This window comes from Pecten maximus, chromosome 18, assembly GCF_902652985.1.
Source record: "Pecten maximus chromosome 18, xPecMax1.1, whole genome shotgun sequence".
Classification (NCBI taxonomy): Eukaryota; Metazoa; Mollusca; class Bivalvia; order Pectinida; family Pectinidae; genus Pecten; species Pecten maximus.
The window spans coordinates 16,659,596-16,796,859 of NC_047032.1; the positions used below are offsets into that span (position 1 = coordinate 16,659,596).

General features: G+C 35.5%; 7 protein-coding genes across 14 annotated transcripts; 4 read left to right on the forward strand and 3 right to left on the reverse strand.

Annotated features, from left to right (window-relative positions):
* Nucleotides 1-3,322: 3,322 nt before the first annotated feature.
* Nucleotides 3,323-21,854, reverse strand: LOC117317150 (zygotic DNA replication licensing factor mcm3-like). Its single transcript, XM_033871947.1, has 20 exons — nucleotides 21,705-21,854; nucleotides 21,040-21,152; nucleotides 16,763-16,885; nucleotides 16,230-16,446; nucleotides 15,849-15,923; nucleotides 15,476-15,559; nucleotides 14,887-14,966; nucleotides 14,316-14,424; nucleotides 12,995-13,125; nucleotides 12,188-12,342; nucleotides 11,360-11,568; nucleotides 11,047-11,136; nucleotides 10,593-10,677; nucleotides 9,804-9,933; nucleotides 9,142-9,295; nucleotides 8,340-8,480; nucleotides 7,662-7,768; nucleotides 6,634-6,740; nucleotides 6,112-6,232; nucleotides 3,323-5,466 (listed from the first exon to the last, which is right to left on the reverse strand). The coding sequence occupies exons 1-20, from the start codon at nucleotides 21,771-21,773 to the stop codon at nucleotides 5,265-5,267; spliced, it is 2,502 nt and encodes an 833-aa protein (XP_033727838.1). The 5' UTR covers nucleotides 21,774-21,854; the 3' UTR covers nucleotides 3,323-5,264.
* Nucleotides 21,855-22,105: 251 nt separating this feature from the next.
* LOC117317132 (tRNA-splicing endonuclease subunit Sen34-like) lies at nucleotides 22,106-29,782 on the forward strand. 2 transcript variants are annotated; one of them, XM_033871928.1, is made up of 6 exons: nucleotides 22,106-22,311; nucleotides 23,716-23,853; nucleotides 24,698-24,798; nucleotides 27,129-27,348; nucleotides 28,327-28,491; nucleotides 29,365-29,782. In XM_033871928.1, the coding sequence occupies exons 1-6, from the start codon at nucleotides 22,233-22,235 to the stop codon at nucleotides 29,550-29,552; spliced, it is 891 nt and encodes a 296-aa protein (XP_033727819.1). In that variant the 5' UTR covers nucleotides 22,106-22,232; the 3' UTR covers nucleotides 29,553-29,782. The 2 variants fall into 2 exon arrangements, with proteins under 2 accessions (XP_033727819.1, XP_033727820.1); XM_033871929.1 differs by having other exon boundaries at nucleotides 22,120-22,230.
* A 2,032-nt stretch (nucleotides 29,783-31,814) lies between these two features.
* On the reverse strand, nucleotides 31,815-41,823 carry LOC117316174. Its single transcript, XM_033870684.1, has 5 exons — nucleotides 41,623-41,823; nucleotides 39,081-39,980; nucleotides 37,632-37,749; nucleotides 36,061-36,195; nucleotides 31,815-34,401 (listed from the first exon to the last, which is right to left on the reverse strand). The coding sequence occupies exons 2-5, from the start codon at nucleotides 39,974-39,976 to the stop codon at nucleotides 34,246-34,248; spliced, it is 1,305 nt and encodes a 434-aa protein (XP_033726575.1). The 5' UTR covers nucleotides 39,977-39,980; nucleotides 41,623-41,823; the 3' UTR covers nucleotides 31,815-34,245.
* A 231-nt stretch (nucleotides 41,824-42,054) lies between these two features.
* Nucleotides 42,055-52,778, forward strand: LOC117316175 (DNA-directed RNA polymerases I, II, and III subunit RPABC4-like). The gene is made up of 4 exons (XM_033870685.1): nucleotides 42,055-42,161; nucleotides 44,060-44,145; nucleotides 44,567-44,659; nucleotides 52,225-52,778. The coding sequence occupies exons 1-4, from the start codon at nucleotides 42,136-42,138 to the stop codon at nucleotides 52,245-52,247; spliced, it is 228 nt and encodes a 75-aa protein (XP_033726576.1). The 5' UTR covers nucleotides 42,055-42,135; the 3' UTR covers nucleotides 52,248-52,778.
* Nucleotides 52,779-57,153: 4,375 nt separating this feature from the next.
* On the forward strand, nucleotides 57,154-82,042 carry LOC117316176 (lysophospholipid acyltransferase 1-like). Its single transcript, XM_033870686.1, has 14 exons — nucleotides 57,154-57,252; nucleotides 68,613-68,758; nucleotides 70,945-71,022; nucleotides 72,197-72,292; nucleotides 72,800-72,910; nucleotides 74,189-74,330; nucleotides 76,068-76,118; nucleotides 76,465-76,509; nucleotides 78,256-78,346; nucleotides 79,427-79,528; nucleotides 80,280-80,383; nucleotides 80,697-80,894; nucleotides 81,130-81,281; nucleotides 81,883-82,042. The coding sequence occupies exons 1-14, from the start codon at nucleotides 57,199-57,201 to the stop codon at nucleotides 82,019-82,021; spliced, it is 1,509 nt and encodes a 502-aa protein (XP_033726577.1). The 5' UTR covers nucleotides 57,154-57,198; the 3' UTR covers nucleotides 82,022-82,042.
* A 7,126-nt stretch (nucleotides 82,043-89,168) lies between these two features.
* LOC117316263 (tubulin-specific chaperone cofactor E-like protein) lies at nucleotides 89,169-114,902 on the reverse strand. The gene is made up of 10 exons (XM_033870801.1): nucleotides 114,603-114,902; nucleotides 112,697-112,888; nucleotides 111,630-111,768; nucleotides 111,090-111,171; nucleotides 110,140-110,384; nucleotides 109,803-109,894; nucleotides 108,677-108,735; nucleotides 94,141-94,277; nucleotides 93,376-93,538; nucleotides 89,169-92,534 (listed from the first exon to the last, which is right to left on the reverse strand). Exons 1-10 carry the CDS (start codon nucleotides 114,795-114,797, stop codon nucleotides 92,318-92,320), a joined length of 1,521 nt encoding a protein of 506 aa, XP_033726692.1. The 5' UTR covers nucleotides 114,798-114,902; the 3' UTR covers nucleotides 89,169-92,317.
* A 256-nt stretch (nucleotides 114,903-115,158) lies between these two features.
* Nucleotides 115,159-134,950, forward strand: LOC117316179 (clathrin light chain A-like). Of its 7 annotated transcripts, XM_033870689.1 has the most exons (9): nucleotides 115,159-115,340; nucleotides 116,457-116,518; nucleotides 117,975-118,019; nucleotides 121,230-121,304; nucleotides 122,038-122,073; nucleotides 126,125-126,239; nucleotides 126,921-127,032; nucleotides 127,517-127,528; nucleotides 133,791-134,950. In XM_033870689.1, the coding sequence occupies exons 1-9, from the start codon at nucleotides 115,202-115,204 to the stop codon at nucleotides 133,960-133,962; spliced, it is 768 nt and encodes a 255-aa protein (XP_033726580.1). In that variant the 5' UTR covers nucleotides 115,159-115,201; the 3' UTR covers nucleotides 133,963-134,950. The 7 variants fall into 7 exon arrangements, with proteins under 7 accessions (XP_033726580.1, XP_033726581.1, XP_033726582.1 ...); XM_033870690.1 differs by lacking the exon at nucleotides 127,517-127,528; XM_033870691.1 differs by lacking the exon at nucleotides 122,038-122,073.
* The last annotated feature ends 2,314 nt before the right edge of the window (nucleotides 134,951-137,264 follow it).

The following is a 137,264-nucleotide window of genomic DNA, read 5'->3' on the forward strand; positions in this document are numbered from 1 at the left end:
GCTCAACCATTACATAACTAATTAAATAGACTCAAAATCAAATGGACACAACTATAGACATGGGGAAGCAACAAATTTTGAGAAATATTGTTCCAGTACTTCTCGAGGAATAGCGATAACAAAAATTGCTTATGGATGGACTATGGATGAAGGATTACTAAAATAGCTCACCATCTGATGATGGTGGGCTGAATAAACACTTATTAGGTAATGTTCATGACAAAGCACATATAATGTTCATCATTTCATCATGTTTTAATGGATTCATGCACAATTCACAATTATAATGGTCACGAGATTTAACACAGGTATAGTGTAATCAACTGCCTTGGTGAATATCTTCAATGTCACTTATGTTTTGATAATTTGTTGTTGTTTTTATAGCTCTTCAAACACGATAATAAAAGGATTTATTACACAATTTTGTGGGTTTTTTTTAGGTCACCTGAGACGAAGTCTCAAGTGACCTATTCTAATCGCCTTTTGTCCGTCGTCGTCCGTCGTGCGTCGTGCGTCCGTAAACTTTTTACATTTTCGACTTCTTCTCCAAAACCACTCAACAAAATTCAATGAAATTTGGCAGAAAGTTTCTATGGCTGAAGGTCAACCAAAATTGTGAATTATATGGTCCCCACCCCCCAGGGGCCTGAGGGGTGGGGCCAAAAAGGGTCAAATTGACTAAAACTTCAAAAATCTTTATAGATAAAAGGGTCTTGTGGTGCTTTACCAAAATTGTGAATTGCATGACCCTGGGGTTTCACGTTTGCCCCTGGGGAGGGGGTAAACTTTACTGTAGTTTATATAGGGAAATCACATTTTTGACTATTACTTGTTGGATTTGTATTGGAATTCATTCTAACTTGTATCAAATTATCAGCATGGGAGGACACTTTGATGGTATGTACATGTTGGCCCTAGTTGACCCCCAGGGGCTGGTGGGCGGGGCCAAAAAGGGTCAAATTGACTAAAATTTCAAAAATCTTCTTCCCTACTCTCAGATATGTTAGAATCAAATACTCTTCATAGATGGAAGGGTCTTAAGGTGCTTTACCAAAATTGTGAATTTCATGACCCTGGGGTCTCACGTTTGCCCCTGGGGAGGGGGTAAACTTTACTATAGTTTATATAGGGAAATCACATTTTTGACTATTATTTGTTGGATTTGTATTGGAATTCATTCTAACTTGGTTCAAATTATCAGCATGGGATGACAGTTTGATGGTATGTACATGTTGGCCCTGGTTGACCTTCAGGGGCTGGTTGTCGGGGCCAAAAAGGGTCAAATTGACTGAAATTTCAAAAATCTTCTTCTCTACTCTCAGATATGTTAGAATCAAATACTCTTCATAGATGGAAGGGTCTTTAGGTGCTTTACCAAAATTGTGAATTTCATGACCCTGGGGTCTCACGTTTGTCCCTGGGTAGGGGGTAAATTTTACTATAGTTTATATAGGGAAATCACATTTTTGACTATTATTTGTTGGCCTTGTATTGGAATTCATTCTAACTTGGTTCAAATTATCAGCATGGGATGACAGTTTGATGGTATGTACATGTTTGCCCTGGTTGACCCTCAGCGGCTGGTGGGCGGGGCCAAAAAGGGTCAAATTGACTGAAATTTCAAAAATCTTCTTCTCTACTCTCAGATATGTTAGAATCAAATACTCTTCATAGATGGAAGGGTCTTCAGGTGCTTTACCAAAATTGTGAATTTCATGACCCTGGGGTCTCACGTTTGCCCCTGGTGAGGGGGTAAACTTTACTATAGTTTATGTAGGGAAATCACATTTTTGACTATTATTTGTTGGATTTGTATTGGAATTCATTCTAACTTGGTTCAAATTATCGGCATGGGATAACAGTTTAATATTATGTACATGTTGGCCCTGGTTGACCCCCAGGGGCTGGTGGGCGGGGCCAAAAAGGGTCAAATTGACTGAAATTTTAAAAATCTTCTTCTCTACTCTCAGATATGTTAGAATCAAATACTCTTCATAGATGGAAGGGTCTTTAGGTGCTTTACCAAAATTGTGAATTTCATGACCCTGGGGTCTCACGTTTGTCCCTGGGTAGGGGGTAAATTTTACTATAGTTTATATAGGGAAATCACATTTTTGACTATTATTTGTTGGATTTGTATTGGAATTCATTCTAACTTGGTTCAAATAATCAGCATGGGATTACAGTTTGATGTTATGTACATGTTGGCCCTGGTTGACCCCCAGGGGCTGGTGGGCGGGGCCAAAAAGGGTCAAATTGACTGAAATTTCAAAACTCTTTCTCTACTCTCAGATATGTTTGAATCAAATACTTTTCATAGATGAAGGGGTCTTATGGTGCTTTACCAACATTGTGAATTTCATGACCCTGGGGTCTCACGTTTGCCCCTGGGTAGGGGGTAAACTTTACTATAGTTTATATAGGGAAATCACATTTTTTACTATTATGTGTTGGATTTGTATTGGAATTCATTCTAACTTGGTTCAAATTATCAGCATGGAATTACAGTTTGATGTTATGTACATGTTGGCCCTGGTTGACCCCCAGGGGCTGGTGGGCGGGGCCAAAAAGGGTCAAATTGACTGAAATTTCAAAAATCTTCTATCTACTATATGTATGAATCAAATACTCTTCATAGACTGACCCCATTAGGACTGATGGGTGGGGCCTAAAAGGGTCAATTTAGTTGACCAAAATATTTCAAATCTCAGGTGACCGTTAAGGCCCTTTGGGCCTCTTGTTTAATGTAAAATGCTTCATTTGACAGTTAAGAACATGTACATACCACATCTAAAATTGTACAAGTTTCCCTTCGAGTCTTGTACTAAAATGAGTCCACACTCGAGTCTTGTACTAAAATGAGTCCACACTCGAGTCTTGTGCTGCAATAATTCCACCCTTACAGTCAAAGATATGCAGGTGCCCATAGGTTTGGAGTCGGAAGGATCTCGATAGAGACGATTCTGAAGTTGAGGTACTGGAGCCTAGCCAAGATGTCAGAATTTCAGTTCGGACTTATAGTCCATAAACTAAACAGAAGAAAAAGGTTTTCAAGATAACCAACAAAGCAGGGCAGCCATCTTGAATGTTAAACAGGTCCAACTTCTGACTTGTGTTGAGGATTTCCAAGATGACAATGTCACATGGAGCAATGTTTAATTTTTGACCAACTTTGGGCAAAGCAACAATCTTCAGTGGCAGTTCAGTCTCCATAACAAACATTAAATGGAAAGCAGATTGGTATTAAGATAGACTGACCAACAATGCGTCATGACTTACACTCTTCTGGGCTTTCACCAGTAAAAACTACAGTACACTGAAATTCAGTAAGGGATTTTTTATTTTATTTTTTGTTTCAGACATTCAATTACATGGCCTACATATATATTCGTTCTAGATACATTATTTTGTAAAAAAATAATGAATTTTCCCAGTACAATGTGACCTGCTTCAAAACGCAGGAGTACCTAATGGTGTGTGGCCAAATACATTGTTATCAAACGACCAGACAATGTCCTCCTCCATTTCTTTAGTAGGTGTATATACGAGTGTTGGCAAGTGGTTGAGATTCCATAACAATATGGGTTATAATCGAAATATGATAATTATCAAATATTGTCACACATGATTACCAAGAAGCCAAGAAGATACACATAATTAACTATCGGCCATAATAACATTTCATAATCCATTAATTAAAATTGTTTGCATTTCGATTGGTTTTGGAAAATAATCAATTAACGACTCATCACAAAATCATAACACAAATATTTACAACAGACACCAGATTTAAGTGTAAACCATATTTATCCACAAATAAGCTGCACTCTACAACCCATTTCTTCACTGAAAAGCGTTTCACAAATAAATCCTCCCAAGATTTTAATACTAAACTTTTTTTCACTTGAAGAGTGGGCTTATTTGAGGATAAATATATCAAATGACATCTCAAAATTTACAAAAACAAGATTTTTTCATGTAATTTTTTGTTCATGATTGACTATCCGGTTACACAAATTGATCTGAAGTTATATTTACAAATTATTAACAAGCACCATTGACCCCTTAATATCATGTTCTGCATTCAATAATCAATGGTGATATTTCATTAGGTATATTAATCTCCAGAGACCAAATGGGTTCGTGTTGCTTGTGAGGACATAATTTATAATAATGATTATACATATATATAAATTATGCAGTGTATTACATTGACCTCCCATTTTCGGATCAGCTAAATATAAGCCGAGCTAGTAAAATTGTTCCAAGATATATTAATGACTATCATACAACTGGCCGAGATCTGCAGTGACAACAAATATTACAGGGGCCACGATAGCTCAGTTTAGCGAGGTAGTCACCAAATACTACAAGAAGACCTCGCCTCAAAATGATTCACGGCGTGATAAACCCAGCACACAAAGTTTCCAAAGCGTGTCCAACTGTATCCTTGTCTACTCTTCCATAATGATGATTACAACTTTCAACAAATGATTATTAACAGCACTATAAAAATGTCCGAGATTAATGTGTTCATACCCTTTAAGTCCCGAGAAGAGCACATAAGTTGTGATTTGAACTGAAGTAGTAAAAACATACATTTTCACTCTCAGAATTAGTAAGCGAAAATCTCTAGATGTTTTCAAAAGCAAATTTAACTGCATTCAAAATTATAAATACAACATCAGCGACATCCTTCAATGTCTCCAAATTGGGTAAAGCTTATCGGATTGATGGTTCAATATTCGAATGTGCCACAGGGCCATTTTAGTTTTTTTTTCTTTTCTTTGTGGTCAAAATAGTTTGATCATTTTTACCAGAATTGTTTAAGGAATAAGGATAAACCCAGTGATTTGATTTTACTTTCTAGTAAACCTTGACAAGGTTTTCAAGCCCTGTATTAATAACAAAGTCTGTCAAGATTTAACGAAACCTGTATGAATGAACAGGTCCAGGTTTCCGTCTCTTGGTTGCAGTATATATATACATCCTCACCGATTGGCTGAATTAAATCAGACTGATGGAAGACTATCTCACCAAATTAAGAACAGATCTCTGAATGTTCCCACTTGAATGCACCAAGTCAAGACAAGAAGATGTCTAAATGTTCGCACTTGTATGCACCAAGTCAAGACAAGATCTCTGAATGTTCGCACTTGTATTCACCAAGTCAAAACAACAAGATCTCTGAGTGTTTGCATTTGTACGCAGCAAGTCATGACAAAAAGATCTCTGAAAGAACACAATATCTCTGAATGTATGCACTAAATTAAGAACACAACATCGTCTGCCAGCATCACTTGGTTTGCATCCATCATTTGTTCCAAAGCAGAAAACACATTGTCCTCAGAAAAGTCGCCTGCCGTAAACTCCTTGGCAACGTGTTCTTTCACTTTATCCAAGGACACTGACTGGGCATGCTCGGCTTTGAACAAATTGAATAAGGCTGCTCGGAAGGTCTTCATCCTGAAAAGATATTTTATTGTTCTAAATATAATACCTATTGTAAAGAGAACATAATACTACTGCCAGGGCTTCTCAATTATTTCCTTTACCCGGTTATTAATCAAGCTCAGCAATTCCTGTAAAATATATATCGTACTCAACGACTCCAGTAATAAGGAAATTTCATGCATGGTGGGTGTGCGAGTCAAATGTGTCTAATATTATACAGCACTCTTTTAATTAAATCACTTCTGTAGGTGGTTCCTGTCTCCTCAACTTGGGTATATATTTTACTGGAATAGTCCTCCCTCCCCACCATTTCACTTGCTTAATTTGCACAGATGTACAACTTCTGAAGATTTTTTTTTGTAATACTGCATTCAACGTTTTTTTGTTTTTGTTTTTGTTTTCCCTTTGATGAGAGCAGCTTTGAGTTTTCCCCTTGGGTGGTAATAAGACTTATTCACCAATAACCACCACATCCGGTTAAAGAAATGGAAACTATCCCCACATATGTGAATGTGGTTGTTTGCAATAGGTGTGATAATTAGGTTTTGATCAATATTTCATTAGGTTAATACTGGAAAATTAAATACCCCACAAACACATTTCATGGGGGACAATTAATGTCAAGTTCAGCTTCATCAGAGAAGTGACAACACTTACTTCTTTTCGTCCACTTTGTCTTTTTTCTGAGACGACGGCTGTGAGTCTGTATCCATGGCAGCATCACTGTCTTGGGATTTTGTTCTCTTCTTTCTCGGCTTCCTCTCTGTCATTTCTGAATCTGGCGGAAAAAAAGTAAAAATATCAATGACTTTGCTCAAATTGTCTCCCTTGTCAATTCCATATTTAACAAAATCTTGAGTAAATTCTATATAAACTTGATTCTACTCTCAAGTTGCCATTTCAGTATTCAGAAATAGAACATATCATATATCTCCTCCACATCCATTAAACCTTTATTTCTCCCACAACACTTGTGACCCATAAATATCTCTGGAGAATGCATACCAAGGTTCATCACAATTCTTGAGAGACTGAGAAATTTATGAAGACCAACTGGAGTGAGAAATAAAATGATGAATAGGAAAGATATAGAACAGTTGACAATATGATGAAGGGCTGAATACATTGCCCAAATTGTGACGAATCAGTTTGATGCATCCTCCATCACCATGACCTTACCATCCTCACTGGCAGTAGCCTCACTCTCGTCAAAATCGTAGGGATCATAACCCTCTTCTCCTTCCTGTCGGACAGGTCGCTTGGCCCGCATTTCCTTCGTCTTCCTCCTGCACAAGTTTTCAAAGGTTCATATTCAACAGTGAATTTTTACCACTTTCATACAGACATAAAATCATATTGTGTCATAACTAGGAAAATCTTTTCAGAAACTTTTCACCCCTTCATAAACAAAAGGCCCATGGGCCTTAACGGTCACCCTGAGATTTGAAATATTTCAGTTAATTTAATTGACCCTTTTTGGTTCCGCCCATCAGCCCCTAGGGGTCATTCAGGGCCTACGAGTGTATGCCATTAAGCTGTCATCCAATGCTGATAATGTTAACCAAATTAGAATTAATTCCAATAGAAATCAAACAAATTAAAGTCAAAAATGTGATTTCCCTATACAAACTATAGTAAAATTTACCCCCTCCACAGGGGCAAATGTGTGACCCCAGGGTCATGAAATTCATAATTTAAGTAAAGCAACATAAGACCCTTCCATCTATGAAGAGTGATTGATTCTACTATATCTGAAAGTAGAGAAGAAGATTTTAGAAGTTTTAGTCAATTTGACCCTTTTTAGCCCTGCCCCTCAGGCCTCTGGGGGGGGGGGAAACCATATAATTCACAATTTCGGTTGACCTTTAGCCATAGAAGCTTCCTGCCAAATTTCATTGAATTTGGTTTAGGGATTTTGGAGAATAAGTCGAAAATGTAAATTGTTTACGAACACACGATGGACGAGGGACAAAAGGCGATTAGAATAGGTCACGATATCAAATACAAGATTACTCAAACCTGTCTTTAAAGACCACTTGAGGGAGCTGGAAAAAGTTACTTTTTATAGGCAGAGGACCTTTACATAGAGGTTTTAATACAATGAATTCTGTTGTAACAGCTTCCCTTCACAAGCTTTCTGTAGTTAATAGTTTTTTTTAAGGACTGTAATGATTTTATAATTATGATGTATGAATTTAGCAACATACTGTTTTTTCTTGGTAGGCACTTCTCCATCCACCTCATCTGCAGCCTCATCCTGACTGCTATCGTCAGTATCCTCACCCTTCTGCCTTTTTTTGGTTTTTTCTAGCACCTAAAATATCGAAAAATGTTTTGTATATTTTATATCTGAATATTATCAATACACAAATTATTACACAAGTTACTGTGGGTGTAAGTGTGAGAATGTGTGTGCTTATATGTTTCAAATGTATCGTATTTATGAAAAAAATCTGGAAAAAATTAAAAAAAAAAACAATAAAAAAAATACACAAATTATTCACAGACTCGCATATTTTCAATATTGAAGAAAAACTGCATCATGTTAATAAAACTTTGCTTTTATTTGATTTTTGGTCTATCACCCCGAAAAAAACAGCCAGTCATTTTGGGGGAGGTCTCCTTGTACTAGCTGGTGGCTACCTCGCTGAACAACCATGACAGCACTAGATGTTCTCTGAGAAATGCAAACCATCCTGGTAGGAATTGAATGGAACACCTCAGACCTTCACCTGATAATGCATACTACCCAATCTAACAGTTAAGTCAGTCTGTCATGCTTTCTCGGAAAAAAATGTAGGATAAAAGAAAACTTGAGAACTTGTTTAGATACCCATCTCTTAACTCATTTTATGATTTGGTGCATACTTCTTTTAAGAACGTACCTTTTTGAAGAAAGCATAATGAACAAGCTCCACACAGGCCTGGGCATCCTCCAGGTCTACCGTCTTTGACAAGCGCGCCTTCGCATGGGCAGTTGACAGACGAATCATTGTTTCCAAGGCTCGGGCTGTAACGGGCTGGGTCTGTAACATACAGTAGTCAAAACGAATATAGCACAGAATTTAGTTTTAAATGTATATGCTGAATCTTCAACACATCAAACTGAAATATTTTTAACCTTTGTGTTCAATGAAATTGTGCCAATTCCACAGACTGAATGTTTTTATTTTTGTTTTTAAGAAACTATTTTTCCCCCCCACTATATATGTGTATGCCATCTTTTTGACAGAAAAAGAGTCGTCAGAAAGTCTATTAATAAGTGAAAAAAAGGACAAAGGTTAACATTTTATATTACAGAGTTATTAATGGTACAATTGTCGGACTTTTAGTATCAAGAGAAACAGAACTTAATGTTAAGTTAAAAGATGACCAGAAATGACTCGCACACAAGGATGTTTCTATAGTACAAAAGGCATAAAAGATCACCATCCCCGAAAACAGATTTTAGCATCATGTGTTTATTGCAAGAACCTCCTTTCACAGGAGTGTTTGAAATCATTAAAGCAATTTTTATCATTTATCAGTTTTTAATTGAAATTCCAGAAACATGTTTAGCCCCATTCAACACCTTTTGTGTCAAGGAAATCTATAATCATAATTTTTTTTCTTCATCACTGCAGAATAAAACATCATCTTGGGGATCAAAATAAACTACAAAATATTTATTCTGAAAAATATACATACCCTAGCGATGTTGTCATTTTGAAAGTTGTCTTGGTTGCGGAGTTTGGCATATTCATCTGCAAGAATATCTGCGGCCTCTCTTGTCAGACTTGGCTTTAGTGCCTTAGCTACATGGATGTACTTCCTCATAAACTGCATACTCACAATACGGTGGCTGGAAGAATAAAGATCACATAATTTCTTATTATTTCAACATCATTAACTGTTTTTCTTCTGTATCTTCTTTATTTGACCAACATCTCCCACCAATTTCTTGAGATTTGTTTGCTGGGTTTATCACCCCATGAACAGTCAGGGTCATTGTTAGGAAAGGTTTCCTTGTAGTAGTTGGTGTCTACCTCACAGAACATACAAGAGCCCATCCCATGCTATCCAGAGCAATTAGGGTAAAGTGTCTTTTCCAAGGACAACCAAAACAGCACAGACAGGCCCATTTCCTAGCTTCCACAGAAACGAAACAAACAATGATGGGGAGAGTCAAACTTTTAATGTCCCTCCTTGTACTGCCTACAATCCGCTGACAATTAATAATTCATATTTTGTCAATTCTATTCAGAACCAAATTCAGATAAATCAGTCAATGGTATACATTGATGAGTGTTACAAAGTAAAGTATATGCTACATTGCATCCCCTCCAAAGACAATATTCATTTTCAATCACCTTTTTCCTTTGTTCGCTCCATGCAACAGTTTGTCATGTTTTTCAAATATGGGTGTTTCTTGCTCTTCTTCACGGTCAAGGTCAGGGTCTGTGGTGGCCAGGAGGTTAACAGAGCTCCCAAGGGGTAATGCTGTAATGTAACATTAATTTCAAAATTGAATGCATCAATTATGAATCTATAAATTTTGAAGTGTCATGAAAACCCAAATGTTCCTACTTTGAAAATTTAAGGACATTTAAATCTATTGATAGTAAAGAGGACCTTGACATTCACCTGATGACCTTGAAACACAAGCTTGTTCCAGAGCAATGTAAAATTCTGTAAAAAGAGGTCAAGGATGTGCAATTCTATTTATAGTAATGACAACCTAGATATCAACACGACAACCTTGATATGAAACTACATATGTGCTTTGTTTGGAAGAGGAATTACTCTCAATAAAGGACAGAAATGGACAATATAGGTCAGCCTTATTGCGGCATAACAAATTGTGAACATAATGCATGAAATGCACTCTACATTTGAGATCAGGGATATTACAGCAAAAATGCAAGAACGTCACATCAACAATCCAAGCATTGAAAAAAGTTCTGTGTGTGTCTCCTTAATTCGCACTATTTCCATTTTGTTTTTATTGTTCTGTACCTTAGAACACTTTCTTTTGACTTTTAAAAATATTGTTAGGTATCCCTAAGAATTGGCCTCGATTCCTAGAGAGGTTGTTAAAGATTCCATTAATCGCTAGGAGTAATAGTGCTATTTCACACCATAAGTAGAGATCAACTCACCATCCCCGTCTTGTTCCCCTGCCATTCTGTAGCGATGCATTCTCAGAACATGTTCAGAGATTGACCGGTCAAGCTCTGGGTCCATCTGTAAACAAATGCGAAGACTAATATTGCATTTTTAACTCACAGCATTGAACAATGAAAAATATTGAAAAAATAATATGAACTGTGACCTTGACCCAAAACCATAGAAACTCAAACATGCCACGAGATAGTATTATCCTTTATAAATGTTTAAAGTTTGATAACAATCCCTCAAAGAATTAAGTCTCGAGAACACTGAAAATCACAAATGTACAAGACAGACAGGGAGGAAATAAATAGTCCCCCAGGTTTCAACGGTAGGGGACTAATGAATGATGTAAAATGTAACTGGGCATGTGAAAGTCACGTAAACTTTATATTTAATATATTTTTTTAATGAAACCATGAAAGAATTAAAGAGTTTTCTCACCTTGTCAAGAACAATAAAGAGAAGATCAAAACGAGATAGAAGAGAGTCCTGGAGCCCGATGTTTTCCATGGGAGTCTTGTATTGGTCATACTGCAACAAAAATCATCTAAGTTTAGAATGGTTTGCACAGAATAATATCTATAATAGCTGCTGATTAACTTAAAAGATTTAATTTTGCTAGCATTACAAAATTGCGATGTATGAATTCTGAAGAGAAATCAGAGTTGATTATTAGAGAGCAGAATTCAGAAGAGAAAGCATAGTCAATTTTCAGAGAGCAAAAATCAGAATTCAAAAGAGAAGTCCTACTTACTCTGCCATACACTGGGTTTGCAGCAGCTAGAACACTGCATCTAGCATTGAGCTTGGCATGGATACCAGCCTTGGCAATTGTCACACGACCCTGTTCCATCACTTCATGGATAGCAGTTCGATCCATGTCAGACATCTTGTCAAATTCATCAATACAGACAACACCTCGATCTGCTAACACCATAGCACCTGCCTCCAACCGACGCTCACCTAAAATATGTCATGAGTTCTCTATAACTATGAGGTCATACAGATTCTGAGATCTGCCACGGATAATTAAAGTCCTCGCTACTTAGTAGAACTCCAATAATACTAAAGGTAGTAGACACAACACAGCAAAATCAGTTCTTTTTTCATGAATTTTAAATGATTATTCAATTAGGCTCAATTAAAACTCATTGCAAAAAGTGAATTTTCATTATACTGATACAGCAAAATATTAAATTTTTCCGCCCGAGTTTAAATTTTCTTAATATTTATATAAATTCATAGTGAACTTTTATTTTCATATTGGTGATTTATTGTGAACCCTTATTTTTGATACTCATGATTCAGGCAGGAACACTTATTTTCATATTGGTGATTTATTGTGAACCCTTATTTTTTTATTCAGGCAGGAACACTTATTTTCATATTGATGACTAATAAGTCTACCTCAACAACATTCAATTGCAGGGCCAAGTATTTTCAGTGGAGAATTGTGAAATAAAATCATCATTCACATTAATGATCGTGAATCACACTGGCTGATGTTCGATATTGCAATGATCACAGTATACATATAATATTGTTCTCAAATAAGTGAAGAACCAGAATGAATAATGCTCACCTGATTCCTGATCTGTAGTCACTGCGGCTGTGAGACCAACACCTGACGACCCTCGACCTGTAGTAGGGATGGCCCTTGGTGCCGTGTGCAAAACGTAACGCAGCATCTGTGACTTTGCCACCGAGGGATCTCCGATTAACAGAACATTGATGTCTCTATAATCATAACAGAATATTACCATAAACATCTACAGGAATGTTCTTATACAAGAGTAAACTACAAATTTTGGGAATTCGGCTTAAATAATTTCAAGTGGGAATGGGGTCCAAACAGCTCTCATAAAATACAATTATAGTTAATCTGAAATTTAACAGAATCAAGATAATCACTTGAAATTTCTTCCAATGAAACCTATCTAAAACTGTGCTTCAAATAAGCAGAAATCATGAAAACTGTAAAGGTTATAAAATTTTAATACTGTGACTAACACAACTGCAATTAACATGATGGACCGTTATCACAATCAGCTTAGGGCTATTTAAGCAAAATATCTGACCAATGAGAGGACTGCAGGTTTATCAAAGAACCACCAAAATAAAGTGATTTAATTAAAACAGCACCATAACATCACACATTTCTTACATGTGTGCACTGTGTGTATAATTCCTTTATTTCCGGAGTCCTCCAGTGGTATATTTTACTAAAATAGGCCTGTTATCCACGGTTGGCAGAATTCTTTAAATCTTAACCTCTTTTTCCTTCAAATACACAAAGAAACCCCATCCATACATCGCATATCTGTTACCTGCATAGAGTAGCAGGGTTCTTAATTCAATCTTGGTCGACACGGGTAGAGTGTACACTTACCCTCGGATACGTGTACCGTTAGCTAGTACTTTCTCATTTCCACCCAGCAGCATACAAAGTACAGCCTTTTTGATGTACTCGTGACCATGGATTGATGGCGCCAATGACCGACCGAGAACCTCAAACACATCCTATAACAATGGATAATATATAGGTTGAATATAATTTATTTCTATAAGTATCCATTCTTCTCTCAAAGCAACCAAAAAAATTCTTGATACTCGATACCTTCCTTTTAGGGCTATTCCAGTTAAAAATGTCATCCACTTCCCTTTTTGAAAAGGGGTACCACCAACACAAGTGATTTCTTTCGGATCGCCATATCGAATAGAAGCGTTTTCTTCATTTAGGGTACCACCCATAGAAGTAATTTTTTTAAGTCAATGAAACCAACTACAGCAGCAATTGTTTTGGTCAGATTTCAGTGTGGCACTGGCAAGATCATTCTGTTCTAGCCATGATGCCACATCGGCCACCGACCATGTGCACCATGCATCAGAAACCGATGCCATTTTTGAAGTTATCAAAATCTCTTCTAACATCTCGTTGTTCGAGATTTAGAGGTTGCCTCTCTTACACTGCGAAGGAACAATCGATGAAAAAACGCGGACGATCCGTCGATAGGTAGTCTAGATTATCCGATAACTTAGATAGTTAAAAAAAAAAACACGAACAATCTATTTATCAAAATTAAGACACAGAAGTTTTTAATTATTTTCAGTTTAATTGCCACCAGGAACAGAAGCATTTTTTTTTCATTTTGTGACCTGGTACAGAAGTGATTTTTTTTTAAAACTCCCACCTGGAACAGAAGTTTTTTTTTCAGAACTTCCGCTAGTGGGCGACATTTTTAACTGGAATAGCCCCTAGTAGCAATTTCAATTTTATTTTTCAAACATGCCTAACAAAATATCTTTCAGTTCAGAAAAGTAATGATTATATTGCAGACAAAATCAGGGCTTATCAGCAGTTATAGATGTGTACCGAACATGAATCTGGAGCCAGTAGAGTGAGAATGTTGCTAGGTTATGTACCATTGCTTCTAGTGGCTGTGTGGAGGTACTGTATCAAGGGAGACAACTTGCTTTTTTTGTATGTTGAACTCTCCATAACAGAAGAGAGAATAACTGAAGAACCTGACAGACAAACTATTCTGGTCAATTCAAAAAATAGTCCCCGACTTGCATCAGTAACAGATATCCCTCACAGTACATACATATTGGCAGATCCTTATGTCCAAGATTCATTGTGAAGGGATGATAAATTAAGTTGAAGTGAAGTCTTCTCACAGAATACTGTGTACCTCAATCAGACAACTTACTGTGTTTTTCTGTCGACTGAATTTCTTTATCTTGGCAACATCATCTGCAGAAAACATGGGTGCCACCTCCTTACTCAAAAGCTGGGCATTGTTGGCGATCATTATAGTCCTGAAATAAAAGTTGTTGATCTTTAATTTCTAGATAAAATATATACAAACCAGGAACAAAATTTGGTCAAGATATTTTGGAAAAACCTGCCATACAATTTTTTTTTTTTTAAAGTGTTTGTCATTTAAAAGTAGACATTTATTTCAGCTCTTGCAATTGTTTCTATTTTTTCTTTTTTTAAATTTCCTCTTTCAAAGCAATTTTTATTAAGATGAAATCAGTTTGGATAAAAACAAGACTTGTCAGCACACAGCATAAGTTTAAAGAGTGGGTTGAAATTCAGAATTTGGCTACCCTGAACTTGGTCCTGGTGAGCTTAAAAGTTTGCATTAACACTTTGTATTTTCTATGGGAAATGTAGGCTTACATTACAATAAATATACAGGAACATATGAAAATCAGATTTTAGCTGAAATCTCTTATGCCCAATACTACTAATTTAAGACTTCTGTATCAATGTACCTGAATGTTCCCGTCGTGAAGCCGTTCTTTTTTCCCGGCAGACATCTGTACATGCCAATCACTTGTATCCTGTCACCAGGCTGTATAGAGACAGACAAAAATCATCACCTTGTTTCCAATTTGTACAGAAGAGGTTGATACTGATTTCCGAATTAAATGTTTTTTGTAATAGTAAAAGGCAGAATTACTTTTATACTACTTTCAGTTTCACTAAGTGCATTTCCAAGGCAGAAATATTGTAATAGGATATGGATATTTAGTTTCAAATCTTAACTTTCCCAATAAAATTACCTGCTTGACAATTTCTACAGCAGATACCCAGATTCAAAATTTTTCCAACCGAGTTAATATCTCAGGCAAAATCACTATTAATAACTGTAAGTTAAGAATCCTGTATCCAAATAATTTGGTTAGGACAATAAATTTCAGGAAAAATTGAATTTTATCTTCCTCAAATTAATAGCATTTATCCACAAAGGACCCCCGACATACTGGGTACAAATAAGTAGATTGATCATGTAAGTTAAGGAAATTAAGGGATATTCAGTTTCAAAGTTTAATTTTGCAAATTTCAAACCGTATTACTTACCTTACAACAGTCCACAAGATCATTATCAGCTACGATATCTATTGATCTCGGCAGCTGTCCAGCTGGAGCCTTCTCGGGCATTTCCTACAACAAAAACCGTCATAGCTCTTCACATAAACATTAATCTTGCATTACTAGCATTGAATATGAGATGTTGGATGAAATTTGAAACAACAAAAAATTCATAATATGAAAATATTACAAGCGGATTTGAGAGTTGAAATTTTATGCCTTCAGCAATTGGGGACCACAAAAATAGACATAAAGCGGCTAAATTTGGTATATAAACATAAGCGACTAAACTTAGTATAATATATACCAAGTCCTAAACTTTAACATTTTTTTTGTGACGGCAGTCACTGATGATACATACCTGTATACTAAATGTCTGGTGATCTTTGTAAACAGACAACCCATATTCTGTCTCTAACAAGTTTCCATCTTCATCCTGAATTAAACATTGCACAAATTACTACAATTCATTATCCATTGTCTATCCTGCCTATATCATTGGGTCTGAATTGAGGCCTCATTTCCAATACATTTACGGAAATTCCCCAAATCTTTAAATGTTTCTTTTTATGCGAGGACATGAAATCCAGCAACCTATCATCTATGTTCTCCATTTTCTTCTTTGACTTATATTTACACTTTTGTTTTACACAAAAAAAAAAAAAAAAAAAAAAAAAAAGTGGCCATTTCACAAAATTATCAGGAAAATTTATTTGTATAAAATCACTCTTGACCATCCTACCTTAGTTGGGTAGGCAGCAGACGAGGGAAAAGCCGAAAGCGAGGTCATATCAGTATAACGACGTTCCATGGTTTTCTTGGTGCTAGGGCAGTAGTGAACACTTCTCACCACCTTAGGTCTGATCAGGGAACACTTTGTTACTATGCCTTCCACACACACCATGTTACCAAGGTAACGTGACGTCAGTGTCCTTGGGGTCACATGTTTGGCACCAAAACTGGAAATACAAAGCAAGATGGTTTTGTCTGTTCTATCTTGAGAGGGCTGTACATATGTATTTATTAATTTTGGATAAAATATTTGCCATAATCTACAAGGATATGGTTAAATGTCATGAAGAAATGTTTCAACCATTTAATAGTTTAAACAATTGGTGCTTTTATTTCCCTTCAATAACAGGGAGGGTGATGATGGCATTAACATAATAAGTGTACTGCAACGCTTGAAATACACTGATCAAATTTTCCATGAACAAACTATTAAACTGTCTTTTCTCTCATAGCCAACAAAGAAACTTTTTCTGTTTAACTTACCTTCCCTCAAAGCCAACAAAGAATTCGTCATTTTGTTTGCTGTAAATAGGGTCTGCAGAAGCAACAAATTCTTTCAGTGCTCTTTGGAACGCCACCAGTTCTTCAAATGCATCGTTCAACAGACTGTAAATACATTAATTCAAATTCAGGATTAGTCTTAGAAACAAACATCTTTCAAATCTAAACATTTTTCATGTTTCCATATCAATTTCCCTTTGTATCACTAAGCTTAACTTTAATACAAATCTAACATGACGATCTAAAGGGTACAACAGAACTTGGTCACCCATCCAAGAGCTGACCACACTAAACCTCCCTTAACTTCAACACATAAACACATTACTTAACCACACTGCTACAAAAGCTAGACTATGCAGCTGAAATGCCAATATCTTTGAACTGTCACATAATTCCTGAATTAGATGGTTTATAACACTTTTTTTGTTGCGTCTCAGAATCAGGGCGCTGGCAGCTAAAAGAAACACATGCTGATGGGATATGAGGTCGTAATATCCACCAATGTAATCAGGTGGAATAAGACCTCATATAAGTGTAAGAAGACCCAACAACTTACAACCCAGGTTCGGGTATCCCCTTGTCTAGAACGAATATTCATACCCTGCCTACACTGCTCTCCGGCAGGGTATGAAGTCCCTCCCATTGCCGATAGTGTAGCAAGCCCCGATGTGATTCACATCGGGTAGTATTAGCAGTGGTAAAATTTTTCTCGGATAAAAAAACCATGTAAATTGATGATTCTAGTATCTATGATGAATATTCAAGCAACAAACCTGCACATTACTTCAAATGTTTGACAATAAATGGTAAAATCCAAAACGAGCAAGACACACGGAGATATCAGTTCAACAAGAGGCCCATGGGGCCTGTATCGCTCACCTGGTTGGATTTGACCAAATGTCAAAATAATGTTCATGTTCAATTCCTTTTGTTTGTTAACCTCAAACAATGCTATTTATGGTTATAGCGTGGGGATCCCAACTGCTTTAAAGAAATAATGAAGTCCAGACTCTCTGATTTTACAACATGCATTTATAACTTTATGACTAGTAGTGATTTAAAGGAATTACCTCTATTTCCTATATGGGGCCCTGCCCCTTTTGCCCCTCGGGGGTCAGAGTCACCATTTATGCAAAATCTGTTCCCCTTCACATAAGAATGTTTCTGACCAATTTGGGTATAAATCCATTCATAACTTTATGACTAGTAGCGATTTGAAGCAATTACCTCTATTTCCCCATTAGGCCCTGCCCCTTTGGCCCCTTGGGGGTCAGAGTCACCATTTATGCAAAATCTGTTCCCCTTTCCTAAAGGATGTTTCTGACCAAATTGGGTTCAAATCCATTCATAACTTTATGACTAGTAGCGATTTGAAGGAATTACCTCTATTTCCCCATTAGGCCCCGCCCCTTTGGCCCCTTGGGGTCAGAGTCACCATTTATGCAAAATCTGTTCCCCTTTCCCAAAGAATGTTTCTTACTAAATTGCGTTAAAAACCATTCATAACTTTATGACTAGTAGCGATTTAAAGGAATTACCTCTATTTCCCATATGGGGCCCCGCCCCTTTGGCCCCTTGGGTGTCAGAGTCACCATTTATGCAAAATCTGTTCCCCTTTCCCAAAGGATGTTTCTTACTAAATTGCGTTAAAAACCATTCATAACTTTATGACAAGTAGCGATTTAAAGGAATTACCTCTATTTCCCATATGGGGCCCCGCCCCTTTGGCCCCTTGGGGGTCAGAGTCACCATTTATGCAAAATCTGTTCCCCTTCCCCCAATGATGTTTTTGACCAAATTCGGTTCAAATCTTTTCATAATTTTATGACAAGTAGCGATTTAAAGATATTACCTCTGTTTCCCCATTAGGCCCCGCCCCTTTGGTCCTTTGGGGTCAGAGTAACCATTTATGCAAAATCTGTTCCCCTTCACATAAAAATGTTTCTGACCAAATTGGGTTCAAATCCATTCATACCTTTATGACTAGTAGCGATTTGAAGGAATTACCTCTATTTCCCCATTAGGCCCCGCCCCTTTGGCCCCTTAGGGGTCAGAGTCACCATTTATGCAAAATCTGTTCCCCTTCCCCAAAGGATGTTTCTTGCTAAATTGGGTTCAAATCCATTCATAACTTTATGACTAGTAGCGATTTAAAGGAATTACCTCTATTTCCCATATGGGGCCCCGCTCCTTTGGCCCCTTGGGGGTCAAAGTCACCATTTATGCAAAATCTGTTCCCCTTCCCCAAAGAATGCTTCTGACTAAATTGGGTTCAAATCCAGTTCATAACTTTATGACAAGTAGCAATTTGAAGGAATTACCTCTATTTCCCCATTAGGCCCCGCCCCTTTTGCCCCTTGGGGGTCAGAGTCACCATTTATGCAAAATCTATTCCCCATCCCCAAAGGATGTTTCTGACCAAATTGGGTTCAAATCCATTCATAATTTTATGACTAGTAGCGATTTAAAGGAATTGCCTCAATTTCCCCTATTGGGCCCCGCCCCTCAGGCCCCTTGGGGGTCAGAGTCACCATTTATGCAAAATCTGTTCCCCTTTCCTAAAGGATGTTTCTGACCAAATTGGGTTCAAATCCATTCATAACTTTATGACTAGTAGCGATTTGAAGGAATTACCTCTATTTCCCCATTAGGCCCCGCCCCTCAGGCCCCTTGGGGGTCAGAGTAACCATTTATGCAAAATCTGTTCCCCTTCCCCAAAGGATGTTTCTGACCAAATTGGGTTCAAATCCATTCATAACTTTATGACTAGTAGCGATTTGAAGGAATCCCCTCTATTTCCCCATTAGGCCCCGCCCCTTTGGCCCCTTGGGGGTCAGAGTCACCATTTATGCAAAATCTGTTCCCCTTCCCCAAAGGATGTTTCTGACCAAATTGGGTTCAAATCCATTCATAACTTTATGACTAGTAGCGATTTAAAGGAATTACCTCTATTTCCCCATTAGGCCCCGCCCCTTTGGCCCCTTGGGGGTCAGAGTCACCATTTATGCAAAATCTGTTCCCCTTCCCCAAAGGATGTTTCTGACCAAATTGAGTTCAAATCCATTCATAACTTTATGACTAGTAGCGATTTAAAGGAATTGCCTCAATTTCCCCTATTGGGCCCCGCCCCTCAGACCCCTTGGGGGTCAGAGCCACCATTTATGCAAAATCTGATCCCCTTCTGCCAAGGATGTTTCTGACCAAATTTGGTCAAAATCCAATAAGAACTTTTTGACTAGTAGCGATTTGAAGCAAATGTTGACGGACGGACGCCGGACGCCGGACGACGGACGGACGACGGACGCTGCACCATGGCATAAGCTCACCGGACCTTCGGTCCAGGTGAGCTAAAAATACCACCATCTTTGATACAAGTGTAAAGGTCAATTTCCTTATAAGGAAATCAAAATAAATTGATGCTAATGAGGTTTCCCGCGAGATTTCAACAGAAAAACAGATTCGGAGTAATATATCTCGGTAAGGAAGGTCAATTCATTCTGAAATTATTTAATTACGCAAAGTAAGATTCGCTTTCTTCACAAGAGTTACAAAAGAGTGGTTAAATATCTCTGATTATGTATTTATTTATCGTAGTAGCTTCATCCATATATGGATCACGGGTTCCATATTTGGGTTAGAATCCTCGCGAGAGTTCTTCGAGAAGTATCATGGCGGATCACGGAGACAACTCCGAGCAGTATGATATCAGAATATGCGAATTAAAGATTTCTAGATTAGACGGTAGGCTAATGCATTGCAAAATTGAATTAGAAATGTTTAATTATACGAACTATTACTCCAAAGTTAAACGATATCCGCTATTTGTAGCATTTTCGAGGTTCACTGTTTTGCTACATTACGAGCAATGGGAGGGAATCGTAGCTCTGACGACGACCATCTGTCAAAAATTATCCGTCCGTCGTCCAGAGCTACGTTATCGCAGCTACCCCTTGTCAATTCAAATGCAAGTATTCACCTCACTTGAAACAAGGTTTGGTCACAGGCACCAAATGTAATAGGAGTGGGAAAATGCACAGCCAGACCGGGGTTCGAACCCGGGACCTCCGAACACTAGTAGGATGCTCTACCGATTGAGCTACCTGGTCGCCGATGATCGACCCGGTCCAGTTCCGCTACCTACGTATAGGAGTAGGTACAACAGAGCAGTCACCCATCTAAGAGCTAACAACTCAACTGCAAACCACAAAAAATAGCTGTATTAGACAATGCCCATATCCATAAACCAGGACAACATTTACCTTTGAGCTCTTTTTTGGTTCTTTTTACGAAGATCATTAATGTTTACATTAAGTCTAACGTTGTTGTTTGTGATCATATCCCGGACCTTTTGCTGGTAGATGCCTTGGTCCTCCTGGAAGGTAAAATACAAAACATTCTTTAAGATATTCCATAAAACAAAAAAATGATGTACATGTATATTGCGACATTATTGAATGTCTCAAGTTTCAAGTAAGTGTTACCAGTGCATATACCAGACTGAGCACAACCCCATTTTTGTTACAAATGCACTGATGTTTCAATTTTTAAATTACCCTGCATTTTAGTGAATTATCTATTACTCAAAGTAGTAATTAACTGTAACTCAAATACAGGACCAGATGCGTTGTGCCAAACCTTACCGAGTGATGGTCGATATAGATCTATGGATCTACATCCAGTACATATTAATTATATAAGAGCTGCAGAACTTACAACTTGTTGCTTCAAATTTAGTTACCATCATCATCATCATCATCATTTAACACAACAACTAAAATCTAATCGGGAGCTAAAACGGATTAAACAAAAACAAAAACCGTCGATTATGCCAACACGTGAAGTTTGGTTAAAACAACGGCCAAGTCATCAAAATTCTACGGAAAGTTTCAGTTGATTTCGAGTTAAACTTTCATTGAAAACTCACCCCATCGTCGAGGAAGTCTAAATATTCTCGCTGAATCTCAATTAAGCGTTGATCAATTTCTGTTGTCATTTTGCTGGAATTTTTTCGGCCTGCCTCTTATCACGTTGTTGTCTATTCTCTGTCTATTTCCCGCCGTTTATGATCACGTGACTAAAAAGCCGCAAAATTTTCTTTCGGGTGCCATCGGACGTTTCCTTGTCTATAGCATAATAAAGCTAGAGTACTTTTGAGAAAAGAAACTATGATGATGTAGTGCTTAAAAAGTATCATTTTAGTAAAATGAAATAACAATAATGAAAAGTATCAATAATGATCCTTTTGGTAACAAAAGAAATCTTGAAACGATATTTCAAGAGTTTTTACTTTTATTTCTACGTTTTCAATTTGTAAACTTTAACAATTTAACACTCGGGCATCACTTCCAATCCAATATGGCAGCGCCCATGAACATTTTTTCTGGAGATGAAAGACCCATTTCAAACAGTGTTCAAAGGCAAAACAGCAATCTAAGATAAAATTTGAAGCGGTATGTCATTTAAAATGGACGAGAGGCACCGAATTAAATTATTCGTTTGCAATGACAACGTACTAGTATGGAACGCAGAAGGTAAACATTTGGCTCTCAATCACAGGGGCATGTCTAGTTTTATATTAAAAAAATAGTCAGAAATACCTATATATATTGTCAATATAATATTGACAATATATATAGGTAATTTTGACTATTTTATATAGGTATTTCTGACTATTTTTTAATCTAAAACTAGACATGCCCCTGTATCTCAATCGACTCAAATTAACTGAAGAGCAATTATTTGTTTTTGTTTTTGTCAGCTTGTAGCCCGAGTTTCCTCTGGCCCTGACACCATGGCTGGTGTTGTACTGCACTCTGGTCCTACACTAGACGTGGTGTCAGGACCATAGGAAACTCGGGCTTGTCAGCATGTAGGTATAAACTTTCCTACAACGTCGCCTAATGAAGTTGTATCGCCTAGCTAGCACTAGCAGCTCCGGTTTGTGGAAAGCATGCACATGCAATCATTTTGCACAGTTTTCCAGTAGTGGTGTTTAGCACCGATATTTACTTAGTAATAAAATACATCTATATAGAATGTTAAGGTATATGATATAGCAATTAGGATTTTTTTGTCTTCAATTTTATGGTTACAAATGCCTGTTGTTTTAGCTTGTAAGAATGGTCCTTTGCCATTTCATCACACGTAAATATGCCCTTTGTGTATGCTCATAATAATTAAAAGAAAATTGTTGATAAAATGTTCTTTCACAGGCAATCATATTTAAGTTTATATATGTGTTACGTGTATATGTATTTGTGCATAATATATCGTCACTTTCCATGCTTACTGGGTAAATTCCTAGGTCTGCTAGCAATGTTTGAAAACAGTGGATTTCAAATATTTCACTGTTTTAACATACTTTCACAGACATAACATCTTAACACAACTTCCAAATCGTTCTTTTAGTCCTTTGTAGCTGCTCACTTTTGTATTCTGTACTTGAACCAACACCAGACTATCAATAGGCCAGCGAGACAGTCCTGGCAGCTAAACCATATACATATCTAGTGTAGGACTTGGAATAAGTCCTCAATAATGGACTCATAAATAAGATAAATTGAAGAAAAATTCTGTCATGGACAAAAATGCATCCAATTAAATTGGTCAAAATATCAAACTAACACTAACTTTGATTGTAAATAGCTGGGCATACAGTCCTATACTCATATAGAATGCATACACTACTCCCCCATGATGGACCATCTGTCAGAAATTGAACGTTCCTCATCCAGAGCTATATTATCTCGGCTAGAGAAAAAAATTATTGCCAATTTTTCAAAAATGTGAAAATGTTAATCTACAGCTTACTTTTTGTTTTTAAATATTTGGGATAAAGAACTTAACAGTTTGGGTCATTCTTATTAGGATAAAAGGGAACCACTACAGCTATATGATAATTCACCAATTACATGTATATCTTTAATGCTTTTCAGATGCATCCTATTTGAGGGATGAAATGAGAATTGTTGGGAACCGGATTGGATGTTTGCCAAGATATCCGAGACAGAATAACTTTTTAGGGTTACCACTGTATTTGATGCCAGAAGAAGTTTCCTTACTTTTAAACAAAGGTAAATAACCATCAGATTATAAACAAGGATTCCAAAAAATCTGGATATGATGTTATTGGTTAATTCCCCTAAAACAATTGACCATGAAACAACTGCTTTTGAAATTGACATTATATACTTATGACGTCCTTGACCTCTAGCCATTTTGTACTAGCTACTCTAAGTAATGTCCCTTGATCTTGGCCTTGCTTACAGATTGGTATTTTTAACCTTGACAAAGCTGACTTGGTTATTTTAGTGCTGACCAGACATTGCTATCATTACCTTGGTGTTGTGTGGTGGGATGGTATCCTTGATCATGACCTTGACTTTAATGTTTCATGGTGGAGTGATATTCTTTACAATGGCCTTGAACTTGGAGATGTGTGTCGAGAAGGTGATATGCTTGACCATGACTTTGACATTGGTGTTTCTTGCTGGGCTGATATCCTTGACAACAATATTGACTTTGTTGTTTCATATTGGAGTGATATTCCTTACCATGACCTTGACCTTGGTGTTGGTATTGCACTTATATCATTGCATGATTATGACCTTGACTTTAATGTTTCATGTTGAGTGATACTATTAATCATGACCTTGACATTGTTGTTGTGTTGGGCTGATATCCCTAACTGTGACCTTGGGGTTATGTTTCCATGGCTGATATACTTGACCATGACTTTAACATTGGTGTTTCTTGTTCGGCTAATATTCTTGACAACAACATTGACCTTTGAATTTCATGTTTGAGTGATATTCTTTACCATGACCTTGACCTTGTTGCTGTATTGGGCTGATATCATTGACCATGACATTGACCTTGCTATTGTGTACTGATCTGATATCCTAACATTTGTCACAGGTGTTGCAGTACTGGTAAAGGGAGACAATCCTCTGGAATCTCCAACACAGCAACAAATGGAGGAATATCAGCAACTATGTGACAATAACTTTAAGGATCAGGTAAAATAAATCTTCAGAATTACCACCCCTTGTTGATGTAATCTATTACAAAGGTGATTCAGAAGTACCTCCCCTTGTTGGTGTTATCTATTACAAGGGTGATTCAGAATTACCTCCCCTTGTTGGTGTTATCTATTACAAGGGTGATTCAGAATTACCTCCCCATGTTGGTGTTATCTATTACAAGGGTGATTCAGAATTACCTTCCCTTGTTTCTGTTTTCTTTAATATGAGGAGGCTTCAGAATTTCATCCTTTTAATTAATTGTTCTTAAATATCAAAGTTATATTTTAAGAGAAATCTGAAATACTCGTATCTTGAATGAATGATTCTGTTGATATAGTTCGCTCACTTGCCAGTTCATTGTTTGTCCAACAGGGACTTAGTTCTAATTCCCAACTCTGGTCTGCTGGTTATATATTCCATTATACTTCTTCTTTTTCCAATAATCAAAAAGCCCAGATTCATTGTTTTTTTGGGGGGTAGTTGCCTGCAGAAATTAAGGGTTGCCAACTTTGTTCAAAAGATAGATTTGTATATATATATCATTTCACAGTCACAGTGATAAAATACACTAAAATCTTAAATCATTTCATCAGGAATGAATTTTTCTAATCACCTTTTGTCCGTCATTGTCCATTCAGAAAGAATTTACATTTTCGACTTCCTGTACAATTACCAAAATGCCTAGAGACCTGATATTGGGCATATATCATGCTGGGATGAAGGGTTATTAAGATTGTTCAAATGAGTGACCTTCACCTTCTTTCAAGGTCACAGGGGTCAAATCTGCTAAAAAATATTTAAACATCTTCTTCTTAATAACCAAGAGGCCCAGAGACCTGATATTAGGTCTAGCATTCTTGGATGAAGGGCTATCAAGATTGTTCAAATTAATGACCTTGACCTTCATTCAAGGTCATATGGGTCAAATATGCTGAAATCTTTAAACAACTTCTTCTCATTAACCAAGAGGCCTAGAGATCTGATATTAGGCCTATAGCATGCTGGGGTGAAGGGCTGTAACGAATGTTTAAATGAGTGACCTTCACCTTCTTTCAAGGTCACAGGGGTCAAATATGCTAAAATATTTAAACAACTTCTTCTTAATAACCAAGAGGCCCAGAGACCTGACATTGGGTCTAGCATTCTTGGATGAAGGGTTATTAAGATTGTTCAAATGAGTGACCACCACCTTCTTTCAAGGTCACAGGGGTCAAATATGCTAAAATATTAAACAACTTCTTCTCATTAACCAAGAGGCCTAGAGATCTGATATTAGGCCTATAGCATGCTGGGGTGAAGGGCTGTAACGATTGTTCAGATGAATGAGCTTGACTTTGACCTTCATTCACGACCACCAGTCTTAAATATGCTAAAATCTTTCAAATGTCTTCTGGAGAACCAACATACATAGAAACAATATATTTTGCCTGTAGCATGCTGGAGTGAACACATTGACCTCATATTCATGGTCACAGGAATCAAACCTACCAAAATATATCAAAATTCAGGTGACGTTAAGGCCCATGGGCCTCTTGTAATTTTGTAGCAGTCTTTCTTTATAAGATACAGAATAAGTGGTAAAACCATACGGCTTTCTTGTTACTGAAATTGATGCAATAGACATGAGTGGGCTTATTACTCAGGCATGGGTATACTTCTTTATCAATGAAATACTACAGTTACCTCATAATTTTACTTCAAACACAGACTGACCAGTTAGGCAATGGTTCCTTGTCGTTGACATAAAATGGTTTAAGTGAGTTATGTCTTAAATGACTTGAGTTGTTGATGGATTGCCAAACAGTGTAGTTTTAGTGAAATGAATTTTGAATTGAACGGAGTAGAATCTCTTCTTTGTTTCTGAGTTATTGTCCCATGAACAGCAAGGGTAATTTTTGAGGTAGATTATCAGTGTAGTAGCTGGTGGCTACCTCACTAAATAAAATGGCATCCAGAGACACAGGGGCTTCACATGTTCCGAAGACACAGTATTTACAATAATAAGTGTTTTAGGGTAATGGATCATAGGATTAAATTTTCATTCTAGGTCAAAGGAACATGTCAAACCCATGCGTCCGAGAAATAGGGTAAGATGTCTTGACCAAGGACACAACCACAACAGATCAGGTTCTTTAGAAACACGACCTCAGGCTGTGATACACAACTTTTGATTATCACATTATTTATAGTGTTAGATGATGTACCATCTGAACTATTGCAGTCGTTGTGGTTGTAAATCTTTTTATATGTGTGTGGATCTAGTTTAATTTAATTGCAGAGTAAGACTAAAGCACAAATATGTACATATTTATTTTCCTGTATAGGTAGAACTTTTTCGAGATGATAGAAGAAATGAGATCAGACAAAACCTTCCAAAAATCATTGAAGGAAAGAAAGAAAAAAGAAGGAAGGAAATAGAAGAACGGAAGAAAGCAGGAGAAGATGTTGATGAGGCAGAACTGGAAAAAGAAATAATTGTTGATGTTGACAGCATCCCGATACCAACCCTTCCACGTAGCCAAGCTTTGGTACAATTATTCACAGGTGAGATGAACAAAAAACATCAAATGATTTTTACACCCGCTCTCATTGATGCTATCTTCCTTTCTCAGGAAGCTGAGAAACGGGCTGATATGTGGTGTCATATCTGTGTCCTTATTGCACTGGATTGCATGTGACTTGCCTCCTGTGTGTTGTTCAGTGAGGAAGGCACTAACTTCTACAAGGAGACCCTGTCTCAATATGACCCTGACTGTTCACAGGGTGATAAACCCAGCAAACAAACATACACCCAATCATATTCTGATGGGCATCAGTCAAGCTAAAGGGTCAAGGGCCTTGTCTGACCAGTTCCATATTGACAACTAGAGATCTCTGAAGTAATCGACAGATTTGGTTCATAAGCATAGTACATTGTATATATATATATATATATATAGTTGTACTTTTTGTTTGTTTGTTTTTGTTGAACGTCCTATTAACAGCCAGGGTCATTTAAGGACGTGCCAGGTTTTGGAGGTGGAAGAAAGCCAGAGTACCCGGAGAAAAACCACCGGCCTACAGTCAGTACCTGGCAACTGCCCCACGTAGGTTTCGAATTCGCAACCCAGTGGTGGAGGGCTAGTGATAAAGTGTCGTGACACCTTAACTACTTGGCCACCGCGGCCCCTTGTAGTTGTACACCTGACTAGATCCTGCTTTGAAAATTTATGTGAGGATTGGGCCATCCATGTGGTACAGACATTTTATAGTATCCTAAATAATGATTATAACCTTACTTTCTGCAGTCATATTCTTATACCTTAGGAGCATTTTGAAGTACATTGTGAGTGCCCGGTGTGTTTTGTGTCGGGGAGGGCATGAACTTTTGAGGTCAGAGGAATGCTTGATTTCTGTTCTTTGACCACCAAAGTTCAAAGCATATTCTTGACATTTATTTTATTGCATAACAATATGTAAGGGATTTATCGAGGTTACAAATTTAAGATAGCATTTCAAATCTTATACCATATTTCCCTAAAGAATCACCTTGGAAAGTTGAGGACTCTGTCGGCACCATTGCAACCTGGAATTTCCCGTCAACAGTAATGGAAAAGACACGCTGCCATGTTTTCCAGGACTTATGGGAGAAAGGTTATTTTCTGACATCAGGTGCCAAGTTTGGAGGAGATTTCTTGGTCTATCCAGGTAAACCTGTTATATCTGAAGTTATGGTTTTTAGAATTAATTGAATTTGTCCTGTGAAAATTCAGATTTGTTTATAGTCACAAAAATTGATAAAGAATTGACTTGCCTCATTATCTCACTGTCCAGTGGAGCTATCACTATGCTGATGGTGGTGTTGGTGTCGGCATAGTCACTAGATAGCTAGGTTAAAGTTTTTATAAAACAGTGTTTTGTCAATACTATTGATACTACATTTGCAGACCTGCTGACCTTTGACCTACTTTTGAAAAAATTAACCTTGACCATATAGTAATATGTTAACCATATAAAATTGGGCATTCATATTTGACATGTGTGTTCCTTGTGACAAGACCTTTCCATTGGTACTACATTTGCAGACCTGTTGACTTTGACTGATATTTAACTTACTTTTTAAAAGCTGATTCAGAATTTCAACCCACTCAATGAACTACATTGTCTTCTGACAACTTGTTTTGATGGTTTTGATAAAGTACCTTAATTGTGTTTCTTGTAAACACATACCAGCTCCCACTAAATATAGAAACAGTAACCTTGTTCCAAAATTCCTGAAACTCAAGTTGGGTCTATATCCACTCGTTCTGAAGTTAATTACAAACTTTCACCAACATACTTTAGACATTGCCGAGAAAAGTGCGGTGAACCGAGTGGATGAACTGACAAATGGACAGGAAGAAAACCTATAGGGACCCTATAGCCATCACCCCCGGTTTCACCAGTAGGGAACTAAAAACAGTGACAATGACAATGGTACACAAGGCTGAATAAAGGTCATTACATGCCGAAAAAATTCAATACACAATATTGTATACCCTGGTGTATATATCATCTGTATTCAATCTTTTCTTTTTTCAGGAGACCCTGGTAAATTCCACTCCCATTATGTCGCCATATGTTTGGAACATCAGAAATCTTTGACCCCTCTTGACCTTGTTGCCATGGGGAGACTGGGGTCAAATGTCAAGAAGACAGTAGTGCTATGTTCATTGGACCAGGAGGCTTGTATACAGTACACCTCTCTACAGTGGACAGGGATTACCTGACCTTTAAAGGTTAATTATATGCATATATAAAAGGTTTACCATATTTTAGCCCACCATCTGATGATGGTGGGCTATTCAAATCGCCGTGTCCGTGGTCTGTCATCCGTCCCTCCCTTAACAATTCTTGATCGCTATTTCTCAGAAAGTGCTGAAGGAATCTTTCTCAAATTTAATATGTAGACTCCTCTTGGTCCCTAGTTAAGCATATTGCATTTTGGGACCAATCAGAAAACAACATGGATGATAGGCAGCCATCTTGGATTTTGACAATTGAAGTTTGTTATCACTATTCCTCAGAAAGTACTGAAGGGATCTTTCTCAAATTTCATATGAAGGTTCCCCTTGGTGCTTAGTTATGCGTATTGCATTGTTGGACTAATCAGAAAACAACATGGCAGATAGGCAGCCATCTTGAATTTTTTTACTATTGAAGTTTGTTATCGCTATTTCTCAGAAAGTACTGAAGGGATCTTTCTCAAATTTAATACAGTAGGTTCCTCTTGGTCCCTAGTTATGCATATTGCATTTTGGGACCACTCTGAAAACAATGTGGCCGATAGACAGCCATCTTTAATTTTGACAATTGAAGTTTGTTATCGCTATATTTTCACAGAAGGTACTGAAGGGATCTTTCTCAATTTCATATGCAGGTTCCCCTTTGATCCTCGTATTGCATTTGGGGACCAATCTGAAAACATGGCCGAGAGTCAGCCATTATCACTATTTCTCAAATTTCATATATAGGTTCCCCTTGTTTGAAAAGTACTTGAGGAATATTTCTCAATTTACTCAGATTAGTAAGAGGAAGGGAAAAATAGAGAGAAGATCTGTCTGACATGGAACCTATAAAGACCATTCAGTGGTAGGCGCCAAGATTCTTCTGGGATCTCTTGTTGAAATTGTTGACAATAACAGTGAAATCTGCTTAATATCACACCCTATTTGTTAGATGAAAACATGGTACCTGTATTAGGAAGAATGTGATATTAACTGATGTCTTTCAAAAAGGTTGAGTTATTGAAAGGTTTTGTGTTTGACAGATCAAAATGGATGTGTACATTACTTTTAAGTAGAAATGAAGGTCCAAACTGTGTCCATTACAAATTTTTGAAAGACCAAGTTGTCACTACAAAAATAGGAGATAAAAATTATATTTATCCTGAACCATCATTTAAGTTCATCAATGTACATAATGATAAAAATTATATTTATCCTGAACCAAAATGTTGATTTTAACTTTAATCTTGGATTGTTTAAAGAATAATCAGATGTTTCTTGTCTTGTGGAAAACCTCATTAAATAACCAGATACTATGTATTTCTTTATAAACACGATGCATAGATGCCGCAGTGGTTCGGTCTTGTCATTACATTAAAATCACCTGAAAAATATTGTTTGATTCTGTATTCCAGATTGACATGCAACAAAAACTTTTAAAGCGCTTTTGGACGATACTGTTTTTAATCTCTAATGAGCCCCCTCACGGAGTGTAACAGTTTGGTACTGTATTTTACCTCAAATAAGCCCTCTTCACTAGTGTAAAAGATAAGTACCGTATCTATCCTCAAATAAGCCCTCTCCCCTAGGCCTAGTGTTAATAAATTATGTTTAGCATGAAAATTTGGGGAGAGATTATTTGTAAATTACTTTCAGCTTTCTATTTTTTTAATGGATGATCCTGCAAGTTAGGGGGCTTTTTTTGTTGGTGGGGTCTTGTTTGCCGATAAATATGTTATTTCTATCTGCAGTATTATCGAAACAAATGCTATGAATTACCGCAATCTAATTAAAATTAGACTTGTTATTTCCATTCCTCTACGATACACTGCAATACAAGCTTTGTGTAAGATTCATTGTTATTGGTTGAATGATGACGTCATTGATTAGTTTTCATTGGCTTATATTTGAAGCTCAAAGGTCATGCTGAGATGACCTCCTTCGGGGAGTCGTTAGATCTTGTATTGCAGTGTATCGTAGAGTATCGTAGAGGAATGGAAATAACTAGTCTAATTTTAATTAGATTGTGAATTACCGTATCTTTACTTTGACTCATTCAAATTTTAGTGTTTTATGAAAGCCTTAACCAGCTTGCAGATAAATATAAAGATGATTAATGTAACAAGGATACAAAGAAAACAGAAAAGGAAGTTTGAGAAAGTTCTGTTTCGTCAGGTAAATTTTAGGTCAAGTCCTCAGGAGGAATGAGAATCACACCTTCTGATATTTAGATTAAATTAAAAACAAATAAAAACTTTTTAAAAATAAATAAAAATTCTTTATTTTCCATAATTCATGTAAAAAATTAACATGAAGCATATTATATAAAAATAATGAGCATTGAACTAGTTCATTCATGCTGAACACATTCTGGTACATTGACATGATATGTCTCAAAAGTTTGGCAAGAGGGATAAACTTATTTACATTTTTACAAATCTGAATATTTTAAAATTGACCTTAACATCTATTCAACCTCACTCCATACAAACTTTGCATGATTACATCAGTCACCACAATCTCTCTCCATACAGTTTTCATTCATTATCATACAAATTGCAATAATTAGCCATTTAACTCCTGTACACTACTATACATCAACTAACTTATGATTCTTCCTGACTGTCTATAATTAAATCAACAAACGATACACAGATTTTCAGTCTAGATTCCCATATGAGTGGTGAGAATCAAATAAAAATTCATGATCGGTTGTTATAAAAAAAAAAAAATTGATGGCGATTACGAACAGGAAAGGAAATATCTGCAGAAAAAAATCTCCAAAATGGAGCAAAATGTTAAGGCTAATTCGGAATGTTTCATGGATAAAGCCATATTTTAAATTGTTATTATTATGCATTTTAGATGTATAAAATTTACCAGTGATTTTGTTCATTTATTATTTTCGAAGTCTGCTGTCTTAACAATCTAAACCCTGAAACCTTCCATGTTGTTATTTTAGCTTATAGTTGATTAATCGCAACACCAGTCACTAACATTTTATTTTTTAATTCATGATTCATCATGTAGACATGAATTCAAACTATACAAACAACAAATGAATTTCTTCTCTTTCTATAATTACAGTAATAATAATATGCAATATTTTTTTTCGACAGAATAATTATATATATATTATGGCACAAAACAGTGTCATTTAAAAAAAAATTTGTGAAATTAAAATATTATTTGTCATACAGATTTGCTAAAATTAAATAAGAAAAATATATAGTGCTAATTGAAATGGTGTAGGTATGCAGCATGTATTTTATTTGAAAATAAGAATAAGTTATTCTGACAATCCAAGGCTTATGGAATACAGATATCTCTATATAATTTGATCTTGCTTGAAAATTTCTATTTTAATGTCATTACATAAAAGTAAAATAAAACAAAATTTTGATTGGGAAATTATGACAAAGCTGTATATTGAAAAAGTTCACCCTAAATTAAGGGCTATTCCAAAATTATCAGTGTGGGAGGGATGGGATAGGTGGTGGGGTTTCCCACTCCTCCTACACAGATGATTTTGGAACAGCCCTAAACCTTTTTTCAATATTCATAATTTTTGAATGATGTATAAGCATTCCAGAATTTTTCATGATATTTCTGGTTTTTAATTTCATGCAAAAAATGAAATAAAAAATCATAAGTGAAACTTACTTTGTATTTGTTTTAAAATAAAATATGTTAAAATAAATTCAATATATAGACCTCTTAAAAAAGAGAGAATAGCCATTGAGCAAGTAAAAATGCTCCTTCACTGTACATACAAAATTCAATCATTTTGATACTTATATCAACAATCTCTTAAAAACTGTTACTGCACAGTCGGGTGACGATATGTCACTGATACAGCCAATCACATTGCCCGAGACTTGTGTGATGGTGACACAGATAGAGCCAATCATATTGCCTGTTACTGTTCTGTATGTGATGATGTCACTGATACAGCCAATCACACTGCCCGAGACTTGTGTGATGGTGACACAGATAGAGCCAATCTTATTGCCTGTTACTGTTCTGTATGTGATGATGTCACTGATACAGCCAATCACACTGCCCGAGACTTGTGTGACGGTGACACAGATAGAGCCAATCATATTGCCTGTTACTGTTCTGTATGTGATGATGTCACTGATACAGCCAATCACACTGCCCTAAACTTGTGTGACGGTGACACAGATAGAGCCAATCATATTGCCTGTTACTGTGGTGTTACTGGTGTATGTGATGATGTCACTGGAAGAGGCAATCAAATGACATATTACAGTTGGTTTGTTAATGATGTCACAGATACAGCCAATCAAATGACCTGTTACAGTTGGTTGATTAATGATGTCACAGATACAGCCAATCACATTGCCTGTAACTGTTGGATGATGATGTAAAGATTCAGTTGAACATGTTGCTATGCTGACTGCCCAGTTAGCAATTGCACGACACATGCAAATGAAGATGTCCATATCCTTGTGGCTGCACCATATTTGCCATTTTCTTGTTGCTTCTTCCGGCTAGCACCTTTTGAACTTCCTTCATGAGAATTCAGAGGTTTATATGACCTTCCATTCTCATCATTTAGTTTGACTTGCAGAGCAAGTTTAACTAATGCTATAAGCGCCTCAAGTTCTTTTTACTTTTTCGACTGCCGATGGAAGTCTTTGGTCTTTTGGCAGATGTTGGAACACAGGCCTGCTCAAAGTGAAAATTGTTCAGGCACTTGACACAAAAGTCGAACCCACAATCGGTCTGGACACACATGCCTCGTTCCTGGACCTCCAGTACTTTTGATGGACCCTGACACTTCGGGACATCTTCGGAGACTCTCGTAGTTTTTGAGAGTGGATGCAACCTGTGATAAAGGTGATAGTTGTAGATTCACAAACAGTGGTAAATCACATAGTTCTTACTTTACTTGGTAGCGGTAAACTTGCCAGTAACGAGACCTAAATAATTGATAAACTTGTTTCCAATATCATGCTAGAAAAAATATGTTAGGTAGATGGGAAATCTTTTTATTTTCTTAATTTTCTAGATATTTTTTAAATATGGCCAATACACAAGGAATGATGGCTTTAACTGTACATCCTTCCTTGAAAATGATTGAAAAAACTTTCAGGGTACAAAAATATATAGGGTGGGCAGGGTGAGTAGAAATACAGGTATTTTCTAGGTCTGCTGTAAAATCCCTTTATGTGATGTAATGGTAACTCAAATTATTATTACAATTCAAATGTGTGGTGATTTATTCATTTAATGACTAATTCTAATGAACATACCAGGCAGAGATCAACTACTTATTAAAGGCCATCGGAAATTATTTTTGCATATTTTTTTAAATATTCATATGATGCCTAGAACTATACCTATTAATGGCAATACTTCTAGTAGTCCTGAAATTATGTTTCTGGTTATACAGAGCAACCCGCTTATTTGCATAGCCCTTTTTCCATGACAAAATATGCAAATAACCGGAGTATTCGTATAGGCGGAGTTGGGTTTTGGCCCCTCTTATACACTATGTAGATAGTCAGGTAGGTACTCAAAATGGGCGCTAGGCCTATATGATTGTTTACGTTATTTGCATTAAAAATATAATAAAAAACATTATTTAAAATATAAGAGTAAATACGAAATAAATGGGTTGTTATTCTTTGTAAATGTACAAATATTTGCATATACTTCATCGTTTTCTACTTGTCACTCCCGAGTCTGTGGGTCCGATATCGGTCACACACGCGTGGGTTGGCACTACGATGTACAATGTGATCGTTTCAATTAACATTCATTATCGTCTCAAATGCGTTTTGTTCCTGCTATGAGTATATTAGTTGTTTGATCATAGATGATGAACTGCTTAAGCAATAGACTGTCTTAAATGACCGTGAGATGTGTATTGTCGTTAGGGTTTGTTTTGGAAAATGGCGCACACACACAAAGAGTTGTCGTTCATTACACATATGCCCCCACAATGCAACGCGCCTAGTAAACAATCATGGCGATCGCAACCTGCCTCAGTAAGTGTTCAAGTGCACAGAACACAGGTTTGGATCGATGCTATAATAAATAAACAAATCTCATCAAAAGATGAGGCATATAAATATTTTATTCAGTAATTCTTCTTCACAATGCTACTGATATGGTCTGGATAATAACTAAATGTCGATATCGATGCATCGAACATAACCTGTTTTGACGAAGAGGGAACCAATGATTAGATAACGTTGTACATCGTGTCGAATCAATGTGTAAGCTAAAAAACTTTTCTTAAAACTTTTCTTACGGGAAAATCACAAAAATACCCTGAAATCAATTAAAAATTTTCGATTTTTTGGAATTTTTATATGCATATAAGCGGGAGTCGGTGTTTTAGTCGATGCAAATACACGGGATTAAAATACAAAGACAAAGAAGAAAAAAATCGGGACCTGAGAATTTTATGCAAATAAGCGGGATATTCAAATAACCGATATGCAAATAAGTGGGCTCCTCTGTATTTCAATATTCTTACCGAGTGGAACAGGTTCTCTGGAACTTGATTGTTGGCTTTTGAAGAAGACACTGTCTGTTGTAACATGCCAAACGTACGCTCTCCTTCTGTTAAGCCTCTTTCTGAACGATGTTCCAGACGTTTTCCTAAATTTTCCTATACATATGAAAATGAAAAAATTTCATTAGTTATAAATTTGTATTTTCATGAAATGCTTTTTTCATTTTAACACAAATAGTATTGTTGATGAACGCTTGCATCCGGATGATGAGAAATTGGGGAAGAATTCTATAAGTTGTGAGTTATTGTGTAGGAATTTCAATTTTTCATGCCTCATTGGTCCAAGCATTTAAAACGAAGTTAAACACCATTAAGTGTCTTCTACTCAAATAGAATGTCTAAGATCTGGTCCCAGCTAGCGATGTTCAAAGGGCGATAAGCTTAATTACTTGATTTCTGAAAAATTTCAATTCCCCTTACTTCAAAAGCTAGGATTGTGTATTCCTGCATTTTGTCACCTTAGTAAGTTAGTTTGACCAGAAACTATTTGTTAGATTTTATTAGATTTAAAAACTTAAACTGTAATTATCTTAATTTCACCTATTGAACAACTTGGCCCTGGTGTTGGAGCCAGAGCAAACTGGTTGTATCGATTAATAATCAAATGCATGTTTTAGGCATAAAACCTCGTGATAAAATTCATTTTGAGGCAGGGTCTCCTTGTAGTAGTTAGTGACTACCTGACTGAACAACATACAAGGGCCTGTTGCATGTCATTTAGAGCAATTTAGGTAAAGCGTCTTGTCCAAGGACACAACCACCACAGCACAGATCAGTCCATTTCTCAGTTATCTGAGAAAACACAAACTGACATGCAGGGATCGACACTAACAGTAGCCCGGCAGCTCTGGGCTGCCTGGAATCTGGTCGGGCTGCTAGAATGTAAAGACTATCAGCCCTGTAGGCTGCCAATATTTTCAGTCAAATGTATAATGTCCAGCTAAAATTTTCTTCATTTACTTCAAAAATTATATTTTCAAAACTTTTTTCTTTAAACCCTTTGGAGTAAAATTTAATATTTTTATACTCAGAATGAACTATAGAATGCAGAAAACTGCATCTAGAATATTTATTTTTTTCCTCAGTGTTGGAGTAAGGGCTGGAGCGACAATGCCCCCAAATCCCCCAAGAGGGGCATCACCTTTGGCAGCCTCATTCCAAAACCTGGCAGCCCGGCGGTCTGTCAAGGTGATTAAGATAGTGTCAACCCATGACATGGGTAGGGAGCATCGATCAACACACCTGGGATCTTCATCTGAGGTTATGGTCTGAGCTATAACCAACTAAACTATCGCAGCCCATTTTTTTAAAAAGAGATTTGCCCTCTTTTAAAAGTATTTATCATTTCTTGTTCTAAAGTTAACTATTATATTTATACAGTGGATACAATTACTATAAGCCGACCATGCTTAAAGCTGCCTTCCTGATAAAGTAAAAAGAAAGCAAATCAGCAGATAATTTGCATTTTGATGTCACAAAGAAAGGCTGCTGGCCATGGCCATCATCAATCATTGTATACAAACTGTGTATACCTTCTCTAGTTTGTTGGAGCAAGCGTTTCGTTGTTGTTGTATGTACTGGACACGACGACCTGTCACCTTTTTGTCCTCGTCACAGATAGACTTCCAGTCCTTGCTTACTTGACAGAAACTAGAAGGTACAATTGTATCTTAGATATAAACATCATTAAATAATTCATTGATTAAAATTTAATCTATATGCACAGGGGTCGACATTAACTTTTTTCTGCACCTGTCTCTTTGGACAAGTAACACTTATATTCACTTGTCCCACTTGAAAATTTTCAATTAAGTTAAATGATGCTTTTCAATGTCTGTGTGTCATGCAGTAAAATGATAACATTGCAATGACAACTATATATAATTACTGATATTTATTGGTGTTTTGTCCAAGTTACATAATTATATATATAATGAAGAAGAAAAAAAATGCTACTGACTGCCAATTTTCGATTTACAGAAACTAAACTAGTCTTATAAGAATAAAAATAAACTGACTAAAACATGAACATAATTGTAGAAATGCAATAGTGCATAAATATCTGAAATACTATATTTGCTAAATCTTGCAATAAAAGCGAGCCTGCATCTGTTGCCACTTTAGTCCTTCAAATACACTTGCAATTTCCTTGTACACTTTATTCATATTCCTTTTTTTTCTCCAATATGCATGTTCAATTCAAAGACACCAATGGGGCTGATTGAATATTTTTGAAAAACACAGAAAGTTTAGTTATCATCTAGATCTGCATTACTGTTCTGAATTAAACTATTTTCGTTATGAACAAGTCACTTCCAATGTACACTATCCATGTTTTCGTTTCTTTTTTATCATCGCGATCGGTATAAGGTGAAGTCTGGTGAATGTTGGTTTCAGAATATAAATAAACAACATGAAGACAATATTGGTTACTTGTCCCGTTGGACAAGTGTTTTGATACTTTCACTTGTCCGACAGCAATTTAGTCTGGTACCGGACAAGCGGACAAGCCTTAATGTCGACCCCTGATGCAAACTTTAGGTATGGCTGATCATGAGTGGCTGATTATAATTATGTTCCATGAAAATGAATAAATGTTATTCAAAGATTACATGAATATCTTCAACTACAATGTAATTATTTGATTTAACACAAGATACATGTAAGCTATATTTTTGGGTTTTGGTACAAAACAGGACCTCAAACTGAAGCTTGGTTTTGAGCAATTTCAAAAGCCAAATAATCATTTCTCCGAAATCTGTCAGAAGGGTCAAATAAAAACATGACAAATTATGATAACCATATGCTTTCAAACTTGAAATTCGCTAAGTGGTTTTAATGAGTCAAAAAAATTAAAATTAAAATCGCATGTGATTATCCGAGAGATCAATTGGATGTTTACTAGTAACTTGAAATTAAAATTCACATTAATTTTTTTTTAATATAATATAAGCCGTCAGGTTTAATATTTGTATACGAACCTGCAAAGGTCTTGTGGATCCAAATAACCAAATATCACAGATAACGCAGAAATATTCCGCATTGACAATTCAAACACAATGTCCACACAAAGAAGTCCCATCTTCCGACCAATCAAACGATCAGGTTCCTTCGGTGAAAATTTTTGTAACACTTCATTGAAGCGGTCTGCAAGACTTGAAGCATTTAGACTGGCGCTTGTAGAGATAAGTTCGCTCTCTTCCGACATATATGTGTTGTTTGTACATTGGCAATCACATGGAACTTTCTGATCACATTCAAAGCTCAGTCGGGAATGTGGAGAGTCTGTCAACAATTTATCTGATTCATGATCATGATAATCACTAACTGGACTTTTCATGAAACTTGTTTTTTTCAAGTCACAAATACTTTCATCTTCAAAACAATCATCAACTTCATCTTCACCCTCATCAAAGTTGAGTCTATATTGCGGTATTGATCTGTAGGACAGATTAAATTTAACTTTGTCTTCGGGAATTTCCCAGTCCCGATCATGTTCGCTATCAAATCGGCTGCTTACTTCAGAAAATGATGGATGGTACTCGACTGTTCTTTCACATGGGACTGGGCTAAGTGGAGTAAATGCTAGCTGACGGCCAGGATGTTGGAAAAACCCAGAAATTGGTGTTTGAAATTCTTGGACAGCAGAATTGTCAATAGTCCCACAACTTGTGATTGAGGTGTACCCACTGTCGTCCACAGGAGACAGGGAAGGATGGTGGCCATAGTTAAGCTTCTGATAGGGTGTACTTGTTACACTCTGAGTACGAAACTTAAGGTCAATTTCAAGGTCATGATTTCTTTTCTCCAAATTTGAAATTGCACAAGACTTATTGGGTATCCGTGGGTAAAATGTATGTACTGGTATTCCAGGCATCTTTCTGAAGAGTAAAAACAAAACAGTTTGATTGAGTGACAAAATTGACAGCATTCATGCTTCTACATCCAAATATCATTCCCATCATATTACTAAGATATTTTCATTTATGTTTCCAGAGCCCCGTTCGATTTGCACTCTTCTAAGAAGAGAAGCCTTCTAGGAAGATCGTATTCCGTTATATGTAAATCGAGTAAACCGGGAGAATAAAACAAAAAATAAGCAAGTTTTTAAGTGTTCTCAAACACGATGACACAAACATGTGCATGTATGTGTTATAAATCCTTCTCTAGTGAAACTCATCACTCGCACACTTAAAACATGGTCGCCGCCATCTTGGAAGATAAATCTTCCAGCTTTGAGACGGAAGAGTAGAAGATCTTCCAGAAGCAGAAGAGCTTCAAATCGAGTGACCGGAAGATATATTCTAGAATGAGAAGAGCTAAAAATCAAACGGGGCTCAGGACTAGTACTGTACTCTACAAAAAGAAAATCCAAGTTCATTGTATACAGAACTTTACAATGTGGCTTTGGAGTTAAAATGCTATCATACTACACAACTTGTTTGTGAATAAATAATTTTATGATTATACATAGCCTACAAATTGTCAGGAATATTTTCTTTCACATCCCCAAAGTACTCGATTATTTCTGGTGTTGGGATACATGGCATGCTGGATTGTATTTTCAATAACTTCACAACGAAACAAGTATTGATTGAGTAGTCAAACAAGTATTTTGAATTGACTTATGAATTTTCATATTTTATGTTGGGCTTCAAAACGAAATCTTACCCTTGTCGAATTGACATTGATCATTATGAGTTGAATATGATCACAATATAAAAATCTTCTATTTCACTTTTCATTTTTACAGGGATGTGCCATTCCAAAAATGAGCCATTATTGTATCGTTTTCATTGTAAGCTTATAATATTGCGATGGCTTCTGTTAATAAGGGTAAATATTGATTTTATTTCATTCATTTTTGTGTCTAGAAACTGGAAATTAAATTTGTAAAATGTCTGTAGAAAAAAGGTAAAATTATTTCTTTATAGTTCGGTACCATTTTTAATCTTAAAAAAAGCACACAATCAAACCCAACTGAAATCCGATCAGATGGATATAAACGAATGTACTTGTGTTAGACTTCAAACTCTTGAATGGTAGGTGAATATAACTTCCGCAGCCATTCCATTATCCAAATTAGATCACACTGATGCAATGTCACGGAAATGTTGAAAACAATACATTTATGCCATTTTATAAGGTAAGTGATGGTTAAGATATTATATATTAAGATCAGTAAGCATGTAATAACATACAAAACTATTAGCATATGCACATTTGTCATCCTTCGATCGCTAGAGAAGCGGCGATCGCATGCGTCCTGTCAGCGGGCGCGATTTTTTTGGAGCCACGTCAAAATATCCCCTCCTGATCTAAAATGAAAATCGCCCAACAGTGACCACTGAAATCACCATTTCAATAGCTATTCACATATTCTTCACTCACCAATTAAGTGTGTTTTGTAATCGTTGGACATTAGTTGATAAGATACATGTTTACCCAAGCGAGCGGGAAGATTATGTAGGACAAGTACATTAAGTAGGCCCACTGAAATGAATGGCTTGAAGAGAAACTTACCTTCAATGAAAAATGATTATTTGAAACAAATATCGGTAATCGTAACACTTCATTGGGGTACATGAACATTAAAATATAGCGACGTGTTGTTGAATCGATCTGATTAGTCTACTCTGTAGAATAATCGTGGTAGCGTCCTCTCGTGTTGTTTTCATAAATTTTTCTGTTCAAATTGGTCGCCAAAACCGTACAACCAATCAAATTCATGTATTGAAGTGACATAAGGTTTCTAGAGTGTTGATATATGAACAGAGATAAAATCAGAGAGACACGAAAACCGTGTTTACATCTCGCGAGAATTCGGATCAAGACTTCCGGCTGTAAACTCACACATGTTGAGAAAAAGAGATTTCTACTGATATTGCAAGACGTACATTTACAACTTAATGTGGTAAGGAAAGGTATTTAGCATTACATTGGCACAGAACGATCACAACTCAACATGACCCTTTATCTGTGTTACATAAAACAACCCCCAGCTTACATTTTGATACTTTCAGTTTGTTTTAACTAATGAAATACAGCACTGTACAGATGAGGTAATGGTACTAATACTTATTGACCACACGACACTTCAATATTTTGCCGAGAGTATCTGGACAGAGATTTGAGTTTATTAATTTGCTTCGATTTTAAAACGAAAAATCCTCAATTCCCCTACATGACCAGATTTGAGTTCACATGCAAGGACAACGTTTTGGTGTATGCTCATGCTCACCATACACTTGGTATCAAAATGTTAAACTAGCTTTTTATTAACACTGCCTCGATATACATTGCAGTGCCATAAGTGGGTAGCCACTTCTACGCGACGTCATTTTGCAATGTCAAGTAGATGGCTTTGTATTTTCGACGTTTTTCAATAAAATAGCAAAAATAATGTAACTTACTTGCTAATATTTGGTAATACACCCCTTTGCTTTAATAACTGCCTGTATTCTCTTTGGAATTGATTCATATAATGCCTGTATTCTTGTCTGGTCCAGCTGATTCCAAATTTTCAGAAATGACCCTCACCAGATCTGCCTTTGACCTAATGTCATTCAGTCTGTTTGTTAGTTTAATTTTTAGTAATCTCCATAGATTTTCTATTATGTTGATGTCTGGGGACTGTGCTGGCCAAGGAATTGTTTCAATATTATGTTACGTTTTCCACCGGCAGGTCTGTCTTGACACATGGATGAGACAGTTGTCCTCTTGTAATATCCAATAAGAATTTCCAAACATTTTCGCAACAACTGGCCACAAATGTGTATCTAAAACATTTATATATTTTTCAGAATTAATATTACCCTCCACTGGGGTCAATACCCCCACTCCTTGAAAAGTTATACAACCCCAAAACATGACCGAGATATTTGATCGTGGCGAATGATCACTATACTGACCAAGGCATTCCAGTTTCCATGTCTCGTCGCGTTTTCTCCAGACATATACTTTTCTATCCTGACCTAAGACAATCTTTGTTTCATCCGTAAAAATGATATTTTTCCAATTTTGTTCAACTGTCCATGTCCGATGATCTCGACACCATTTTACACGTCGTTCACGGTTCACCTTTGAAATGGTAGTACGCTTCCTAACAGCGCATCTTTTATAATCCAAATCACTGAGTCTTCTCTTTAAAGTTCTCTCAGATACTTCAGTGGGGTTTAACTCATTAAATGATGCCAATAAATCCGGAAAACTTTAATGTCTGTTCTGTTTTATCAGCCGCGAAAGCCGAGTGTCACTTCGGACGGTGGTAATTTTGCTCCTACGACTTCGGGGCTTGTTTTCTAAACTTCCTCTCTCGTGAAAACGTTGGAGAAACTTCTGAATTGTTGAACGGGATATGGTCAATATTTCAGCAATTTTTTCGTCCAGAAATTCCACTTTGGTGCATTGCTGTGATCGTCTGCTTCTGGCACTGTGACATTTCACTACCGTGTGGCGCCATATTGTTTACACCGACAACGGTGCTTAAAAATGAAACCAAATACCGTATTCCGCGTTCCGGATTATGGACATGATGATCACGATTAAAATGATGTATGATATAACAATATTACTTGAAAATATATTTCTTTCATATTATTAAAATACGACGTAACGGCGAAAACGTCGTTTTTGACGTTGAAAGTAGCTACTCCTTTTTGGCACGGCACTGTATATACATATTTTATTAAAATAAGGGGCGGATTGCCTCGAAAATTTACCAAGCCTCATTGTCCACACTGTTTGAATTACTTCTTTGCCCCATATAATCATTACAAGTAATTCGTATCCTCCATACATTGATGTGAGGATCCAGTGTTATCTGGATTATACTTCTTTGACCCATATATTTTATTAACGATGTACTTCATAGATTTTGTAAATTTTAGTGAACTTTCAGTTACTATCACCACCCTAGATAATGTCTTAAAATCAGTATTTTTTTATTTAAATTATTCAGACAAGAAAATATGGATCAGTCCAAGGATGATGCTGCAAAAACTGTTGTTCCAGGAAAACAATCAACAATGATCTACATCTGTGGAGGTATGCATCAATTTTCAACTAGCCTACCTGTAATTATAATCAAACTTGATATGAAACTGAGTTTATCCTTGACATTCCAGAGGTTGCATTTACTTTTGCTTTCTGCATCCCAGAAATATCATGTTGTGGCTAAACTGAAGACAACTAGCCATTTCATTGGGTGTCAGGATAAACCTGACCAATTGTCAATGCACTTTTTTTTAAGTAACAAAAAGATGACAAAGATCAAAACCAGTCAATTTTTATTTTCTGACCTCAATATTTGTTTGGTTTATATAATTACATTAAAGAGTTGTTATAGTATTTTTCGCCATGACTTATACCACAGGTTTGAATTTAACACCTGGAATATCAAGAATGATGAAAAAAATAGATATTACCCCCAGGTATTAGTAATTTATGTTGTCATTTATTTTTCAAGAATGTCACCAAGAAAATGAGATCAAGGCACGTGATCCTATCCGATGTCGTGAATGTGGATACAGAATCATGTACAAGAAAAGAACAAAACGGAGTATCCTTTACTACTTACCGTCAAAACTTGTGTAATTTATGTACCTTTTTGGGGAACATAATTCTGCTGTAGTGATTGATGTGTAGATTTCATGATTCTTCAACCTGCAGTTTTCGGTCTTGACCTCTGCATGTCTGTCCCCTCTTGAGTATTTTTCTTCACTGTCTTGCAGTTGCTTGTTTAAAATCTGGTATGTCTTATTAAACAGCAGTTTCAGTCTTAAACCAATTAATGCCAGATGATGGTTATAGTACCAATAATGCTCAGTTATATCATAGCATATCTTTTCTATGCTTTGTAAGTCCTACACTAGGAACTGAGGTGAGGCAGTGTATTTTTGTACCACTAGAAGATCACCTGGAAATTTATTTTGACCTTTGACCTGCACAAAAAAGTTTTTAGGCTTTATCTCCTGCACCGATAGTCACTGGAAGTATAGGTTCACCTAGGCAGTATGTGTCATGTACAAAAAGTAAGTCACTCTGACCTACACTTTGATTTTTGAACTACACCATAGAAAAAAGTTTGTCCATACTCGATGTCATACACTTCTGTAAGTGGAATGTCATACTTTTATCATGGGCTGACCTAGGTGATGTGATATGTCATGTATCAAAAGTAGGTCAATCTGACCTACATGTTGACTTTTGACATAAATCAAAGGGAACATTGTTCAGACCTAATCTCCTGCACTACTCGTGTCCGGTCAGATGTGGTCACTTGGTTAGGAGTCTGTGTAGAGTTCAGAAGACCAAGATTCAAGGCCTGATGTGGTAATTAGCTCACCTGCCCAAAGGGAAATCGAGCTTATGCTATAATGCAGCCATTGTTGGATACCCACTGTTGATTGTATTACACTACCACCCATCGCTCAGTTCAGTGAAAAATCCTTGTTTCAATGAAATCAGTCTTTAAAAAGAAACCAATCAATATAGCCCTTTGGAATGTGAACTTTTCAGTTTAGAAGGGGTAAATACTAAAATGAACATGTAACAATAATATGGCTGGGCTTATAAAGACGGGCAGATTCTGTGAAAATCATATACTATAGTGGGCAAGGCGACCTGTACATCTTAATTGTTTTAAATGAGTATAATTTAGTACAACAATATTTTTGGGATGTTAGGAACAGCCCAGGTATAGTAGCATGTACTTTGTGCATCAAAGTATCAAAATCTAACAATAATGTGGTAGTGTTCTCATAGGCTTAAATTCCCAATAACCAGCTTTTCCATCATCTATGATCGGAAGAAATCTATTTCAGACAAAAGGATATCAATAATATTCTGCTGAAATATAGCATCCAATTGAAATTAGGATTTTACACCGAGTTGACCCAGGGTGATAAGTGTAGTTTAGTGTAATGCAATCAACCAGAGGTATCCCTCACCAGTCTGTCCAGCTTCAACTTTTTATTCAAACAAATTCTTTTCAGTTACCATGTAGACCAGAGACCTGATATCTGGCCTGAAGCATGCTATGGTGAAGGGTTATCAAGTTTGTTAAAATGAAAAACCTTGACCTACCTTCAAGGTCATGGGCCGAATAGGCTAATATCATTACACATATACAACTTCTCCTCCATAACCAAGAGGCCCAGAGACCTGAAATCAGGTCTATAGCATACTGAAGTGAAGGTACCAATTTTATTGAAATGAATAAACCTAGCCTACTCTTATATTTGAATAAATTGGTAATCAACTTAGTGTCTAATATCTACAAAAATGACCTAGATCAACTTCAAAGTTGCGTTCGCCCCTCTTTCATTGCACCAATTGACCAAATCTTAGTTTGTGACGTAATAAGTTGTGTCTCAGATCATATTAAAAATATTCACTTTGTTCGTTCCATTCTTATTATCATCTTCACTTGAAATCCTCAATATATGTTACATATAAAATGTACATTTATTTTAAAATTATGGTACATTCACTTGAAATCCTTAATATATGATACATATAAAATGTACATTTACTTTTTTACTAACAATCAGTTAATATATGATTCATTGGAAATGATCAAGTACATCGTAAGCTACGTGTTTATCTCAAGCAATGATGGTTGTTCTATTAATTGACAAATTATGTATGAAAGAGGTAATTTATATTTTAATACTATCACCATACTGATATAAAATGCTATGTTATTATAAACACCAGATATGGAACTTTCATTTATTCGAAAATGTATTACAAAATGAAATTCCATTCGTACTTCTATAATGGTTTAATCATTATTCCTGATTATCCCTGAAGGCTGATACCCCTTGTATAAGTTTGTGAAATATTACAAAGGTGAAGTCAACGACTAACTCGCCTGACCTTATCCGTTTATCTTTTATCCTGAATTTCAATATAATTATTGTTTCAATAGTTTTTGAAGTATGATGCATATGCTTTTGTTTTTTATCCTTCTGGAAGTTATAATGACATACTTGCTCCCAGTTTAATACCAATCACATAAAATGCAGTTGTATGGGGTTTTGTTTGGGTTATTTTTCTTGATTCAGAAATATACAATTGGTGTGTTCATTGAAAATTATCTAATGTAACGTGAGGTACCATTATACCGCTGCAACAATATTTGGTCTCATAATTATACATTTGAAATTGTGTGTCTATTCATAATAATTGTGTTGGTCATTTTTGAACTAACACATTTTACTAGTGTTATCTTAAACTGTAATAGAATACTCCATTATGTGATCCTTTTGATCATGATTCGTCTGAAATTTAATACTATCACTACATACTTATCTCATATATCATTATGTGATTTCATAGAAACATTTATGAAACCGTCTGATTCATTCATAAATTTATCACAAAAATGTAACCAAGCCTTCGATACTAGTGCTTTTATCTTTGTTTAGAACTAGATATATATGTATGATAAAATATTCTACAGTGTGGTACATTTCATATTAATCTTCCTAATTTGATCGGAACTATTAGGATAAACGTCAAAGTAATAAGGTGTACATATGTAAATACTTTATTTTTTCTTTCGCGTTTCATTATGTTTGACTTGAGCTTTGTACATCCACAGATAAGTATGTTGTGTAATATGTAGTCATGAAATGTTTTAAATGGGATGTTTATTTGATTTGCTAACTTTCCGTTTTCAACTCTACATGTATCTTTAGATGTCGAATATGTCATTAACTTGATTACATTTATGATAATCTAAATATTCAGAAGCTTGTATTATGTAATTAGCATTGAGCTCTTGTTCATCTTACACAAATCTTTTTCTACACTTACCAATACCATACTTTAACGATAATTTCCACTGATAAACATCGTATCACTCTACAAATATATAAATGTATTGATACCCTGGTCCGCTCTGATTCCATCCTTAGCATATTTACCTTGATGTTTGCTTTCCTACTTACCTTACTTATACTTTTTCTGTTTCCTTTCTATTCTCGATCCCCTTCTGCCTTGCCTATTATGCCATTGATTTCATTATATGCTGAACTACCAGTTCTTGCACACAGTTCTGATTCTTACATTACCTTATTTGGCATTACATAATGCCAGTTAGTCTAACGCTATATCGTGCTCGAATTGGTAGCTTTAACAACTGTGTTCAGTCCTCAAACTATGTCATCTATTTGAGTATCCTCAAGTCTCTTTGCGTTGGGTTATTACTACTGATTCTATTAATTTGTTTGTCATTTGTTAGATCTCAAATCAATTCCATCCGCAATTTTTGTCATGGTAAGTTCTCGTACAATATTATCGTTTCTTTAGTAGACATTGCTTGTCTGTTTTCTCTCTTTTTTTCGCTTATCCAGTGGCAACTAATATTGTCTGGCGATATTGAAGTAAATCCTGGTCCTTCGTCTCTGAATTCATCTTCATCATCACTTTTTTCAAATATAAGTGATCAGCTTGATCTTGATCATAACTTTTCTTTCGTCCATCTCAATGTTCAAAGTCTTAATAACAAAGTCGATATACTTTATACCGAACTTAACAAATACTCTATATTATCATTTACTGAGACTTGGCTAAAAGTCACTGATATCTCTCCGGAACTCAGCTTGCCTGGTTACTCTGACCCATTCTGTTACTGTAGGCCTGACCGTATTGGTGGTGGTATATCGGTCTACGTTAAAGATACGATATCTGCAAAACGAAGGCAAGATCTAGAATTACCAACCATAGAATGTGTATGGTTGGAAATAGTTCTTGGCACAGAGAAGTTTTTGTATGGTACTTTTTATAGACCTCCAAATTCTCCAATTATCACCTGGTCTCACATATCTCACTCTGTTGAACAAGCCTTTAACACGGGTATAACTAACATTGTATTTACAGGTGATTTCAACGCTAACTTGTTGGTCGAAAATCAGTCCTCTCACTTGCGAGATATGCTTATTCTCTATAACTTGTCTCAATTAGTAGAATCCTCAACATTTTTTACTGAATCCTCAAACTCACTTTTAGATATTGTGTGTGTTAGTGATAGTAGCATAATTAGTAAATGTATTGTCGGAGAGAGCTTCCTTGACCAACCGGTTAGATACCATTGTCCTACTTTCTGTTCTTTTAATATAACTAAACCGATCCAGCAAAGTTTTAAGCGTAACATTTGGCTCTTCGATGAGGGAAATTACGATTTATTTAGAGGGAAATTGAATGATTTAAACTGGAATACACTGATCGACGTTGATGATATTGATGATTCGGTCAAAAATTTTACAGACACATTGCTTGCAATTGCTAAAACATGTATACCTAACAAAATTATCACTGTACGATCTAATGAACCACCCTGGATGTCAAATGAAATCAAAAGATTAATTCGTAAACGCAAACGTGCCCACAAAAGAGCCAAACGTTCTCCAACAGATGCTCACTGGACAAGTTTCCGCCAAATTCGTAATAAATGTATCAATTCTATTAAAAAGGCTAAAGTCGCATATGTCAATAACCTCTGTGAAAACCTTCGGAAACCTTCAAATCTCAGTGTGAAGAAGTGGTGGAAAACTGTATACTCATTATTTCCTAATCGTAAAAACTCTTCAATACCCCCACTTCTTCATAATGACACTTGCATCTCTGACGATTTCGAAAAAGCTTGTTTATTCAACGATTTTTTCTGTTCCCAATCTAATATTGATGATACTAACACTGCTTTGCCTAACATTGACTATGGACATAACTATAATCTATCCAATATTAACATAACTGCTACTGATGTTAAGGATGCAATACTGAATCTTGATTGCTCTAAAGCCATTGGTCCTGATCTTGTAAATGCTAGATTACTCAAGGAATCTGCTGATATTATATGTAAACCTCTTTGTTCTTTATTTAACAAATCTCTCGAATCTGGTATCTTTCCTACAGAATGGAAGTCAGCTAATGTCACGCCTGTGCACAAAAAAGAATGTAAATCCATCTTAACTAATTATAGACCTATTTCATTACTTTCCATTATTGGTAAACTCATGGAAAGATGTGTTTATAAATATGTTTACAATTTCTTACATACTCACTCTCTACTCTCCCCTTTCCAATCTGGATTCAGGCGTTGCGATTCACCCATTAATCAACTACTTGCTATCACTCATGATATTTACTCTGCTTTAGATAATGGTAAAGAAATAAGAATGGTATTTTTTGATGTTAGTAAAGCATTCGATCGTGTTTGGCATAAGGGACTTTTATGTAAATTGTCATGTATTGGGATAAGGGGTTCTCTACTAAATTGGTTCAAAAATTATCTTCTTCATCGAAAACAAAGAGTAGTAATTAATGGTAAATTCTCTAATTGGTCAAATGTAAAAGCCGGAGTTCCCCAAGGTTCAATTCTTGGCCCGTTGTTGTTTTTAATATTCATTAACGATATTGTGGAAGACATAAGAGCTAATATAAAGTTATTTGCAGACGATACATCCTTATACGTCATTGTCGATACAGTTAGAAACACTACAGATATTTTAAATCACAATTTAAATAAGATTCATGAATGGTCATCTAAGTGGTTGGTTAAATTTAATCCTGCAAAAACTGAAACCTTATTAATATCTAAAAAGACAAATAACCCACTACATCCTCCATTAACTATGACTAATACCTTACTTACTGCTGTTACCTCACATAAACATCTTGGTTTATTTCTTTCGGAAAATGGTGGGTGGACGGTTCACATAAATTTTCTAAAATCTAAAATTTCACCCAAATTAAATATGCTACGTAGATTTAAGTTTACTTTAGATCGTGCATCACTTCAAACTCTGTATTTTTCTATGATTCGTCCAATTTTTGAATATGGAGACATAATCTGGGACAATCTCTCCAAAGCCCAATCAGACATATTAGAAGATCTTCAATTAGAAGCAGCAAGGATTGTTACTGGTGGAACTAGACTTACTAGTAGGGTAAAACTTTATCTTGAAACAGGCTGGCTTCCACTAGAACAAAGACGCAAACATCACAAGATTATCCACTTTCATAAAATAGTTCATGGTTTCCTTCCCCAGTATCTTCAAGAATTACTTCCTCATCGAAATAATAATATTCATGATCATAACACTAGATTAGGTAATAATTTCCGTCCACCTTCCGGTCGCACAAGCCTTTTCATGAAATCCTTTCTGCCATCTGTAATTAGTCTTTGGAATGCACTTCCTGATGGAATAAAAACCAGTCCCTCAATAACAAAACTAAAATATCATCTAAACGCACAAAATCTTAAAGTCCCACCATATTTTCTTATCGGCAGTAGATTGGGTCAGATTCACCATGCAAGATTGAGGATGGAGTGCAGTTCACTAAAATATTATTTGTTTCGTAGGAATCTGGTTAATAGTCCACTTTGCTCCTACTGTCAAGTTGATGAAACTAACGAACATTTTTTATTACATTGTAGGCTTTTTTCCGACCTTCGAAATCGTTCCCTCTTTGCCCTAAATCATCCTATTTCGACAGAAATATTACTTTTTGGCAGCAACAACTTAACTTTTGACGAAAATTCCTTGATTTTTAAATGTGTGCAACAATTCATTATCAGCTCCAAGAGATTCGATTAATTCCACGTTTCAACTCTGTATTTATCGTTTTCACAGTTGTATCAGCATGCAGTTCTTTTTAAATGAACAATGGTATCGGCAGTCTCCCTCTTTCTCTTTCCCTTCTCATCTTATCATTTCCCACTACCTGTCTCTTTCCAATATAGAGTTATTTCAATATTCATATTCATTCTCCCACTTTGTTACCATGCTAAATTGATGAGTCATTAACGGAGACGGATTAATATAAGTTTTTAAAAAACTTGTTTCTGAATCCATTTCATGCTGTATTTTTTTCTGATTGTGTCTACTTTTCATGTGTTACCAATGAATGAATAAAATAAAGTTTACATTAAAGTTGCGTTACAAGCAGGTGAGCAATACAGGTCCATTCAGCCTCTTGTTGAATTTGTCCGCAATTACATTTTATGCTCAACTGAATATTCTCAAAAAGGTTGATGTCTTTGGGAGCGAGTTCCTATCTGGCCATTGAATTTTCAGTATTTTCAAACAAAGTCTGTCCTTAACTCATTTTCAGTGATTGTGTTTGATGCAAGATGAATGAGAAGGAACCAAACATTAATTTTCATTTACATATGGTTGCTGACTTTGAAATAATGAAAATTGCCACCAGAAGAAGAAGATCAATGTGGACAGATCCCCTTCTTAAAAACCTTTGTGACTGTGAGAGAAAACATTTATAAAAATAGAAAAATCAATCTCTGATGCAATCTTATACAATAAGATGCTTTGTTCTTCAATAAGTATTTGAAAGAATTTAATGTTTTTTTTACTGCCTTCAAAGAGTGAATAATGAATATAAATTCTAACACTTTGGTTTAAACAGTTAAAACAGTTGAATGTACAATTTTTTGCTCCATTGAAAGAAAGACAACTTTTATTTTTATATTTGCCATTTCTTCTGAGTTCTGGTAAATGCAATATCATCTCTCATACCATGTCATTACCTTATTCAAATGTTCACTGTCGGATGTCATTGAGTGATTAGTGGAAAAGTTGATATGAAAGGATGTGTGCTGTATGCTACAGAAAAAAATAAGAAAGGATGAATAAAGTGATGTGATCATTTGATTTGTTTTTGATTTGCTATTATAGAATCTGAGTTAAACTTGTTGTGGCATTCTGTGATATTCTAGAAAACCCTCTGAATATTGTAGAATATCATGGAAGAGTGAAAATTGAAGTCCAAGTATTGGTGATACTATGGTATGGTGATTGGGTGGTCGTTTGGTGTCCATCTGTCTGTCAGCTTTAAACTTCTCCTGGAAAACTAAAAACAACTGGGTGCAAATATTTAGCCAAAAGGTTTCTGAGATATTGTACAATGAAGTTTCCTTATGCGATTGACATTGGCCTAATCTAAGGGCACAGGGGTTAAATATTTTAAAAACTTGAAACCTCTTTCAAAGTTCCAGAAGACATATTTTGCCAGAAGGTATGATGGCACACTTTAAGTTTCATCATATAAATGACGACCTATTTTCAAGGATGTCAAATGTAAAGAAAAAAGCTTTGAAAATCTTCCCTTGTTCCAAAGACCAGGTACCATATTTATCTTGATCCAGGACAGAGTGCTGTTAATGTTCCACATATATGAATGAACTTGACCAATTTTCAAGGTCATGGTGATCAAATATGTTATTCCCAAACTTCACTTTATCACAAGCCCTCCACCTCTGGGTTGCGAGTTCGAAACCTACGTGGGACAGTTGCCAGGTACTGACTGTAGGCTGGTTTTTCTTAGGGTACTCCGGTCCTCCACCTCCAAAACCTGGCACGTCCTTAAATGACCCTGGCTGTTAATAGGACGTTAAGCAAAAACAAACAAAAAACAAACAAATCCCAAACTTCATAAAACCCAAAGTACGGATGTTCATCTGGTAGGTATCTGGAATGATAGTCTCTTATAAAAACTTTTCATATAAATGATTCTATTTTCAATATCACAGGGCTCAAATAAGTTCAAAATCTATTGGAATGTTCTACAGTTCCAGAAGATCCGGAGTCCTCGTATAATACAAGTAGTTTAATTAGGACCAATGTATCATCACAACTCGATTAGAAATGTTATATCCTGAAACATCATTTACATAAATGCATTTTATCTTGCTACATGTATGAGTGCTTCAGGCCCCCTGTGCCTCTTGTTTACTACTGTACAAAATGATGTACTATCATCCTTAAATCAAAAATTTAATGTGGGAAAATTAATAGTAAAATTGCACCTTCTTAGCCATTAACATGTCTTTATATTTGATATATTTTACCTAAATGAGATTCTGAAATCTTAAATGCAAACATTTTTGATGGCTACTGCCAGCAACCTTGCAGTACAATTCGAAAATGACTAGATCACAGGGGCTTGGCATACATTTGCAACCTGTAGCCCTTATGTATGTGGATATTTGCAGTATACATTTATAGACCTTGGGTTGGGAATTAGTTCAAAGCCCCTATACACTAGATTATCACAACTCTCAAGTTTATAGTATATTACGGGGGTTTACAGATAACTAGATATGCTAATGTACAACTGCTGAAAAGTATAATTTCTGAGAAATGTCCCTTTAAATCGGATGCCAGGCTAGGTAGAGCTTTGCATGGTACAGTATAACTTCTTTTAGTGAATATATGTAGTTGGTACATGTAGATGCTTCAATGAGATTAATGAATGGTTTTGAATTTAAATTTCAGAATGTTGTTCGTACATAATTAAAAAAAATATGTTTTTCTAATGGGTTATGATGAAGCCCGGTGGCAAGTCAATTTACTGAACATTACCCAATGCTTCCCAAAAATCACGAGACCCTTCACAAAACCTAACAAATGAACTCATTACCCAACGTTACATCAAGCTAACCAAATTAACCTTTTTAAACTCTACCCAAAACTTGCAAAACTTCCCCGAATTTACCAAAAATTAACAAAATAAAACCCAACGTTATACTAGCTACCAAACACTTCCCAAAGCTTACACAATCTTCCAAAAACCCTATCCATAACCTTACCAAACTCTTCCTAAAACTTGCCAATCACTTAAAAAACTCGAACTTACCCAACGCTTTACAAAATTTACTTAAGGCTACCCAAGAGTTATCAAACGCTATTCAAATCTTACCAAACGCCATTCAAACCTTACCAAACGCCATTCAAACCTTACCAAGCACTATTCAAATCTTACCAAACCGCCATTCAAACCTTACCAAACGCCATTCAAACCTTACCAAACGTTATTCAAACCTTACCAAACACTATTCAAACCTTACCAAACGCCATTCAAACCTTACCAAACACCATTCAAACCTTACCAAACGTTATTCAAACCTTACCAAGCACTATTCAAATCTTACCAAACGCTATTCAAACCTTACCAAACACTATTCAAACCTTACCAAACGCTATTCAAACCTTACCAAACGCCATTCAAACCTTACTAAACGCTATTCAAACCTTACCAAACGCCATTCAAACCTTACCAAACGCTATTCAAATCTTACCAAACACTATTCAACCTTACCAAACGCCATTCAAACCTTACCAAACACTATTCAAACCTTACCAAACGCTATCCAAACCTTACCAAACGCTATTCAAACCTTACCAAACGCTATCCAAACCTTACCAAACGCTATTCAAATCTTACCAAACGCCATTCAAACCTTATCAAGCACTATTCAAACCTTACCAAACACTATTCAAACCTTACCAAACGCTATTAAAACCTTAACAAACGCCATTCAAATCTTACTAAACGCTATTCAACCTTACCAAACACTATTCAAACCTTACCAAACGCCATTCAAATCTTACTAAACGCTATTCAAACCTTACCAGACGTTATTCAAACCTTACCAAACACTATTCAAACCTTACCAAACACTATTCAAACCTTACCAAACACTATTCAAAGCTATCCAAACTTTATCAAACTCAACTTTTCGATATTCAAAAAATTGAAAACACTAGGCTCATTAAAGCTACTGGTTTAACGCCTATATGACTCTGCCTATATTACTCTGCCTATATGACTCTGCCTATATTACTCTGCCTATATGACTCTGCCTATATTACTAGGTTTGGGCTAAATGGCTACAGTTAGTGTTCTGTCGACGTGAGGGACGGTAAACACCATTTATAACTTTCGCATCGCATCATATTGGCCCGATATGACAATACATTGGGATGAGGGTGTTATTGAATTTTATTTAAGTTACAATTTGGATATCTGTCTAAATAAATTGCCCCTGAGAGTTCCTTTACCACCGGGTCGGCGTTATTTCGTCTGTTCTTGTTCATTTCCCACACAGAGGTCCGTTTTATGTCCAGTCCGATGGACTGAATGTTATAGGTGGTTATTTGTCAGTACATTAATGAACACTATTTGATTTGTGTCCGTTCTTGAGACCGACCCATAGGTAGTCTTCAGAACGATAAAACTTATCCCCACTACATAATTAATGGCCTCATCCTTTTTATAATTATCTGTGACTTTCATTCCTAATTTACTGAACAGCTATAGCTAGGGTTTCTAAGGAAATTATAATTGGTCGACATCATCAAATGCTTGTGTGAAGTCAGACGAATTTGATGCTTTATTATTGTTCATATAATGTATGGCTCTTGTACGAGGTGCCAGTTCACAATTTCTTCACTCTTTTTATGCCATTTTTAACATCAAATATCAAAAATTCGAATTCTTGTTATCAGAGACATATATACAGATATATATATGTTTCTGTTGTTATCAAGGAATAAAAGAAATCATGCAAATAATTCTTGATATTAATTAGAATCTATATCAATAAATCGATTTTTGATAGCCTATAAAAAATGAAAAAAAATTAGTAAAACGGCGCCTTGTTACCGCCTATTTTTTAATCGGGAAATGGTTGATAAATAAAATTCGATATTTTATCAGAAAATAGACACAAAATTTCGTTCTTTTCAATCAAAACGGTACCTCATCCATCCTGTTGACATTGGCTTTGATATTCTGACAGATCATGAACGTCAAATTATATACACTATATATATATATATATATATATATATACTAGTATGTAGTGTCGGGGCCAGGGGAAACTCGGGCAAATACAATTACAGCGAGTGTTTCTTCAGACACCAATGAAGGAGTAAACAACTCTAGTTAATCATCTTAACTTGTAAGAATTATTTTGTCAAATTATTCGCTAAAGACTTATGGCTAACATACACATGTATTTATTTATATGTATTTCCTAATTCCAGATAGTCATCTCATTACGGATGTTTTCCTCCGTTTATGTATTTATTTTTTCTTGCGACATGACGGTAATGTAACGAGTAGAAATGCATACGCAAGTCACCATTTTGAGATTGGGAAAACGTCAAACATGCGATTTTAACCTATAGGTCATGACCTCATGCTTTCTGAACTTTGGCTTTTGACCGCGTGGTGAAAAGAAGCGTGACATTCCGGCAACACTGCAGTGGGACGACTTGGCCAACAGAGATGTCTGGATTACTTGGGGCAGTGTCCGATTCTATTGGCGTACCATTGATGCAGGTAAGTTTAAGTTATCAAGAATACACCCGATATTACATATGTATGTCACACATGTGAAGATATATCGCCATTAGCAGCAAACTGGCTGTACAAACCACTGGGTGGGCCTGTAATGATTGAGCTGCATGTTTTGCTTGGTTTTCAAAATGTAAACAAGTTTTGGTCTAAAAGATATAGAAGTGATCTTATCTGTGTGACAAATGATATTCTCACTTCGATCTTTTTAAAATTTGGAGTTGATTATATATTCTATATGTGATTTTACACTTGACAACTCGATTGTACACACCTTCCTGTGGTCTATACATATGTGTGTATACATGTTTGTGGGCCATATTTACACTTTTAGTCATCTTCCTAAGACCTAATACACACGATATACTGACAGTATAGGCCTTTATATACCTGCAGTAGACCTGATTCGGCTTTTAAAGTATTTCATTGATAATCAACCCCTTCCATTCAATTAATAAAGTAAATGTTGTAAAATAGGTTTCGTGATCACATCTATTTGTCATATTTTTGAAATACAAAATGTACATGCAGGTACTCCGATTTAATGCACAAGTGATTTAGTATTACAATCTAAAAATCAAATTCATGATATTAAAAATTGCAACAGCTTGTGATAGGTATAATGCTAGTTTGGTATTGAATTTTTACTGAATTACAAACATTTCAGATCTCCTGGGTGACAGGTGTCTGGCTTACTGGTAGCCCGAGTTTCCTCAGACCCTGTCACCATGACTACACTGGCTATATGTTAATTGACTTTAGAAAGATATGGATCAAGGGTATCAGGATTCAGTTTTTGTTTTGTTTTCGTTTTTTAGGAAGATATTGAGTGGCTTATGTTGCATGATATCACATTTTAAAGACATATTAAGATCACATGTGATTATGAATTAAAATACTTTGTATTATGTTCATACAGTATGAATTCAATTGAATGACGGAAGTGAAAATGATGAACTGAGAAAAGATAGTATGTGCAATGCATGTTGCAAGCTTTCCAAGGGTCGGGGATAGTCCAAGGCAGTGATTTTTTTACCCTAATTATACAGGGGCCTGAACTGACTTTTCCATTGGGAAAATAGAGTAATACATTGTACATGTATTTTTTCAATTTCGGGCAAAATGCACTTTCTTCCAAGCTAAAAAATAATCATCAAATCAATGGTTTAATATCATTTTGAATATGCATAATATAGCCATGATCAATTAACTATAGCATTGGCTTGTGAAAACATTATGTGAAATATATTATGATCAACATTTCTTCATACTTATTAACATACAAGGAAACTTACAATTTCCGATTGGGAAAATATGAACTAAGAATTGAGAAAATACAGTAAAATTTCTTGAGCCTGAGGGAAGGGGCCTATATTCGGCCCAAAATCCATGTAAAAAAATCACTTCAATGTCTGCACAACCTGTGCCACCACAATTACCATACAAGGAAACTTACAATTTCTAAATGGGAAAATATGAACTAAGAATTGAGAAAATACAGTAAAATTTCTTGAGCCTGAGGGAAGGGGCCTATATTCGACCCAAATCCATGCCAAAAAAAATCACTTCAAGGTCTGCAAAACCTGTGCCCTCTGGATTAATAATACATGTATATCATTATAATTTCAAATATCTCAGGTTGATATGCACTACCGGGTAATTAAAGTCTTAATTAAACCCCAAACTAAATATAATTTCCCTGATTGTTATGGATGTTCAGCAGGAACATTACCCAGTAAATGCCCCTTGTAAGTCACGTGTCTATAAATTGGTTGGTCCTGCAGTTACAATGTATTCTCTCATATCTCGCCATGTTGGATAAAGTTTGCCCATGTAAGATAGCTATGTAAGATAAATCTATCTGACATAGCATTTCACGCGCGTGGAGTAATCTCCGTTCAAGGGGGACAACTCTCACAACGTCGTCTGCTTGTGTTTACATCCGACAGTCCTTATCGTCGGTGTCGGTTTTGAAACGTTGGACTTAATTATAAAAATACATACATTCTTAGATAAATATATATCATATCAGCAGTAAACCAATAGGGCTACACGGTTAAACGATTAGACATTTCATCTGAGCGAACATATAACTCCGTTACTGTAGACTAGGCCTACAGGCCTGTTGTAACAGTTAACAGTATTACAGACTGGCCTACCCGACAGATTTGTCATTTGTCATTAAAAAATGTAAACACACACAATCACCTGGCAATGACAGGAAGTAAAAAAAAAGCCATACATAAAAAAATATAAAAAAGAAAATGTCAAACATCACAACCTATGAAATGGTTCCGTTTGCGTCAGCAGGGGGCCCTGGAATTTGTTTACTCTACTGTACTGTCAGTAACTGTTAGGCCTACTCAGTAGCCTGTGTATTTGGAAGTTGGGAATTGGCTCTTAAATGAACGAACATTCGGTAAAAATGACACCCCTCGATGTTCATATAAAATATTTATTTTAATTGTAACTCAGAGTCTATATTTGTGCAGAGTAACCAGGAAAACTAACTGTCATCCTAGCCTTTCACTATGATCATCGTTATCGACTGACCTACCTTCGTCATTCCATCAAGACAACCGGTTAAACACATATAATCCTATGTCACAGAAAAGATCGAATACTCGTATAGAGTCACTGTTCGCTGGTACACACACGAAGTGGCCAAAATCACAGTGAATTTAAAATTACCAGCCACGAAACATCGCCGCGTCATGTCATCAAGATCGACATCACTCTCAATATCCTTGAACTATGAATGGAATTCCAATGACATGCAGTCGTGACGTCATACAGTGATGTAGTATTTTATAAAAAAAAATTGACTTGGCATTTAAAAGTACAGTGTGTTCTGTGAAATGATTAAATATGTCGAGGTGCAAATCAAATTATATGTAAAGTTGGAAAACTCATTTCAGCGTTGGCTTTCAGTATTGTTGATAGATCTTCTTTTTCTCGGATGTTGACAATTTGATCACGGCCACGTCAAAAGTCGGTCAAGTTACGGTAATTTTTATCGGCGAATTGTTCATTCGTTCATCACTTAACCACAAAATAAATGGAATTTGGGTGCAAACTTCGTTTGCCAAAATAAGGTATGATCTTTCAGAATATCACAAGTATTTTTAGTAAAAACGTCAAATAAAGAAATTAAAGAATTGAAGAAAATGGATGGCTGAGGGACACTTTCGCCAGAAATTCGGTAATGATATGAGAGAAAAAGACTCTTTCATTATGTGTGTATGTAGGATAGAGATATTCCATCCTCGGGATCACAAATTTTGTGACCCCTCGGGTGGAATATCCCTATCCTACATATACTCCTATGAAAGAGTCTTATAATCCTTTACCCAAAGTGAAGATTTTGCATTTTGTAGATTATTGTTTTTCCAGAAAGATGTTAATTAATTTGTATCTTCTAGCTATAGCATAGAAATAACATCATGTCAGCATTGAGCTGTTTTTATCGATGGGAAACATAGTTTATGAAAGCTACCTCGAAATGACAAATTCATTGAACTAGCTATTTATAGCAGTTAAATGCTAAGCTTATATTTATTATTTTGTAAATATTCCAATTTCATTTCAAATAACAAAACATTGTGGCAGGTTGGAGAGTATGGTAAAAGAGTGCTCATGTGACAATATATTTTTAGATAATAATGTGGGAGCATCCTGCAAATTTGGAAAATCCTTTCCGTGTGGCCCATGCCTTTGGTACACGTATGTTTTTTGCCTTATTTGGCTATAGATCCATCACTTGATGTCATATTGTGTTAAATGACTGCCTGAGTGAGGAACTTGTCCTCATTTGACCCTGGCTGTTCCAAGAACGTTGAACCCCTAAATACAAAAAACAATTGACAAATACCAAAGAATATTTAAAGTCTGTCAAATTGGTAGTTTTCAATATTTTGCTCGACACTCAGCTCTAAAACAGTTGATGAAAAGGACATGATGCAGGGTCTAATGCTATTTCGTCTACTTTAAAAAGGTCAATTTACCTGTGGGTGTTGTCTTCATATATATAATGACCTTCACATTTAGTGTTGTGGTGATGCCAGACATTGAACAAACACCAAATATGTAACAGAGGTTATATAATTCAAGCTCACCTGCCTGGTCCAGATGACCAAGGTGTGGTGTCCAGTGCCACCCGCCCAGCGTCCCTTCGTACGTCAACAATTTCATCAAGTGACTTCTTCGGCTTCTTCTTAACCACTGGTTGAAATTAAACATAATTTGACTGTAAGCATTCCTAGGTGATGGAGGATCTGCAAGAGTGTACAAATGGTGGGGCTTGTGAGCTCCCAGGGAGCACTTTGGCTAAAGTACTAAAAACAACGTTCTCCTTCTCTGGAATAAGTAGCAATGGCTATCACTCATATTTGACTGGCTGGATCCCTAGGTGATGAGGATTCCAAATTATACAAATGGTGTGTCTATAGTCTATGCGGGCCAGGGCCATGAGGGGTAGGGCAAATCCTTCTGCTTCTGAAGGAATGACATTTATTCTATATTTAGGTTGAATCATTTATTGATGAACGGGAACCAGCATCCTTGTGAAAACTGATGAGTGAAATACTTCTTTGTTGAAATGACAGCAATTCCTTGCGTAAGGGAAAGTGTTGACTGCAATGCATGGTACAGATGTCAGATCCATAACTGGGATAAAATATTGAATATAACTTCATTGAGTATTTTCATAACCACTAAAATATATGATGAGCCATATAGGCTGTATGGGCCTCTTGTTTTTATGCCTATAAGACTCAAAGCTTCTGGGTTCTGGGAGTTAATCAAATTTCTTCTCTCTTGTCTTATTTTAAATGATTTTAAAATCATTGTAACTTGAAATCAGAATCTTTGAAATAGTGCTTTGATTGAAAGATAAATTCTGGCCCTCAATAAATGCTGAGTCACTGTTTTTGTATTTAGTTCAAAAATTGCCATGACAAGCCTTTGAACTGACATCATCACATTAGAGTGCGTCCCAGTTTTCTTCGGATGAATGGTCTCGCACAAAAGCCATGTAAAAACAGATTTCTGCTACAATATAAATAAATTGTGAGTATCGATCTATCAGTGGTGTTTGTTATTGGATTTAATCAATGTAGGTTTGGAATTGTATATAGAAATGAATGAGAGGTGTTAAAAACTGTTCAGAAATGGTTTCTGCTTGCAAAAAGCGTACACGATGATAGACAAAAAACATGAACTTCAATGATAGACAAAAAATATGAATTTGTTTTAAGCTGTTAATGATGTTATACGAAGGAATAATGAAAAATACCCTGTTCATGCCAGGCTTCAAACAAGTAACCTTTAATCTATAATGGTAAACATTCTATACCTCTAGGCTAGACCTTTGCTTTCCACTTTTACAATGAGATAAACAAATATGAAATGTACACTGTTGTTCCCAACTCATTGTTGACATATCATGAGCTCAAATTAAACCCAGAAAATAAACAATTGTGATTGACTCCTTCCCTTATGTGTATCTAATATTGACGTTTCATCCATGCAAGACAATGAAGACGTTATGTGATTGTCGACGTGACGTCATTCCGTTGTTGTCATGACGGACGTCATTAATACAAAGGGAGAGATCATGCTATGAGCATGTGTAGCTTGTCTCACCCCTAGGGTGAGATAAGAAAGTATCATACTGGTAAAATCGTGGATATCCCTGTCCAAGGTAAAAGAAAGTATCAGACCGGTAAAATCGTGGATATCCCTGTCCAAGGTAAAAGAAAGTATCAGACCGGTAAAATCGTGGATATCCCTGTCCAGGGTAAAAGAAAGTATTAGACTGGTAAAATTGTGGATAGCCCTGTCCAGAGTAAAAGAAAATATCAGACCGGTAAAATGGTGGATATCCCTGTCCTGGGTAAAATAAAGTATCAGACCGGTAAAATCGTGGATATCCCTGTCCAGGGTAAAAGAAAGTATCAGACTGGTAAAATCGTGGATATCCCTGTCCAGGGTAAAAGATAAGAAAGTATCAGACTGGTAAAATCGTGGATATCCCTGTCCAGGGTAAAAGAAAAGAAAGTATCAGACCAGTAAAATTGTGGATATCCCTGTCCAGGGTAAAAGAAAAGAAAGTATCAGACCAGTAAAATTGTGGATATCACTGTCCAGGGTAAAAGAAAAGAAAGTATCAGACCGGCAAAATCGTGGATATCCCTGTCCAGGGTAAAAGATAAAAGTATCAGACCGGTAAAATTGTGGATATCCCTGTCCAGGGTAAAAGATAGTATCAGACCAGTAAAATCGTGGATATCCCTGTCCAGGGTAAAAGAAAAGAAAGTATCAGACCGGCTAAATCGTGGATATCCCTGTCCAGGGTAAAAGATAGTATCAGACCGGTAAAATCGTGGATATCACTGTCCAGGGTAAAAGAAAGTATCAGACCGGTAAAATTGACGATATCCCTGTCAAGGGTAAAAGAAAGTATCAGACCGGTAAAATTGACGATATCCCTGTCCAGGGTAAAAGAAAGTATCAGACTGGTAAAATCGTGGATATCCCTGTCCAGGGTAAAAGAAAAGAAAGTATCAGACCGGTAAAATTGACGATATCCCTGTCCAGGGTAAAAGAAAATATCAGACTGGTAAAATCGTGGATATCCCTGTCGGGGTTAAGAAAAAGACCTATATATTTCATCCCTAGCAGCCACCCTGTAAAGAATGTGAGGAAATGTTAACTCTGTACTTACATTTTTGCTATTCATCACAGATTTCAATAGAACCTGGTTCAACTGTCACTTATGTCACTGACTAATTAATATCAAAATGTCAATGCAGAATATTTGCAATAGTTTCAATTTAAATCTCTTGTGGGTTTCTTATATACCAATTAATACATATAAAAAGTCAAGGATGATTTGGACACAGTGTATTTATATATATATATATATATATATGGTTGGCAGTTAACATAGATTTCAGTTTCATGATGATAAGCTTTACACATTCTCCATTAAAATTACATATTTTGTCCATGTATGTAGATAATCAAACATGCAGTTTGTTTTCCATAGATTTGGCTTCTTATCTAAAAAAATTAATGAACTTTTTCGGCATAGCCGTATAATTTTCCTTTGACCCCGGATATGATGCGACACTGTTGCGGCGACAGGTGGCGTTATTGGTCAAGATGAAGTATGTGATTGGTCAATGTAGCTGTAAATGCAAAATGGAGATATTCAGTTTAAGACGAAACAAAATTAAGATTGAATGCAAGCTGAATATGTGGATGTATCTATTCAAATGACACATTAATAAAATTATATTCCTGATTCAAATGCACCGAAAATGATTCAAACTGATATAATTTTGTTATATGTGCTGAAACACATTCATTGATTAGTTTGACGGGGTGTATACAGAACTACTTGCTGGATTTACTTGTCTGAGATAAAGATCATATTGAAACATATCACTCATGTTGTACGCCAGTTAATCTTACATATCTTGGTAGGATGCATGGGTTAAACATTCATTATACTGAATTCAGTAATTTGGAAATATTTGCCTCCATATATGTTCATATTAGAATTTGTCAATACAAGCTTTATCAGTTTGGGGAATCGGATACTTTCACTTGTGTTAGGATGTGGCTCTGGCTTGAGGGCCCTGTATTGTTGTCCCACTTATCAATTAGTAATATCAAGGAGAGGATATTGAATGGTTTCCCGTTGAATATGATAAATATTTCACAAGTATGACACAATATTGGTATACTTGTGTCATAAAAGTGAAATTTACGTTATAGTCAATGAAAAACAATTTAATTTTCATTATATTGCATGTTTTTATAGGGACAAAAAAAAAAAAAATCTATGCGTCAAAAAAGCACGAGAATTGGTAGCATCATCTCAGTGACGCTGTGTATATCCTTATCATGATCACTTGTCTACATGGTGATGAAATTTTAAATGTGCTGTTGTCAAATGAGTATTTCGTCCGACCTGCAAGGTCTACCGCAGACGTCCAGCAAAATAACCACATAACAATCATCACTGCATCTACAACTGAACCGGAAAACCGTCAGATATCAATGCAGTAAATAGAAAGCCAATTGGTCAAAAAACAAAAGTTATATCATCATCTGTGATTTCTTACATCATCAATGCAAAATTCTATGTCATCACTGTAAAATCTAATTATCCAAATTTTTTTATCCAATTGATCAATTCGAATATCTCACTGGTAAAAAAAGTTATAAATTATGATACATATACTTACAGATATACATGAACTACTTGTGATGTATGTTTATGGGTTCAGTGACATGAACCACTGTATATTGGTTCATTTAAATGAACAACTTGTGTATGGGTTCGGTCACATCAACAACTTGTATATGGGTTCAGTCACATGAACATCTTATACATATGTATATGGGTTCAGTGACATCAACCACTTGTATATGGGTTCAGTCACATGAACCACTTTCAATATGGGTTCAGTCACATGAACATCTTATACATATGTATATGGGTTCAGTGACATCAACCACTTGTATATGGGTTCAGTCACATGAACAACTTGTATATGGGTTCAGTCACATGAACCACTTGTATATGGGTTCAGTGACATCAACAACTTGTATATATGGGTTCAGTCACATCAACCACTTGTATATGTGTTCAGTCACATCAACCACTTATATTGTCATGTAATCTACCTGGATTTTAATGATTGACACCATCACGTGAATTATCAGCCGAAAAAGGTGTCGGATGGATAATATTATACGATTTGTGTCCTTGACTTTTTGTTTATTTACCATGCACACTTATTCATAACTTAATGTATGAATCTTACATAGACACAGGAGTTTGTTAGTTAAGTACACTCACTCCTAGACACAGGAGTTTGTTAGTAGTACACTCACTCATAGACACAGGAGTTTGTTAGTTAAGTACACTCACTCATAGACACAGGAGTTTGTTAGTAGTACACTCACTCATAGACACAGGAGTTTGTTAGTAGTACACTCACTCATAGACACAGGAGTTTGTTAGTTAAGTACACTCACTCATAGACACAGGAGTTTGTTAGTTAAGAACACTCACTCCTAGACACAGGAGTTTGTTAGTAGTACACTCACTCATAGACACAGGAGTTTGTTAGTTAAGTACACTCACTCATAGACACAGGAGTTTGTTAGTAGTACACTCACTCATAGACACAGGAGTTTGTTAGTAGTACACTCACTCATAGACACAGGAGTTTGTTAGTTAAGTACACTCACTCATAGACACAGGAGTTTGTTAGTTAAGAACACTCACTCCTAGACACAGGAGTTTGTTAGTAGTACACTCACTCATAGACACAGGAGTTTGTTAGTAGTACACTCACTCATAGACACAGGAGTTTGTTAGTTAAGTACACTCACTCATAGACACAGGAGTTTGTTAGTTAAGTACACTCACTCATAGACACAGGAGTTTGTTAGTAGTACACTCACTCATAGACACAGGAGTTTGTTAGTAGTACACTCACTCATAGACACAGGAGTTTGTTAGTAGTACACTCACTCATAGACACAGGAGTTTGTTAGTAGTACACTCACTCATAGACACAGGAGTTTGTTAGTTAAGTACACTCACTCATAGACACAGGAGTTTGTTAGTTAAGTACACTCACTCATAGACACAGGAGTTTGTTAGTAGTACACTCACTCATAGACACAGGAGTTTGTTAGTTAAGTACACTCACTCATAGACACAGGAGTTTGTTAGTTAAGTACACTCACTCATAGACACAGGAGTTTGTTAATAGTACACTCACTCATAGACACAGGAGTTTGTTAGTAGTACACTCACTCATAGACACAGGAGTTTGTTAGTTAAGTACACTCACTCATAGACACAGGAGTTTGTTAGTTAAGTACACTCACTCATAGACACAGGAGTTTGTTAGTAGTACACTCACTCATAGACACAGGAGTTTGTTAGTTAAGTACACTCACTCATAGACACAGGAGTTTGTTAGTTAAGTACACTCACTCATAGACACAGGAGTTTGTTAGTTAAGTACACTCACTCATAGACACAGGAGTTTGTTAGTAGTACACTCACTCATAGACACAGGAGTTTGTTAGTAGTACACTCACTCATAGACACAGGAGTTTGTTAGTACACTCACTCATAGACACAGGAGTTTGTTAGTACACTCACTCATAGACACAGGAGTTTGTTAGTAGTACACTCACTCATAGACACAAGAGTGTGTTAGTTAAGTACACTCACTCATAGACACAGGAGTTTGTTAGTAGTTCACTCACATTAAATGAGAAGGAAACATTTTTCTCCTCATTTCAAATTTTTCTTTGAAATATAGTTTATATTCCCTGAATGTTTTGAAAATAATAGACATGTCGTTATTCATCAATGCGGATAATAAACTCATGTTGGAGTTATGAGTCCTTAATTTTTTAAAAAAATTTCTTATCAGGTCTTATCAGTGTAAAACATCTCATAAATGTACATCTTAGTTAAATATCTCGTATATTATACATGTACTCTGATTAATGAGTATAAGGAGGAGTGATCCCAACACAGAGTTTCGTCCAGAAATTTATTCCTTTTTATAGGGATCATTACCAAACTCAACTTATAGGGCCGTTGTCCCCTCAAGTTGCAGTGACTGCCCCGACTGATCTTAAGCATTATGTTGACCACACAGTTGATCTTTCTCATTCCTAAACATTCAATTCTTTCTTCAGCATTTTCAGAGCCAAAAGTCTTTTGTCCCTTAACGAGATGACTTTGTGTGACCCTGTGACCTAGCTCATTTAAATGTTATTAGTCCCCTTCTCTTGAAACTATTGGTTTCCTCCCCGTCCACCTGTCTGTTCGTCTGCCCATCCATCCGTCCGTCAGTCTCCACTCAGTTTTTCTGCACTTTTCTCAGCCATTCTTCAAGGTATGTTGGTGAAAGTTGGTATGTAACTAAAGTATGAGTAGCTACAGACCAATTTCAAATATCAGGGTTTTTGGATAAAGGTCAAGGTCACTCTTACTATTTTTAGTGGGGGTCGGTAGGGGACATGTATTGATTTAGCAATACTCAGCATGCTTGTAGATCTATTTATTAATGCAAGTTTTTTTCATCAGCAGTATGTCCAAACCAAACTAGCTTCAAAAATACACTTCACATCAGCATTTCATTGTATCATACTTTATGGCCAATTGACAATGTTACTCCTTTAGGGCCAAACAACACCAGATGAAGACTTGCAAAGAAAGTTCTTTGTTTATCCTAAGACTCATTCGGGTGTTATTTCAATTAAATATTCTTTTAACTTCTTTTTATTTTATTTTCCAGATAAATGTGATAACAGCAGAGATCCTTGCACTTTGTTTCGCCTTTGCTTACCGGCATTACCTGTGCCCCACGAAGGTTTCAGTTTTAACGAGACATGTCTCGACGGCCAGTCTGGGAATATGTCTGCTGTATTTTGTGTACGGAAGGTAATGTCATGTTTACACAATACACTGAGTGTGTATTTCCAGAAAATAATTTTATCTATAGATAGATTAATTAGAGAATTACCGTAACTTCCTGCATGTAGCTGTTGGCTATACAATTATGCCTTCTGTGAGCCTAACATGTTTTCTGGAATTTTATCCAAAGTTTTCCGTAATCTTCTTGATATTATCAACCTGGTAGAATCTAAAATATTGACCTTGAGCTTTTCTCTCCGTCAATATTTGATTCTACCAGCTGAGATCAGTACAAGACCATATTGACCTCGCTAAAGGTTTATAATTGATAAGTATGTAAAGTTGGCTTTAAATTAAACTGTTGTTACTAACTTTATGACCTAAGTTATTATAATATTATATATACACACAGCAAAATATAGTATGTTTGTAACCTGTGTTAATTCAACAATGTCCTTGCTTTACCACTTAGGGACTAAAATTGGGTCATTGTTACTATAGATAGAATTCTAACTGTCTTAATTATTTGTCAGCTTTATTTTGTATCTATTGCACATGAAATTTAATACACAGGTAATTGTTGCATCAAGTGGGAGGCTTAATATTGAAATTCAGGTGTTTCAGTCATAGATATTTGACAATTTGTTCAGTTTGTTGATATTTACGTCAAATAGTTACTACCCAGGCCTGAATGACTCAAATTGTCATTGGGCTTTAAAACAATACAATATAATACACAGGCCTTGAAGTATGTCACAGTACGTACTTGTGTTATATACACATATGAAGTATTCTTTATTATTTACACGGTCATAAAATTTTTGAGTCTGTGTCAAAGTAAAAATGACAAAATTAAATAATCTTTTGTAAAATGATGCTTGTAAAGGAGTGCAAACATATTGTTTCTGAATCCATTAATTTTTTTGTAATTGTTTAATTTTTGTCCATTGTATTGTACATACCGTTATTCTATCTGGAAGCATATAACATATCAAATTATTAATTCACATAGGTTTAGGCCACCTGAAAGTTAAAATGTTAAACTAAGTTAATTACTCTAATTGGGAATTTATATATAATTTACATTTTCTACCTCAATATTGATTAATAATGTTATTTAAATATCTATGCTCTTGTCAGAACTTTTTTCAAACTGTATTGGGCGTGCAGCAGTCTAGTCTTACAGTCAGAATAAAATCTGTATATCTGTGTAAGTTGATAACTGATAAGTTTTTAAATCACAAAAATTAAAGTTGATAAATCTCCGGCAGTCACAGAAACAAAATTGACTTGATCTCTCCATGATTGCACACCTGGTGAATGCCGAATAAATCATCTCTCCCCTAAACTTTTCAGGGGAATTCATGCATACATGTATAATTACATCAGATGCCAAACAGATTGAATTACTAAAAAATCTGCAAAGTTTATCCAGTTTCATACATTAACATTAGCCTGTGTTCAAATTTTATTCTTGTTAGCAATGATATTAGCTCATCTAACATCAGTTCTGCATGACATACACTTTCATTGTTTTTACAGAATCCACAAACATTCTTTGAAAATTTAAGGGTTGATTTTTTGCCATTTTAGATTTTTGAATATAGAGTCAAGGAGATTCAACAGAGTTTTGTCAGTGACCTTATAAATAGTTTCTATCATTTACTTAAATCTGTTGCTTGCAAGTGTTTTTCTACAGTGTCTAATTGGCTGATTAGACCAAACAAATAAAGGTTTGATGTTTAATTTAGTTTCCCTATGGAATTTTTTGGCATAAAATATATAGATAAATTATTATTTACATATACATATATTCATCACAATACAACTACAACAGGAAATTCAAATTCTAACCTTCGGATCAACAACACATAGTGCATATGATACATTGTGCAAGTTATTTGATGTATAACATAGTACATGTAACACGATTGATGAAGTAAGACAACTTTATGACTCGTGCCCTGACCGGGCCTTGAACTGACGATCTACGGCACCCAATCGCCTAGCTAGAAATACCCACAGCTTATACCGATGTGCCACATTCACTAACATACTTTTTCATCATTCTCACTAACAAAGTGCGGTGATTTACGATTAGCTATACCGAACTATGGAAACATTATATATCTCACATACTTAACATAAGGCTATTGCCCTGTACGTACATTATTACTATATTAATCTATATATTTATCTGATTCCCATTTCAGTCAATGTATCCATGTGTTTTTACTCTCTGGGATCTGCTATGTGGCCCTTATTCTGTCACCAACATCTATTATACACATGTAAGTATATACAATATATAAGTTGGAAATATTGTTTTTCCTTCTCACTATAAGAATAATTCTACATAGTTTTTGAGCTGTTGCCTATGCCTCCATCTCTTTACATGTACAGTGTACATGTATTATATAAATCCAAAGTTTGGTAAGGCATTGATTTATTTAGACTTATTTAATAAATTGTAGTTAAATTATGATTCTCTTCTATATATTTATGAGGAGACTTGATTCTTCCATTTTTTCTTTCATTTCATCTTAAAATTTCTCATTTGAGTTTAGAACCCCTGAATCGGTTTAAGATATACCGTATTTGACCTAATAAGGGTGCAGGGTGCGGGTAATTGACAGTGGGGGCGCCCTTATTAAGATTAGTTATTCTGAAGTTATATGAAACAGACTATACCTTATAGCAGAATACCCAAGGTTGTGGAAACGGTAAAATATTCAGTCATAAAAATATTCCAGATGAAGATATCTATTCATTATCATATATTAAGCTTAAACATCACTTGAATACTCCTGTAAACTTGTAAACCATGCCAGCTGATCTTTAGACCAGAGAACGTGTGTTCCACCATTTATGTTCAAATGGAACTCTTTTGTGTTCTATTTATAGAAACAGGTGATTTCCCAGATCATATCAGACATCGTTTTCTTTGACCTAATAATTGATTTACAATGTCTTTTACTAGCTTTCTGTTCTGAACAAAAGTTATTTATCAACAAGAATGAAGTCTTTACTTTATCTTCAAATAAAGATGGTAAGTTATTATTTGTATGTGTGTTTAGTTTTGGGTGCTCTTTGCACTGACATGTCATCTGTAGCCTGTAGGAATACACAAAATGTGGCGAAAACACGTGTTCCAGTTACTTAATTTGCTGAAGAAAATTGAACGCATAAAGTAGCAAAATATTTCACTTGAATTATTACTTTTGAACACCTTTTTGACACTCAGTCAAAGATTTATTTCCTTGAAAAAAGGTAGGGGCGCCCTTATAAGGGCAGGCGCCCTTATTAGGTCAAATACGGTAAATCTTTAAGATTAAAATTGGAGAGAAAAGTATGGTCTGTTTCATAATCTTTGGTAGAAATACATTTTCCCTTAAGCTTTTAAACACTTTTTTTAAATTTGAAATGTCATCCTCACAAAAAAAAAAATTTGCTTTGTTGTTCTAGAGTGACCTTCATACTATCAATGACCTACCTTATGTATATACACCTACGGAGAGTCCTTGCTGCAGACACCGAAAAGTATCCTCTGGACGTCTCGGGGTAAGTACTTAACGATCTTATTTCAGGTTAAAGAAGAATGGGCAGTAATTTTGGATGATCCTGTATGTTTTTTAGCTCACCGAGGCCGTAGACAGTTGGGTTAAAGATTTTATAAAACAGTGTTGTGTCAATACTAATGAGGATACAACTTAGGTATTTGACGTGTGTCCTTGTGACAAGACCTTTGCATTGGTGTTACATTTACAAACCTGCTGACCTTGACCCTGACCTTTGACCTACCAATAAAAAACAATTCCAAACATAAATCATTGCCGTTAGGGCTTTATTGGCAAATGAAAATTTATCAGATGGTGTATGGTGAAACTTCTGTAAGTTAATTTTATTGACCAATCAAATGCCATGTTACATTTCAAATTAACTAGAATGTTGCTTGACCTGCTATGTTGAGTATTTAATGCCAAGTAAAACAAGTGTCATGTTAAGATGTGTGATGTGGCTTGGCTTCCATCCTTGTATATTTCACGTCATGTTTTTGTTCATTAATAGTCCACTCATGCTGACCACTCTGAAAATAACTATTGTGGCGTTTGGATTACATGACGGTTTACATCGTAACACGGAGACACTTATTGATACCCACAAGAGGCATTCTTTACGGTATGTTCCATGACACTTTAAGTGCTGTAAACAAAAACAAAAAATGTATGGGAAACTGTTTCTGATATTTTGTACCATAAAAATATTTATCATTATTTTTCAAAAGTTTTTAGAAATCCTTTAAACACCATAGCTGTGTTTTGGTTTGTTTTGTAGAAGAAGAAAGATGGAAGACTGGAGTCCAGATTTCTTATATTGATATGAGTTAATGCCAAGTCATTTTTGTACTGCCATAGGGTATTGTGAATGTGAAAAGTACATGCTGAAAACTGACTACTGTCAGTAAGCCTAGCATTGGGCGAAGTCTTGTAGGCGGTAAACCAGTAACTGACTAAGGCCAACAGAACATTGACTATAGTCAGTGAGATTAAGCCTAGCAGTGGAGCAGTCATGTAGGCAGTAACCAGTAACTGACTAAGGCCAACAGAACACTGACTATAGTCCGTGAGACGAAACCTAGCAATGGAGCAGTCATGTAGGCGGTTACCAGTAACTGACTAAGGCCAACAGAAAACTGACTACAGTCAGTAAGCCTAGCAGTGGGCGAAGTCTTGTAGGCGGTAAACCAGTAACTGACCAGAGCTTTTTCTGGTGGCTTTTTGGAGCCGTTAATGGGCCCCATTCCCAATTGAAATTATTTCATATTTAAGCCAAATTCCCAAAATTTGGAGTTTACTCCTGAAAAAGTCTTTCCCAATTTACCAATTTTCTTCCCAAAATGAGACAAAAAGGCCCCATCCCAAACCAGTGAGAAAAAGCCCTGCTGACTAAGGCCAATAGAACACTGACTATAGTCAGTGAGATGAAACCTAGCAATGGAGCAGTCATGTAGGCGGTAACCAGTAACTGACTAAGGCCAACAGAACACCGACTATAGTCAGTGAGATTAAGCCTAGCAGTGGGCGAAGTCTTGTAGGCGGTAAACCAGTAACTGACTAAGGCCAATAGAACACAGACTATAGTCAGTGAGACAAAACCTAGCAATGGAGCAGTCATGTAGGCGGTAACCAGTAACTGACTAACTACAAGCTACATGGTTATATTTCACGCATTCTAAGTCTTTCCATCTTTCATCTAATAAGTTAAAATAGATTAACTTGGTGAATTTTAAGATACAAGTATCTTGCCAGGGGTCTTTCGGAGTATGTTGGACCAGTAGAAAACAAATCTAGACTTTGTAAACATAATTTTAAATCTTTCAGTGTACTTTGTTCTTAGATGAATTTGTCGTTATTTTCAGGAGAAAGATATTGTGGAATGATTGATTTTATTTTTCAGGAGAAAGCCGTCATTTCTAGAATTCTTTAGCTACATATTTTACTTCCAAAGTGTCGTGGCTGGGCCACCTTCGTTTTATTGTGACTACCAAGACTTTGTGAATGGAGAAAATATCCACCTCCCAGTTAACTCAAACAGTGAAGTAAGTATTGTAATGGGGAAAATATCCACCTCCCAGTTAACTCAAACAGTGAAGTAAGTATTGTATATGTTTATGGTAACCCTCTATATAAAACTTACGAGGGTAGGGGCTATACTGGAATCAGGTTGTCTATCCATCCATACTTTATGGTAACCCTCTATATAAAAAACTTACGATGGTAGGGGGTATACTGGAATCAGGTTGTCCATCCATTCTTTATGGTAACCCTCTATATAAAAAAAACTTACGATGGTAGGGGGTATACTGGAATCAGGTTGTCCATCCATTCTTTATGGTAACCCTCTATATAAAAAAAACTTACGAGGGTAGGGGGTATACTGGAATCAGGTTGTCCATCCATTCTTTATGGTAACCCTCTATATAAAAAAACTTACGAGGGTAGGGGGTATACTGGAATCAGGTTGTCCATCCATACTTCATGGTACCTCTCTGTAAAGAAATTACCGGGGTAGGGGGTATACTGAAATCAAGGGCAGTCTGTCCATCCATTCTTTATGGTACCCTCTCTGTAATGAAGTTAGGGGGTAAGGGGTATACTGGAATCAGGTTGTCCATCCGTCTGTCTATCTTCAGGATTTTGTCTGGACAACTGAAACAATTGATGCATTCATCACACATTGAAGTTGTGCTTATTGTTTTGATTCAAGTATTTTTGTAGTAGTTATTCCCCTTTTCTTTTCTCTAGGGACAGAATCTTGTAAGTTTGGACCCTTTTGATGTGAATCGGGTCATCTTTGTTCAGTGTTGTACAATAATAATTAAGAATAGCTTCTGGAATGAAGGGCTACAAAGTTTGTTCAAATGAATGACCTTGACCTACTTTCAAAGTCCCCTTGACTTATTACAGGATAGATATGGTATATAATTTATCATAAGTACACATCATAACAATATTTACATTAGTGGACAGTACTTACACAAAGGATGCACAAATTCATATACAGTCAAACTTGTCTATAAGGGCCACTCAAAGGAACGTAGAAATATGACCTTTATAGACAGTTGTACCTTTATAAGAACTATGACCTTATTAGACAGTTGTCCTTTATATAGAGGTTAATAAAGTCAAACCTGTCTATAAGGGCCACTCAAAGGAACAAATACATTTGACCTTTATAGACAGGTTACCATTATATAGAGGTTGATAAAGTCAAACCTGTCTATAAGGGCCACTCAAAGGAACAAATAATTTTGACCTTTATAGACAGGTAACCATTATATAGAGGTTGATAAAGTTAAACATCCTGTCTGTAAAGGCCAGTCAAGGGAGCAAATTAAGAATTGTGGCCTTTATAGGCAGGTGACCATTGTATAGAGTTTAATAAAGTCAAACCTGTCTAAAAGGGCTACTTAAGGGAAGAAATAAATTTGTCCTTTATAGACTGGTGGCCATTATATAGATGTTAATATAGTCAAATCTGTCTAAAAGGGCCACTCAAGGGAGCATAGAAATGTGGCCTTTATAGGCAGTTGACCATTGTATAGAGTTTAATAATGTCAAATCTGTCTAAAAGGACCACTAAAAGGGCCACTCAAAGGAGCATAGAAATGTGGCCTTTATAGAATGAATTTAATCCAATTGGGAACTAAAACTGCTGGTCTTTTGAGACAGGCATTTGTTATATATCAGGTGGCCCTTATGACAGGTAAACATGTATACACAAGTGTACAGGATATACATTGAATTTATAAAATATACAATTTCATTTTTTTTAGATGGAAATAAATTCAAATTACAGAAAAGAAGAAGATATGAAGACAGATTTGGTAAGTGAATAAAAAAAATAACAAAGGTTTCTTGCTGGGAATTTAAACATTCAAGACAAGAGCAAATACTTATTTTAGTGCTGTTTGCTATGGAAGCACTGTGCTAAATTTTGATTGTGCTTATTACATTTTCTATGTGTAATATGAGAATGCGTTAATCTTTGATCAAGTGATCCAAAGTTAATACTTTTGCAATAGTTGTAAGTTGTAAAAAAATCTTCAATCGCTAAATAACAATAGATAAGAGCTAAATTTGATGAAGAAAATGTGAAAAGGTCAAACTAAATTTGCAGATTACTGTAAAAGATTTTTAGCTCACCTGCATGATTTGTGATACCTTTTGCAGACGAAAAATTCAAAGAAAATATATCGTCTTCCACCGTCACCACTAGTAAGTATAGCAGAATTATGCTTGATCAAGAAATATTTTGTTTAACCTTGCCAGTAGAGTTTACACTTACAAAGCTGTGATATGTGGGGTTAACATAACACTAGATGGCCAGGTCAAAGGTTCATCTTAGATCTACAACATATAAATGTCATTTTGGATGACATTTTGAGGTATGGGTATTAGAGTCTTGAACTCACTATCCCAATGGGATGGGGTGACATTTTGGGGTATGGGTATTTGAGTCTTGAGCTCACTATCCCAATGGGATGGGGTGACATTTTGGGGTATGGGTATTAGAGTCTTGAGCTCACTATCCCAATGGGATGGGATGACATTTTGGGGTATGGGTATTAGAGTCTTGAGCTCACTATCCCAATGGGATGAGATGACATTTTGGGGTATGGGTATTAGAGTCTTGAGCTCACTATCCCAATGGGATGAGATGACATTTTGGGGTATGGGTATTAGAGTCTTGAGCTCACTATCCCAATGGGATGGGGTGATATTTTGGGGTATGGGTATTTGAGTATTTGACTCTAACATATCGAAGTGGGATGGGGTGACATTTTGAGGTATAGGTAGTTAAGTCTTGGGAGTCTTTGAGTCCCAGTGGGACTGGGTAATATTTCTGCATATGAGTCTTTGTGGGGTAGTGTGACATTTTGGTACATGGGTATTTTAGTCTTGGACTCAATTCAAGGATACAGGTAAATGAGTTCTAGACTCGTACTTCTCTAGAAGGATAGAGTGACTTTTTGGGGTATAGGTATTGGACTCAAAAAACTTTCCTTGTGTTACATCATTCACATTTTGGGACATTAATACATGTATTAAGTCTTGGACTCCCTATTTCCCTGTTGACTGCATGACATTTTGAAATCCCAATTTATTTCTAAGTAATGACTCATTTATATTTTGAAAATTTTAGTCAAAAGAAAAAAAAAATTGATGACTGACATATGCATTTTTTTATTACTATTTGGAACATTCAGCTTGCCTATTCCTGAAATTCTGCAAAAAGTCAGATTAAACCAAGTTTAGTCAGTTTCCTTTAAATCTTTACCACCTACTGACAGAAAATCTGAGTTTAACCTCTTTGAACTTTAGACTCTAACCTACTAAACATATGTCACTGCGTGGGGGTAAAAAATCCAGCCACGTAATCTTAGGTGAAGGTCCGAGTTACGTGATTGGACACTCCCTACCCATGACGGCTTGTGTTTCCTGGGATGCTGAGAAAGGGGCTGGTCTGTGGTGTCATTGTTGTGTCAATAGGTGTGACACCTTACTCTTATTGCTCTGGATGGCATGAGACGGGCATCGCCCATGGCATTCAGTGAGTAGTCACCAACTACCACAAGTAGACCCTGGCCTCAATTGACCCTGGCTGTTCAAGGGGCAATAAACACAACAAACATGGACAAACCATTTAAAGAGGGTCCTATGGAGTTCATTGTGGTATCTGAATTATCAGCACATACAATTTGCAAAAGAAAAATTTGATGTCATAATGTATGTCAATTTTTAGGCTTGTATATAACAATTACCGTATTTATCCTGAAATAAGCCCTGGAGGCCAACACATTACTCACTCTAAAGTCAGGGGGTGGGCTTATTGCATTAACTGAACTATAATAAACATTGATGGGTTTATAGAGTGACATGGCAAGACATGGGCTTATTACTGGACAAATCAGTAACTCGTTAGAAGACTTGTCACTTTTAACACTTGTGTTTGTTTTACAGAAACCTGTGTGTCTAAAACTGTGTGAAACAGTTTTCTGGATCTTAATACATGTGTTTGTAGCACCAAGCTTCCCTGCCTTATCCAACTCAGGTGTGTTGTTTATTAATTCTGTCCGTGATTTACCTGTAAATAAAGGCATGCACTTAACTTCAATTACATGTAAGGATTGGAAAATAGTGATTAGTACAGAAGAAATAGTTGTCTGTCTATCTAGGCAGGGACAAAAATTGAGAACAGAAGGCGTTTGTCCTTTGAACTCTGGGAGTCAGGTTTGTAACAGTAAACACCTCATGATCATGTACAGGCAAATAAAAATGTTCTCCTATCTGTCCACATGTCTGTCCATCTGTTAGTCCTAATATCTGTCCATCTGTTAGTCCTAACCTGGTCTGTCCAACCTGAGATATGTTTTGTTTACAATAATGAACTACAATTGTGTGTTTGTAATATTATTTTACAGATAATGTTTTAGTTTGCCCTGCCAGTTTTGATAGAGTTATGGCCCTTTTAACAAGTTACAGTGTAATAGTTTGCTGGCCCAGTAGGAGGTAATTTGGGTAGGAATCGAACCCTGGACCTCTGGCCTACCAGTTTTCGCTCAACAAAACAAGCTAAAGTAGTTACTCTTGAAGGCCAGAATGAGAAGTAACTGTTGTAGGCCAGAATGAGTAGTAACTGTTGTAGGCCAGAATGAGAAGTAATTGTTGAAGGCCAGAATGAGTAGTAACTCTTGTAGGCCAGAATGAGTAGGTTACTCTGGTAGGCCAGGATGAGTAGTAACTCTTGTAGGCCAGAATGAGTAGTAGGTAACTCTGGTAGGCCAGAATGAGTTACTGTAGTAACTGTGGAAGGCCAGAATGAGTAGTTACTGTTGTAGGCCTGAATGAGTAGTAGCTCTTGTAGGCCAGAATGAGTAGTAACTGTGGTAAGCCAGAATGAGTAGTAACTGTTGTAGGCCTGAATGAGTAGTAACTCTTGAAGGTCAGAATGCGTAGTAGCTCTGGTAGACCAGAATGAGTATTACGTCTTGTAGGCCAGAATGAGTAATAACTGTTGTAGGCCAGAATGAGTAATAACTGTTGTAGGCCAGAATGAGTTCTTCATTTGTTTATATTTGACACTTGATTTTATCATAGAGAGTTGTATCAACTTTCTGATCTATCCTTACAGATCCAGCATTCATAGCTGCCCATGGTGTTCTGTACAGAGTTGGGTACTCTATCATCTCAATGTCTTGTTGTAAGGTGAAATACTACCTCATTTGGATACTGGGTGAGTACATTATTTGTCACATGCTTCGTAGGGTGATCCTGTAGTTGCTAGGGACGGTATAAATTGATCTGCACGGGGTAGGGAAAGACAGCTGGCAAGTGCTATGATGCTACTCATAATGGCATAACATCATCATTTTATGTAGGTAACTATGTCGCAAAATGATGTCATCTATTTCGATGCACATTTTATGGGGCATTGATTTTGTCACATTGAAAATGTTTCAGAAAACCATACAATTTGTCACTATTTTTAAATATGTGAGAAAAAGTAGAGTGGGTCATTGAGAAAACACAATTAACACCGTAGTACAGTTCCAGGCTATCTGTATTCAGCAACATCTCCATACAAATGACATCGTTACAGTTTACAGAGTAACTCACAACACCGCTCTCGCATAAGAAATATCCAGTAAAATCCATCAAAACAACACCTAGGCATTAAAACTCAATCAAGAGGCCCAGAGACCTGATATTGGGTTTGCAGCATTCAAGTGTAAAGGGCTATGATGATTGATTCAAGGTCCCAGGGGTCAAATATGCTAAAATATATCAAAACTCAGGTGACCATTAAGTCCCATGGGCCTCTTGTTACAAGTAGTTTTTATCTCCACTAAAATTTGTCAAGTTAATTATACACAATGGTGAAAATGATTAAAATCGGAGATACAGGGAAAAATATAAACTGTAGTTTTGCTTTTAAAGGTGTGATTATTCCAATATATCATGGTTATATTTGATTTCTTTCCTAGGTGATGCTATCAACAATGCCTCAGGGCTGGGGTTCAATGGCTTCACGCCATCAGGTGAACCTAAATGGGATCTCGTTACAAGTATCAACCCTTTAACATTGGAGGTACTTTTTCTTTACCTTAATCACAGAAATGCTACATGTTTCATTGAAAAAGATACTCATCTCTAACAGATGTATTTCAAGGTTTCAGTATTTTTCTTATCAATAACTTTTTTATCTTAAATTGCATTCAATCCAAGTCAGTGATGGATTAACCTCTGATCCATGTTGAATGCATCGCCTTTGCATGACCTTTGACCCTTATAAAGTTGGCACTGTTGTCATTTTAACCTGCATTGCTTATACTGAAATGTGAATTGAACTCTGACCTTTGATGCTGAACTTTTTTTGATATGAACATTTTTACTGCTCACAGAGGTCAACAAGTGCAAAGGTATTTATAGACAACTGGAATGTCCAGACGGTGAAGTGGTTCCGGTACATCTGTTACACACGAATTCCGTTCCAGCGCACTTTATTTACGTTTATATTGAGTGCGCTCTGGCATGGCTGTTTTCCTGGTTATTACTTCACGTTCATCTCCGGGGCGTTCTTGATCCAAGGTTCCAGAATGGTAAGCTCAAAACAGACTTTGCTATTTAAAAAAAGAAATGAAAATGTCTAGTTCTTCTGTTTGATAGCAAGTCCAAGTACATATGAGAACAGTCATCTTTTCACTCTCTCATAGATAAATGATTTTAAAGATTAAATCATAAACAGTTTCCTTTTTGAAACATCTTAACATTTGTCTCTCAGAACTTCATTGTCAAGACAAGTAAGATGTTATTTGACACATTGTTGTTTTGCAGGTTCGGAGGAAGGTGCGTCCATATTTCCTTAGGTCCAAATCATGGAAGATGTTCTACGATTTTCTGACCTTCCTGTTCACTCATGTTGCCATATGCTACGCTGGTGTACCGTTCAACATCCTATACTTCAAATACTCCATGATATTTTATAAGTAAGTATTCTCCCTCCCTTATCTGTAGAATTCTGTAAATGTATATTATTTTGGCACACTGAAATTGTTTGCTGTAGGATTGCATATGGAAAGAGTAATTAGCATAGTACTTCCAGGGTGAAAATTGCTAAAATAAGGTTACCACTAAAATATGTACGTTTACAGTAATTTGTTTATTTGTGAGCTTTTGATAAATGATCTGGGCCCAGCTGTTCCAATGATGATGTCAATGTCAATTAAAGTGTTGAAAAAATCTCTCTCTCTTTATCCCTGATGTATCTTTTCATTCAAAATCACATCATACAGTATTTTTCCTGTCTGTTTATTTGGGACTAATGTAGAACCCATTCCCAATCAAGTGTTGTGTATTTTCAAAAAGTACCCAATTTCCCAAATCTTGAATTTGAATAACTCTGCATTTACGGAAAGATGGAATATTTTGATACCTTTCAAGATTGCAGGAGAATTAAATATTAGTTGTTATTTTGGAATATATTGCTAAAAACACTGTAATATATAAAAAAAAAAAAACTGACACATCCTGTTGAATTAAATTGATTGGTTGAATATGACGGTCACTAACGGGTCATTTTTGTTTCAGTAACATGTACTGGTGGCTCCATATAGCATGTCTCATAACGATGCCGGTTTGTGCCTTCGTCTTACCAAATCCACCACGACAGCAGGAGGTCAAGGTCACAAAGAATGGTCACACATCTGAGAAAGAAAAATCCAATTAAGGCCAGCATATAATATATATCTGTTTTATATACCGTGCGCTTATTTTCTGGTATTATATTTCTGTTTGAGTGTTATGTTGTCTGTGTATTTATGATGTTTGCACTGCTTACTTCAAATGTATACTGCTGTAAAACGCTCAAGTGATGTTGATATAGACATACCGTAGTTACTGTGTAAAATATAGTTTTGCATTCAAATATGACCATATTATTCAAATAAATGACTTAAGGGTCTTGATATTTTTCAATGAAGGAACATTTAAGAGACCTTAATGTTAATTAGATTTGTTTAAGGGTTCTCCAACATATTTATTTTATCAGCAACAAGTAGATATAGTGTTGATCATTTACTGTTAAATTTTACAGTCTTAGATTCAGGAAAACTTGTTCTTCATTTAATGTATCGTAAAAAATGGAAAGATTCCACAGATCTGTAAATAACAAAGTTATTAAATCCAAATATATACCAGGTAGACATTTATAACAAATTCTGCATGAAGAGCAACCTTCACTGATGTTGGAGAAATGTGTTGGATATGTTTTAATGTGTCTGACTGTTTTAAAATATTTTTCTATGCATTTTCATGCAGGTTTAAGTAATTTTGTTCATTAAATCACTGTTAAAGTCTCGGCTGTAAATCTCAATAACTTTTAAATTTCCATGTTATAGTCAAGCTATCGTCGATTTCAGAAAATCATGATCAATTAGTCAGTCAGGTATAATGACTCATCATTGATGAAATTGATGAATTAGAACAACACTACTAAAAATGTTCATTTAGTTTAAAAAGGTGCTGTGATGTATCTATTTTATACAATGTTTTATGTACATTAAATATGTTCTTACCAATATATACTACTATATTTTTTCTAACATTTAATATTTTGCTGTCTGAATATCAATATGTATTCATATAAACTTTAATGTCCACTTCCACATATGTTTTTTTTACATAACATTTTCTCAGTTGAATTTCCGAGGTTAAGGGGTCAATCTTTCACAGTTAATGTTATGATGAAGTACTGTATTTATCTTCTGTTAAACCCATGCCGGCAACAAATCTAAACTTTGACTTGAAATAGAGGCTGGGCATATTGCAGGACAGTTAAATAGCGTTTGGTAGCATTTTTAGCTTGCCTATTCAAAGAATACTGCAGGGAGGGGTGTGGTGACATGGTATGTACTGCTACTGGTGTCAGCATTTCAGCCTCAAAAATATTTGAATATGTTTTCTCAAATCAATTATTAAAACATTGCTCTGGAGTGCTATCAGTATGCCATCTATATTTGTCATGTTCGTGGGGCCTAAATGGGGTTAATTGACCTTTGTTAAAGTTTAAGAGCAAGTCTTACATTGACCAACATTACTGGATCTGCACAGTCAAAAGGCTGTTGATATCGAATGTTAACTATGTGCTGAAAATTGTTCATATTGAAGAGGCCTGAAAAAGGTTGGATTATTTTTGTTGGTTTTTTTTTTTGTTATTTGTCAGCAGTTCACTCATTTTTAGCTCACTTGCCCAAAGGTGCAGCGTTCAGCGTCAACTTTTTCATTTAAACAACTTCTTCTCAATAACCAAGAGGCCCAGGGACTTGAAATTAGGCCTGTGGCATGCTGGGGTGAAGAGCTACCAAGTTTGTTCAAATAAATGACCTTGACCTTCATTCAAGGTCACATGGGTCAAATAGGCTATATTCTTCAACCGACTTCTACTCAATAACCAAGAGGCCCAGGGACTTGATATTGGCCCTGTAGCAGGCTGGGATGAAGGGCTACCAAGTTTGTTCAAATAAATGACCTTGACCTTCATTCAAGGTCACATGGGTCAAATAGGCTATAATCTTCAACCAATTTCTTCTCAATAACCAAGAGGCCCAGGGACTTGATATTGGGCCTGTAGCATGCTGGGTTGAAGGGCTACCAAGTTTGTTCAAATGGATGACGTTGACCTTCACACAAGGTCACATAGGTCAAAAAGGCTATAATCTTCAAACGACTTCTTTTCAATAACCAAGAGGCCGAGGGACATGATATTAGGCCTGTAGCATGCTGGGGTGATGGGCTACCAAGTTTGTTCAAATAAATGACCTTGACCTTCATTCAAGGTCACAGGGGTGAAATCTGCTTAAATCTGTAAACAATAATTTTACGATAGCCAAGAGTCTCCGGGACCTGATATTAGGTCAATAGTATGCTGGAATGAAGGACTTGAAAATTTATTGATATGAATAAACCTAGCCTACTCTGATATTTGAATAAAGAGGTAATCAGCATGGTATCTGTAGAAATGACCTCAATCAACTTCAAATTTGCTGTAGAGCCAGGTGAGCAATACAGGCCCATTGGGCCTCTTGTTTTAAGCATGTAGCTCTTGGCATATCAAAATATTGAAGTTATGTGATAAATTCCATATTACATAGTCACTCAGGTAAGCTTCTCTAATAATACTTGTTTGAATAACTTGTTCCACCCATGTTGGATATTTTTTAATCCCAGACTTATATTTTTTTTTTTTGACAAGGACAATGATTTTCTTCTATATTGTGTACACCTGAGTTACTTTTGAATTGTTTTAATGTGTTTATTGTTTAAATTTCCTATTGTAAGTTTTGTGTTTGTAATATGCTGTTATTGTTAGTGAAAAATCATTTAATAATATGATAGATTTTATTAATTTTTAAATTGATTTCTTTCTGGATATTATTTAGCTTCAGTTAATTATCTCCCTTTCTTTTTACAATTATCTCCCCTGTATTATAACCTGACAGAGTTATTCCCCCTATTTGTTATACATATCTATATTGCTAAGTAATAATACTTATAGTCCAATAAGAATGACCTGTCGCGTTGACCTTTTCGTGGAATATTAAGAGTGTGTGATCCTATTTGTGCATACAGTATGACAGCCTGTTATTGATGTTTCGATGCATCGAGTACATAACACACGTGTTCACGTTGTTGAGTGACTTGGCTGCAAAATGATCTCTCAAATGCAATGTTGCATATTGTATTCAAATTGTTCACAAATTAACATACAATCAATTTGGGGCAACCGACAGCAAACGGTGGAAGGCCTTACAAAAATATGCAATAAAATCAAGCCAATTGAGCTCAATATGCCTATACACACAGGTAAAATAAAACAAAACAACAGATGTGGTCGATTATTAGTATATATCAAATAACATTGGATCTTTAAGGTTATCAAACGTTTTCATATATTTTGATTATCAAAATTTGTAAAACAGAACATTCTCAATCGTGGGGTATCTCGTCTGATATGTCAATAGTTTAGTCGAATAGTCAAGTTGCCAGAAGTTTGACAATAATTGAATGTAGGATGGAAAAAAAAAAATCAAATGTGAAATAACAACAAATGCACTGATACATGTTAAACAGGACATAAGCAAAAAATATCTTATAGTGGGAAAAGTGCCCTACGGGATTCGAATCCCATAACACTATCTCTTTGGTAATGTAGCACTTCAACTGATTCGTCAATGTGAACGGTTATGTACATCTTTTAAAATGTTGCATATATTTACGTATGGAATGCCCGTAATTCCCTACATGATTATCGACTCGTCTGCAATAACTATACTTATCAAAGTTCAACATGACAGGTCATTCTGATCGGACTATAGTCCTACAATAGTTTAAACCATTTTATATTTGATACTAACTGTTTACTTATGAGCTATATAATGATTCTAATATTATATAATCTAGGGCCTATAATATACCTAGTATTTTTATCAGAGTCTAGTGCCTTAAATGTTCTAATAGTATTTTCCAGGCACTGTGTCTTTGTACAAATTCCCAACCCGCAGTCCGTGTGTATATGTATTATGTGTACATTTTTATATTATATCTCTGGACCTTGGTTTGGGAATTTGTGCCATTAAAGTCCGTGTTACCAGGTATTACAAAACAATGTCTAGTTCATATTTATCTTTTGACTCTGATCTGCACTATAAACAAACTAGCATAATAGATGTGTAGTTCAAATTCATATATTTATATTATTTATATATTTTTAATTCATGTATTGAGGCAAATGAAAAATATGTTATAACTCTTAACTAGGATCAAATATTATTTCTTTGACTCTGAGCAGGAATGTGTGGAACATTTTACTGTGATTATATTTTTTATGCATAATCTGTAGATCTGTTATGTGCCTTTTGATAGTAATATAGTCATCTAGTACAAAAAATAATTTGTATTCATTATGTGTTGGGAAATTATTTTTATATAATTCTTTTGTGACAGAGTTTTAGAGATTATAAACTTTGAAGCCATGACCATTTTAGTCATTGAAATATAGATTAAGGGATAATAGATTGTGTTTCTGTTTCACTATCTGATAATTTTATATATCATAATACCAACTGGAAATGTATGCCAAGTCCCTGTGTGTTGACATTTATGCTGTATATCTGTGCTATTTATTATAGATGTATATATAAAATCACAGGGACTTAATGGCGCAATTTTTTTAACACACAATCCATGTTTCCATGTAAACCATAGTATGTGTATGAAAATCTGTGCCAAGTCCCTGTGATGAATTATGTAATCTTCCAATTGTTATTGTATATATAAGCTATTTTATTATATTTTGTATATTTGCCTATTTTTACGAATATATATTAACATGATGCTTCCATCCAATTCTGAGTCCTAAATTTAAAAAAAAGAATTTTTGTGAACAATGGTTTGTGATAGAATGTATGATATAGATAAACTTTTGACAAACAATCTTCTGTATATGTCTCCTGCCTGTTAATCCCGTCAAATAGTGACAGATTTCAGGGCTAAATTTCATTTGAAACTCTGTATCATGTAGAAATACGGATATTATTTTTGTCAACAGCACTAGAATATTTTAGTTAATGAAATAATGAAGTATATTTTTACAAATGTCTCTGTTTAATCAATGGAACTCACATTGGTATAATAGAATGTGTGTGTATCCTATTGCATTTATACTACCATAAAGGCAATTCAGTATACAGGTATATAAACATTTGTGCCATAAATTTAAGTTATGTCACATTATAATCCATTTCTGTCCTTATTTTGATAGCTATTGCTTACCTCACTTGAATAATTCAAGATAAGTTGTATCCCTCACCCAGTAGTCTCCCCTTTATATATTTTCAAACAGGTTAATTCTGTCTTTTTCTGTTTACAGAGCATAACACACACAAACAATTCGAGATAACTTCTCGAAATCTTATATGCATATCAATATATTTTAATCTTGTGCTTTGTTTGGTTGAATTTTCATTTTCCATATTTTCACAAGTAAAGTCTTCTTTTAATTTTCATTTCTGCGGCTTCTCCCTAGGTGAGGGATTAAATGACTATTTGTATACGAACAAATATCAGAGTCCCAGTATATGTTGTGAAAGAAATATGTGTTTGTCAGGCTCTGAGCACAGAAGAAAAATCTTTTCATATACCAGGGTATCTCTGAAGATGTTATATTTTTGAATTCATAATCAGGGTACATAAAATTTGTAAAAAAAAAAATCAAAAAATCATTAGATTTAATTTCTGATTCAATAAATTATTTAAAGTATGGAATAATATTAAAACATATATATGATTGCTTGCTTTAGGCAAAAAACCTTAACAAAACTTTATATATTCAAAGTCCGAGAATTAATTATCTCTTCACGAGAACGTGAGGTTGAACAAAAAATGAGTCCGCTTTGTAACTTAGACGTGCTTAAACACTTGCAATAAAACATTTGAACACACGCTGTGTTTTGTTGTTGTTTTTATTTTACTTTTTAATATAACAACATCTTATGATGTGAAAGAAAAACCTTGTACAACATTTATGCAGTCATTATCTCATGCCTGATCTGTACTAAAGACTTTTTCAGGATTGATATACCCGAGTATGATTGTTTCAGTCAGAGGTTAATTTGTGTATGCTCTTTGCACTAATTACATTGTAAGTATGGTAGGTATTTTTTTTTTTTTCCTATACAGATAAAAATATTCCGTGCTGAATTTCGAGTTTGATGGTAACAACAGTTTCTGTAATGTGGTACCCCCACAAGCAAAGTTGTGAGTGCAGAGGTATTCTTTAATACTGATCCTTGGTTAATACTATGTTTCCTCCTGTATGTCAACTCAAAATACCCTTATTATCTTTATTATATTTGATTAAATAATAACTCTTAACTCCTAACTTACCGTTTTGATATTTAGAACCACTTTTGAACATCAACGGAACCCCTAGTCCTGATACTCACAGAGAAAGTGGTCTTCTGATTGGTTAAAAGTTTCCATATAATTCCAGAAAATGATGAAAAGTGTTACAAAAGTATCATAGTATCTCTCAGTGAGAGTCTGGACCGTGGGTTATCGACGCAAGAGTTTTTTGTGCAATTTTAAACCTACTAGATTCATTGGCAAGTTCTAGAGTAAGAAGTGTTGTATAACTGTGGAGTGTGTATAACTGTGGAAGACATCAACTACGACATTTAGACTTACATCAATAATGACAGTGTGAACTGCAGATCAATGCCCCACTACATATAGGGAACTGGACAGGATCAAAAGTTAGAAGTTAACATTAGACTTTAACTCCACTAGTACTCCTCTAAGGGACACAACTATTATTAGACTGGATGACAGCTTATCCACCCAGAGTATGGTTGAGGAGCAGAATTAGTTTTAACTAGACTGACAATATGATGATTCACAGGCCTGCTGTCCTGTAGGGTGCCCTCCGACATCATCGAAGCACATTGTTCCTGGAGACTTGGTGACCTTCAACATCATGAGAACCATTTTGTTCCCGGAGACTTGGTATCTAGTGGGCCTTAGTCACGAGGGGCACTGCTATAACAAGACGGATAGTTGTGTGTACTGAGGATGCCAGGTTGAACCCACAAGAAAGTTCATCAGCAAAGGGGGTAATGTAACAATTAATGGATATGGGCATTTCAGCTGCTTACTCCAATAGCTAGCCTTTGTGGCTGTGTGGTTGAGTGCCGTGTCTATGTAACAAAGTTAAGCAACATCGAGTCAGGCAAGATCTTGGATGGATGATGGCTCTGCTGTAACCTCAGTGCAGGTAACAGAATCACACGATCATCAAAAGTAATAAAAAGAAAACAATAAAAATTCTCTTCATTTATTCCAAGGAGATATAGTATTTCAAGGATACAATCTCCACTTCTTCATATATCACATGTATGTGTACAAATACACAAACTTAAAATGTCAAACACACAGTGTATCAGAACTGGATATACCACGTACAAGTGATAGCATCTACGTAGATATAAGTACTACATTATACCTTATACAAGACACAAACAAATTCCGTTATCTTAAACTCAAATCATAGACCCTGCATAACGTGAAGTAAAAATTCAGTTCCAACAGTTAATTTCTAATATAAAATAAACTTGATATTCCTGAATGCTTAGGCTATCTCATGACCCCACTCACTTCGAGATAATGAAGTTGTCAAACTGTCAACTGTATATAATTTGTTACATGAAATGTGATGAAAAAAATATCTAAATTCCTGTTACCAAAAATTTAGTTAGATAATATGCAGTTCTATATTCATCATTTGGCTTTTTTGTTAACACATTTGAATAATACCCAGGAAGTGATGACAAATTTGAATGGTGCACAGGAACTGATGACACATTTAAATAGTACACTAAAATTAATGACACATTTAAATGTTGCAAAAAAATAATACAAATTTAAATTCAACAATACAAGAGATGTTATAGAGGGACACAATTTGTGGACAGACAGAGTGATTACTATAGGGCATCCATATCTCTCATACAGGGCCCTAATAAGAAAACACTGCAAAATGATTTTAGCACTAATAAACTGATACATCATATGTTATCTACAATGCTCAACACTGTTAATCTAAAACAGTTTTATAAGATGACATTTTGGATTTCTACCAACCACTTAACTGTAATGAAAAGAGTAAACTAAACTTCATTGTAAATATAGATTCCTGTGCTGCATTCAATTTCACAAAAGTTCCGCAAACCTTAAAGTTTTAGGGATATAAAGCAAAAACATTGGCAAAAATTTCTCCTGAGATATGAGATTTCAGGAAGTTTTAGCCATACAAAGAGTGACAAATTGAGTTATTGTAGAAACTAGAAAAGAGAGACAATGAAATAAATGTGGTTTTTCCTCCTTTGTCATTGTTAACAGGAAGTGAGATCATGAAAAAGAATATGAAGGACATAAACATGTAGGATTGGGTTTTGAAGATGTAGGCTGTTTATAAATGTGAAATAATTACTGCAGTAAATGCGAGATCCATATTAGTATCAATTGAATAACTTCTGTCAAGGATGAAATCTGGTAAACTGGAGATCCCCGGTGTGAAAAACCTTCAAAAAATGTTTGGTTTTGTAATTTTAATTCAATCTTTTCATTTTCAAAAATATCCAGTTTAAGGAATACTTTGAGATGTAAATTGCTTTTACTAAAAAAATATTTCAAAATGAATGCTATATCAAAAATTCACGTTTTTTTTTAAATTTACCTGGATACTTTTGAGCCTAATTGAGGATTTAGATTAACTTCTTGATAAGGGGAATTTTGTATCAAGCATATTGGTCTTAAGGAAGTCTTACAGTATCTTGGTATTTTCATAAGCAAATTAACTGGTGAGTAGAAGCATAAATTCTCATTTATTATACAATTAATAAAACATTTATAGTTGATTGACAGCAATTACAGGTAAATATTTCTGAAAATATCACAACATTCAGCACTTCTACAAACTGGTACAGGCTATAGAACATAGGCACATTGTATACAACAAACATCCATGGACGTTTCCTGGCAAAGCATCATAAATGTTTTAAAGTTTCACCAGTTTGGAAAAAAAACTAAACTTCAGGTGATTTTGCATATTGGAAAAATTAATCACATTAATTAATGGAGTCCAAAAAATATCTATTTTGTTGGGAACACCAAACAATGTTGATTGATCTTTTTGAAATCAAACCATACAAATATGTTTCTTATTGATTTGTAAATAATTTTGCAAAATCATTTCAAAAGATAACATACATGTACAAGGAATTTGTTTTCAAAGAAAGACAACTCCTTGTTTAAAATCAATGAGAACAGTCTTGCGTCTTATTTATTTTCCTGTTGCTAACTTGATATTCATGACCATTTGGAGAACAAATCCTCATCAAAGAATGTACATGTTGTGATTTATATAATTTGGAATTTGAATGTAAATTTTCAAATCTTACTGAAAGTAAACTAAAATAAGTTCTAAGATGCGATTCATTTTTTTTTTTAAATACTTCAATTTCAATATTGTAGATATTCAAAATCTACTTATGTAAGTTCAATTAAGCATTGATGTCATTTTTTTTTTTAGTTTCATTTGAGTAAATCATACCCCTATGAAACTAAAAAATAATTGACATCAACCCTTCTCATAAATTTTTGAAATTGATTTTAAAAATTAAACATGTTTTATGTACAATTGAACTGATCTTATAAGGGATTCTTTTTCACAAATCAATAGGCAATATTAATGTCAATGGCCGTATTGTGACGTCACATATTTCGCACCATTTTCAGATTTTTTTCATATAGGTAAGGAAAAAAATCTCAACCAATCAGAAAGCCACATTCTGCGTACAAACACTGGACAATCTATCATTATACTATAATCAACAAGTTATCATGAAAGTTCTTACAATATTTAAATTGAAGCAAAACCATGACAGCCAATCTGATATCAGCTTTATCACTATTTTATCTCAACTGTATAATGGCTCACAAATTCACAACTAAATTTTGGTAGAAGTTTTATCTATGAATGTTAAAGTTACCACAGACTGAAGTTTAGTCATTATAAAAAAAACAATAATAACAAAGTAGAAAAGTAGTTTCTGCATGGTTGTTCTTGACTGTAAAATGCTAGAACACCCGAGAAACTCACAATTATGTCCAAGGTATGTAATAGAACTACATTGATGAGAACTTGAAATCACAGAACAGACCAAATATGAACACATGCATCCGATTAAAGATCCTTGAAAGAGTAGAAGAATGAGACAGGGTGTTTCAGAAGAGTAAGCATCAAATTGCTCAGAGCCATGAAATTAAACAGAATTGTTAATTTAGAATTTAAATTAATCTATTACAAACAACAGATCTTACCTAAAAATAGTAACAATTTAGAAATAGAATTAAATATATCTCAGCATTACCTGAAAAATAAACATCAACAAGAATTGTGATCCTGAGATCACTTTCTGAAGTCTGTAAAAGCCCGGATATAGAGATAGTTAAGATGACCTGCTTGGATTTGAAAACCCCTGTCCATAAAGATGTGAATTTCGTCTCCGTCCATGATGTCAAACCGACTCATCTGAAGAAGCTCTGACTGAAGTTCCTGGTAAAGCATCTCCTCATCTTCAGGATGGTTCGGTCCGCAGCCGTAGTGAAACATTTTAAATGTTAATCTGAAAATCCAAACATAATTTTGCTGAATTTGATAAAAACAATAGGACACTACACAAATGGAGGTCTGGAGATGTATGAAGTCTTAATGCTAAAAACACAAAAAAATTCTTAACCACCAAACTTGTTATCCCTCCTCATCTATAGTCACTTTCTATTCAGCCCTACAGGAGAGGTCTAAAACATATGAAACATATCTCCTCAAGTGCCAACAAAAATTTGTTTGAGGATAAAAACTCATTAAACACAAAACTTGACCGATATATGAAGTTCCAAAATCTGTTTAAAAATGTCTCTAGAGCGATTCCAAAAAGTGAAGATATGTTTAATATCATGAATAGAATGCTTTATCGCCTCGAGTTCTTCAGTGACATGTGCGTCAGAGTTTTCTCCCTTCTTTTATAATAACTCATCCTATAGACTTTATACACAAATAACGCAAAATGTAATTATTACATCTTTCCTCTGTACAGCTTTTAGTTATTCTGCTTACCTTAGGAAAAGGGTTTTTATCCTCAAAAAGAAATTTTAACAACAACAAAAGAGGGCTGAATCTATCCTTAGAAATAATACTGTAAAATAGTTTTGTTTTCCAGTGTGATCTTCACTTTGGTTTGGTTTGTTTAATGTCCTGTTAATAGCCAGGGTCATTTAAGGACATGCCAGTTTTTGGAGGTGGAGGAAAGCCGGAGTACCTGGAGAAAAACCACCGGCCTACAGTCAGTACCTGGCAACTGCCCCACGTAGGTTTCGAACTCGCAACCCAGAAGTGGAGGGCTAGTGATAAAGTGTCGGGACACTTTAACCACTCGGCCACCGCGGCCTCTTCACATATATATGTACCTTGTATCGAGTTTCTTGGCTACGAAGACCTTTAACTCATGCACCAAGTCTTTGACCTTGAATGTACCCTTACACAAGGTCTTTCCATTTAAGATAAACGTCAGCGTGGCTACTTCCTTAAACCCACGGGAGATGTCAACGTCAACAATGGGTTCCAATTTACCTGTAATTAAAAAAAAATATTGGTAAATTTCAAAAGAATTTTTTTTTTCATTCTTTTTTTTTCTTTTGTGTTACTGCTTGTTTTAATTAGATCAATCGTAATCTATACTTCCTAACAGATATGTATAACTTTTTTGACATTACCATCATCAAGATGTAACCCCAGTAAATACTAGTCACAATATAATGCTAGAGATCTTCTCTTTAGCTCGATCAGTTGAGTATAAGCAGAGACAGTGAAATGTGCTCTGTTACATTAGCGCCAGCACCAGGAATTATACTTAGTGTTACTGGTGAAAGCATTGTTATAACCCCTTGAAACTCAAAGACAAGTTTTTTCCTGGAAGGGGAGTACTGGGTAGTCCCCACAATATATATATACCAGTTGCTGGAGATAAATTCTATTTAGTTTAATCGGTTGAGTGCAAGACTAGTAAGTAAGCCAGAGGTTCTGGATTTGATTCCCTTAGAATTTTCAATGTGCTATGTTGCAAAGATAATACATCAGGGTTTTTTAAGTAGAACTCTTTGGGAGGATCAAACATATCTTATTAAGGTAGCATATGTCCTTAAGTGAAATTTACACCCACGGTTTAACCATACCATGTTTTGCCTCCAGCACACTGTATCTCTCTGGTTGTGATTCCTGATCCATAAAGTACCGGATGAAATATCTTTCTGCTTTCTCCCTCTCTGTCACGGTTACCTCACTGCCATTCAAGATTTTGATGTTTGGTAAACTGGCAAACAAAGTTGAGAATATTATTATTTTTTTTTATAACTTACCAAATTTTGATACATTTTAATATAATTCACATCTACCAGTTAATTTGATATTCAAGGGCTTCTTCTCATTATCATAACTTTGTGGCAGATGACGACTACAGACAGAGGAAGTAACAGTATAATGTTTTTAAGGGTTGCAGATTGATAAAGATGACGGAAAATTTGTATGGTCAACATCCTATTGTACTTTCTCAAGGGTCTTCATAAGATTCTATATTTCTGTTCATATTTGCCCTTGTTAAATCAATTTCAAATTTGGTTATCGTATTGGCATTATTTTGTTGACTTGCGCAGAAACTTTTTGTTTTACTAAATTTTGATATTTCACTGAAAATTTTTGGCCATTTCAAGTGTTACTTCTTTAAGGACTTTTTAAGCCTTTAAAATCAAAATTGATATGTAATTGTTTCTTCAAGCTTTCGGAAATATTTTTGCATAGGAAAGGATAGCATGCAAGATTACAAACTTTACTAAAATAATGTGTAGCATCTAAGAAGGGAATAGAGAAATGTTCATTGTCAATTTGGCTTTTAATGTATTTATATTACAGACCATCAAATTATCATTATTTCTCAAAGACTGCTGGACTTAGATCTCCTGTATGTTGTTCTGTGAGGTGGTCACCAACTACTACAAGGAGACACTGCCTCAAAATTAGCCTGGCTGTTCATGGAGCGATGAACCCAGCAAACAAACAAGATCTGGTTACTAATAACTAAATAAACAAGTACTAATTGTAATGGTAAACCATTACAGATGTCCCCCAAACGCCCCTGCAGTCGTACAATTATGTTCGGCATCCCTCAATATCCCTATATACCAAATTTAATTGAAATTGAACAACATCTAAATTTCGACCAATCAGAACCCTCCGTATGGTTGCTATGGCAACGAAACCCATTCAGTTGATTTTGGAGTCCCCTAATACCCCTACATACCAAATTTCATGAAAATCTGACAATATCTAAATTTAGACCAATCAGAGGTCAGGAAATGGCGGCCATTTTGTTAAAAAGTGAAAGTGAGGTTACAAGATGTGACCGGTGTCCCATGATGTACCTACGTACCAAATTTCATCAAAATCAGACAATATGTAAATTTAGACCAATCAGAGGCCAGAAAATGGCGGCCATTTTGTTAAAATGTGGAAGTGAGGTTAGGGGAGTGACTGGTGACCCATGATATAACTACATACCAAATTTCATTAAAATCGAACAATATCTAAATTTCGACCAATCAGAGGCCACTATTTTGTTTCCATGGCAACAAATCTTTTCGGAAATAAATGTTGCCACGTTATTTGGCATCCTAAAAACCCATATACACCTATTTTCACTGAAATCGGAGACCGAAATCTAAAAACAGGAAGTGGGCTCTGGCAGCCATCTTGGATATCCGATCGCGAAAAAAACACCTGGTTGCACACCCCCATACACCAACGAGTATGTCTGTGAAGTTTGATGATGATCCGCCCAGTAGTTTCTGAGAAAAATGTCGGAAACCTCCGCGGCGGAAGAAAGTTGAAGAAATAAGAATAATTAAATAAGTATTTATATAATAATCCGAATTTTTATGTTAATAACCGTAGCGACTAGATAACAACTGTTCTGAATGCATATTGAAACAAGAGGCCCATGGGGCCTGTATCGCTCACCTGGTTGGATTTGACCAAATGCCAAAATAATGTTCATGTTCAATTTATTCATACACATACTCTCTAAGGGACTGAAAGACCCTATGGATTATTTTTACAACCTAATTGTGTTTGAAGAAACTAAGTTCCTTAGGGTGGGGAAAGACCCTTGGGCCTCTTAGACTCCGCCCCTCAGGCCCCTGGGTGTTCAGAGTAAAATTTATACAAACTCTGTTCCCCTCCCCCCAAGGATGTTCCTGACCAAATATGGTTCTAATTCATTCATAACTTTATGACTTGTAGCAATTTAAAGACTAATCTCTATTCCCCTATTTGGCCCCGCCCCTCAGGCCCCTGGGGGTTCAGAGTAAAAATTTATACAAACTCTGTTCCCCCTTCTCCCAAGGATGTTCCTGTTCAAATTCATCCATAACTTTATGACTAGTAGCGATTTAAATGATTAACCCTATTTCCTCTATTTGGCCTCGCCCCTCAGGCCCCTGGGGATTCAGAGTAAAAATTTATACAAACTCTGTTCCCCTTCTCCCAATGATGTTCCTGATCAAATTTGGTTCAAATTCATTCATAACTTTATGACTAGTAGCGATTTAAAGGATTAACCCTATTTCCCCTATTTGGCCCCGCCCCTCAGGCCCCTGAGGGTTCAGAGTAAAAATTCATACAAACTCGGTTCCCCTTCCCCCAAGGATGTTCCTGACCAAATCTAATTAAAATCCATGAAAAATTTTATGACCAGTAGCGATTTAAAGACTAATCTCCATTTCCCATATTTGGCTCCGCCCCTCAGGCCCCTGGGGGTTCAGAGTAAAAATGTATACAAACTCTGTTCCCCTTCTCCCAAGGATGTTTCTGACCAAATTTGGTTCTAATTCATTCATAACTTTATGACTAGCAGTGATTTAAAAGATTAACCCTATTTCCCCTATTTGGCCCGGCCCCTCAGGCCCCTGGGAGTTCAGAGTAAAAATTAATACAAACTCTGTTCACCTTCCCCCAAGGATGTTCCTGACCAAAGCTAGTTAAAATCCATTAAAAAATTTATGACTAGTAGCGATTTAAAGACTAATATCTATTTCTCCTATTTGGCTCCGCCCCTTAGGCCCCTGGGGGTTCAGAGTAAAAATGTATACAAACTCTGTTCCCCTTCTCCCAAGAATGTTACTGACCAAATTTGGTTCAAATTCATTTATAACTTTATGACTAGTAGCGATTTAAAGGATTAACCCTATTTCCCCTATTGGGCCCCACCCCTAAGGCCCCTGGGGGCCAGACCAACCGTTTATACAAAATTGGTTTCCCTTCACCCAAGGATGTTTCAGACCAAATATGGATCAAATCCCTTTATTCCTACGGAAGAAGAAGGATTTCAAAGAATTTGCTATATTTCCCCTATTGGGCCCCACCCCTAAGGCCCCTGGGAGGCTGACCCACCGTTTATACAAAATTGGTTCCCCTTCACCCAAGGATGCTTCAGACCAAACATGGATCAAATCCCTGTATTCCTGCAGAAGAAGAAGGATTTTAAAGAATATGCTATATTCCCCTATTGGGCCCCACCCCCCAGGCCCCTGGGAGGCTAGACCCACCGTTTATACAAAATTGGTTCCCCTTCACCCAAGGATGCTTCAGACCAAACATGGATCAAATCCTTTTATTCCTGCAGAAGAAGAAGGATTTTAAAGAATATGCAATATTCCCCTATTGGGCCCCACCCCCCCAGGCCCCTGGGGGGCCAGACCCACCGTTTATACAAAATTGGTTCCCCTTCACCCAAGGATGTTTCAGACCAAATATGGATCAAATCCCTTTATTCCTACAGAAGAAGAAGGATTTCAAAGAATTTGCTATATTTCACCTATTGGGCCCCGCCCCTCAGGCCCCTAGGAGGCCAGACCCACCGTTTATACAAAATTGGTTCCCCTTCACCCAAGGATGCTTCAGACCAAACATGGATCAAATCCCTTTATTCCTGCAGAAGAAGAAGGATTTTAAAGAATATACAATATTCCCCTATTAGGCCCCACCCCCCAGGCCCCTGGGGGGCCAGACCATCCGTTTATACAAAATTGGTTCCCCTTCAACCAAGGATGCTTCAAACCAAATATGAATCAAATCCCTTCATTTCTACAGAAGAAGAAGGATTTTAAAGAATTTGCTATATTTCCCCTATCGGGCCCCGCCCCTAAGGCCCCTGGGGGGCCAGACCCACTGTTTATACAAAATTGGTTCCCCTTCACCCAAGGATGCTTCAGACCAAATATGAATCAAATCCCTTCATTTCTACAGAAGAAGAAGGATTTTAAAGAATTTGCTATATTTCCCCTATTGGGCCCCGCTCCTAAGACCCCTGGGGGGCCAGACCCACCGTTTATACAAAATTGGTTCCCCTTCACCCAAGGATGCTTCAAACCAAATATGAATCAAATCCCTTCATTTCTACAGAAGAAGAAGGATTTTAAAGAATTTGCTATATTTCCCCTATCGGGCCCCGCCCCTAAGGCCCCTGGGGGGCCAGACCCACTGTTTATACAAAATTGGTTCCCCTTCACCCAAGGATGCTTCAGACCAAATATGAATCAAATCCCTTCATTTCTACAGAAGAAGAAGGATTTTGAAGAATTTGCTATATTTCCCCTATTGGGCCCGCCCCTAAGGCCCCTGGGGGGCCAGACCCACCGTTTATACAAAATTGGTTCCCCTTCACCCAAGGAGGCTTCAGACCAAATATGAATCAAATCCCTTCATTTCTACAGAAGAAGAAGGATTTTAAAGAATTTGCTATATTTCCCCTATTGGGCCCCGCCCCTAAGGCCCCTGGGGGGCCAGACCCACCGTTTATACAAAATTGGTTCCCCTTCACCCAAGAATGCTTCAGACCAAATATGAATCAAATCCCTTCATTTCTACAGAAGAAGAAGGATTTTAAAGAATTTGCTATATTTCCCCTATTGGGCCCCGCCCCTAAGACCCCTGGGGGGCCAGACCCACCGTTTATACAAAATTGGTTCCCCTTCACCCAAGGATGCTTCAGACCAAATATGAATCAAATCCCTTCATTTCTACAGAAGAAGAAGGATTTTAAAGAATTTGCTATATTTCCCCTATTGGGCCCCGCCCCTAAGGCCCCTGGGGGGCCAGACCCACCGTTTATACAAAATTGGTTCCCCTTCACCCAAGAATGCTTCAGACCAAATATGAATCAAATCCCTTCATTTCTACAGAAGAAGAAGGATTTTAAAGAATTTGCTATATTTCCCCTATTGGGCCCGCCCCTAAGACCCCTGGGGGGCCAGACCCACCGTTTATACAAAATTGGTTCCCCTTCACCCAAGGATGCTTCAGACCAAATATGAATCAAATCCCTTCATTTCTACAGAAGAAGAAGGATTTTAAAGAATTTGCTATATTTCCCCTATTGGGCCCCGCCCCTAAGGCCCCTGGGGGGCCAGACCCACCGTTTATACAAAATTGGTTCCCTTTCACCCAAGGATGCTTCAGACCAAATTTGGTCAAAATCCACTGAGTAGTTTAGGACTAGTAGCGATTTAAAGGAAAAGTTGACGGACGGACGACGGACGACGGACGCTGCGCCATGCCATAAGCTCACCGGCCCTTCGGGCCAGGTGAGCTAAAAACTAGATGATCTGACCACACGGGAACATTGTACGATGCTTACTTGCCGAAATATACGCAATTTAATTCAAATCCAAACTGCCTCACAGCTTCAGGTCGCCATCTTTGTTCAAATCAAAGCATCTGTGCGTTTGAAACAGTATGCACTGCAAAGCTTCTAAATGATACTGTGATCATAAATTTTAGGATTATCAAAGAAACGAAAAGTAAATTTTAAATCATTTTAATTTTGATTGGTTATAATTTAGGTAAGCGAATTGAAATAATTATTTATAAAGGGAATTCAATTTTCTACTCAATACTGATAACTTTTCTTTTATTTAGATAATCTTTATTTCTTTCATTTCATTTCATTTTACAATGTAAAGGGAAAATTAGATTCCCCAATATATTCGCGGGAAATGAATTTGATGACGTAGCCGGAAGCGCATGCTTTCAGAACGTGACCCGGAAGATATGTTCACCTGTAAACGACAGTAAACGATAATAAAAACAGAAGATTATCGAATATCACTGGATTTTTTCCGTATTTGTTGAGACACCAATGTGCTAGAATACAACGGAAGGTAACACTTATTTAATTCATAGCTATCGTATCAAATAAAACGAAGTCATTGCGAAATAGCAGTGTCTGCTTGCTGAGCTAGACACAGGGGCATGTCTAGTTTTATATTACAAAAAAATAGTCAGAAATACCTACATGTATATATATTGACAAGGGAAACATCCTATCGCCATTGAAATTCTGACCTATTTTTTCAAACTTATTTTTCCGAACAAAACATCCAATATATATAGGTATTTCTGACTATTTTTTGTAATATAAAACTAGACATGCCCCTGTGAGCTAGACCTACTTTCGTTTTACAGTTTACGCACATGGTCATTTAAATACTTCATCTTCACAACCATTGTCTATATAAATGCTTGTCCACGACATTGTTCTATGTGGGAATATTTGTATTTCTGTACAGTACAGTGTAATTACTTTTTTTAACTGACTGGTCTGGTTTGGAATATTTATATAATTAACTACCCCTGACCACAGGGCCACGTAACTACATTCACGTTTTGAACACTTGTCTGTTTACCATACAACTCATAATCCAGCTGCCGCAGGTTATGAGTTATTATAGGTTAAAGAGACATATCAAGTGTGTCTCAGGCTAATCATGATTCATAGGGTAAACAGAGATATATATCAAAATGCTTCAAGTGTTTACAAAACGAAAAGATTGTGACGAGGCGCTGTGCCCCAACTGACATTGCTTAAGGCACTGAGCACAGGGGTTGGTGTTGATAACACATAGCTCTATTTGGAAAAGTTATTTTGTATTACAAGATCAATTAAATTTATTTCAATGCCTCCACTATACGTACAGATTGAAGTTGGGACCTCAGGAAAATTACTGTTACAGGCTAGGAGAAGGAGAAAATGTAGCAGCCAGATTAGGGTTCGAACCCGGGACCCTCCGAACTCTAGAATAAGACGGACACTCTACCACTGAGTCAAAATAAATGTCTGGTTATTAATACATGCTTTTGGGAGTCTGCAGCATTCATGTTTGTCTCCGGCTTTTGGTAGTGTGGAACTGTGGATCTGATGCCAACTTTAAGGTTAACTCACTAAAGCGAACCTAAATTGCTGAAGACACCCAGCCAAAGAAAAGAAAAGACACATTACAGTTTATTATCGAACCTCTGTATCTAACCGTCTTTTCTAACCAAAGGTTGATTATTTTGTATTCAACCTTGGCAGATTTAGCCTTGCATTTCATTCCCCTCATCTGCCACATAATAGTGTACACTGGCCACCTAGTCTTTTCCTTTGTTGCCATTTACATTAAGAATATAGTCAATTTAATCTTTCCCAATTGATATAAATACAGAAAAATTTTCCGGAATAATTTCAGCAAAAAATCTGACATTGCACAAATCACCTCAGTACTATGTGCTGTCATTACTATTTACACTTCCAGGGACTTGCCATGAATTTGAACTCATGGTCTACCCATATGTAATACACAATTTCATATTAGATACTCTTAAAAAAGACACACACTAAACATTGGAAAGCTTGTTTGTTTCTACTAACAGGTAAATGGAAAAGAGGGTACCCAGTTAATTGGTGGGCAGGATTTTTTTTTTTTTTAACAATCTGCCAAAAACAATTCAGCACAGGGAAGTTTGAAATAGTGAAACAATTCAACACAGGAAAATCTGAAATAGAACAATGTAACAGTTCATTGAACTGTTTAAGCAACAGATATAACCAATGGATGGAAAACCTGGAGATATCTATATTTTAAGTGTAATTGAATTACATATACATTGTAAAGTATTACTGACAGTTAAACAGGAATCAACTACACAAAGGTAACAAATATTTGCAATTTAGGAAAAAAAATGATTTGGGCAAAATCTTTTTAAGTTTATGATGGGTTAGTACTAGTAGAAACAAAGCTTTTATTTTTTATTCTATTTGGCCTATCAAGGCTAAGTCATGAAAATATGGTTTTAGAAAAAAATATTGGATATTAAAGATGAGATTTTGTTAAACATTGGTTTAACATTGGTAGATCCATCCAAAAACACTGCAATACTTTTTTATCAGATTTTCATATTAGATCTGGCAATCTCACCTTCTAACACGTCAAAGACCCTTGATGAGAATGAGTAGCCAGAGTTTCCTCTGGCCCAAACACCGAAAGTTAGACACATACAAGCTCTCTTGACTTTGGTTTAGGAACATATTCTCAAAAGACAACCATCACATATCAAATTCAGGGCTGGATTTCCACTAACTTGAAGAGTTGTGTCCCTTTATTTTCTTTCCTATATATATGTCTTATACAGTTCTAGCTATTCTAGCAGTTTATTGTTCATTTTTTCCCCATTGTTCTGCACTTCATAATTAATATACATGATGATACATATGTAAGGGGGAGAAATGGGACCAAAAGGGGGATTCTTCCATTCAAATGAACAGTACACACTTTGTAGTTATGGTCCCAAATCACGAGATGTGGTGCCCTTAAATGAAATGGTCTCTGTCTGTCTGTCTATTTTCAACTCAATCACATGCCGGAAAGTCTACCAAGTTTTTTTGAATGAATGACCTTTACCTTCATTATAGGGCACAGGGGCCAAACATGCAAACATTTGAAAATCTTCTACTCAATAACCCAGAGGCCAAGTGACCTGATATTTGGCCTGTAGTATGCTGTGGTAAAGTGATACAAAGTTTGTTAAAATGAATGACCTTGACATACATTCACAGTCACAGGAGTCGAACATGCTAAAATATTGAAACACTTTTTTCTCAATAGCCAAGAGGTCCAGAGATGCAGGTCATTGAGACAGGTCCATAGGGCATCTTGTTTGGTTGCTGCACAATACCTTAATTACTCTTTCAGGCCTGCAGGTCAATGTCACTATTTCTATAAACTGGAAATCGGTTGAAGTACAATACAGCTGAGCTGATTATGCTTATTAGAAGTTATAAAGTTCTACCTTGTGCCTGCTTTCAAGGATAACTTAAAAGGGCCCAATGGTCAAGATCACTGCTACTAAAGAAAGTATTTGCTTAGAATACTACATGTAGCTTCAGGCTTGAAAGTCAAAGGTCAAAGATAATGTTACTATAAATAGAATCAAAGTACTGAAAGTACTGAAGACACAAACGAAAACAAATTATTTTAACTGCTTTTGTTTAGTGGGGACATGGTCAACTTTGTATGGAACATCACCAATACCTGATTAGGACTAGGACAAAATATTGGAAAGAAAAGAAATTCATATCTACTTTTGATTGCAAGTGCGTCTTGGCAGCTAATTGTCAGAATAGGTACTCGGGTAATCTTATTTGACATCTTCAATGGGTTAATGTATACGTAGTTGTAGATGTAATATGAAGGTCCTAGATTACCTGTAAAATTAATGAGGCCTTTCTTTTCAAACTTTTGAGGATCCCATGCCTATAAGCGCTTCACAAATTATCATTATCATTAGCATTTGAAAAAATATTTATACATTTGATGTAGCGCCCCATCTAGCTACCAGCTTTTAGATAAGAGAGAGCTCAGGTTAAAAACATTTGTGTGATTGTTTTAGGATTTTATCGTGTGTGTGAGCCCTGGTTTGAATGATGTTATTTCAAGGTTTTGAATGATATTTTGTGGCAGATTGTTCTATCCCTTCAGTACCTTCTGTAAAATAGCGATAACAAACTTCAATTGTCAAAATACAATATGGCTGCCTGTCGGCCATGTTGTTTTCCGATTAGTCTCAAAATGCAATATCCATAACTAGGCACCGAGGGGAGCCTACAAATAAAATTTGAGAAAGATCCCTTCAGCACTTTCTGAGAAATAGTGATAACAAACTTCAATTGTCCAAATCCAAGATGGCTGCCTGTCGGCCATATTGTTTTCCGATTGTTCTCAAAATGCAATATGCATAACTAATGTAAGCACCAAGAGGAACCTACATATGAAATTTGAGAAAGATCAATTCAGTGCTTTCTGAGAAATAGCAATAACAAACTTCAATTGTCAAAACCTAAGATGGCTGCCTGTCGGCCATATTGTTCTCCGATTGGTCTCAAAATGCAATATGCATAACCACCCACCAAGGGGAACCTACATATCAAATTTGAGAAAGATCCCTTCAGCACTTTTTGAGAAATATCGATAACAAACTTCCATTGTCCAAATCCAAGATGGCTGCCTGTCGGCCATGTTGTTTTCCGATCAGTCTCAAAACGCAATATGCATAACTAGGCACCGAGGGGAACCTACTTTTGAAATTTGAAAAAGATCCCGTCAACACTTTCTGAGAAATAGTGATAACAAACTTCAATTGACAAAATCCAAGATGGCTGCCTGTCGGCCATATTGTTTTCCGATTGGTCTCAAAATGCAATATGCATAACTAATGTTAGCACCAAGAGGAACCTACATATGAAATTTGAGAAAGATCAATTCAGTGCTTTCTGAGAAATAGCAATAACAAACTTCAATTGTCAAAACCTAAAATGGCTGCCTGTCGGCCATATTGTTTTCCGATTGGTCTCAAAATGCAATATGCATAACTAGAAACCAAGAGAAACCTATGAAATTTTAGAAGATCCCTTCAGTACTTTGAGAAATAGCGTTAACAAGAATTGTTTACAGATGGAGGGACGGACGGACCAGTGACGCAGGGCGATTTGAATAGCCCACCATCTGATGATGGTGGGTTAAAAACACCTGGGTCTGATAAACAGACTCTGGAGGCATAGAATGCGGATGTAGACAGGGCAGGGTATACCATCACGACGGGCACATTAAACTAAGCACTATATTCAAAACTTAGAATTACATGCTCATATCAGCTCAGACTTGAGACAGTTTCTTAATCGCTCATTAGAGTGAACATGATTTTCATATAGCACTCTACGTTATATGTTTACACTCCATACTGTGTAGCTAAAAATAATCTATACAACAAAAACACATTCATTCACATGTACAGTTCAAATCAATTTGAAGTGGAATTTTGTTTTTCACTTATGTACATTGCATCAAATATTCTCCGCAATAGTATATGTACCATATACATAACTGTAACTGCATGATACATATATATATGTATGTATGGTATATATATCATGTTAATTAATGTTAGTGAGATGTGAATGTAGCTATATGTATTGATATCATCGATTTCAAAATCAGAGTTTTTTTTTTAATCTGCAGCATCTGTCAGATGAAAATGTAGTTCGAATGCCCAAACTGGATGAACTGTACATGTAGTAGCATTCTTCAAAGTCCATTATGAATGCTTTTCATACAAATGTATTTCTTTCAATTGTTCATGTGTTTAAATTATTAGAACACTGAAGTAATTTTTATTTTCATAAAAATGGAAGTACTGCTTATCTTTAAAACTAAATTGGATATTGATAAGATAAATTTGCCAAAATGTTAAAAATCAAACCTTATTAAGTAGAATCTAAACAGTTGTAAATGGCTAAGCCCACTATTCTTAACAACAAAATTACTTATTTTGATTCTCTGTCAAATATAATCAGGTTACTTGAAGACTTTGTCAGAAAAGTTAACACATATATACATTATTAATAGTTGCTTTAATTAAATCAATCTGAATTTGAACATTAAACCGACTTAACAATTTAAATGAAAAAAATGTGTTTTCACCATTTACCATAATTGACAAGAAGAAAATAATTATTTAACTCAACCTATGATATAGTATGTAACAGCCATCAAGACAATACTATTATCTTTAGTCATGCCAAGTTATTTCACAATAGGATATATGCACAACACAAAAAAGTTTTACAAATTTTTGTTGTTTAGAAGAATAATGAACTTAGTAATTTTTGCTGTTCTTCTCAAATAATATGTACTAGTGTTGTAAAGAAAAAAAGATTAAATAATAATAATAAATCTAAGTTAGAATAAATTATTTGCATTGATTTATCAATACTATACTGTGCATTAGTTTAAAGGTTAATTTAATTCAGAAGCTGAAATGATTTAAGACAGAAAAAACCGCAGATGTAGGAATATAACATTTCCACTGCCTTTAAATATTTCTGGTTAAATTTAGCAATCAGTACATTTCCATGAAAAATGGTGTTTTCTAAAGAGTTACTGCCCTTTAACCGTCCCTGAAGCGTTCAAAACTCCACCAAACATAATAAAGGTCTATGTAGATGTACATCGTAGACCCCTTTCTTTTTTATAATATGCTTCGACTGTTATGTAATATTTCAAATGATAATGATAGATCATTTTCTATTTTTTTTAAACCATCACGAATATTAGAAAAAAAGAATCAGTCGCTATAATTAGAGATGAAATTTTCAGTGACGTCTACATCTGCATGCAGACAGCCACGTTAATGCGGTACGCGTTCTGTAAACGAAAAACTTCATGTGCATTACGTAGGATATAATCAATAGATCCGAAGTCAATATTAATATTCACAAGTCCATTTGACATTTCGAAACCCTATTCAGTGAGAATTTATTTAACTTTTTATTTGCAAACATGCGTATGGTACTCGACTGCCGTTGTTGTGATATTGTCATGATGAATAGACAACTTTTTTTCTTTCGTAAAAAACATCTATATAATCTAACCATCTGCAGACTACATCAATCACATGCAAATTAATATTTCAGTGAGAAAATGACATTCAAAGTTGGGTTTGATCACCTACTCTTTCTTTTATTATTGTTTACATTACTGAAAGATGGCGGACAAAATCGGATGCTGGATGAGTGATTTTTCAATGTACAAAATAACAACGATATTCCGACGAAACTTTATCAATATTATAACCCATTCAGTAACATGCCACCAAAGAAAAAAAAACACATAGATGTCGATGATGAAAATTCAGCGTGATGTTAGTAGATTTTTCTTCCGGGTCCCAGGTAAGCAGCAATATGGCGCCAGCGAAAAGTCGATTGTATCATTCCGCGTGAAATCTAATGCGTTCAACGCGGAAAAATGTTCTTACGTATCATCGACAGAACATACTTAAATTAAATACTTTGAAAACTATCTATTTGTGAGGTTCTGTTGTTTTGTCATATATCTAACGAAACTGCAGTGTTGCATTTGACTCCGTAAGTCACGGGACTATTTTTTTTTTGCGATAGAATATGATTGTGAAGTGGCAGTGGAAGTTGTGTCAGAGCGAACGAAGATGCCAAAAAAAACACATTGTCCTGTCAGCTTCTAAAATACAACAAAACAAAAGGTGATTTTTTTTAATAGCTGAACTTCACTGTATGTCATTTTTTATCGTGAAGTTAAACAAATATTTACTGCATAACATTACGGAGTTACTGTAAAGCAACGTTTAGATTGGCCAACAGCAGTATCCGCCAGAGCCCTCAAAAGCGCTGACATAGACTCAAACTTACGTTTGTGTCTACGTTTGTGTCAACAAAACAAAAGGTAATTTTTTTATAGCTGAACTTTACTATATGTCATTTTTTATCGTGAATATTTACGATATTTACAAATATTTACTGCATAGCATTACGGAGTTACTGTAAAGCAACGGTTAGATTGGCCAAGGCAGTATCCGCCAGAGGGCATCGTAGATTTTGTCAGCTATACCTCAAAAGCGCTGACATAGACTCAAACTTACGTTTGTGTCAAAAACAAGGAGCCGCAAAGCTTGGCTTTATCCCCCGCACCCCGCAGTTGGTATGAAAACCCAAATACATGTATATATCAAGCTCAAAGTAAGAGTTATTAAGGAAAAAGTAATTTTGTATTTTTGATTAAGTCTCCATGGTGACAGAAAAAATACCGAAATTGGAAGGTCCGTAATAGCAAAAGGCACAAAGTTTCAAGGAGCTGCGTTGAACAGTTATGGAGTTATAGCCCGGAAACAAAAGGAAACAGTAATTTGGTATTTTTGACTAAGTTTCCATGGTGACAGAAAAAATACCGAAAATGGAAGGTCCGCAATAGCAAAAGGCACAACTAGGGCACTAGTCTGATTTATACAGAAAGTTTCAAGGAGCTGCGTTGAACGGTTATGGAGTTATAGCCCGGAAACAAAAGGAAACAGTAATTTGGTATTTTTGACTAAGTTTCCATGGCGACACAGAAAATACCGAAAATGGAAGGTCCGCAATAGCAAAAGGCACAACTAGGGCACTAGTCTGATATATACAGAAAGTTTCAAGGAGCTGCGTTGAACGGTTTTTGACGCGTTTCGCGGGAGATAAAAATAAAAAAAATCATCAGAAGGCTTTATTTTCCCCGAATAAAAAACTATCTTACACCGATTGTGTTATTCTTCAATGAACACAGGTGATAGATACGGTAGTTGTTTTAAAATATATAAATACTTATTACCGGTTAGCTTGTAATAATAATAATAAGAAACGGAGCAAAAACAATATGTCCCCCCACTTCGTTTGGGGGACATAATTATGCCATCAAAAAGCCTATTTTCTTATTTTCCCCCCTCAAATTCAAATTGTAAGAACATGATTAAGCATCATAATATAAGAGCATTAAAAATTTATACCTTGCAATCTTGAGTTTTCTTCGATCATCTTCGCCCTGTTCAGACAAGAGATGGATATCCTAAAATAAATTTAAGATAAAGAAATATTACATTTATACCAGTGAAATATCGAAAATTATTCATTCCATAAAAATAATATTTTCACAAGTGAAAAATATCACTTTTTCTGATTTGATCAATCAAAACACTGCTTACAAACGACAATGGTGAAAATTAAAAGCTGACCTGGTTTGTTTTCCTATAAAAATGTTATTACCAGAATATCTAACAGTATCGTCAGTAATACCAAATATATATTTCACTTGTGTGGCTAACAATTTGATATTTTTTTTATTCATGCTGTGCACTCGTGAAAAATATCAAAATGTTAGCCCACTTGTGAAATATATTTGATATTACTGAAGACACTGTTAGATATCCTCTAAATATTTATAACCTATTATTAACTAAACTGAATCGTAAGGGCTTCAGCATCAATTTGCTAGTTATAATTCATCCCATTATATATTTTTATTACTTACTAAGACAATTTTATACAAACAGAATCAGGGAAGGGGAAACAACTAAACTTTAAGGATGGCCTGATAATCTTACTGGATTTATGACGACAAAACTGAAAACAAAGTATAAGTTAGACTGACCGGTATAAAGGTCAGAATAAAATCCATCTTTCATGCATGATCAATATCTGAGTTGAATCTCACCAGATATCATAAGCTCCTATTCTACTACTTAATCTTTTAAATCTGCTCTCCTGTCACTGTACCCATGTAACAGAGCGCATGATAAATTAACATTTAAATCACTGCCTCCGCTAGGGATCGAACCCGGGACCTCTGGCTTACTAGTCTTACGCTCTACCGATGAAGCTAAAGAGAAGATCTCTCTAGCCTAGCGGTATTATTGCGGCTAGTTTTTACCAGGGTTACACCCACAAAATCAAATCTATATATATATATATATATGTATAATTTTGGCTTTCTAAGAATTGAATAAATCTCTTTCTCTCTCATGACAACATCTTCAACTTGTTGAAATTGGACATCACCAAGAAGAAGTATATTCTGTACAGGACAGGCACTGTTAAAGAGACATACACAGGGTATAAAAATCTAACAAAACCAACCTGTATTCTGAGAGACTCAAGAGCTGGGAAAATACTGAGAGCTTGAAGGTGATCCCAGCTGTCAATACGGGTATCGCTGAGACAAAGACTTTCTCAGTTTAGGGAAGGCCTTTCTGTCCTGGCTATTGCTTAGTTTTGAACAGCATTCACCGAGACTTTCTTGGGGTTCCAAATAAAACTTGACAGGACCTGTGTTGTTAGTGTTGTTCATATGACACTGGCCATCTGCATTCCTGTCATCTTCTGCATTCATTTCTGTGTTTCTGTCACTTTCTGTGACCCTTATGTTATTGTTTTGCTGGACAACCTCAGGTTTATCCATCTTTGCTTGATCAACTTCTGAAAGTGCCTCTGCGAGAACCTGGTCTACAATGGTCTTTAGCATACTGATTGGAACTTTTGTTACCATTTTCCTCTTTTCCCTCATCCTTGTCCATGCCCTCTGTTTCTGCATCATTTGTTTCCATAGAAACATGATCTGCATCATCAAGAAGCTTGTAAGCCACATCCTTGAGAGGATTTCCTGATAATATCAGTGTGTCAAGCTCTGGCAAATGTCGAAGTTTCCATACTTCCTCCCAGCTGAAAAATGGTGATAGTTTTTTTTATGTTTAGTGTATTAAACTCGAAATGTCTGTTAGGCATGAATGCCCTGGCTCCTGAGCAAAGAAGTCGGTGATATGATAATATGTTGTAAATATAAATGAAATATATTGAGGGGATTTCTCAAGAATCACTGATTCGGGACAGATAAAAATCAATTAACACTGGTAATAATAACAAGTACATGTAGAAGACAAGACAATATCCGTAGGTAGATCTTCAACCAATTAGAGTTAATAAGGAGGATAATTTTGACTTTCCTTAATAACAGTAGTTTCTTGAAATTTTGCTTTGAAAAGTTTTGAGTAGACAAAAAATGAAAGTTAAAAAAAATGGTTTACAGGTTAAAGCTTTCAACTTCAGGATAACAGATACTTTTAACTTTGTGCTAAAGAGAAAGGCATTTTACTTTTGGATACCTGATTTTTTCAAGGTATCAAATTTCAAATTATCACAATTATATTACTCAGATAAAGAGGAGTTTGGGCTTGGACCAGCGAAATACTTTCAATGCAAATAGGATCTTTTAGTTATCTGAGTCTGCGATAACAAATTTTGTCGGTATCTTTTTTTTTTTTTTTTTTTAATTTTAAACATACAATCGATTATCCACAAAGCTTGAAGTGAATTTTTTTGTGAGGGGAGATAGTGTAGTAGTTCTATAATTTAACTATTGATACCCACCTATGAATCTCATTGTGGTTCATCTTTAAGTATGTCACCTTCTCTAGGACTCCAAGGCTTGAAGACGACAGCTGGGTATAGCCTGAACAGATTTGAAATATTTTTAGATGATTTCATCAAGACAGCTGACAGTCTATTTTATACATAAAGATTAGGGTTCTTCAAATCCAATTTGGTCAAAATGTCTTAATCCATGCTGAAGAACAGACATTATTTCAAAAATATGGGTCCCACAACTTCGCCATCAGATAAGGGACTCAGTAGGTAACTGACCTACCTACCATTTTTACAGGTGTGTAGATCTACCTACCATTTTTACAGGTGTGTAGATCTACCTACCATTTTTACAGGTGTGTAGATCTACCTACCATTTTTACAGGTGTGTAGTTCCTTCAGACTCAGTAGGTAACTGACCTACCTACCATTTTTACAGGTGTGTATATCTACCTACTATTTTTACAGGTGTGTAGTGATCTACCTACCATATTTACAGGTGTGTAGATCTACCTACCATTTTTACAGGTGTGTAGATCTACCTACCATTTTTACAGGTATGTAGTTCCTTCAGACTTGGTAGGTATTTTGCGACTGTCAACACTTCGTCCCATGTAACGTTTGTCTCATTGAGTACCAAGCTCTCTACCGTGTTCAGAGGAGTCTCCCATTTTTGTAGAAAATTCTGTAAAGAAAATTGATATTAAATGATGTACCGGTACAATGTTGATATTCCTTTTAGAGTGACACATGTACATATCCAAGCCCATTTTCTCACTGGTTTTGGATGGAGATTTTTGCCTCATTTTGGAGGAAAAAAATTGGTGAATTTGGAACGATTTTTTTCAGGAATAAATTGCAAATTTGGGGAATTTGACTTAAATATGAAATAATTTCAATTTGGAATGTGGCCAATTATTGGCCCCACCAATCCCTCAGAAAAATTCCTGGATCCAACTAACTAATTAATAAGACTTTCAAATTTATTACCATACTTTTTATGTCAGTGTTTTAATCTGTTGGAACATTTCAAATGAAAACATCATTTCAAAAAAAATAACAATATTGAAATATGCTTTCTTTGTGTTTCATTTTTCGAACTTAAAGAAAAATTCATTTTAATGATTTTGAGATCACAAACAAATTGTTGTTTATATTTAACCAATATCATGATAATAGAAATGTCAAAAGAAGAGTCAATTAAAAAATGAAAATATGCAGGTGCTTTCAAATACTAAGATGAAAAATAATTTAAACAATAATCACAATATGCCTATAATGGATATAATAGGTAGGAAATATAGATAATAGATATACCTGAGGTAGCAATGTCTACCATAGTAAAATCAACAGACAAAAATGGAGAATACATGTATCCATTTGTTTCTTTTTTAACTTTATGTGTTAAATTATTTTACATCAGCATGATCTAATCTAATTAAAGGATACAAGATGTAATAGTTTATAGAAACAAATAATGAAGATCAGTTTCTCAAAAAAATATAAAGTTTCTCAAGATATTTCAGTTATACGAACTGTGTCGAAGTGTACCTATATAGCTATCACTTAATCAACAAAACCCTTTAATTTCTGGAACATATTTTGTCATTTACCTTTTTGTTAATGATTTTATTTCGACTGAAATTCACAAATTTCAGGAATGGTAAATTTGACATGATGGTGAGAACTTCACCCCAGTCATCCAGCAGGTTTCCAGAAAGGTCAAGGTCATTGACATTGGGACACAGAGACCTCAAGCCGTCACTAGGGATACCAGCCATAGAGACATGTCTATCACACAGCACCTGAAATTTAAATACATGTAATATCATAATAATGCACCAATAATGTACATGTTTTGAAATTTGCAGCGATATAGTTTGATTTTAATATGCTGTTGCAAATTATGTTTTACAGGCAAATTAAAAAAAAAAAAAAGGTATCTCATTCCAATTTAAAACAAGAATAAAAAAATAGCAGTTTGGTTGTTTCTTTGAGAAATTCTTTGTCGGAAATCTTTTCACTGATGAATCATGATCTTTCAGGTTATACTATTGTCGGTGATGACATCATTTTCATGACATTTTGATATCAGTTGAGGTCAGGACATTGATTGTGAACTCAATGAAAAAAATAGAAACTGTTGTCTCTACAATACATCTTATATATATTTAATTACTGCACTTGTTCCGTGTTTAAACTTTTTCTATTACATTGCCAATCAAGTGAAATATCCTCTGTATTAAAAGTTAAAAAGAATGTTTTTCTTAATTTCTGTCAATTGGCTGGAAAAATATATATAAGACCATGGCCAGATAAGTTTATTTCCGGTTCAGAACATATATACATATATGACGTCAATTTAAAAAGGAACAAAAATTGAAACTAATATTGATTCCCATTAAGTATGTACTTTTAAAGTCATAATTATAAGACTATATATATATATATGTACATAACAGAAATTTAAACTTGCAGGACATGTCCCAATAAATTGCAAAATTAGTGAGTATAAAGTCGCCTTATAAAAGCTCAGGCCAGTTGGTATTTAATTAATCACTAGTGATAGGATGCACAATTGCCTTGAGAGCAAGAGGTCGCTAGTTCGAGCCCCAGTGTGGGCACATTATCTTTTATTATTCTTTCCCGTTATAAAATCATAAAATGACAGATGGGGCAACATATGTACTCAACCTCAGACTGTGTTTTCTGACTTCATCAGTCAATAATACTGAAACTGTATTTTGGACCAAATGTACTCCTATAACATAAGAGGCCGCTGGTTGGCTCTTTTTCTATCGCATATTATTTTGCCGACTGCGACGGCGCCTGTCAAAAGTATCTCGCCGTGTAAAACCTCTAACATTGTTGGAGTAGGACCAAATGGTGCAGATAATTTGAATGGTACTTATCAACAATTTCACTTATGAAACTTTGCTACCATTAACAATGGTCCAATAAAATATTGAGGATTTTTTTAAAATGATTTATGGCAAATTAATTTTAAATTTATGCAATAAATATATTGAACTGATTAAAATTGGAACAAATATGAACTTTCCATTTTACAAATTGGCAAGTAGGTGTATTTGGCTTCAATTAAGTCGTAAATACACTTATATAATTATATTGATTCGCATTATTTCAACATATATTCATTATCAACATACTATATATTCAGCGAAAAAAATTGATATAATATAAATGGATATTTCACATTTTTGACAGTTGATATTCAATCTGGAACAATTTGTATTTCATAACAAAATGAGTCACTGATAAAACTGTCATCTCTTGTATGAGTCACTATTTACATTTGACACCATAGATTATTTCTAGAAGCATGTCAAAATAATCAAGTGTAATATGAATATATGTACACGTTTATTGGCACTGCAAAATTAAGAAATGATCATGACCTTCCTTCGATCCAATTCCAAACCTGTCAAAAACAGATGTCAATACGATAAAATCATATTTCCACCTCCAAACGTAAATAAAATCTACTTTCACGCATACCACGTTTCTCAAGTAGGCCAGCTCTGCATCTGACCCGTTCGTCTTTGGTTTTCCGTGATAGACGATGTTCACCACAAAACCACCAGAATTGCACGAGTCGATTTCTGGCGTACAATATTTTTCCTTCAATGCTTCTGTGAAAGATTTTTGTCGTGGCAAGCGTCGTCTGCCTTGTCGTTTCTTTTCAGCTTCCATTATCAAGCCGGACACATGTACATACACTCTTAACCTGAACGAGTTGTCTTTCAAAGGTATTTGCGAATCATGGATATTTTTAGACTAGCCTAAAGTTCAGAAACTTCTCCCTGTTGTTTATTGTGATGAATCGGTAAATATTTAGGAGTAGGAATTATATTTCATATATGTAAGCACAATTATTTTTCAAAAATAGCCATAGTTTTCAAAACTAATTTTTCTTACTCTCTTTAGCAATGATGATATATTTGATTTGGATTTCTTATTTATAAGTGATATATTATGAAATTTTATACTAGAATATCACTTTATTTACTCATCTTTAGCATACTGTCCAATCATATTCGTACTTTTAATTCAGTGCCACGCACCTTGCCGGAAGTAGCAATCGATAACGTACCAAGATGGCTGACGCAGACTTCATGAACCCTGAACAAACCGAAGAAGACCCCGCCGCCGCTTTTCTGGCTAGGGAACAGACCGAATTGGCGGGCCTTGAAGATGATAACTTCGGTGTCGATTCATCAGAGCCAGTGCAACAAAGTAATTCGTTGCATATTGTCTTAAATTATCTGATCTGTTTCATGTTCGGTCGGTATCCGCCCACATTCTGTATGTCGGTTCGGAGCCGGTTGGTTCTGAGCTCGAGGGTACACTAGGACCTTTCATTTCAGAAACATTTATATGATAAACAGTTTGTAGTCCTCAGAATCATGTCGCTTACCCACTACCTTCAATGTATATTATATATATATAGTATATTGGAGACAGGAGAGACTGAACTTGGAGGAAAATAATTCGATATTTATCACAGTTTACCAGAGTTTTCTCTGGCCCTGACATGAGCACCATGTCTGGTGTAGAGCCTGAAAGTACTACTCAATGGAAACGTGGAAAACACCCGTTTAGTCCCATATCAGTGTTTTATTCCATCCACATAGACCCTATGCGCTGCTTTACGCTGGTCAAAAATTCACACTGTTGATCTGCCATTTTTTAAGTGACAGTGCTTAAATATCGCAACTAACCATCCGAAGTGAAATAATGTACCAAAATGACCAGATATCATTTATTGTGCTTTTTTTTCTGACATAGTTTAACCCTTTGCAAAATGTACGGAAGCGCCTCTCGATGCCTTTACCCCTTGCCACATATAAGCTCTGTTGGACAGCCTCGCACCATTCCTGTTTAGGAAATTGTTGTAAATATTGTAAATTCTATTACTTATCTTGACCATGTGTAAGACGCGTTTTAAAGCTCAACATGTTATCAAGTATAAATAAAGACCATTATTGTTATTATTATTATTTCCATGTAAGCGACTCTAGACCCCCTACACGATTTCATTGGGACTCTGGATGCCATTTTGACTATTAATTTTCCCTGCTGCATATATCATAGGACTAAACAGCACACCCTGATTTCAGACTACACCAGACATGGTGCCAGTATAATATATTCTCAATATTCCAGGCGTGTGACATCACGGTATTGCAAAAAGTGTGACATAGGACTATATAGTACCCTTAACATATCACACGACCAATGTCATATCTAATTATGAAATTAAAGAATAACTCATAAAATGGAAGTGCCTGTGCTCTATGTATCACAAAATTGTGAGAGTGAAATAGTTTTGATTTAAAAAATATTTTACAGGTGATAATTTTGACCCATTCACTGGTGGAGCTCCAGAAGACCAAGGTTTAATGGGAAATCAGGTAAATTTTATGGCATGAAACGTCACATATAGACATTTTTATGTCAAATACATATCAACAGCATTGAAACAGACACTTACCACTTATCACAGTGATCATTATTAGTTCTACACCATTATTTTATTTGAATAGAAAAAGAGGTGCAACCTACACACATACAATGCAGTGCAATTTGTATATAAAATTCATAGATTTGTGCATATAAGGTCAAGAGCATGTGTTGAACGCTGCTGCTAAGCATGTCTATAAGACATCTTTACTTAAAGTTACTACTGTTGTATAATTGTGGATACTGTATATGTAATATTGTTTACATGATAGAGGACATTGTTTTTTACATTTACTGGTGTTGAAGCTTTGTTGGTCATTTTCCTAAAATCATGATCATGGCTTTACATGTGGCATTGTTAAAATTAGAAAGTTTATTCTTTGTCTTTGTGTATTGGATCTCCAGATTATTAGTAGTGTACATGATATTGTGGTTTAATTGTTATTGTGTACATATACATGCATGCAAATATTTTGATGTGTTAGATATTTTGGACCAGTTAAATTACATTCAGGTAACTTTTTTAGTTTTTTTGAAAATGTATAAACAGAAAAAATATTACCTTTCAAATTCCACTTTCATTATATTAGATGGTGAGCTATTAAAATCGTCCAGCCTCTGTGGTCCATCAGTCACCTGTCTGTCTTCCGTCTATCCATAAATAATCCTTTTCTCGTTATCACTATTTCTGGAAAAGTACTGATATTTCACAAACTTCATGTGTAGGTTCCACTTGGTCCCTAGTTGTGCCAATTCAATTTATATTTTTGATAAGAAAAACAAAATGGCTGACAGACAGCCATCTTGGATTTTGAAAATTGAAGATTGTTATTGCAATTTCTCGAAAAGTACTGGAGAAATATTCCCCAAACTTCACATGTATGTTTGCTTTGGTCCATAGTTGTGCTATTTCAATTTAGATTTTTGATCAGAAAATAAAATGGATGATCATGACAGATGGCCATCATGGATTTTGAGAATTGAAGTTTGTTATCACAATTTCTTGAAAAGTACTAGGGGATGTTTCTTATAACGTCATGAGTAGGTTCCCCTTGTTCTGTTGTTGTGCCATTTCAAATTAGATTTAAGAGGAAAAGGTGAAAGAAAGGAAAGGTAGAGAGATGATCAGTCTGACATAGACCCAATAAAGATCATTCAGTGATGGGCACTTTTTTTTTTCTTTTTTTTTTGTAATAAACTATATAATGAAGCGTCTATTTTCCTCATATATAAAGAAAAATATTTCATGTCAATACAGTTGTATTAATTTTATGCTGGCTATTCGTGTGTATAAAACATATAATGTGTTCCGTGTTTAAGCTTTGAATTGTGTGCATGATTGAATAATCAATTTTGATGTATGGATGTATATATGTACCACCAAAAACACACTTTCTCTTCAATTAGGAATTTGAAACTACTAATCAACAACAGGAATCTGAGGAAAATCTGGTATGACAGGTTTTAATAATATTTCATTATATGTTTATACTAGAGCAAAAGAATATGCATGAGTTGTATCTAGACCTGTTCCCCACATGTACAGCTGTAGAAAAATACAAATATGGATTCCATCTCTTACCCTCTTACCAACTTTACATCCTTTCAGATTTTATATCTCAATTTGTCTAAATTATGCCCTCTCTCTAAAATCGATGTCTTCCAGTCTATCAGTACGTTTATTATTTAATAAGATATTGAAAGAAATCCAAGTGCTGTCATATGAAACTCCCTATCCCAACGACAACCCCAATTTTGAAAAAGAAAAAGAAATTGACATGTGCAAATTCTAAGAAATTCATAAACATGATCAAACTGATTGTCTCATATTTGACTACTAATTTGTGGACTTTAAAATGAAACAAAAATGCAAAAAAAGGAATCCATAATTGTTCTATAGATGCCTTCCTGTTTAATCACTTTCAAATTGAGGACACCTGTAATGAAAATAAAACCAGGTAACATGCTGCTTGTAGTTCCAGCAATACATGTCATAAAGTGTGCATACATGTACTATGTTCTTAAAGATTAGTTTTCCATTGAACTTATGTCAGTGAGATGATGACTGACGTGTCCTTATTGATCACTTATCCTTATTGTCGACTTCTCCTTGCTGCTGACCTGTCCTTATTGCTTGCTTGTTCTTATTTTACTGACCTCTCCTTATCGATGACCTCTCCTTATCGATGACCTCTCCTTATTGATGACCTCTCCTTATCAATTACCTCTTTTTATTGATGACCTCTCCTTTTCAATGACCTCTTCTTATCAATTACCTCCTTATTGATGACCTCTCCTTATCGATGACCTCTCCTTATTGATGACCTCTCCTTATCGATGACCTCTCCTTATCGATGACCTCTCCTTATTGATGACCTCTCATTATTGATGACCTCTCCTTATCGATGACCTCTCCATATCGATGACCTCTCCATATCGATGACCTCTCCTTATTGATGACTTCCCCTTATTGCTTACCTCTTCGTATATGTACTTCTTCTTAATGCCGACTTCTCATTTCTTTATTCTGTTGAGAACTAAACATATTCTTTATTTTTACTTTCAAAATCCTTAGAGAAATATTCTAATTTCTAATTATTATTCCATGACTACAGAGAAAGATTGAATCATTAGCCTGATATTCCAAAATCCTATATATTCTCTCTGGTCTAATCTGTCATCAGTCATTCAACTTCAAGCAAAATATATGCATGGAAAATAGAAACTCAATTAGCTGTTTTGTTTTAAACTTTTCAATTCCACAATATAGCGGTGTTGGTGGTGATGGTGGTTTATTAAATCAGGACATCCAGTTGACCCTTGACTTTTAGCAATTTCAGAAGTCAAATCACCTTTTCTCAGAAATCTGAAGGGTCAAAACATATGTCAAATAGACATGTCCCTTCAAACCCAAGAGTCAGATCTCAATTTTGGGAGTCAAAAACATACTCTCAAGGGTCTACTGGATGCCCTGTAAATCATTGAGTTTCATTTACAACCATAAGGCATCTTCTGATTAGTTGATACTGTAAATGTTGTTCTATTTATGGTTTAGAATTTTGCGGCTTTACCAAATATTTTCTGGCGAAAATTGCAAAAAAGGTAACTTTTATATTCTTTTTACAATTTTAATTTATTGTACCCTTTATGTAAAGTAATGGAATAAGAACAAACTGAAAATGACAACATTTACAGTATATTTACAGTTTATTTACAGTATATATTTAAACGCACTATCTGGATGCTCTGCATGGCTTGTCAACTTACTTTCATTTATAGTATGAATATGTAGCGGAGTGTAACTTGTTGTAAATGATGACAATGCCCCTGGGTTCGTTTAGGATGATAGGATTTATTAATTCCAAACCACGTTTCTCAAAACCCACGTTCTGAAACATACAAAATAAAACATAATTAATTTCATTCACAAATCATACATCTATCATACACCAATAGATCATGCAATACATATTATATATATAATAAAGAAATGATATTTCCATATAAAGAAATGATATTTCCGACACAAGACTAACACAATAAAATATCACAGAAAATGATGATTACTCGATAATATAAAATCACACACTTACAACACGTATAGTGCATCAATGTTAGAAGGCTAAACATAGTTCGCTTCTTTGATCGTCATATATATACTGCCCAACAGATACTCTGCCTTTAGCTAACACCTTGACAGGGTATGAATTGGCCCCTATATATGTTCTAGTGTAGGGGCCGTGGTGGCCGAGTGGTTAAGGTGTCCCGACACTGACAGTTGCCAGGTACTGACCATAGGCCGGTGGTTTTTCTCCGGGTACTCCGGCTTTCCTCCACCTCCAAAACCTGGCACGTCCTTAAATGACCCTGGCTGTTAATAGGACGTTAACCAAAAACAGACAAACAAAAATCTTCTAGTGTACAATGTCATAGTTAATCACTCAGGCACTTTTATAGCTTTATTACTCGGAAATGCATTAATATTTTAATTTTAAATATAAATCATTCATCATTATGGTACATTCTTGTCGGTACTGTTCCCAAACTATACTAATTTGTCAACATATCAACTTAAAGGGTTTATGGTAATGCACGCAAGATACATGTCATGTCCAAAAATGTAAATACATTTTGTTTAAAGAATGTCACATATAGGTCATTTCTCATTGTATTTAATAGTAGTCGGCTGATGATCAAAAATAATTGAAAAAAAAAAGGGTGTTTAGAGGTGGGGGGGGGGGGGGGGGGGGGGTACTGCCTATTTGTATTATACAGGCTAAATTATATCCTACGTTCACGAGTTCGGCAGATGAAGGTCTAGGTAGTTCAGAGGAGTAGATTTATCAGCCCCAATATTTTGTTTCGGTAAAATAAAGCTCATCCAAATTTTATCACAATGGCACTATAAGTTGGTAATTGTGTTTTCTATGTGGTATTATAAGAAATGAATTTACCTAATATGGAATTTGTATTCTCTTTGGTGATTCTATAAGTTTCTTGCATGTAGAGAACTTCTAGTTTATGTGTGATTTTGATATGCTTTTGGCGCTGTTGAGAGAACAAATTAAGATAAAACACCATTTCAAGGTCACTGAAGAAAGTTGCATATTGTAGTCCTGATGTTGGAGATTCTGTTTTGACATTAAAGCTTTGATATTTCAGGTGGTGGGGGAAACAGGAGGGGGGGTTGTAGACTTTGGTGTTTCTCCTCCCCTCATTGATGCCAAGGAACAAAATGTAAGGAATTTGAAATTTCCATGCACTATGAATTTTCCTGTCTGTAGCCTTTTCCGTAACAGAATTTAACTTCTACCAGAAATAATCGACCTGATTTGTACTAAGAAGGTACTAGTGTATTTTCAGACCTTAAGTCTTTTACAGCTGTATTAACATGCTTCTTAAATAGTTTTATGGAAAAGAAATTTTTCTATATTTAGCTGGAAAATAAATAAAAGCTCTTTTTAAGACAGATCTCTATGGATATTTTCTTTGTCAGATTCTTTTACATATATTTTTTAAATGACAAAAAGAGTTTGCTATGTTTAGCTGGAAGTATATACTCTCTTTCAGATAGATCTCTTCATAAACACTCCTGTCTGATTCTTCCATATCTTTCTAAAGTTTAAAAATAGTTTGCTATGTCTATCTGGAGGTATATTATATACTGTATCTGTTTCAGAAAGGTCTCTTCAAATTTTTTTCCTTTTTTTTTTATTTAACATCTTTCTGAACGTATTGTCAGTAGTGGAAATCATTTTTGACATGAAAAGTTCACTGATAATGGCTGTGATATATCACTACATAGAAATTGTAAAAAAAAAAAAAAAAAAAAAAGCGATAATATATAAGTAAAGCAAGAAAATACAAATAAAATAGCATTTGGGTATACTATTTATGAATACAGTGTGTATATCTTAAATTAATTCTTGACAGATTTATGAATACTAACATTGGTGTATGTCATTATCAGTGTGGCAGATCAAAAGATGAGGGAAAGCCCATTAAGGTACAACAGTCACACAGATATTGTGTTGGTGTTTTTTAGAGTTGGTTGTCTCCCTTGAGTCCCCTCTGTCATATTGTCATTCTGCTGGTTTTGTGTGCAAGCATACCGAGTCTAACAGCGTTTGATTGAAATTTAGACCAAGAATTCCCATGATGCACAGGTGTTCATGATTCACAAAATTTTATTAACACCTCGGACTCTGAGAGTAATATTTCAACTCTTCTTTGAAAAATAAATTTGAAAAAAATAAATAAATAAATAAAAACAAGTCCACTAACTTGTATATTTTCATATTTGTGTAGGCCCATTTTGAATTTTTTTCCTTATTTCCATTCTGAATTACTTACATAAGGACAGAATATGCTATTTTGTGGTAGTCACCAGCTACTACAAGCACATCTTGCATCAAATGATCCTGGTTGTTCATGAGGAGATAAACTCATCAATTGTATACATTCTGATATGAACTCATCATACATGACACAAAGAGTATCTATTCATCTCTATCATTATTCAGTTCGAGAATGTTCGACACTTCTGCCTTTGAATGATTAGACAACATGTTTTTATTGATCAGAGATTACATCCTCACAGAGTTTGTTCACCTTTTCCCCCTCATAAATGAAATGTTCACCCCAAAGCTTACATACATGTTATATACAGTAAACCTCATTGAAGTGCCATGGTTTGTCAATATATTGAGGGATGTGATTTAAAGGAATTGAAAAACATCGACAAAATAATGATAAAGGAAGCTTGGACCATTAGAGGTATTGTAATAATTGCAATCGAGTGCACAGGTATAAGTCCAAATTTATGATTTAATTAAATTTAAATTATTTATGAATGTGCAAGCATCTATAACCAATTTGAAAAACAAATTTTTACCCGTACCTGTGCTTGGAAATTCTGTAAAAGGTGTTTTTTTCTATCATTACAATTTTCGCTGCATATCTGAAAAATGAAGCAAAAAAGATATTTTTTGCAGGAATTGTAAAACATTTAACCATTTTCTCAAAAATGTTCACTTTCAAGTTTTTCTGTTTTTCGCACTTTCATTCTTTATTGAAATGGCAAAAAATAGAACACAGCTTTTACAGTAAAAGTGAGAGACAGATAAAGGAAGGCATTATATTGAGGTTTAACCATATATAGCTAACTTCCACTTGACAAGAGACAAGATTTAGCACTAACATGTAGTAATTACATCAGTCATACATTGTTATCAAAATCTTGAGCCATTTTCCTGAAACCACTCATGCTTAATTTCAAATTATGTGCTTCAACAGTCTTTTCAATGTTTTAATGCTTACAATGAATTAAAAAGTGATTATCTAGCAAATAAGCTTGAAAATGTTTTTTCGGCAAAACGTTTCAATTAAGCAGTCACAACAGTGTACTTACAAAATATGAAATATTTATATCATTATATTCAACCTAATTAGTGTACCTGCTTTTTTCAGGCAAAGAGGACGGATGTGCTAATTGAAACATTTAAAAAGTTCCTTACCTCACTGATCTGTAATATAATGTTTAGTCTTTTAACCAAAGACTGTTTTCTCTGCATTAGGTACACGTACTTGTAAATAAAAACAAAACTTCTTTGTTTTACCCAAATTTCACACAGAAGTTTTCCTCTGTACATGCGTTCGTTAGGAGCACCCCTTTTGTGTTTTTATAAATACACAGTGGGCTTATCAGATTAAGTTTTTTATTTTAGTTTATAATTACTGGTAGAGTTTGATTATGAAAGTTGTTTTATTTCCACAGGCCCTTGTCTAATCTAATGACAATCTTGTGATACTTTTCAGGGGGAAATATAGATAGTTAAATGGATGTTGCTAATTATAACAATGACCTGTGTTTCAGTATAAAAGAGTTACTCATTGAGAAACCAGTTGGATACATTTCTTATTTTCAGTGATATAATTCAAACTTGGTAAATATATTCATGACTTCATTAAAGAATTAATTACTGCATAATGAATTGATGCATGTTAAAAATTTCTTAACTTTATGAATTGCTATTTGTAATTAATTGGTTAATTCTAGAAATTTAATTATTGGATGATATTTGAAATTTAAATTAAATTTATGATATATTATAGAAATATTGATTAATCAAAGTTTATAGGTAATTGAATGGAAAATCAAATGTGCACAAGCTTAATTCTGCTTTAAGGGAAGATAATAACCATTCATTGCTTTGTAAGTTCGTATTGTTATTTTCAGTAATTTACTGCAGTTATCAGCTGTCGTAGTGTTACAAAAACGTTTATAAAACATTTTTTACAGATACAGGCAATCAAAAACTGTGACAATTCAGAAATTGCTATTTCTGGACTGCTTGGTATATCAGAAATTCTGAGGAATATATATATATGATAATGATATAGCATTTGAGCTTTTACACCCACAGCCCAACTTAGTAAAGTGTTTAGTTATCACTTTGTACATGCAGTCGGTCATTGGTCATAACTTTGTTTACACAATATCTGGGGTCATATTCTCACGGTTGTATAACATGACACCAATAAAGTATACATCTGATTAGATTTTGGTGGTCATCGGTCAAGTTTAAAGGTCAAACTTGACCACTTTCCTGAACAGATCTTGTTCATATTTACACCATAGCATTATACAATCTAGGTTTACAGCAGATTAGATCTTGATGGTTGATCAGCCAAGGTTAAAGGTCACGCTTGACCACTTCTCAAATGAAAAAAAAGGTTGTGTTCCAATTATCTTATGAACCCGAGTTATTTTATTGATGAAGAGGTTGGGGTATAAATGTAAGTCTGAACCCCAGATCGCTTTACCTTTGTAGAGAAAACTGGTTTGTAATGTCACTTGTCTTCTCAGAAAGACAAGTTAATGACTCTCTGGCCTCGAAGCCAGACAATATGAAGGAAATACTTGTGTATGTACGGTTAGGGAGTTGGAATTCAGAGCAAAGTTTAGACCTTGGGAGAAGGGGAGATAACTCCCAATATTCACTAAACTTTCTATTTGTAGCTTTTCTTGTGGTTAACTTGTAGTTCTGTTCAAATGTTTCATCCTGGTTTCATGACAATGCTATTGTGTATATAAGTTTAAAAAAAAAAGAGGAAGATAACCATGAATTGGAATTGTCTGCTTAGGATGGCTGCCTGGCATGAAAACATTAGCAATATCATGACCTATAGCTCAATATTGAGATTATTGACTTGTCCGAGTAAGATTTGTTTTGATGAGAATTCTGATTGCCTGGTTCCATGATCTCTCAAAAAAATTATAGGTCTGTACAATTTATACCTGTATCCGTCTGGATTTCGTGTGTTTAGGTCTCCTCTTCAGGCGTCACCCAGGCTTGTCTTGGTCGTAATACAAGTGTTTTCATATTGGTTGGAATGTTGGCCTCATAGCATGAGGTGGTAACACCTTTATTTTCAGACATGTCTAGATTCCAATACAGCAGTAGGTAGCCTATTCATACTGACTGGTGCTGTAGGTTTGTTGTGATATCCATATGAGTATCATAACCCAATTGTTGGTTTTGTTAATGTTTAAACTTGTCTTGACAAAATGGTGGCCCATGGATGGCCTTTACAATTACTGCCTCTCAAATCTAGTTTTAAGTATGTTTAGTAAAACTAGGGAAATTGCTTAATATATATATATATATAAATTATATATATGTAAGTTCAGTAACTTTTGTCCAATCACTTTCAAGAAAATAAAATATGTTGAAACTTAACTGAACCGTAACATATAATTCTGATGATAAGCTGAATATAAGATGTGAGATTTTATGATGTTTTGAACAAGCAAAAAATAAGATGTAAGATTTTCTGATGTTTAGAACAAGCAAAGTGTTTGATATTTTAAGAACTACCTGGTACAAAAAGATATAGTTATTTCACTATTGCTTGAATATATCTGATCAATAATGTACAACTTTAAATTTAAGCATATTTCATAGTAAGCATATTGGAAGTAAACATTGAACTGTAAAAAGTTTTGTTGAAATATTAGATTAAGTATTTATACTTGGTGTTTGTTTTCCTTTCAGACTAATGGGCCGTCTGATATGTACAGTATAATCGCTCAACAGGATCACGAGAGGTCAGAACCTGAAAAGATCCGAATCTGGCGAGAGGAACAAGTTTTAAAATTAGAGGCAAAAGGTAAGAATCTTAAGAACTTTAAGATGAAAATATTTAGTTCTTTATTGATTCTACGTGCGCGTAATTGGATGGGGGGGGGGGGGTGTTATTCTTGAGTTTTACGAAACAGACAATACCTTATAGCAGAATATTCCAGATGAAGATATCTATTCATTATCATATATTAAGCTTTAACATCCCTTGACTATTCCTGTAAATTTGTAAACCATGCCAGCTGTTCTTTAGAACAGAGAAAGTGTGTTCCACCATTTATGTTCAAATGGAACTGTGTTCTATTTATAGACACAGGTGATTTCCCAGATCATATCATATATTGTTGTCTTTTAATTTACTAGCTTTCTGTTGTTAATGACATTCAGTCAAAGGTAGGGGCGCCCTTATTAGGTCATGCACGGTATATAATATTATACACAGCCAACAGTGTATTCAGTGCCTGTCATTAAAAATATATCTAATTAACATTAAAAAAATGTTAGGGAATAAAATTCAAAGTGTTTGGTTTAAAGACTGAACATTATATTGGCAGATCAGTGAGGAGAGGAATATTTTATATTTTGTATTGCAATTATTTCACGCTTCCTGTTTTCCTGAAAAAAATTGGGGATGCTCTAATAGGGACAGATACACTCTCCTGTTAAATACAGTTTGTATGTAAAATAAAAAATGTTTTTCTCTCATCAGACAAAGAAGAGGAGAAAAAACAGGAAGAAATGAGGGATGGAGCGAAGAAGGAGCTTGACGACTGGTATAAACACAACCAAGAGCAGTTAGAGAAAACTAAGGAAAACAACCGGTGAGTACTGTTGTCATGGTTACTACACATATCTGTGTCATGTTTCAGTAACAAGGTTTTTTTGTCGAATCATTTTCACGACAAAATTTTAAATGTATCATTTTTTTGCAATATTATTCCCTCTGTGAAATGAGAACTCTTTTAAAACAGCAATATTTACAATTATATATGTACAAATTTATTATAGGTAAGCACATTTAGATTTTTAGAGAAATAGAAAAATAGTTATCACATGGCAATGCAATGTCCAGTAAAAACCCTTGTAGGCCCATCAGATCTTGTCTTCTTGTGATTCAAAGGTTCAAAATTACCATAATTTGAATAAACATACAAGTATTATTTTTGTTATTTTAAGATGAGAAATTGACATATAAATTTCAAGAAAATCAAAAGTTATAAATTTTTCATAAGTTTGTTGAGAAATGATTTAAAGGTAGGTAGTAGGAGTACCAGTTGATATTTATGTCTGTCTATCCCCCACAAGCCGAGGAAACATGTGAGTATGACCTATGATGTTAGCCGGTAGTATATCAGACCAGTGTTCAATATTGTATTTACCATATTGTCTTAGTTAACAGAGCTCGTACTCACAATGACCTAGTTACTGGGTATAGTACCAGAAAATGGTACTCGTACAGTACTGGAAACTATTTTTGTTTTCAGAACTTGGAAATTGTACTTGTTAGAACCTAGTCGCTGTCAGTTCTCAAAAAATGTACTGACTGCCTAGTCGTCAATACTCGAAATTGTACCGACTGCCTGGTCATCAATACTCAAAATTATACCGACTGCCTAGTCATCTATACTCAAAATTGTACCGACTGCCTAGTCATCTATACTCAAAATTCTACTCTACACAGTTAAAAACTGTCAGTGCTGAAAAATTGTACTCGTAATGATTTTGGACTCATATTGGCCTAGATGTCAGAACTTAAAAACTGTAGCCATAGATCAAAGGAAAATTGTACTGATACTCAGATAGTATACTTGAAAATTGTGCCTGTAATCGCGTAGTTGCTGTCTAGACTCAAAGTTGTGCTTGTCAATACTTGGTATTTGAAAATTGTACTCATAGAGTCCTAGCTAGTCATGATCATAGTCAATACTTGAAAGCGTATATTACTTGAAAGTGTCAGCCCTGAAACATTAATGTACTCACAATAATTTATAGTCACTATACTACTGGTAGAAACATGAAAATAGAATTTGCAATGATGAATTCGAAGTCATAGGCATTATAGCTGAAAACAGTTTTACACAAGAACCTAGTTGTTTTTATTAACTGAAAAATTGTATTTGCTTCACTCAAGCCACTGGCAATGCTTGGAAATTGTATTTACAAAGGCATATATAGTGTATTAGAAAAAGAAAACAAATTGTATTTGCTTCAACCAAGACATTGATGTTATTCAGTACAAAATGTAATTATTTTTACAAAAGCATATAGTATATATGAAAATTGTACTCGAAATGACCATGTCGCAGGAAAAACATTAAATTGTACTACAGCTATAACAAATGGATGGAAGCATGCTTATGTTGGAGAAAATTAAACCATAGCACTCAGAGAGAACCTACACGGTCAGACAAGTGACATATAGCTACACAGTCAGACAGGTGGCCTACACGGTCAGACAAGTGACCCACACGGTCAGAAAAGTGACCCACACGGTCAGACAAGTGACCCACACCGTCAGACAAGTGACCCACACCGTCAGACAAGTGACTTACGAGGTCAGACAAGTGACCTACACCGTCAGACAAGTGACCTACATGGTCAGACAAGTGTCCTACACGGTCAGACAAGTGACCTACACCGTCAGACAAGTGACCTACACCGTCAGACAAGTTAACTACACTAGTACTGTCAGACAAGTGACCTACACTGTCAGACAAGTGACCCCATACATTTTCCTGTCCGGGGAATCACACCCGTTCATTTAAACTATAGGCCAGTGAGTTAAACTACAATTTTGCTATATGACCATCAACAAATCGATTTTGTAGTTTTATCAGGAAATAGCAAAACAATATATACACTATATATACTCCCAACACAGGCCACTGAGGTGACTGTTGACACTCGGAAGTTGTTTCCTCCAAGTTTTATTATTAAGTGTTGTACATGTTACATGTCAAGGGTGTTCAATACAATATTCTCCTTAAGTGAAAAGGAAAGTATTGTACTGGCTAGCGAAGTTGTGCTATTACTTGAAAAGTTTAGTGTTCTCTTCAGGTATACTGAAATATCTTTGCCCTTTTGGTAGGAAATCAAGACTTATTAACAGTATATACATGTTATCTGCTGTGCTATATTCTGTGTGTCAAATTATACATACACAGTGGAAATTTATTTTTTTGTGATGATTGTTGAATGTGATGTAATGAATATTTTATTTACATCAAATAGAGTTGTTGCCCTTGTTTTTACACATGGTTTAATTGTTTGTCGCCCTTTTAAAAGTTTGTAATTTTAATTTGTCCTTGTCACAAGATTCACCCGGAGGTAATGTTTTTAGCACAAACTTGGTTTCTTTTCCAATGAGTTTTTTTAAACCTGGTTGCTGCCTCATTTCTTATTTCTTGAAAAATATATTTAGTGTTTGAGAAAAAAAAAGGACTTTGAATAGTAAAAAAAATTACAACAGGTTCTCACACATTTTCAGGAACAAATGTTTCACCGATATTTACAGTATTTGTACGTAATTATTTTTTGGAAAAAAGGCATTCCAATAATGAAGAAAGATGACATAGCATGCAAAATGATATGTTCGATTGAAAAAAAAATATTTGTGTGAAAGCTAATACAGAAGTAATTTGGATTTGTATTGAAACAAAGATTATTTCTAAAATTTGACAAGGTTTATTTCTTCAATATATTTTAAATGTCTTTTTCCCCCTTTTTCAAAAACATAGTTTGTTTTTAGACAATTTGTGTGAACCCATACCTAAGATAGATCTGTATAAAAAGGTGTAAGCTGTTCCCCCTGAAGCTTCTGGTTGCAGGTTCCAAAGCAAATGGTGGAGGGACCCATTGCTAGAAAAAAGGGGTGTCAGGGTTACAGGAATCTGCTGTTTATCTAAGGGAAAAGTTATTAACAAATTTTAGCTGTTCAAAATGAAGGTCTTTTGGTCTGACATTGCTTGATTAAAAACAGAATATGATATGCTCAAAATTAACAGCTGTCCATGCTGTAGTGATTATGTCCTTTGCAAGACACTTTTCCCCCAAAGCTCTGAATAACATGCGATGGGCCTCCTACATATTGTACAGTGTGGTAGCCACAAGCTACTACAAAGGGACCCTCACCTTAAAATGACCCTGGCTGTTCATGTGGTGATCTTAAAAGCCTTGAAAAAATATAGAGTTATATAAAGACTATTGAAAAAGTACAGACAGAATAAGATCGTGTTTTCCAGAAGAGTAAATTTCTTCTGTTGTTTTATGATGGCATCCGGCATGTAGATCAAATCCAGGTTGTGTCATATCTGCAAAATAATATCGCTCAAGGAGAATTTTTTCCAATGTTGATCACGATGTCAACCATGAAACTTAAAAGCTTCAGATCTGTAAAACAAGACGTTCACACGTCACGATGTTGACAATGAAACTTAAAAGCTTCAAATCTGTACAACAAGACTTAAGATTTGGGGAGTAAGACCGAGCATGGGTTTATTATTGAGTTAGTTGCATGTTTTACCAATGTATGTTGTATATATGTGTAAAAATCTATGGTTTTGGGATCAGATATGTATCTGAAAAGAAAAGAAAAAAAGGTGTTTGTTATGTACATACTCGGATGTAATGGTTGCAACAGCTTTGTGATGGCTCTAGATCTGGGCAGCTTCTGCTGTGTAATAATCTAGACAATCGTATATGAATTTATGTAATAAAATCTAGTTGTGAAATGACATTGTACATACAATATTTATCCTGTAATAAGTCCAGGGGACTGTTAGGGTGTTGGCTAATTGTAGGACAATGACAGATCATTGCTATTGCATTAGCTGAACTGCTGTTTAGACACAAGTATTTGGCATTTACGAAGCTCGGCTTATTGATAGATAAATATATATTATTTTGAGCAAATGGACCTTGTTTATATTGAGGGGTTAAAGGTCCAGCAATTTTAATTTTTCACTTTTTAAGTTTGGTATAAATTATTACATATTTCAGATACTACAAAATTTTTCAATTCAACGATATAGGAAAAATGATTATCTGAAATTGCCCTTTTTTAAATAAAAGTGTTGTATTTTTAGCTCACCTGCCCGAAGGGCAAGTGAGCTTATGCCGTGGCGCGGCGTCCGTCGTCCGTCCGTCGTCCGTCCGGCCGTCCGGCCGTCCGTCCGGCGTCAACTTTCCATTCAAGCAACTTCTTCTCAATAACCAAAAGGCCTAGAGACCTAATATTGGGCCTGTAGCATGCTGGGGTGAAGGGCTACCAAGTTTGTTCAAATGAATGACCTTGACCTTCATTCAAGGTCACAGGAGTCAAAAAGGCTAAAATCTTCAAACGACTTCTTCTCAACAACCAACAGTCCCAGGGAGTTGATATTGGGTCTGTAGCATGCTGGGGTAAAGGGCTACCAAGTTTGTTCAAATGAATGACCTTGACTTTCATTCAAGGTCACAGGAGTCAAAAAGGCTAAAAATAAATTAGACGACTTCTTCTAAATAGCCAAAAGACCCAGGGACTTGATATTGGGTCTGTAGCATGCTGGGGTGAAGGGCTACCAAGTTTGTTCAAATGAATGACCTTGACCTTCATTCAAGGTCACAGGAGTCAAAAAGGCTAAAATCTTTAAACGACTTCTTCTCAATAACCAAGAGTCCCAGGGACTTGATATTGGGTCTGTAGCATGCTGGGGTGAAGGGCTACCAAGTTTGTTCAAATGAATGACCTTGACTTTCATTCAAGGTCACAGGAGTCAAAAAGGCTAAAATCTTTAAACGACTTCTTCTCAATAACCAACAGTCCCAGGGAGTTGATATTGGGTCTGTAGCATGCTCGGGTGAAGGGCTACCAAGTTTGTTCAAATGAATGACCTTGACTTTCATTCAAGGTCACAGGGGTCAAAAAGGCTAAAATCTTTAAACGACTTCTTCTCAATAACCAAGAGTCCCAGGGAGTTGATATTGGGTCTGTAGCATGCTGGGGTGAAGGGCTACCAAGTTTGTTCAAATGAATGACCTTGACCGTCATTCAAGGTCACAGGAGTCAAAAAGGCTAAAATCTTTAAACGACTTCTTCTCAATAACCAAGAGTCCCAGAGGCCTAATATTAGGCCTGTAGCATGCTGGGGTGAAGGGCTCCCAAGTTTGTTCAAATGAATGACCTTGACTTTCATTCAAGGTCACAGGAGTCAAAAAGGCTAAAATCTTTAAACAACTTCTTCTCAATAACCAAGAGTCCCAGGGAGTTGATATTGGGTCTGTAGCATGCTGGGGTGAAGGGCTACCAAGTTTGTTCAAATGAATGACCTTGACTTTCATTCAAGGTCACAGGAGTCAAAAAGGCTAAAATCTTTAAACGACTTCTTCTCAATAACCAAGAGTCCCAGAGACCTAATATTTGGCCTGTAGCATGCTGGCGTGAAGGGCTACCAAGTTTGTTCAAATGAATGACCTTGACTTTCATTCAAGGTCACAGGAGTCAAAAAGGCTAAAATCTTTAAACGACTTCTTCTCAATAACCAAGAGTCCCAGAGAGTTGATATTGGGTCTGTAGCATGCTGGGGTAAAGGGCTACCAAGTTTGTTCAAATGAATGACCTTGACCTTCATTCAAGGTCACAGGGGTCAAAAAGGCTAAAATCTTTAAACAACTTCTTCTCAATAACCAAGAGTCCCAGGGAGTTGATATTGGGTCTGTAGCATGCTGGGGTGAAGGGCTACCAAGTTTGTTCAAATGAATGACCTTGACCTTCATTCAAGGTCACGTCGATCAAGTATGCTTAAATCTTTAAATGACTTTTAGTGAAAAGCCAAAGTGCAGAGAGACATTATATTGGTCCTGTAGCATGCTTTCAAATAACTGCAGGATCCATATATGAAAAGATCACTGCATTGCAGGTGAGCGATTTGGGCCCATTGGGCCCTTGTTGTTTAATAGGTCTCTCAAGAGACTGTTATAAGCATTAACAGTGTACTTTGAATCAAGATACTGCTTACAGGCTTTTTAAACACTAACAAGTTATTTAAATAATTGCTTAAGAAAGTATAATATCCAAGTATAATGTATTTGGGAATTCCTCAAGCTTAATGAAGGCCCCATTAGCGGAAAATGTGAATTCTTACCAAAGTGCAGAAAAATATGACACACTTAGTGAATTTAAGATATTTAGTACAAATAACGGTAAGCATATTTGAGGCACAAGGAATGGTATATATATAATGTCTATAATATTAAAAATACGTTAGTCTACCATGTGGATTGCAGATTTATACGGTGAAAGATATGTTCATAAATATTTGATAAATTTTTGTTTTGCAGATCATTCCAATTCTTTGTTTCATAGCTGAAACTGAATAAGTCGAGAATTTTTTTTTCTTGTTTTCAGTTTCTTAACATCTTGATGGTGGAAAATGGTTGTATATATTTGCTACAAGTGGTAAATTTGTTGTCAAAAAAAAAAAAAAAAAAATTTTGAAAGTACATGTAAATACATTTTTCATCAGTTATGTGGTAAATATTGACCCCATGTGATTAATGATATGATGTGTATATGGCATAAATCATGTTCTGTCTACTTCAGGGCGGCTGAGGAAGCCTTCGTGAAGGATCGAGACGAGACACAGCCAGGAGGGGAGTGGGAAAAAATCTGCAGACTCTGCGAATTCAACCCCAAAAATTCGAAAAATACAAAAGATGTGTCTAGATTGAGAGGAATTTTGCTTCAGCTTAAACAAACACCTCTCGTCCGCTAGTCAACTTGTCCAATACAAAAAAAAACAAGTTTAGAACAACTAACATTTACATTTTATGTAAGAGATTTGGTGATGTGTACTGAATGCAAGACCTTGTTATAGATACGATTTTTAACATTTACCAAACTCTCAATATTCATCACAACAAGAATCGAGAATATTATTTATCAAAGGATTTCTGTCATTTACACTTATTTTATAGGACGATGTGAAGAAAATTTGTTTATGAAGTCTTTCTGTGAGTGAGATTATTGTAGATCTTAAAATGACTTAAGTGTTCAGTTTTAGGTTAAATGCACTTGGTGTTGTGATAGAAGCTAGGTATTAGTATATGTACAGAGAATTTTAAAACAAAATACAAAGTTATTCTGTCAGCAGTCAACAAACTGCTTGACCTCATTTGGTGATTTCTAGGGAGATGTGTTACATAACATTATATAATGATGGCAAGGATTCATATAAGAGTTACTTCCCTTTATAATTCAGAATCAGAATTTTTTAATGTGGTTTATAAGTTCGAAACTCTTATAGGTATATAAGGTAGCATATGCCCTTAAACCTGACACAATATTTCAGTTAAACTTTCCAAATATAGTTAAAAAGACAAATGAGTGAAACTATACATTCCACTTTTGAAATGCATCCACTTTTCAAAGGAATTCATTCATACTTTCAGCAGAAAAATTATTCAAGTTACCAGACAAGGAATTTTCAGGGTTTGTGAAAATTAAAAAATAAAAGCTGTTTGATTTGAGTGAGAAATGTGGGGCTTGTCAAGGGGATTTTTTAGTGTGAAATATGGGGCTCCTTAAGGGGATTTTCTTAAGACTATGTAGCATATAATTGTTGTGCGTTACATGTGAAACGATCATTGAGTCATTCATTGGATGTTTGCTATTATAGGAAAAGAGGTTTGTAAAAATATTTATGTTCCATTATACGTATGTGGATTACTCCATTTACTGTAATTAAAAATACAGGAAAAAAATTTTGCTTTGTTATCAATTATCAATTTAACATTCAGCAAAATGCTGATTAACATTTTCATGTCAAGGGGCCAATTGTCCTGTTAATATTTGATGAAATGTTCTTTGGGGAAATACAATTAAGGAATTCTGTTAAACATGTATTTGGCATGCGACATAATTTTTCAATTAAATATTAACCAGGAAGCGCAGTCATGGTATTTGGTCGATATGTTCATGGGATGGAGTCCTTAAAATTTTGCAAAATGAAATTATCTACATGGCTCAAGGTCACACTGGTCAAATTTATTAAAATATCTTCTGGTTAATCAATAAGACTGGAAGCATGATATTTGGTTGATAAGCCCAACAAAGAAAGATTGTAAAGAAGAATGTCCTAGACCCATTTTTGTGTTAAAAGCAGGCCATATATAGGTATCACTATGTCGGGTTCCGTGTCATCTGCACAGTTTTCCGTGTGATAACTATAGTTCCCTTGGGCCGATCAAACTCCAACTTCAGGCATATCTTCCTTACCAAAAGTGCTTGCTTGGGATTACTTTCCAGGTCCGAAGTACAAAGGTCAAGGTCACCGTTACTAAAAATAGAAAATTTGTTTCCATGGAGTAACTGAAGTTCCTTTGGGCTGATCAAATTCACACTTCATGAAGATCTTCCTTACCTAATGTGGTTGCTTGGGATTGTTTTTAAAGTCCAAAGGTCTAAGGTCAAGGTCACTGTTACTAAAAATAGAAATTTTTTGTTAGAGTGCAATAACTCAGTTGCCTTTTTTTCAAACTTGGAGGCCTAAAATAAAGTTTTATTAAATGAATGGCAGAGAATCATCAATCAAGTAAATACAAGTTTCTCAAAATTGCAAAGGTGTAACGAGGAACTGAGTGTAACAACATATCAAGATTGAGATCTATCCTTTCAGTACTTCTCAAGAAATGGCAAATGTGACAACTTCTCAACATATAGCAAATGTGACAACTTCTCAACAAATAGCAAATGTGACAAACTTCAACCTTCAAAGTCCGACATGGCCACATGTTGGCCATTTTGTTTCCCCAATCAGACTCAAAATTGAATGGACCCAACTAGAGACAAAGATGGACCTTTACATCAAGTTTGAGAAGTATCCTTCCAGCACTTCTCAAGAAATTGCAATAAAAAGGACACTACAAAAAGCACAATTTGAATATCCATCTGATGGTTAAGGAGTAATTCCATACAAGAGTCACCTGAAACTTAATCTAGAACACTGTACAGGTCAGGAAGAACAGGGCTAACAAAAATGTAAATACAAAAACATTTCTCATCCAATTTGTCCTTGACCTTTATTTGAACAAACTTCTTAGCTCTTCATCCCAGCCTGCTACTAGCCTCATCGAGAGCCTGAGCTGTTTTGTTATTGAGAAGTTGTTTAAAACATTTTTAGTAAGGCAAAGTCATTCATTCGAACAAACTTTGTTGCCTTTCACCTCAGCATGCTACTGGCCCAATATCAGGTCTCTTGGTGATCAAGAAGTTTTAATGACCTTGAAAACAGATAAAGGTCATTCATTTGAACGAATTCACATCATGCTAGCTACTGGCCCAATATCATGACCCTGGGTCTTTTTTTTATATAAAGATTTGAACACGGTTGACTCCTGTGACATTGAGAGTAGGTCGGAGTAATTCATTTGAAGAAACTCATTTGTCTGTCATCCCATCATCCCAGCAAGCATGCTACTGGCCAAACCAGGTCTATCGGTTTAGGGGAAGTCAAAAATGTGATTTGTTTATGGATGGACAATTGACGGACAGATGTACATGTACAATGAAAGACAAAACGTAATAAGTCGCATGAGATCAGTTGACCTTGCAACTTTGCCTGTAGGGGAAGCGGTGTGAAGATTGAATTTCATTTGTCCCAATGGAATGAAACAAAAGTTACTGAGCAGAAATTAATTTTCTATTTATAGTAATTGTGACCTTGATATTTGGACCTAAAACGCAATTCTGAATAAGAAAGCAGTGTGCTTGTTTGATTGGTCCACTTCAACTTGCATCATTGCCCAGATATCGTGATGTGGGATGTTGGCGTAACAATTTCTATGACCTTTGGCCAGCAGCATTAATGAAGAGGCCAAATCATGACGAGTACCGGTATGTCCAAGTGTTTTGTCATACTATATTGGGATGAAAGGATTAATATCAAGTGATCCTCTTTCAAGGTCGCAGGCAAAACAAGTTACATTCTTGTGTCATAAAATCAAGCGAATGACCGTCCCAATGAACTTTCAAAGACTGATAATCCGAAATTGATCAAATGTTGATTTTGTGACAGTG

What these genes read in the sequence shown, in the direction of transcription:
- LOC117317150 (XM_033871947.1), bottom strand. Translation starts at nt 21,773, where the DNA reads ATGACAACAGAAATTGATCAACGCTTAATTGAGATTCAGCGAGAATAT. An exon ending in TCTTTATTGTTCTTGACAAG is followed by an intron (nt 10,678 to 11,046) that starts GTGAGAAAACTC and finishes ATTTGTTTACAG; the next exon opens with ATGGACCCAGAGCTTGACCG. An exon ending in ATTATGCTTTCTTCAAAAAG is followed by an intron (nt 7,769 to 8,339) that starts GTACGTTCTTAA and finishes TCGATATTTTAG; the next exon opens with GTGCTAGAAAAAACCAAAAA.
- LOC117317132 (XM_033871928.1), top strand. Translation starts at nt 22,233, where the DNA reads ATGTCATTTAAAATGGACGAGAGGCACCGAATTAAATTATTCGTTTGC. An exon ending in TTCCTTACTTTTAAACAAAG is followed by an intron (nt 23,854 to 24,697) that starts GTAAATAACCAT and finishes CATTTGTCACAG; the next exon opens with GTGTTGCAGTACTGGTAAAG. An exon ending in TTTGGTACAATTATTCACAG is followed by an intron (nt 27,349 to 28,326) that starts GTGAGATGAACA and finishes ATTTCCCTAAAG; the next exon opens with AATCACCTTGGAAAGTTGAG.
- LOC117316174 (XM_033870684.1), bottom strand. Translation starts at nt 39,976, where the DNA reads ATGCCTGGAATACCAGTACATACATTTTACCCACGGATACCCAATAAG. An exon ending in GATCCACAAGACCTTTGCAG is followed by an intron (nt 37,750 to 39,080) that starts GTTCGTATACAA and finishes TGTACCTTCTAG; the next exon opens with TTTCTGTCAAGTAAGCAAGG. An exon ending in CAGAGAACCTGTTCCACTCG is followed by an intron (nt 34,402 to 36,060) that starts GTAAGAATATTG and finishes CCTTTATCACAG; the next exon opens with GTTGCATCCACTCTCAAAAA.
- LOC117316175 (XM_033870685.1), top strand. Translation starts at nt 42,136, where the DNA reads ATGAAATACAGCACTGTACAGATGAG. An exon ending in AATGATCTACATCTGTGGAG is followed by an intron (nt 44,146 to 44,566) that starts GTATGCATCAAT and finishes TTATTTTTCAAG; the next exon opens with AATGTCACCAAGAAAATGAG. An exon ending in CAAGAAAAGAACAAAACGGA is followed by an intron (nt 44,660 to 52,224) that starts GTATCCTTTACT and finishes ACTCATTTTCAG; the next exon opens with TGATTGTGTTTGATGCAAGA.
- LOC117316176 (XM_033870686.1), top strand. Translation starts at nt 57,199, where the DNA reads ATGTCTGGATTACTTGGGGCAGTGTCCGATTCTATTGGCGTACCATTG. An exon ending in CCAACATCTATTATACACAT is followed by an intron (nt 71,023 to 72,196) that starts GTAAGTATATAC and finishes TTGTTGTTCTAG; the next exon opens with AGTGACCTTCATACTATCAA. An exon ending in CAGTTAACTCAAACAGTGAA is followed by an intron (nt 74,331 to 76,067) that starts GTAAGTATTGTA and finishes CATTTTTTTTAG; the next exon opens with ATGGAAATAAATTCAAATTA.
- LOC117316263 (XM_033870801.1), bottom strand. Translation starts at nt 114,797, where the DNA reads ATGGAAGCTGAAAAGAAACGACAAGGCAGACGACGCTTGCCACGACAA. An exon ending in ACTACATACCTGTAAAAATG is followed by an intron (nt 111,172 to 111,629) that starts GTAGGTAGATCT and finishes AAATCTGTTCAG; the next exon opens with GCTATACCCAGCTGTCGTCT. An exon ending in GCCAAGAAACTCGATACAAG is followed by an intron (nt 92,535 to 93,375) that starts GTACATATATAT and finishes TTGGATTTTCAG; the next exon opens with ATTAACATTTAAAATGTTTC.
- LOC117316179 (XM_033870689.1), top strand. Translation starts at nt 115,202, where the DNA reads ATGGCTGACGCAGACTTCATGAACCCTGAACAAACCGAAGAAGACCCC. An exon ending in AAGGTTTAATGGGAAATCAG is followed by an intron (nt 116,519 to 117,974) that starts GTAAATTTTATG and finishes CTCTTCAATTAG; the next exon opens with GAATTTGAAACTACTAATCA. An exon ending in AGGAATCTGAGGAAAATCTG is followed by an intron (nt 118,020 to 121,229) that starts GTATGACAGGTT and finishes TTGATATTTCAG; the next exon opens with GTGGTGGGGGAAACAGGAGG.